General features: G+C 30.9%; 14 protein-coding genes and 1 non-coding gene across 50 annotated transcripts in view; 6 read left to right on the plus strand and 9 right to left on the minus strand.

Annotated features, from left to right (window-relative positions):
• The window catches only part of LOC123013129, a 3,163-nt gene extending 1,360 nt beyond the window's left edge, over positions 1-1,803 (minus strand). The window contains exons 1-3 of one of the 8 annotated variants that reach the window (XM_044411492.1): positions 1,458-1,803; positions 1,133-1,259; positions 534-1,074 (exon numbers count right to left, since the gene is read on the minus strand). In XM_044411492.1, the coding sequence (XP_044267427.1) occupies positions 534-1,074; positions 1,133-1,169 (578 nt within the window). In that variant the 5' untranslated portion in view covers positions 1,170-1,259; positions 1,458-1,803. Of the gene's footprint in view, positions 1-533; positions 1,084-1,132; positions 1,407-1,457 lie in introns of all 8 variants that reach the window. The other 7 variants (XM_044411490.1, XM_044411491.1, XM_044411487.1 and 4 more) reach the window with 7 other exon arrangements.
• A 17,893-nt stretch (positions 1,804-19,696) lies between these two features.
• Positions 19,697-22,345, minus strand: LOC123012801 (myotubularin-related protein 9). 3 transcript variants are annotated; one of them, XM_044410946.1, is made up of 6 exons: positions 22,053-22,345; positions 21,816-21,964; positions 21,723-21,765; positions 21,042-21,674; positions 20,767-20,994; positions 19,697-20,714 (listed from the first exon to the last, which is right to left on the minus strand). In XM_044410946.1, exons 2-6 carry the CDS (start codon positions 21,960-21,962, stop codon positions 20,107-20,109), a joined length of 1,659 nt encoding a protein of 552 aa, XP_044266881.1. In that variant the 5' UTR covers positions 21,963-21,964; positions 22,053-22,345; the 3' UTR covers positions 19,697-20,106. The 3 variants fall into 3 exon arrangements, with proteins under 3 accessions (XP_044266881.1, XP_044266879.1, XP_044266880.1); XM_044410944.1 differs by having other exon boundaries at positions 21,042-21,765; XM_044410945.1 differs by having other exon boundaries at positions 21,042-21,765; positions 21,816-21,980.
• A 110-nt stretch (positions 22,346-22,455) lies between these two features.
• LOC123012803 (4'-phosphopantetheine phosphatase) lies at positions 22,456-24,166 on the minus strand. Its single transcript, XM_044410947.1, has 4 exons — positions 23,663-24,166; positions 23,268-23,616; positions 22,879-23,167; positions 22,456-22,831 (listed from the first exon to the last, which is right to left on the minus strand). Exons 1-4 carry the CDS (start codon positions 23,899-23,901, stop codon positions 22,641-22,643), a joined length of 1,068 nt encoding a protein of 355 aa, XP_044266882.1. The 5' UTR covers positions 23,902-24,166; the 3' UTR covers positions 22,456-22,640.
• Positions 24,167-24,272: 106 nt separating this feature from the next.
• On the minus strand, positions 24,273-25,705 carry LOC123012804 (dnaJ protein homolog 1-like). Its single transcript, XM_044410948.1, has one exon. The coding sequence runs from the start codon at positions 25,492-25,494 to the stop codon at positions 24,460-24,462; it is 1,035 nt and encodes a 344-aa protein (XP_044266883.1). The 5' UTR covers positions 25,495-25,705; the 3' UTR covers positions 24,273-24,459.
• A 1,368-nt stretch (positions 25,706-27,073) lies between these two features.
• On the minus strand, positions 27,074-44,873 carry LOC123012897 (serine protease inhibitor 3/4-like). 18 transcript variants are annotated; one of them, XM_044411112.1, is made up of 5 exons: positions 44,855-44,873; positions 44,672-44,786; positions 36,668-37,569; positions 36,463-36,613; positions 35,737-36,048 (listed from the first exon to the last, which is right to left on the minus strand). In XM_044411112.1, exons 3-5 carry the CDS (start codon positions 37,523-37,525, stop codon positions 35,882-35,884), a joined length of 1,176 nt encoding a protein of 391 aa, XP_044267047.1. In that variant the 5' UTR covers positions 37,526-37,569; positions 44,672-44,786; positions 44,855-44,873; the 3' UTR covers positions 35,737-35,881. The 18 variants fall into 18 exon arrangements, with proteins under 18 accessions (XP_044267043.1, XP_044267033.1, XP_044267034.1 ...); XM_044411108.1 differs by lacking the exons at positions 35,737-36,048; positions 44,672-44,786; positions 44,855-44,873 and adding exons at positions 27,074-27,281; positions 41,075-41,228; XM_044411098.1 differs by lacking the exons at positions 35,737-36,048; positions 44,672-44,786; positions 44,855-44,873 and adding exons at positions 27,336-27,572; positions 41,075-41,228.
• LOC123012901 lies at positions 39,306-40,723 on the plus strand. The gene is made up of 3 exons (XM_044411116.1): positions 39,306-39,530; positions 39,580-40,012; positions 40,061-40,723. Exons 1-3 carry the CDS (start codon positions 39,423-39,425, stop codon positions 40,363-40,365), a joined length of 846 nt encoding a protein of 281 aa, XP_044267051.1. The 5' UTR covers positions 39,306-39,422; the 3' UTR covers positions 40,366-40,723.
• On the plus strand, positions 43,402-48,593 carry LOC123012896. The gene is made up of 11 exons (XM_044411093.1): positions 43,402-43,809; positions 44,696-44,830; positions 44,881-45,077; positions 45,127-45,365; positions 45,412-45,588; positions 45,635-45,799; positions 45,847-46,372; positions 46,422-46,614; positions 46,659-47,142; positions 47,225-47,413; positions 47,807-48,593. The coding sequence occupies exons 2-11, from the start codon at positions 44,700-44,702 to the stop codon at positions 48,140-48,142; spliced, it is 2,637 nt and encodes an 878-aa protein (XP_044267028.1). The 5' UTR covers positions 43,402-43,809; positions 44,696-44,699; the 3' UTR covers positions 48,143-48,593.
• Positions 48,518-49,863, minus strand: LOC123012899 (COP9 signalosome complex subunit 6). The gene is made up of 5 exons (XM_044411114.1): positions 49,569-49,863; positions 49,389-49,520; positions 49,188-49,339; positions 48,779-49,138; positions 48,518-48,734 (listed from the first exon to the last, which is right to left on the minus strand). Exons 1-5 carry the CDS (start codon positions 49,771-49,773, stop codon positions 48,594-48,596), a joined length of 990 nt encoding a protein of 329 aa, XP_044267049.1. The 5' UTR covers positions 49,774-49,863; the 3' UTR covers positions 48,518-48,593.
• Positions 49,864-49,895: 32 nt separating this feature from the next.
• LOC123012902 (uncharacterized protein C9orf85 homolog) lies at positions 49,896-53,848 on the minus strand. Of its 8 annotated transcripts, none has more exons than XM_044411121.1 (2): positions 53,724-53,848; positions 49,896-50,513 (listed from the first exon to the last, which is right to left on the minus strand). In XM_044411121.1, the coding sequence occupies exon 2, from the start codon at positions 50,506-50,508 to the stop codon at positions 49,942-49,944; it is 567 nt and encodes a 188-aa protein (XP_044267056.1). In that variant the 5' UTR covers positions 50,509-50,513; positions 53,724-53,848; the 3' UTR covers positions 49,896-49,941. The 8 variants fall into 8 exon arrangements, with proteins under 8 accessions (XP_044267056.1, XP_044267055.1, XP_044267057.1 ...); XM_044411120.1 differs by lacking the exon at positions 53,724-53,848 and adding an exon at positions 52,996-53,326; XM_044411122.1 differs by lacking the exon at positions 53,724-53,848 and adding an exon at positions 52,592-52,989.
• On the plus strand, positions 53,375-54,776 carry LOC123012905 (protein Mpv17). Its single transcript, XM_044411129.1, has 2 exons — positions 53,375-53,690; positions 53,750-54,776. Exons 1-2 carry the CDS (start codon positions 53,502-53,504, stop codon positions 54,095-54,097), a joined length of 537 nt encoding a protein of 178 aa, XP_044267064.1. The 5' UTR covers positions 53,375-53,501; the 3' UTR covers positions 54,098-54,776.
• LOC123012904 lies at positions 54,667-87,817 on the minus strand. Of its 3 annotated transcripts, none has more exons than XM_044411128.1 (3): positions 87,615-87,817; positions 57,516-57,767; positions 54,667-55,588 (listed from the first exon to the last, which is right to left on the minus strand). In XM_044411128.1, exons 2-3 carry the CDS (start codon positions 57,756-57,758, stop codon positions 55,358-55,360), a joined length of 474 nt encoding a protein of 157 aa, XP_044267063.1. In that variant the 5' UTR covers positions 57,759-57,767; positions 87,615-87,817; the 3' UTR covers positions 54,667-55,357. The 3 variants fall into 3 exon arrangements, with proteins under 3 accessions (XP_044267063.1, XP_044267060.1, XP_044267061.1); XM_044411125.1 differs by lacking the exon at positions 87,615-87,817 and adding an exon at positions 62,038-62,151; XM_044411126.1 differs by lacking the exons at positions 54,667-55,588; positions 87,615-87,817 and adding exons at positions 56,385-56,977; positions 62,038-62,151.
• On the plus strand, positions 65,944-67,337 carry LOC123012900 (gastrula zinc finger protein XlCGF7.1-like). Its single transcript, XM_044411115.1, has 2 exons — positions 65,944-66,171; positions 66,226-67,337. The coding sequence occupies exons 1-2, from the start codon at positions 66,040-66,042 to the stop codon at positions 67,060-67,062; spliced, it is 969 nt and encodes a 322-aa protein (XP_044267050.1). The 5' UTR covers positions 65,944-66,039; the 3' UTR covers positions 67,063-67,337.
• Positions 87,818-101,606: 13,789 nt separating the features above from the next.
• On the plus strand, positions 101,607-103,249 carry LOC123012880 (60S acidic ribosomal protein P0). The gene is made up of 4 exons (XM_044411072.1): positions 101,607-101,673; positions 101,931-102,021; positions 102,235-102,990; positions 103,045-103,249. The coding sequence occupies exons 2-4, from the start codon at positions 101,968-101,970 to the stop codon at positions 103,183-103,185; spliced, it is 951 nt and encodes a 316-aa protein (XP_044267007.1). The 5' UTR covers positions 101,607-101,673; positions 101,931-101,967; the 3' UTR covers positions 103,186-103,249.
• Positions 103,250-103,537: 288 nt separating this feature from the next.
• On the minus strand, positions 103,538-108,776 carry LOC123012879 (glutamate--cysteine ligase). Its single transcript, XM_044411071.1, has 8 exons — positions 107,985-108,776; positions 105,393-105,565; positions 105,149-105,345; positions 104,722-105,090; positions 104,471-104,668; positions 104,223-104,417; positions 103,991-104,172; positions 103,538-103,938 (listed from the first exon to the last, which is right to left on the minus strand). The coding sequence occupies exons 1-8, from the start codon at positions 108,428-108,430 to the stop codon at positions 103,785-103,787; spliced, it is 1,914 nt and encodes a 637-aa protein (XP_044267006.1). The 5' UTR covers positions 108,431-108,776; the 3' UTR covers positions 103,538-103,784.
• A 273-nt stretch (positions 108,777-109,049) lies between these two features.
• On the plus strand, positions 109,050-109,130 carry Trnaf-aaa. Its single transcript is given in 2 exon segments — positions 109,050-109,087; positions 109,095-109,130. It is a non-coding gene; the product is annotated as a tRNA-Phe (tRNA).
• Positions 109,131-109,644: the final 514 nt, after the last annotated feature.

Consider the following 109,644-nt stretch of genomic DNA (forward strand, 5'->3'; position numbering starts at 1 on the left):
CAATAATACGCCATCAACTCTATAAAAAAAATTTGAAATAGAAGAAATATGGAAAGAATTATTACTGATAATTAAATAATGAATTGTTTTTCACAAATATTAAATAATCTCTCAAAAACGTAATAATGCAGAATGATAAAAAAATTAAAACATGGAAATTTCCATTGTAATAAAACACATTTTAATGGGTGCATGAGCACACACAAAGCAAGAATTGGATAACCCAGTTTTTAGAATTATAAGAAATATGTTTTCAAACCAATTTATCTATTTCAAATAAATTCATCCATACTACCTAGCTTTAAAACCTGAAAAAGTTTGATTGCAAAATTTTCCAACATTTTTATTACAATTAAAGTAATACGTAAAAATTGCTTCTGTGATACTTTCCCAGCAGGAAAAACTTGAATGGAAATAAATGAAAATTGAAAGAATTTGAATGATGAATTTTGTGAAATGACAATAATGACAAGCAATTGACATTTGACAGCTGTCATATGTCACACTTTCAGAATAATAAGAAAAGTTCTTACCCTCTATCAGCAGGATTTACAGTAAGTCCATAATGAATATCTGCTTGCCAGGGATTAAATTTCCTTTCACTCGCGACCTCCTCACAGTAGCCGTTTGTATTTTCTTCATAATCTGACTGACTGTCTTCACTGCCCCCATCAATTCTCATCTGCTTGCTCCCCTTGTGATAAACCTCCCCATTCACTCCACGTCTGACTCTCCTGCGCCTTGTGATAGTGTAGTGCATTGAGTCGTAACCCTCCCTTCTCATCATTTCAGGCAAATATCGTCTACGCGCATTAATGAACCAATTACTGATTTGAAGGACTGTCAAATTAGTCTCCTGGGAGAGTATATTTTTCTCCACTTCAGTTGGATAAGCATTAAATCTGTGTTCATAGAGCCAGTTTTTCAGGATTTTGACAGCGTCTTTGGGTAAGTGTCCTCGGCGTTTTATGGCGGATTTCTCCACTTGGTGGTAGTGAAACATAATGGGCTGCTCCTCATCTGAGCCTGTTTCCGCCTCCTCTTCGGCGCTGCTGGTAGATTGGAATCTGGAGTCTGTAAAGACTATGGGACATTGAGTGTTTCCCTACACTTTGCAAACTGGGATACTAACCCACTTCCCTCATGTGGTACTCGTTGGGGCTCGACATTTTCAACGAAGTGACTTATTCAAGGAGCAACAGCTTCCTGAAAGCGTACTTACTCACAATCGCTCATGCATTAATCGAACAGTTTGACAACTTCTAGAACAAAGGAGACTCTGTTTTTATATTAGCGACGAATTTAAACAATTAAATAAACAAATCTTGCACACATTCTTCGACAAAAACTTATCTTTTAAGCTGTATGTTTAGGTCAACATGCAACAAAATTGACTAGTGACGTCACTATGGAGGGGATGGGTGTGTGTGAAATATTTTTTTACAATTAGTCCTTACCTCAAACATTCAAAGGGATTTCGAGTTTAGTAATTTGCTTTATTTAAAACACAACAAGAGATTTTCCGCAGATGATGTTTGAAAACAAATTTCACACAAATGTCAATACAATTAGGTTATGTCGAAAGCTTGGGAAATTGACAAGATTTTCAATCACTTTGCACTAAAATAACAAATCCAGAGGGATTTTCACATTTACCTACACTTTTAATTGGATTTTATTACAACTCGGAATAGGATATGATGCCGAATTCACCATTACATTTAGGGACTGCGGAGTTTTGAGGCAGCTTTTGTTTGCCTACCATGGTACAGCGATCGACGCCATTTCGCTACCGAAGCGACCGTCCGGAAACAACGATTATCAGTTTATCACCACAATTCCGGTCACGTCACCAACGAAAAAATTAAGTAAATAATATGACTAAATTTATTAATAACCGTACAAGCGCATTATTAGTCTTAAAGTTAGATAACTGTTGCTATGTTACGTTTAATTTAATTAAATTTCTAATTAAAGTGGAGACAACTTTGAAATTAAGTTGGCAACATTGAGTAATCCAAAGACAGAAAATATGAGACTTGTCAATTTTCATATCTTTTGTTTGGATGGTTTTCATAATAGTCAATTTAATTAATTTCAAAATCATAGACGATTTTTTTTTTTCGGTAAAATAAAAAAACTTCAAAAGATGCATAGAATAAAAATATATTTTTAATTTCAAAAAAATATACCGAGTGTCCCAGGCAGATTTGGATATAGGAAATTAATATACGAAATTAGTTTTTATTTTTTTCCGGTTGCAGGAGTAACAGAAATCAAATCTGATTGATAAAGTTTCTAGTGCTCGAAAAGGGCCATCTAATCGACATTTTTATTAATTCTCCAATTAACTCCATTTGAGCGAAAACAGCTCTCAAAAAATTGAAATTTGATTTTGCCGTGTTAGCGTTACTAAGAAACAAACTATCAAGTCATTGTTGCCAACAGAGAATTTGTCAACTAAAATCCCTTTCGCTTTTGGTTATTCAGTCAGATGTTCTGTTCTACGAGATGTCGAAAAATCCGATTTTAGAATTAAAAATTGTTATTTTTGAATTCAATATTTGTAATTTTTTGTTTTATTAAATATGTTTACTTTTCTACTTGTTGAATGTTTAAATCGCATAAAACTAGAAAAATTAAGAAATTCCTTTTTATTTAGAGGCTAATTTTTTCGATCATCACTCATATGTTATAATTTCAAATAGTAATAATTAACTGGTAATTGTTTCCTGTATTTTGGATTTTTTTATTCACTGAACAAAAATAACCACAAAAATAATCCAAAATTAAAAAAATATTTTCTCTCATGTTTTCTAATTTGTTTCTTGTTTTCTCTTTTAATCATTTTGTATACAAGATGAATCATCATTATTTAAAATATACAAATATTTTTTTGTTATAAGATTGCCAAAAATGCATTTACTGAAAAATGTTTCCAACTATAAAACAAGAATCGTATCAATTTTTTTTGACAACATATTAAAAAAATAAAAGTTTATATTGTTGTAACTTATTTGTGAGACAACTTGTATATTTAAAAATAATTTTGGGTAAATAAATTTTTATAAATTTTAACAATAGTTTTTGGTTGGAACATGTGGTATAAAAACTGTTATAATTAGTCAAATTTATCAGTTCTGAGCGTTATTTAAATTTTCTGAAGCAGGAACAAAAATTATTTTCTGGTGCGATTCCACATCGGTCGCGTTTCGCGAGAAAGCTCCTACAATCGAAAGAATCGCATTTTATTCACCAGAATTTCACATATTTTACACTTTGTTTACTCATTCGCTTACTCAGTGCAGTACGAGTCAAAAACTGAGTTAATTATTTTTACAATTCCTGAAAAAACTACCACAGCAACATATTACACGCTATAGCGTGAGTTATCGATGACGCTATCCCCGACTTACGTCCCAACGCTAACCCAGAGAACGCGCTAATCCCCTCTCCACGTCATTGGCGTCTACCATTGGTCAAGACACCTATCATTATCTCCCACTTCGTCGGCACCAACCGTAGAATTTTTGAAAAATAAATCGGAACCCATTTACAAGTCGACTTTCAAACAAGTTAGGTTGCTGTGATTTATACCGATTTTTTTGTTTTAAACGAATTTCAGTTTATCAGTGAATGTGTAATACCAGGTGATAACAAGATTTATCTACCATCGTCGTGGAAAATGGTAAGAAACGCGGGAAAAACGAAGAAAGACAAAGCGGTAGTTATCCTTAAGTTTTTGATGGGTGAGGGTTTGGTGCATGTTTTATTTTAATCATGACTAGATCCACACTCATCCAAAAATTTGGTGTCATCATCCGAAGAAAATTATCGCTTAATTTAACAAATGGTTCTTTGTTTGCGCTCGCATTTAACCGACCAGTTTCCCGCCAAAATCACACCAACAACTTGATTTTAAAAAATGCGAAATTTATCACATTTCCAAATTATTTTTTTCAATCTTGGGTTTTTGTTCCCATGGTTCTCCTCGCCTGTTTTCGCGTCTTCGCACCGGTTTCAGGAATGTATGATTTTGTATTCATTGTTCTTCTCCAGACAATCTATTTCCATTGTTATGAACTTTACAAAAGTTGTTTTTTTTATATTGTAGCGTCATTCATATTTTTAGATTTAAATTTGATTTTATTGTATTTAATTCAGGCTCAGGAAAAATCCAAAACTGTAATTAACGAGCAATTTAGATCAATTTACTCCCAGGAGTTCGGTAATTCTTTTTTAATTTCTATAAATATTCCAAACAAATAAAAAATGAAGCAGAAAAATTAAACAAACTACTACATATCTCAATAATCTCAAATTAGGAACTTTTATTTTTGGTGCAACATTATCCAAGTCGCAAACCCTTGGGAATGGTAAGTAAAAATGCAGATTACAAATGTGGCACTTCCTTCAAAATTGATTTACCACAAGCAGCAACACATTAAAAACCACTTAAAATTAAACTAATAACATTTCAATAAATAGCTGTATTTATCTCAAATGACATTCACAATTATTTGTGTACTTCCTTCGTTTTCACTAAAAATCCATCTAAATAAACGTTTTCAAACCGCATTTTCGTTGATTTAACGAGTTCATGAATCATAAAAATCGAAAACAAAGCTAATGTCCAATTTTTCACACCTTCTTAGAGACTCATTTAAAAATTATCAGCGACATGTAGACAAATATTATGGAACGTGAGGTGATAACTGGCATGAACAGACATGGAATGCAAGCAAAATATCATACATGTGAAAAATATAAACTGGGGTATTGGATTAACGTAATTTTCCACGTGTGATTACTGATTTTGACAACTTTCATTAATATCTGTCCTTGGCCTTGGTTTTAAAGAAATGCGTTTAAAATTTGCCAAACAATATTTGCAAAACTTGAACTTTCTACGTTTAAAAGTCACTGCAGGTGCTAGAAAAGTTGCCAACGAGTGTAATTTTATCCATGAGAAGAGCAACATTTATTTGAAATGTCACGATAATCATATCTAATCGTCGGAAGCTGTATTTTTACACAAATGTAAGTATTAGATTTGCAATAAAATCAGTTTTTCTGCACTTGATGGAATAAAAGCGTAATTTTCATGTCATTTCTCACCGTTTTTGCAATTATAATTAAAATGTTCATGGGTAATTTTCATTCCCCTGACAAATTTAAATTAACTTAACGACTTACTCTGCTTCATTCAGTTTCATATCGCGTAAAACAATATCCAAGCAAGAATGTTTTAAGTTGTTTTGAGCCACATCTCAGGTGGATCCAGTCCAGGAATTTACAAGTCAGCGTTACTGAATAGCCTGAATGCGTTTTTCAACCAACTTACATTAACTTCGTAAATAACTTTATTGAAAACTACTTCTGACAATCTCCGCTTATTAAACTCGACCGGAGGTGTTTTCAAAGATCAGGATTGAAGGATAATTGCATAAAAGTTGACGTTTTTTCAACACAACATTCTCGCTGGATCAGTTTTATCAACCAAAAACATATCCGACATTTTTAATGAAAAGTTGCTTTTCATCCAATTTTTTGTAGTTACGAATTACCAAAAAGTAATTTCTAAATGCTTGTCTCTAACTCCTCGTGACCCAGCTTCGACTCAAAATGTCGATTTTGATGCAAAACTTCTTTTCAGAAACAGAGGTTTTAATTTTGCAACAATCATAGCTTTCTCCAGTTTTCAATGATTTAAAAAAGAAAAGTGATGTTTTAGTTGGTGTTAATGAATGAATAAGAGTGTTATTGGGTTACATCGTGGTGTTATCGCCGTTTTCACACGCGAAAAATGGCGTATCAGTGGTTGTTTGGTCTTGAGATGCCGGATGCAAGCTATAGCGTTGCCGCCACTGGTACGATTTTATAAAGTGACCGCTAAAGCCATTTCTCCACAACTCGGCGGAGAAGAGATGACTGCCCTTGAACTATACGTGTTCGCCGGGTGTTGTGCACGTAAGTCTTGACTAGGTACCCATAACGAAAGATGGAAGTTTGCTTTACGTTATTATCCTTTATCGTGCCACAACAGCATCCTCTTCCTCTCGAGCGAAAAAATTTTTTTTCGGTTATTAGTGTAGCCGAAAGTCAACGCTCGCGACGTTTACTTTTTCCATGAAAACGCTTCTTTGTTTTGGTGTTTAGCAACTGGCGTGTTAATTCCCTCCGCGTCTCTGAAATTGACAAATAATTATTGTAATCGGGTGGGACAGCTTTTTATGGAACACGGATCGCCTTTATGGGTACTTGCGAACCTTTCTAACATTAAACCGTTAGGACTTTCAAGTCGGAATTAATGTAGCATCGTAGATCATACATCTAAAAGGAGTAAATAACTGGAAATTGCTTCCAAGAAGTAATTACTTTCATAAGTAATTGTTATACTAAAACTAACTCAAACTAGGAAAATAGCTACCTAGTAAGTGTAGGCTGTCGCAAATTGTATTATACTCGTAAAATCTGGTTCTCGAGTCAAGTCAACGTCTTTCTGCACGGAGTTTTTTATTATTTGGTTTTTACCATGGAAAATCTTGCGTATTGTGTCATGTTCTACTTTGTTTCCCATTAAATACACCTTAAAATCGAGCGTTACTTGCTTTCATAAAAACGCATTGTGTATACGGGATGACCCGAGTCAAACTTTCTCGAAAAAAGTGTAAAGTAATTTCCAAACTTATCCAGAAAGACTCGTGACTGTCGACTTAGCGTTTTATTCTGTTGTGAAGAATATGTCGTAAGTAATTTGCGACCAACATTCTTGCGTGAAACTGAACTAAAACCAGGTTTTTTTTTTCAAAATGAAGCAAAATTGACATTAGACACACTTAGTTGAACGTAACATATTAGTCGCAATTTTCATTATAGTTTTGACTAAACTTTACTCTGCTTTTGACAAAGACAATAAATTTGGTTTTAGAGAATTACCATTAGTATAAAAAAACAGTAAGAGCGATGTTAAAAATTTAGTGATTCATGAAGTATACATATTTTAAGATAATATTTTTTTGTCTTTCCTTGATATTGGATTGGAGCCTAAAGTTACAGCTATGGCTGTAAACTTATGTTTGTTTCAAACTGCTGAACTTATTACTTATTCCTCCATGGACTTATGAAGGCTAATACGTGGGAAAACAATTATGTTTGTTAAACAGAATTTACTAATAATTATCTCCAAAAAACTTTTAAAAAATCTTTGAGGTTCATTTATTTCTAAAATAGTGGGTGTTTTTTAAAATTTGGGGTCTTAGTTGGCAGTGACTATGAATGTGTTGTGAACGTACCACAACTTTTAATACGCTCGGCGAGGTGTCAAATGTCAAATTATTAACTTTCAATACGATGGTTCGTTCACAATCAAACTTTCATGGATCGCTTTGACGCCATATTTACACCCTTATTATAAGATGTATACTAGTATATTAAAAACCAGTATTTCAAACACTCTAATTGTGTTACAAATGAGAATGAGTTTTTTAAACTATTTTTTCTATCGAGCGCTTTTTAAATTTAATTTATTATTATATTTGACAGTTAAAATTTTTGACATTTGACGTATGCGCTACTCGTAAATATCTTAAATTGCATTCTAAGCAACTGTTCTTAGTTATACAAAATGCTCATTGTGACATCGAAATAGAAAAAAACAGTTTATTTAATGAAAATAAAATATAAGCATTAATTTTGTTTCTTAATTTATGGTAACTTTTTTATTAGTTTATCATACGTGTAATTTTTATTATCAACTTGTACTCATTTTCTTTATTTCTGATGGTGTTTTTGAATTCTGTCATGAAATGTTTATACACCTATTACATTTTATTATTTTTTTGTCATTAAGAATTTAAGGTCTTTGTGTTTATTTTCGTTGAATTTAATACCTCACACTGACACCACTACTTTAGCGTTGAAAACATTGTAGATCATTCTTAAGTTACATAAATTATGAGTTTTGTCCCTTGTTTTTGAACTTGTTCAAGAAATCTCAATGAAAAATTCTGAATTTTAAATCTCTGGTACGAAATATGTCTTATTGTGGCACCGTGCATTTCGTGTAATTTCAACCTTAAATTGAATTATTGTTAAACGCGTAGAAATTCACCTTAACTAATTCGTGTAGGTATTATTAAAAACGTATTACAGTTGTGAAACTGTTACACACAGGAAATAATATGCTTTCATTTTTGTGTATATCATGTTAGGTGTTATCTTTATTGTTAGACGCCTGTAGGCAAATCATTAGTCAATTATTTATGTTGCAAAGGAGTCGACCGATATCAAGAAATGCCTTTGTTTATTTTACATAGATTTGCAACAGAAATGAACTGCTTCTTAATTTAAAAAACATCTAATTAATACTTTGTGGTGTAGACTATGCAAAAACTGCAATTATCACCAACGTCCTTCAAGATAATACTGTTTTGATTTACCAGAACACTAAACTGTGGTTTCAATTCGAACCAACCCATACATAAGGTACCTGTTTGTAGAACTACCTGAAACTAAAATTTATGTGGTGAGTTGAACATCTGAAACTAGTGAAACCGGAAGCAACAGGTCTGAATGGTTGTTTGAGTGTATTTCACTTTGTAAACAAATTCTTGTTTGCTCAGTTTTGATCCGAGGGGCCAAAAATCGCAATTTTTTGACTTTTATCTATTGTTTTTCGTGCTGTTTTGATGGGACTGTACAAGCCTCGGCTCCAAAGATTTTCTTTGTCGTAGAGAGCTGGCCGTTTGTTACAGTTAGGCAGAGAGGGGTCCGTACCTTACACAAAGGGGTCTGACTCACTATCTTGCTCTTTTTCTCAGGTAGGTATTCTACCACCTGCCTTTCGACGATTATTTCGTTACCAGTGGCGTAGAATACAGATGTCAACTTGAAATTCTCGAAACGCGCAATTTTCAACAGCCTATTTTTGCAAAAAGTGAGAATCTGTAGATAAAAGGTCTACGAACTTGAATTATATGAGTGGAAATGTTTTTTTAAGGCTACGTCATATTCAAAAATTCAAAATCTGAGCGTTAACCAAGCGAAAACTTTCCAGTAATATTGGATCCGCCGGAGCAATAACCATCGCAAAAGCTTCATTTCTGGCGTGATTGTTTGTTTCACTCTTGAATGGCGATCGTGAGCATTGACTGACTGATTGACGAGTCGTCCTTGTTGATTAGAGTACAGTACCTTCAAGAAAACGCTATTATTGGAGGTTTTTGTGGTCAACGTTCACGAACAAGACACGATCGTGTAATCACCATTTTGAAGAAACTTCCGTCTTTTCAAACCTTGAAAATTTGTATTCTTTCGACGAAAGTCTGGTTTTGGTCTCTTCGTTCATCACCAGAGACTTGTTTGCTACGGTCGTTATATGCCAGATTCCCCCTAAGAGGATTCAAGAGGCTTGAGATCGGGGGAAGATACAAGCAGGTTGGATTGATTCCTTTGTATTTTTCCATAAATTAGGAACCCAATCTAATCTGTTATTAGCTTTGCAAGAACTAACAGGAATTGCGATTCAAGGAATAAAACTCAAAGCAAGTATTATTATTTAAGAATGGTTTTTCCTAGGAATTTTTGCATTTAGGAAGTCGTAACCCCATATTAAATATATTTGTATTTAAATAATAAATTTATAACAAAGTTAACGAGGAACTATTGTCATCAACTTGACTGTGAAGGCTAAAAACATTTTCGAAGTTTCTAAGAAATTTTGCTCAGGTGGAACGCTTTACAGAAAATACAGAATTACGAATTTTTAAAAAATATGCAGTGTCATTTATAACGTTTTAAACTAGATAGTTTTTTAATTCTTAGTTTTCCAATGAATCATTTTAGTGATGATGTATTTATTGCACCAGTTTTGAAAGCGAGTTGTTGACTTGGGCTATTTCTCAAAAAATCTTAACATTTCGTTAAATTTGGATGAAAATATGCCAGTTTTTTGATTGTTTTGTTAGTTATTTTCATCTGCTTAAAAATTTCTATAGCAATTGAGGTTTTTTATGTAAAAATGAGGGCTTGAACATGACATAAAATTTGTGATTTTTAATACTTAATATTAAACCTCTATTAAACCAGAAACTAAAAAACATTTGTTCAGTTTGTGGCCTTTGCGTTTTAATTACAAATAAAATTAAAAACTTTTTTTAAATGCTACTGGCTACTCTAGTAGGTATCTGTTTTGGCTATTTTTTTTTTCACAAAATTAATTATAATTTAATTCTTTTGGTATTTTTTAACTACAAATAAGATTGTTTATTGCTAAAAAATGAACAATATAATATCGATAACCGGTATTGCAAAAATACTTTTTGACATTTTTATGATACAGAACTTGTAAAGAATTTAAATATGAATTAATTAATAAACTGATAACTTCCAAAGAATAATAAAATTTGAATTTTAAACAAACTCATTACGTTTGTTTAAAAAAAATATTTTTAGCAAAAAATTAAAGAATTAATTTGGAGACATTTCAAACTTTTAAATTTAAACACCTAAATTAATAATTATAATAATTATTTCGATAATGGGAAATAAGATCATTACATAATAAGCAGAGTTGAGAGAAAGTATTTCATGTAATTGCATCTTATGCCAGGGGTGCAGCAATTTTATTAACTCAAATCGAATGTAAAACCTGTATTCCCAACACCTACATTAAATAACTACAAATTACTGCATATTATTAATAGTTAAAAGGATGAAAATATTACGAATTTAAAACACATCTGATTCAGTAAAAGAAAATTCGCCGATATCTCGCCGGAAATAACTAAAGCAAATATTTCTTATTTTATTCCTGCTTAGATAATACAAAATTATGAGTTTTTTAATGAAGCCTAATACGTTTTACGAGTTTGGGAGCACTCATCATCAAGATAGAATTGCTAGTTTCAATTTTCGTTTCCGGTTTAAAAACTTTATTTCATTGTGGCGACTTTGTAAAATAAAAGTAATAAATAAATACCCACCGAGTGGCGATTGAAGATTTACATATTTATACAATTAATTATGTGTTGTTGATAACGAAGTACCTGAAGTTTGGATCTCCGAATATTGTAATTTGTTGACAAGACATTCGAAGTGATTTAAATTTATTGAGGATGATCAATAAACTAATCAATGATGCAGCACAGTTCAACGAATTGAAATGTTTACACTTAAATAAGTCGTAATAATTGAATAAAACAAGACACTTCATTACAAACTCATTGCCCTCTGCGGTTACAAATATCTCCGAGAAACTTAAACTTCTCTTCGAAAATATTAGCGCGAACAATGAAAGTGACTGGACAGCGAGTTTTTCGTTCATCATGAAATCGGTAATTATCCACGGAACACGAAAAATAAAACAAAATCAAAACCATCAATTCTCCAGCTGCAGCAGCCATAAACACACCATAAATTTAATACCATGTCCTAGGGCTTTTCGTAATTTATCGTTAGTGAAATCTATAAATTTCTAAATAAGTCTCCGAACAAAAATATCACTCAAATTAACCAACTACCTGCAATAATCGCGAGTGAATTAATTGCTGTGAGAACGTCCGTTCGAGATTGAAGTGTTTATTATTCAAAACATTAGTAGGTCGCCGAAGGAAAATATTGAGGTAATATGGTCCCCGATCACGAAAATCATTTCTCACGCATAAATTTAATGGATTAAAAAGTATGCAAAACGATACGGTGCGGTGGGTTCGGAGTTGGCTCTGAATCAGTGGCGGAGCGAGAGGGGCAGAAATAACAATAAGACAGTTTTTTGCGAGATCAGTAAGTAAATTTTCAACTCGTATGTTTAGTTAATTTAGCACAGAATCAAAAACAATTTTGTAAAAATTTATATTTAACACAAATCTCGGGCAAAAATCACAAAAATAGTATACAGGGTGTCAGAAAAAAATTTGAAGCAAGATAACATACCAGGAACATAGAAAAAATCCTCTCTGTCAAAAAATTTTGAAATTTAACATTTTAAATGTACTGTATTTTGGATGTCCGAATAGGGAATCTCCGAAACTAAGAGGTTTAGCCAAAAACGAATGATACATTCTGAGGCTCATTTTTTGATAAAATAATATTGGTTAAAACCCCATCCCGCTATCGTCTTTTGTTTTCGACTTACAGACAAAAGTTGACATTTTGGCGAAATCTAAAAAAAATCATATCTTCGTTATTATAGAAGATAGGAATTTGAAATAAACACATTATACAGGCACTTTTTTACGAGGAATTTAATAATGTAGTTAACAAATTTTTTCAGTTATTGATTTAGCTATAATAAGATAAACTTGTATTTTTTTAAATAGAAATCATAGGTGGCTATATGGCAATTTTGAAAAGCTTATTTCTTCTGATCTAAAAAATATAAATTTGTAACAGTATATTTTTTTATAATTATACTTAAAAAGTGAAATACATATTTTGTTTGATAATAGTTGGCCATGGAAAAACTATTTCACTCCAAATGTGTAAATAATAATCAATAAGAGTTTTGTGAACTGTAAAATACATGAAAAAATATATAAAATTAAAAAAATTAAAAAAATACGATATGTTAGAAGTATTGAACAAATATGCGAGCGCCTCAGAACAAAATTATTATATATTTTTAAAAAATCCAAAAATAGGAAAAACAAATGTGTCAACAGTCAACACAATTAGAAAAAAAAATTTTTTGATGATCTAATGGAGGTAGGATAACGTTCCACATAGACGGAATTTGGGTATTTGAATAGCCATATCGTCATTTTTGTGTCATACAAAATATATTTTATTGAAAAATTAGAGCGGCTTTTTTTTACAACACTCTATGTATCACTAGCAGTTACAACGGTAATGTTAGCTTGTTTAAAAACAAAGAAATGTTATTAGTCGCGAAGAAGTTATGATTACGATTTATTTTGCATCTTTTTCATCACTTAGTACTTAGAAAAATCTTTCATTAGTGACACTGGTTGAATAATATAGTTTAAATCCTTTTAGTTGAAGATGCAACATTTTTTCATGGCCAACTGCGAAGAAAAATCAAAGATAATTTTTTGCTAAAAATGTATTATAATAATTTGTTACAAATATATATTTTTGTTTATAAGAAAAAAACAAGCTTTTTAAAAATAACATAGCCATCTATGATTCCCATTTAAAAAAATAAAAGTTTATTTTATTACGGCTAAACAAACAACTGAAAAAAAATGTTAACTACATTATTAAATCCTACGTAAAAAAGTGCCTGTATAATGTCTTTATTTGAAATCTGTGTCTTTTTTAGGTTTTGATAAAATGTCAATTTTTGTCTGTAAGTCGCGATAGCGGGATGGGGTTTTAACCAATATTATTTTCTCAAACAATAAGCCCCAGAATGTATTATTCGTTTTTGGCTAGTCCTCTTAGTTTCGGAGATTCCCTATTCGGACATCCAAAATGCAGCACCCTGTACAATAAAAGCCACAAATCACATTAAACAGAGCTACAATTTAGGATACCGCTTCCTTGTTTCCTCTTCTAATAGCCTGTAGCAAATAAACTTGGAAAATTATTTTTCCAACAGAAATAAATAGAGTTAAAGGGCCAAATCTAAACTCTCATAACTTCGAAACTTTTATAGATAGAATATTTTTAATATTTTTTCTTGGGGCGAGAATTTTGGCGTACACTGTATGTTACGTCAAATAAAAACTTACTAATAGGGCTTCTTGACACTGGTGAAGCTTATGAAATTAAAATAATATTTACACTATTGCAGCACTCCAGAAGAAAATTCTGTGTATTATATACCCTTTAGTCTAGTAACGCCACTGAGTGGGACAGAGTCGGACTCGTTATTTTCTACAAATGGACTTTTTGTTTTGCATTTTTGCTATTCTCGTGTCGGGAAATATTGTGAATCATTGAATTTGCAGGATGATTCAAATGAACTGTTTGTAATTTGGAGAGCTGTGGGTATATGGGGGACACGCGACGTTAATGCTCGTCGCTCGTGACTCTATCAATTGAATCAATTGTGCTCTTATGTATGTACAAATTTTAAAAGCCCGCATCTGTCTAGGAAAATTAATAAAGTCGGAGGCTTGCAACAAAAATCAATGTGCATCCAAGCGTTCGCATCTCGTCGCAATGCTCGATTTTTCAACATTAAAACGTTTGCAAGCACATTAAAACCGCACAATTTACTACCGAATTTCGATGCGGTTGCGTAACGGAAGCAATTTGTTGTCTTTAATAGTTATTTAAGTTGGAAATAATATTCATTCTTACATGAGCCACTTTCTCCAGGGTTGGACTAATTAGTCAAGTCGTCATGCATAAATTTATGTTTTCCCTTCAAAATGGGGAATAAAAAGTCCAAGAACTTACAGAGCACAAACCATGACGGTAGATCTACAGTTCAATATCAACGGTGACAAGAGTTTTTGTTGGGTTGAGGTATGGGAAAAACCACAACAGCTCGTGGACTCAAATGTAACACTTGTTGTAATACAACGACTACACCAATAACAATTAATCTTATGATGACTGGAAATACGACTGGCAACTTATTAGATTTGTAATTACGATAAAATGGGGTTCTTGTTGACAAATCACAAATCATTATATCGGCATCTTTTTACAGAATTGCCTTGTAAACTTGAATGTAATTGAGGTTTGCAATATTTTTTTTAACAGTAAATTGAAACCTTAGACAACAGTTATATTTAAATCTGAATCTGGAAACTTACCTACATTATTTAAAAAAAAAATCATTTATGTAACTTAAATTTATGAAAAATTATTGAAAATAAGAATAAAAATTAAGAAATTGACAAATTTCGACTTTCTTGCGGATTGTAAAGTGTTTTTACAGTTTATTTCTAATTTTTAAAATATAACAATGTCAATACAATAAAAGGTAACTAAGAAAACCAAGTTATTTTAGTTAACTAATAACTAGTTATTTATGCATCTAACTATTTTAAACCCGAAAATGTAGGTAGGTATATTATGTAGGGAGGAATTAACGATGTTTATTCCAGAGGTGCATACAAAACTTTCCTCCCAACAGACTTATTTTATAATAAATAACATAAATTTGTCAAATGATGTTAAAATATTAATTCCAGCAGTGTTGCCAGACGTCCCAGAATTCTCGTAAAGGTACCAGAATTTTAAATGTCTTTACGAGGTACATACGAGTTAGAGCCATTCTCGTACCTTAATTTTAAGAGTAAAATATGAATTCTTTGGTTAGTCTTAATTTTTTATTAAAGGTAAAACATATTTTTATAAAAATAACAACAACTCATGTCCTAATACTTTTTTATTGGAATAAAACCATTATTTATAATAATATAGAGCGTGCGCCAGAACTCGCGCCCCAGAGGAAAATGACATGTAAGGACTAGAAACATCGAAAAAATGTTTATAAAATTCTATCTATAAAAATTTCAAAGTTATGGGAGGTTAAATCTTGCACTTTGACCATTTCTGTTGCAAAAATAATTTTCCAAGTTTTTTTGCTACAGAAACAGCCTGTATTTTACTTTCTAAATAAAACTCAACATAAGCACTACAAAAAAGATTAATGTAGATCCGAGTGTTCTAATAATAATTGGCACCTACTGCCTTTTATGTGAATAATGTTTATGGTGATTCCTAGAAATTTACCCTTCAAGCCGACAAACGGCACGTTTTTATAAGTATAAATATAAAACTTGGTAATTTGGCGATTTCCTATATTTAAGTTCCAGGATTCCTGGAATTATTGTCTCTTTCATGTCGGCAAACATTTTTTTTTTTATTTCAGTTCAATCAGTCTTTTACCATTATTCGTCGATTCGATATTATTAAGATATTTAACCGACTTCTCTAAAACTTTTGTTCCTTCTGACAAGGAACAATACCTGTGAAAAAACAATTATAAGTTTTAGAGAAGTCGGTTCATCTGGAATTTCCAGAATTTTTGGGAATCAAATTTTCAAAATAATTTTTGTTAATTATTGATAATTAACGATTCGGTCTCATTATACTCGTGTACACCCTCTTCAGCGAGAAAAATACTGGAAACTAACGTGTTAAGTCACCCACATAATAGGAAATTAATAAATGACAAAAGTATAGTAAAGTAAAATCGTTTTCATAAGACCTACTAAAATTTTATTACGTTTAACTTAAATGCGGTATTATTAGGAGTAAACCAGAGGGTAAACAAATCATAAATTAGTGGAACCCACCCGGACGTTGAAACATGTCAGTTTTTAGCAGGGCCGGATTACTTACTTTCTATTTGTCTAAAATACTTGAAATGTTTTAATAGTTTTTGATGTAGTTGTTATTAAAGTCAAGTATTTTAAGAAATTTAAAAAAGCCAGGTGATTATTAACACGCTATTATTAAATAAAGCTGATTTTTTTAATGGTAGCTTGGTAAAACTGTACCACTACTTTAGTTTTAAATACGCCCCTGTTTTATTCTAGTGGGTGCAGCAACAGTTGCAAAGGAATGTGGCATTTATGGAGGGTTACAAATTCAAGCCATTGTTTGGTTAATCCCTTATAATGTGTCATAAAATTTTTAGTAGGTCTTAGGAAAACGATTTTACTATAAACTAGAATTCTATAACTCTACAGTAAACTAGCTACTTTTTGAAAGTTCTGGGCAAATTGATATTATTTTTGTAACCCAGCAACGGATATAATTTTTCAATCACCCCTTGAGTTGTCCTTCTGGGATTGGTGGATTTAAGAGTCTAACAACTTTATTATGCAAGCAAAAATTACTCCTTCGACTGTACTTTTTGGCGACCTATTGCCGCCGGCATTTAACATTTTTCGCTGGGGCGCTATTCTGGCGCACCCTGTAAAGCGTTACTTTATTAAATTTAATTTCTACAATGCTTTCAGTTAAATATGTAATATGTTATTCGAAGTTTAGGTTTGCAACACTGGATAACTTAGAAATAGAAGATATAAAACTTAACAAGTCTCGTAACTTCTGTCTCTACATTTTTCAATTTTGCAAACTTAATTTCAAAAACCATAAGCCACTTAATTAAAAGCATGGTATGACGAGTGGTATTTCAAGTAAAGATAACGATTGAAAGAATCGCTACAAAATGGTACCTTTGTGTAAAAAGGTAACTCAGTTTCGTTTGGAAAAAAATGTAGCAAAAAAATTCAATATTCTAATAATTTTTTTAAATATTCATATTTCTTATAAATTTAAAATAAAACCAACTAAAAAAGCAATAATAATTTACCAATTACATAAATGCTTTCACGACTTCTTAATCAAATGGAATTTCCACGACAATTTTCGTTGCAATAATAACTACTCATGGCTGTCAATATTGACTCATAACGAACAATTTTCAGAAAAGTGGAAATTAAAAACCGAAGATCCTTCAATTTTCATTACACAACACGACTTACTACAAAATTTTCCAATAAAGAATTTATTACAACTTTTTTCGCATTAAATTCCGCGTGCGTTGAGTACGTGGGGGCGGGTAATGAAATATTTCTCGAAACACTCCCACAAGTCTGTAACTCACCTAGACAGACATCTTTTGTTTCATGAAACTTGCAGCATTTGCAACAATATTCCTGACTCTGGAATTTTATGTAATTTGTCGTGATAACTCTCGATGTAAATAATTTCAAGTCTTTAAACTGGAAATGTAAAAAATACAGGTCGCTGCTCTCGTATCACTCATACAAGAATAAAGAATTCATTTTGTTAATTACCCACGACCTCAAGGTAATTTAAATATTTTCCGCTGTTGAAGAAAAAATGAATTTTAATGGGGCCACACTGAATCATCAGTGGCGGCCCACGGACGCTCTTCAAGAATTTTTTTTAAAACGGCTTCAAATATTAAAGCAACCTAATTTTTTAGGAGTACTTTTTTGTACTACACGTAATAATGAACCAATGTTTTAATTTATTGTTTGACATTTGAAATGATTCTATGTAGTGCGACCACGAGCCGCCACTGCTTTTTATTATCTCGCATCTATCTGATAGAGGAAAAATAAACTTTCCGCCTCCTTTAAAAAAGTTTATTTATTATATAGAAAAAATTCTTGTTACTTATCATTTATCATTGCAATTATATTTGACTGCCTGGGACTTGTTGGAAATTGCAACTTCTTTAAAAAAAATTATTTATAAATTGTGAAAACCAGAAAATTTAATTTGCAATTCATTAATCGAGTCAACAAACTTTTCCTAGTTAATTGCTGTTAGTACAATTGAAGAACTGAGATTGCATGAAGCTATTTGAAAAAAAATCTGATTTCAAGTCGTAATTTTCATTGGCGGCGCCAATACGTGCTACCTCTCCATTGTAATAAATTATCCGTTTTGAAGTTGGCCTAACCGCCTCTTCTTCTTATTGTTCTAACGCTTTGTAAGGAAGATGCAGCCACTCCATGCTAAGAACTAGCAACGGTCGGTGAAGAATGTGGTGGGACAGCCTTGAACATACGTCTGCTTGGAAGCCCCTCTTGTGCAGAGACCCCAAACCGGCGGCACCCTCACCGGGCGGAATAAATTTGCATAATATGTGGATCATGGACCAGCGAGGTGAGTTAGGAAAGACTTTGGCAGTTTTTCGTCCCGAGAGGGTTTTGCCGGGGAGGGACGCCGACCGTGGGACACCTGCGGTGACGCGCTTGAGGTAAATTTATTGTGTTCACCTGTCGATGGATACATTTTGGGAGTTGCTGTATGAGGACGCTTGTTCAGGTGGAACAAAACTAAAAAATAAGAAGGGGGGTTTGAATCACGGTAGAAAACCGTTGATAATTTGATTTTCTGTCATTGTGGACTTGCGGAGTCATCCTAGGCTGTTTTTCAGACCGAGCTGGAACGCTAACAAAAAATATTACACTTTTCACTGTTGGAACAAGGAAATGGAACCAACAATTACAATTATAAATTATCATTATTTATTGCTGAATTTTTTTGAGAAAAAATTCAATTAAGTTAGGCGCGTAACATCTGGTGCATGGGTGGTCTAAAGCTACGCTTCATTAGTACGATTAGGGGTTACAACCCTATTTTCTATTTTTAGGAAGATAGCTATAAAATTTACTATCTTAACTATTTAGTACAACGGTAAAATAACATTTTTTTCGTTTATAAAAATGCAATAAGCATATTTTGAATACATTATTTATATAAGAATACCTAACGCCTTAAGAGACCCTTCAACTTCATTTTTGTTATTATTAAAATTCTGCTATTTTAAACACTAGGATATTGTTCCCAATTCCTATTGATCATAAAAAAATATTTGGCACCTTAAAATATGGTGCCCAACATCGTATAATTATTTATTTTAGATAAGCTTTTCCTGGTTTTTGTACACACAAGCGTAGTGTTGGTTGCATAACATTGAAATAAAAATAATTTAGTCATTCTAATAATTTATTAAAAATGTATTGATTTATCACTTTGAATCGTTTTAATTAATTCCAGCAGTACACTAAACAATCTTAATTTTAACATTATTTACATAATTTTCTTTTTTCTTGTCCTTTCCCTGTATTGTACTTTCCTGATTTTAAATAATGTGTTTAATATAAAATGATTTGATGAATAAAGACAAAAAACAAACCAGTTCAGAGCAATTAATTAATTTGCTGTTTTCGGGTCAAATCCGAATTTATTTCAGTTACAAGACTCATTAAATAAAACAACAAACTCGTTGGGTAATTACTCATTATTTATTTGATGTTACCTTCCGTACATATTTTCGTTCGAAATAAATATAAAAAATATAATGGTACAATATTTGATTCATTCTAAATTGAATGCGATTTCAACCTTATATTTCACAAATGATTAAATTGTGAGGCAAGAAAAAGCGAAGGAAATATAAGATTAAAAATAACTAAATACATTTAAGTGCATAAATATTTATTTGTACATTGTAGAAATTAAATGTGAACACAATATTAAAAAAATATTGATTTATCTTGATAATTCTTAAAAAACTGGAATCACGTCATGGAAAAGTTTCTTCAATTTCAATTTCTAATAACTGTTTCCGTTTTATATAAAATATAACTTAATAGTGACTAGACAGTTTAGCAATCCATAGTCTATCAACAACTATCCGCTATCAGAATCGGGGTTATTATTCTCTCCCAAGTCAACTTTCAACTTTTCGTACTCTTTCTGGAGATCCATTAATTCCTTCCTTAATTTCAGTGCTTTACTCTTTAAATTTTTATCATAATCGATGAGGTTTTGTATTTTTGTTAAACTTTTCTTGTAATCACTTTGATTTATGACCCATCTGAGGTACAAACCCGACCACAAAACTATACTGACTGGGGCCACACTAGGCCAAATTGCTGTTTTATTCGGTTCATACATTGGATTCAGTAATGATGTTAAAACATCAGGCCTATTCAAATACGACCACAAACTTGTGGTTTTCTTCGATATCTTCATAGCCTGTCTTTCTGCTTCATTATTACCAAGAAAAGTACCAAATTGGCTAAAGTATGAATGTTCAAACAATAAAACCAACATCTGGGTTGTAAACTCAAAACTGGAAGGAAACTGATAATACAACTGTTGAATACAATCGATAAATAAAAGGAATGTTGGTTGCTGGCTTTTCGTTCTACTATTAGAATAACAGCTTTTGGTGTGTCTCAAATGGAAGGGGTGGCCGGCTTGTAACCACTCGCGCTCAACCAGAGCTTGAAGTCCTGCAAAAACAAAACTAGATATTTTTTTATTAATTGTTTAACGACACACAACCTCTAACTGTACGACAGTCGGGATTTAAAATCACTTGAGCTACGGATGTCACCAGCAGGGTTGAATCAAGGCCACTTGTGCCATGGACTAGAACCGAAGCCCCATCTTGGTCAAGACATTGAGCCACAAGACAAGCAGCGTTGAGCGAGTTCTGCACATAACTCAACCAATTGCTGCTCTCAAGGCGAGACATCCATTTGTCAAATGAGCAATTCGTATCATTACACGCTAAAAAAATATGTTAAAAATAATAAATACAGATTTTGTATCTGTACCGTCTAGAAGTTTGGCTAAACTATCTAAGAGAGTTCCATCACATTTGGCAATTTTATCCAGCGGTTTGTGTACTCTTTTCCATTGTGTGTAATGTGCATCAGGTTCAGTACCGCCCCCTTTTCCTTTACAATGACTGACATAATTCGTACTCCTCGTGTCAATAATGTATCCTTTTTTCCCGCTTCCCAAAATCACATTTAAAATTTTTTCATCAGCTCTACTCCTCCTGTTATTGTTAGTCAACAACGGTTGACTACTTCTTAGCAAAATCGCCCCGTTATCATGACGATAACTCAACAATGGAAACCGCCCCCCATCTCGGAAACTCGCTGAGGCCACAATAACATCATCATCAATTGATTTTGGTACAATTACACTGGCACTGTATGTGGGACACACAGTGTAATTTTTATTGATATGTGAAATTCTCCATTCTTCACTTGCTAACAATTTCGCGTATTCGATTTCCAATTTAAATAAAGTGTGACCGTCTTCTAGGATGTTGTACATGGGGCGATAAAAAAACGGATAGAGAGATTCAGGCCTATCTAAGTTTGATAATCTATCAATTGAAGCGTAAACATTCAACAGTTCTTCAGTGTTTGAAATATCCAATTGGAGGATTCTGAAATCTTTACATTTGAGGATGATGGAGCCCCCGTTTTGATTGGAATTGTTACTGTTTTGTTTTTTCTCAACTGAATCAATACATTGGTGTAGAAGCTACAAATTTGTGTAAAAATTTAACACAAAATAGAAAAAGCACCACTTACCCATAACTCTTGAACATCTTCTTTTCGCGATGAAAGAATCAAGTGGTGACCTGTCACACACAAAGTCCCATCAATGGGTTCGTGGAATGGACTGTGTAGAATAACCCCATCCAATTTTGGTGTTGCTATGAGTTCCGCAAATTCCATATCTATCGATCACAAATTCTAACATAACACGTTTCATTGAAGTTTACAACAAATTAAGTCAATTAAAATTATAAGGTTATGTGTACTCACCTTCGTAAGTAGGAAGACACTAACTATGAATTGACGATATCACATAATCAGTCTCACTAACGCTAAAATCTTCGCCATTATGTGTTTGTATCGTTTGAAATGTAATTAATATACGGTTAAAAAAACAACACCTGACACATGACAGAAGCCATGACGTAACGTGTCATTGAAGTTTTGAATTTCGACGGATCTATCAAGCGAAAAATAATTTGAAATGTTTTACTATAATTGCGCCTCAAATAAATCAACATAAATGTCTTAACCAATGTTTATCCACACGTATTCATTTAATTGTGACTTGTTAATTTATTTAAAAAAAATCAAAATTGTAAAAACAATTGAACTGAAAATGTCACATTTGAATTTTTGGCCAATGAGAGCGTTCATTTGAAGAGGGTGCCAATTTTTGAAAATGCAATAAAAAACCTTTATTTTCAAAATTGACACAACTTTATTTTCTTTCACTAAACATTTGGGTGGCAGTAGGTAGACTTTCTATTGAATGTAACAACCCATTTGATCACTATCAGTGAAAAAGTTCTGCAAAAATGAAATTTCTTAATCTAAGTTGATCACAGGTCACTTGAGTTAAGTTGCTGTCTCATAATTGAAAATAACTGAAAATTGTTGTGCTCCTAAACCCTTAGCCAACCAATCATTTTTTAAAACGGCTAGTTTTACACTGTCCACATTAAATTTCGCGTAGAGATTTGTATGAACTGCTCTGCCCATTCCTTCCAAAATAATCAAATCCGCTCCTGACATAAGTCTACATAACTCTGAAAACGACAGATGTGAAAAAGCATCACAAGGAGTTGTGTTATACCAGGTGATAAGGTTGACAGATCTAAACAAGGCCCCTTTTGGCCATTTTCAACGGTCACAAGTTGTCCCGTTCTTAGAGATTGTTCTAAAATGGGGCATTGGCTAGCTGCTTCTTGAGAGTAAAGTTTTAATTCGTGCCAAGTGACATCGTTCAATGCTGGGGCCGTGTTTGCAGTCACAATGACTTTAGTATTTTGTTTCAAAAATTCCCGAATAAGAGGCAAAATTCCTAGTACAAAGTCCACTCCTGCGTTATCAACAAAAACAACAGCTTCTTTGTAAGGTTCTTTCTGAAAAAAGGACGGTATTAAAAGTAATTTATAGCCGTTTATCACATGTTTAATTACGTAAGTTGGTAAATTTGAATTGTTAGTTTTAACGAGGTATTACCTTAATTCGTTCTATCCAATTGTCTAAGTTATCTTTAAACCAAGGTCTCTTTTCAATTGTACTCATAGCTTGCGACAGCCCGAAATTGGTTGAAGTTTCTAAAATATCAGCTACTATAGTGGACCCCCAATCAAACACATTTCCCGCTAAAACGCCAGTAACGATTTCCAACCACTTTGATTCAAAATCAGCAATTGAGTCAATGAAGTCTAATCTCTCTTTGAATTCTTTAAGAGCGGCTTTTGTCTCAGTTTCCTTCTGTTTGTACCAAGCGTCCTTGAAACTGTTACTTCTCAAATTATCTTCATTAAATTCCAATAAAGTGCGGATGCTTAAAGGTGCTAAAACGCTAATAAACACAGTCAGAAATTAAATTAAAATCCGGGAAACAATACCTGGGTTCTTCCAGTGCTTTAATAACCAAGTCGTGGAATTTTTGAAAACAAATTTCTGCATTTTCGGTAGCATTTGGATTGTCTGGATTCAGGGAACTAGCCTTTGCGACGAATTTCTTGACCATGTTTTCCAGACACGGCAACCAGTATTTGCGTTCTTTGATATCATTGATTAGATCAATCGTGTCGGGATTGTACGATTTGGGGTCTTTGAGTAAGGGGCACACGGACTGTTCCATCTTAACCTCACTTCATTTGTGGTACTTTTTCAATCTTAGCACTATTGTTTACCGGTTTCAAAATGACTGATTTATTCGAGTTAAGTCCAAAGTTATTGTCACTTTTTTGTCAACAAACAAGTCATCCTCGTGTCTGATAATCACAGACTGGATTTCTAATTTAAACAAATACTGACATTTTGCTTTTCCTACACGAGTGCGTCACTTTCGCATTTTGCAAGTTTTATTTAACTGATGCATTTTTAAAAATATTGGATTTGTAATTATTTGACGTTGAAGTTTTAATCACGTCAATGTCAAAAATGACACTAATGACAGTACAGGTGCGGACCAAGGGGAACATCCAACATAACCAAATGAAAGAAATCAAATTAGAAAAAATAATAAAAAGGAATTTATTATTATTATTATTATACATTAACAGATAAATTATCACACGATGCTACATTATAATACAATACACAATCATACAAGTCGCATTAAGATTAACAAAGCATAGATTAAACTAATTTGTACTAAAACGTACAGCCTGACTTATTATTAATGAAAAAAACTGCTTTAGTTGGGCAACGTATCGTACAAAATATCTTTAGCTGATTGTGAAAGCTTTTCCGGAAACTTGATGTCAAAGTTGACAATGAGATCTCCTCTTCTGGAAGGTTCCTTGGGGAGGGGCAACCCGTAACCTTGTAACCTCCTCACTGTTGTTGGTTTAACAACTTCATTTGTGAAATGTATGGGGATTTTCTGCCCCGTTAGGGTTGGTACTTCAACAGAACACCCACACAAGGCTTGTTTGAGTGTGATTTTGGCCATGTATTTGATATCGCTGCCTTCGCGTTTGAACAAAGGATGCGACTTATCCCTGATGATAAACACAATATCTGCTGGTATTTTATTGTGTCCTTGGTCGCCTTCCCTCGGGAACGTGATCTTGGTCCCCGCCTTCCATCCCGGTTTCACATTAATGGTCAGAACCTTGTCTTCACTCCTCGTCGACCCGTCAGGCTGTAACACTTTTCTGCTAATCTTCATCTTCTTCGTGCACCCTTTGGCGATATCCTCCAGAGAGACGTATAGATCGTGTTCGATGGCGGGGTCCTGCTTGTCTTTGCCTCGCTGGGGACTGCCTTGGAAGTTGAACGATTGGCTCCGGAAGGCGCCCCCGGGGCCCCGACTGCCCGTGATGTTGATGAATGGATCGGCGTCCATGTCGTCCTCTTGGAATGCAAACATTGTTTGGTTGCCTCTGAAGAACGCATCGAAGGGGCTAGCATTGCCGAAGAACTGGGCGAAGGTGGCTCGAGGGTCCCCGTGGTAGGTGTATGTGAAGCCTCCAGGTGCCGACGTGCCCGAGTCGCCGGGGATGCCGCCCTTGAGGCCCTCCTCGCCGTAGGAGTCGTAGATGTCGCGTTTTTTCTTATCGGAGAGGACTTCGTACGCCTCTGCCACTTCCTTGAACCGCTCTTCGGCCTCCTTGGACTTGTTCTTGTCGGGGTGGTATTTGAGGGCGAGTTTACGATAGGCCTTTTTGATCTCGTCGTCACTCGCGCCTTTCGACAAGCCGAGGATTCGGTAGTAGTCTTTTCCCATTTTCACTACACTAATGTCACGAAAAGTCCACTAAAATACAAGAAAATAAAAATCACAAGCTTCTTTCGTAAATAAAAAAGCTGATGAGAATGTACACGTAATGCTTATTTGTTCGAAATTGAGTGCGCGAGCGCCAGCGTCGAGGCTTTTATAAGGTTAGGATCTTCTAGAAGGTTCTGGAATTTTCGCACCCCCCTGGAGGACGCGACTGGAAATTTCTAGATTGGAAAGGCACGTGCTAGATGGAAAACAAATGTTTTTATTATTTTTAAGTGATATCAGGAAATCAACACTAATTAAAATTAAAGTGGGTAAAAAAACGGGGATTTTATGTTAATTTTATTACAATCACAGAAAAATTTTAATTTAAAATTTAAAGGTTTTCGCCTATAATTTCTAATCTTTATTTTGATTTTTTGTAATAAAAAAGATTATCATTTTGGCGGGTTATTGATGTGGAATACTTATTCAATGGTTTGGGCACAGATTAGTTGCTAATTAGAGCTAATCTGTGGTTTGGGTTTGGGAAAGAATTAGATTATTTATTAAATTATTCCATGGTAGGTAAGTAAGTATCAATTTTTAGTTTGAGAAGGCAAAAGATGTTATTTTATTAGACCCCCTTGTTTGAAATCATAAAAAATGTTAGCGGAATATTACCCTACATTACCCAAAATTCTACTGTTTAAAATTAATTAAAACTTTATGAAGAACGGTATAATTCCAGAAACAATTTCAAGTTCCAATATAAAAATTAGCACGTGCAAAAACGCGTCAAAAGATTGTTTTGTATTTATACGATCCTGCCTCATAAATAATTTATGTTTACGCATTCAGGCGTGTATTACTGGTTGTATAAAAACTAACGACTGGAAAAACTGCATTTTGATTTTATTTTTTATTTTCCAAAACGTTAATTTTGTTTTTGTTTTGTAATTTTTATCGAAAAATAAATTTATCGTAATGAATGGTTATTGCTATTTCCTTATAATGGCTGACCTTACATCATTGCATTAAATTTTCGAATGAATCGAAAAAATCTAAGGCGATTGGTTTCTAATTCTAACATTATTTTAATGGCTGACCTCAAACGGCCCAATCACAACTAATTTAAATTTTTTGAATGAATCTAAAAATCTAAAGTGATTGGTTTCTTACATTACTATAATGGCCGACCTCTAAATGGCCCAATAACAATGTTTACATTTTTACAACTTTTACGTTGTTAATTCATAATAAATTATTGAATTGTGTGTTAGTTTTTTACTTTGATTTTGTAAATATTTGTTGTACAACCAAAAACAACTCGAATAGTATCAATGTTATTATTTTTAAAAACTTACATTGGTTTAAAAGACTGTATAGGTTCTTTTTCTTAGCTGAAAAGTAGAATTATTCGCAATATTAAAAAAACATTCTTCGACCTTTGAAGAGTCTGTGTCCGTCACAAACTCAAGCCTAAAGAGTTCGTTTTTGATCTTTTTTTAACTGAATTCAATTTTTCAAATAAAGATGCATTTTATATAAAAAATACTAGCTGTAAAGGAGGAGGAAAATGAAAGAGGAAAGAATAAGACAATTTTAAACATAAGTAGTTGTTTTTATTATAATTGTAACGTTGGTGTCTAATAATTTGGCAAAAATACCCACCTCTATGTTTTAGTTTTTAATCAATCTGCCATAAAAGAAAAGATCTTTTGATGCGGATGTAATAACATAGATAAATGGATGATTAGCGTAAAAGTAGACTTCCACCTTGCCTTTGCGGGCTAATGAAACCACTACGGCTAAAAAACATTTGTCAATGTAGAATATTCCATGTTAACAACAAATCAAAACAACCCCCATTGATACAAGCATTTATTTCAATTCTAAAGTATAAGTGTTAAAAAAACAGTTTATGTTCATTATAATATTCATTAAAGTTTAAGTATAAAGCTGAGGCTTTAAAACTTTCCCAGTCAATAAAGTGTTAGTTGTTTTTTTAGACTTTTCATTCAATAAAAGTATGAAGGAATGATCAGCAATGAAAAATAAATCTAGATGTACCATTAGGGAGTCAACAGCCATAATCATACCTGCAGAAAAAATACCAAATGTAATTGTCAAAATCAAGAGTTGAGCTATGAAGCAAACACTACTTAAATAAAACGACAATGAAGTAAAAGGAATCATCATTTTATAAATGATTTATTTAATAATTATACTCGAATACAGTTGAACTTTAAATACCCTAAACTTAATACTGAAAATATCAATTTACAAAACATTTCAATCTTCACAATAATACAAAAATATAAGTTTTAAAATACAGTTGGATTAGAGACCCTACCCGCGAACAATTGATTGGTTCGTTTTTCGGCCAAAATGTAAATAAATGGGTGATCCGCTTTAAAAATTGGTGGAGGATGTATGGGTACTATTGCACAACGCATCATCATGATTGTAGCTAGATGATAAAATCAAAATTAATTTCTAATACATATTTTCAAAATTCACAAAAAGTGATTCGTACATAATATTGGGATAATATGTAAATATTCCAATTATGTACAATTCACTGACAAGTTATTAGCGAGATAAAATTCGTCATGAATGTTAAATTTATAGTTTTACAAAGTTTTATTGTCGCATTAATTTAAAAGTTCAGTTCTTATGTTATTTATGTGTCAGTAAACATTTTTTAATAATTAGGTAACTACAATCTTGACAATTAGTTCTTGTACACACGTAAAACAAACTAGATAATACTACTAATAATGAAATAGTGATGTAATGTGTATTACACAATTGTAGGATCAGACACTCGGCCAGAAAATAACAATTTGTTCTTATTTAACAAAAAATAAACAAACGGATGGTCCGCAATGAAGGCTTTAGGCTTGGGTGGTATTCTAAGGCATCGAGTTTTCAATATAACAGCTGTTTTCAGAAATAACGAAAAATATGTATTAGTTTAAACTAAAACACAAAACAAAAAGCTAATTATACGAATTGCAGCTGTATGCAATTAAAAATAACAAATATGTATTAAAGCCTGGTTGATGAAGAGTGACAATTTTAATTATTATTGTTTCTAAAAATTCAAAAAGTGATTGAAATAAAAATTTGTTTAATTCTCGATTCACTTAAAATTTATAGAATAAAACATTCGTTTAACCCAAGTAAACAAGCCTCAATCAAAGGCAAAAAAGATGTCCTGTGAGTAGTTATTTTGGTGGAGGCGCCGGGCAACAAAAAATAGAAGAGTATGTGGTCACACAAGTTTTATTAAATTATGTATTGAAATAAGAATTGTTGAAAAATTATAATTAAAAAAAATATATTTAAATGAAATAAAATGGAATCTCAAACAGTTCGTTTTTATAAATATTTATTAGTTAGGTATTTTAAAATCAGTTTGAATCCACTTAAATGATTATTACTAAATTATAATTAAATTAGTAAGTAACATGTTTATAATTAGTGTAACCTATAGGCTATACTTATTTTATATTTTTACTGTTTTAATTCTTTTAAATCAAAAAAAATATTGTCTACATAAAATAATTATCTCCTGCTTATTATCTATTATTTAGAATACAGGTTTTATAACTTTGCTCACAAACAAATTGTTGGTTATTTTTCCTTTTGATTTTGCATTTAAAAAAAATAAGAAGGGATGATCCGCAACGAAAAATAAATCTGGCCGAAGGGAGAGACCCACCATAATCATACCTATGCAAAAATAATAATTATATAGTTAAAATTTCTATTTAAATCATTATTATTATTACTAAATTCTAACTAAATGAATAGAATAAGAACATGTTTATAATTTTCGTAACCTATAGGCTATATTTTAAATTTTTACTGTTTTAATTCTTTTAAATCAAAAATGAAATTTATTGTCTACATAAAATAATTACCTTCTGCTTGACAAGTACTGTTATTTAATACTTAGAATACAGGTCTTATAACTTTGCTCACAAACAAATTGTTGGTTATTTTTCTTTTCGATTTTGCATTTAAAAAAAATAAGAAGGGATGATCCGCAACGAAAAATAAATCTAGCGGAACCTCTAAGGAGAGACTACAACCCACCATAATCATACCTGTGCAAAAATAACGACTATATAGTTAACATTTCTATTTAAATTATTATTATTACACAAGCAGCAAATTTTAAATAAAAAAAAAACACAGACATGTAACTGTATTAAATTGCAGATGAAATTATAAACAATTATTTTATGTTTTGGACATAAATATATTACGTATGGTGCTTTTTTACAGCTAATATGTAAATAAATGGAAGATCTATTTTAAGTACTGATGAAATTACTCTATAATAAGGCCATGAAAAGTGAGTTGTACAAAATTATAAAAGTGTAATAGGTATGTGAAATTGCCGAGTCAGTTTTAATTCTGTATAATTCAACTAAAATCGACAACATTGAAGCAGACAAAATTAACAAAAAACTACAAATAATGCGTCCACCTACTTTAAGAATTAGATCATTAAGCAAAATTGGTCGTGCAACCCGATTTTAGTAAAACAGCCAGAATTAGAGCTGACTACTGCTTTATTAAAATAAATACCAAAAATGCTACATTTTAGGATTACAGATTCGGCCTGTAAATAACAGTTTGTCCTTATGATGAAGAAAATAAATAAACGGATGGTCCGCTATCAAGTTCTTGGCCTGAGGTGTTATTATTAAGATTCGAGTGTGGAGAATAACAGCTGTTTTGAAATTAAATTGATTAGTTTAAAAATCAAAATTTGTTAAGCTCTTTTTAGTATTTGATGTTTACGTTAATCAAATTGTGAATATTTTTATGCGTGGTGAATGAGATTAAATATTTATCAGATAATCTTCATTCAAAACTTGCAATTCGGCCAGAGAAGAGAACATTCTCAGATTTTTCCACTAATATGAAAATAAATGGATGATCTGCTTGAAATTCCGCACTTTCCATTACTGCGATTGCGCACTTCAGATACATCATCATTCCTAGTAAAAAATAATAGTTTCAGGATTACACATTTGAATTATTTGTATTTTGTTTTTTTAACGAGAAAAGTACAAGTCTTGTTATGAGGTGAATGCATGCAAGAAAACATTGAACTATTTGCAAGGCTATTTATTTTATAGAAAGATTATACAAAAGTAAGTTATAAAACATAAGGCTTTTTGAGAGTTCCTTGGAACAAAATAGTCCTGACATGTTGGTGTTTTTGTGCTATTTGAAACACAAATGGATGGTCTACCACGAAAGTAAATAAGAAGCTATGACCACTTCGACTGAGCCATACAGAGGCTGCAGTAAGAAAAAAGTCGTTATAAATATTGTTTAATTATATTGTTTAATTTCCATCATGCATTTTATATTAGTACTATTAAAAAGTTCCATTTCAGACATTCATGCCCAATCGCAGTAATAAAATCTTTTTTGAGCTTTAACAACTAGTTTCTTAAATATCTACCTAAACCCCGATTAGCACAGAACGCAGTAACAAAATAGGTATACAAACTAACATGTGGAATTTTTGTGTAGTTTTTTGTGTCATATTACTTCCAAGACTCCAGATTTTACCCATAAACAAAAAGCTGTTTGTGAAACCATTGTTGACGGTATCATTTAACAGAAATTTTAATAGATTTTGAACTTTGAATATCATGCTTATTTAGGTCTTAAAATCCGGTTACTTTGTTGTATTATTAAGCCCATTTTCACCGCTTTTAAAATACCCTTATTTAAGAGAATACAATGTTTATCATCTCACATGAGGGAAATTAGTAGCAGGTTTATAATTATGCTCTTTATGTAAACTCTTTATTTTGCAATTAGGTACATTTTTTTGTTCAGTTTTTGTAGTTTTTGTTCTAACTGATTATCTAATAAAAACTAATATTTTTTTCTGAAAGATATCCAATATTCCTCTTAACATTTCTTGATTTTTCCCATAAAGAGAGGATTTGTTCTTAGTTGTCTGTTTAGTAGAAGAAACAGAAACCCATGATCGGCAGTAAAATAAATATCTTCTGGCTCGACAAAGCTCAGTGTATCAAGTGCAATAACCATTCCTGCACACAAAAAATAATTTAAAAAATGCCATGGGACCCTTTCTTCTGAAAAGCTTAGAAAGCGATGATGTGGTGTTACGGCAGGTTATAAATAAGACCCTATTTATTTTTTAATTAGAACTTTATTTCGCTTTTACTTAATCAAAATGTAGATTAATTTAAATATTTATGTTTTATTGAGGTTTTGCGATTTTACCAACAAACAGAGGATTTCTTGAGCTTCCCGATTTCTGAGTCAACATAAATATAAATGGGTGGTCAGCAGTGAAATACACATCTTGACGAATTACTAAGGAATAGGTGGCCATCATAATCATACCTGTATAAAAATTCTCCGTCAAGAAATCAAATATAACAATTCAGTAGAAAATACGTATTAGTTTATTACTAAAAAGTACATTTTTCCACTTGTAGACAAACAATAAATCGGAAAAATATTAAGCATTTGGCTTTAAAAATCTGCCTGCAAATAATTTAATGTTTCTCTTGTCACTTATGCAATAGAGAAATGGATGGTCCACTAGAAACTCTAGTACTGCAGATTTTGCCATAAATATTGAATCTGTTCATAAAAGTGAAACATATTTAGAAAAGATAGAATTCAATAATTAATTAAAAGCAATGGTGGTGATACCCCAATGAAGGCGACTAAAAGGTAAGAGAGCCTATAATTATTAATTCACTAATCAATAAATTAAGTACCATAAGAAGATGGTTAAACAATTATTATTAATTTCTGTTTTTCTTTTTTATCAAATCATTTATACTTCCGTCATTCTGCCAACAAACAAAAGGTTTCTCGAATTTCTCGATATTCCAGTTAGTAAATAAATGAAGGGATGATTGGCAATGAAATACGATTCTTCTCTATAACCCATTAAAACATACTTCAAACCTGGTGAGATTTCTTCCCATTAAAATTTGTTCATTCAAAAATAAATAGGTAACTCACAGCTTACATAAGCCTAAGCCCAAGCGAAAAGTTTAATAAACTATTACAAACGTTTAGATAATGCATTATTGCAATTTATCATTACTAATGAATGCCTAATGAAATGCCTATAATAAAATTGTCATCCAAGAGTTAATACAAAAAAAAAGTAAAGTACAATGGAGACAAATATTAAAATATTCATAGTTGAACATTTATTACTATTTTAGTACTCAAATATACATTTTAGTCATAAATGAAATACAAAACTTGAATCAAGAATAAAACATACAGCAATAGCTATTTAAGGGTTTGAATTAGTCACTCTGCCTGCAAATAAGATATTACTCCTCTTTTCAATGATGTAATTCAAAAACGAATGGTCAGCCTTGAAAATTGGTTGGTCAAAAACGATTGATTTCTCCAAAAAAACGTCTGCATATCAAAATAGGAAATATTAAAAATGGAAACTTTTAAATTACGTGTGCTGCCAAACTATTTACAAAATTTCCCAAATACTAGAAGATATAGTACACAAGGCCATTAATTTTATATTCTTAAAATAGAATTTTGTAGGTATAAATACAGGAGTTAAAAACGTCCAGTAAATAATTTAATACTTTTTGTCTTTTGTGTTATCAGGTAAATAAATCGATGGTCTGCCTTGAAAATTTTCGGCCAAGATAATTTCTTACGTTTTAGCTTCGTTATGACACCTGTATTAAACAGACAAAAATAAATTTCCGATTGTAATTAAACTTATTGGAAAAATTGGAATATAAACTCTAAGTAAACTAGGAAAAAATACTCCAAGCTTTACAATAAGTTGTCAGTAATTTAATAAAGCTGGTTGTTAATAATTTATTATTATTATTATTAGTTATTCGAAAATAACAATAGCAACAAGGGGTGCCTATGACACAAAAAACTTATTTCACTTACAATTAATTAAACACTAGGATTTGTGAGACGCCCTGAAAAAATAGCATATTCTTGCTTGTTCAACAGTAAGTAAATTAGTGGATGGTCGGCTTCGAAAATCGTTTCCTCAAAATTTATTATTTTTTTCTTTTTCTTCTTTATTGCAAGGGCTATATTATAAAAAATGCACTGTAGAATTTCATCAGAAGATTATATTATATTTATTGTAAAAAGTTGCATTTTCAGTAGGTGCCATACAAAACTTACTGTACCTACTGAAAAATATTCCAAATTTTTACAATAACATTTCATTTAATTAATAATGAATAGCCAAAAAGCAAAGAGATGTATACTTGGAAAAGGATCATCACCGCTTGATTATATAATTTTTATTTTTCATTACAAATGCCTTAATTTAAAAAAAAAACTATCAGTATTTATATTTTCAATCAACTTTTGAGGGATTGATTAAACGTCCCCACACCACTGGATTCTTATTTCAAGAAATTATATAAATAAATGGTTGGTCCGCTGCAAATTCAAGAAATTTGTGACATTTAAAAAATTAAATTCGCAAGACAAATGAAAAAATTAAAGTTTTTCATGAGAATGGCTAGACGGTATTACCACTTTTCCACAAAATAATATATTCCCAGTTTTTAACTTTGATGTTTCAAGAAAATATATGAAAGGATGATCAGCGCAAAGTTCCTCTGGAAATTCTAAGCACAGTTCCACTTCAACAAGCACATCTGCGAAAAGTTATGAAGATTTAGTAACATTTTATTCAAATTTAGATTAATTCATAAATTACGAAAATATTAAAATGAATAGAATAGAATAGAATTAAAATACAAGTCTAGGGTTTTTAGTAAAGTAATAAAGATTTCTGATGGGCTGTATTTTCAGAATAAGAAAAAACTAAGAACCACCCGGTCACTAAAAAACTGTGTAATTGCCTAATTAATAAGCTAGTCTAAAATACTTATGTTTATTTATTTTTTCATTACAGAACAGCCTTTCTTGTCAAAAAAAAATCAGCCTTAGAGATAGCATGGCATAGATATAGCAGTGAATCAAATACAAAATCTGGGTCATTGAATGTCAACCTTTAGGTTGATAAAAAGTTGATAAACACTCATAGGGGTCATCTTCAAAGCACTTACTAGTTACGTTAGCAATATCTTCAAATGAAGTTTCATTTAACTTATTTCAAAAAATAATTTTTGTTTTTTATTTGCTATTTTAAGTGTGAATACAATAATTGCATTTTATGAGATATTACATTGCCTTCTTGTGAACAGTAGTTTTTTGTAGTAGATAGTTTTACCAATCTTTACGAAAATATATTTCAAATAGTGTTTAGTTTACAAAGAACTAGTTTTGTTCAATTTCGACGACAAGAAATTCAGAAAAAAATTTCTTCCGAGAGCATTTTTTGTCATATCTAAATAAATATGCGCTATTTTTTTGACAGAAAAGGCTCTCTAAAAACATTAAATTTGTTAAAAAACAAATATTAAAGTTCTTCATGAGTATGGATAGATGATAGTAGCGTTGCCACTTTTCCATAAAACAATAAATTCCCAGTTTTTAAACTTGATGTTTTTAGAAAATATGTGAAAGGATGATCAGCACAAAATTCCTCTGGCAATTCTAAGCATCGTTCCAATTCAACAACCACATCTGCGAAAGGTTTATAAAATTTAGTGAAATTTTTAAAATTTAGATTAAAAAATGTTAAAATGCCTAAAGAGAAAAATACCTTAAAAATAAGCTTAAGAAGGAGTTGGCAAACTAACAATTAGCCTATGAATAGAATTAAAATATTTGTATAGAGTAGGTATTTAGTAAAAAGAATTTTATTATGTGCTGTATTTCCAAAATAAAAAACAAACCACCAACCACCATATGTCACTAAAAAAGAATATGAATTGTGTAATGGGTAAAGTTACTCTAAATTATTTTGTTATTTTTTTTTCTTTTTTTTTTTTCTTAACACAAATCAGCTACTGTAGCACCGAATCATTCAAACCAAAAATCTGGGTCACTGAATATGCACCACTAGGTACATAAAAAGAATGATAGACAGTCATGGAGGTTATCTTCACAAAGCAATAACGATGCTTAATATGATTGTTTGTTAAATTGAATTTATCTGCGTGAGTTAGTAATCTCTTTACATATGAAGTTTAATTTACATATATATTTTTTAATTATTATTTCTATTAATCGTCGTTAATTTTAGCTGTAAATTATTGGAGATAATTACTAATTTCGACGCTGCCTTAGTGGTATACCTATTTATAATTGTCAACAAACTATTGTAGTTGTTTATTATCGTTATGAAATTCACAAAAAATATTATGTTCCGATGATATTTTTTCGAAAAAAATCCTTTTAAACTAAATACGACAGAAAAGCCCCTCTAAAATCATTAAATTTGCTAAAAGAACGAAAAAAATTAAAGTTCTTCATGAGTGGGGCTAGATGATAGCAATGTTGCCACTTTTCCATAAAACAATACATTTCCAGTTTTTGCTTTTGAAATTTTGAGAAGATATATGAAAGGATGATCAGCACAAAATTCTTCTGGGAAAATTAAGCATCGTTTCATCATGACATGCACACCTACGAAAGGTTTGTGAAAATTCACCTATTTATCTTTATTCAGATTAATTTACGGCTAGCGGAAATGTTAAATGACTACACTGCTTATTAAAGTGCAAAATACCTTAAAAATAAGCGAAGAAAAAGTTTGTGAATTAATAAAAAGCGTGCATATAAGGCAATACAAACTTTTTCATGTGCTGTACCTTTAAAAATAAGAAAAAAATTAAACTTGGTTACATAGGTGTCCCTAAAAAGCGTGTGTATTGTGTATACCTTCACTGAGATAAAGTTTTATAGTATTTTTTTTTCAAATTTGATGAAAGTGCAATGTGCAATTAGTTCAAAAGTTGTTAATAAGCAAAAAAATATTATTAAAGCGTGAATAAGCAACACATGCTAGACAAAGTAAAAACACAAATTTTGTCAACTTACCAGTAGCTGCAGCAGCTTCAGCTCCTTCCTCATTGACTTCAATAAATGCTTTTTGTACAACTTTGCTGACATACAAATTTTCGCCTGGCCTTAATTCAATCATACCTTTAAAGTTAGCTTTCTCTTGATCAAATATTTCACCAAGTCCCAACTGAAACAAAATTGTTAATATACAAAATTAATTATTTGAAATATAATTATTCACCTTTGTTAAAGAATCTTCCAAATCAATTGTTTGTTCAATTTTGAATTTCGGTAAAGCTACATTAACTTCGGTGTTCCACATATTTTGAGTGATTTCAGACAAGTTGTAATTTTCTAGCTTCTTTTCAAGTTCAGCGATTCCGTTTTTCTGATTTGGTAAAATAATAATCATGCTTAAATCTTCATTGATGTAAGGCATTTCAAGTATTTGTGCGTCTAAAGCTTGGTCAACTTTGTAATTAAACTTTTTCTTTGTATGCATCATTTGTACATCAACAGTATCCACATCATTCAAATAAAACGGTTCAGTTTTAGTATCTTCTTTATTAAATTTGTTCTTCCAGTTCCCTTTGAAATAAATCGCATTCACGAGCACTAATCGTGTCAAATCATCCAAATCTTCTTTCTTGATTAAATCCTTAATTTTCTCATTTGTTTTCACTTCAACCCAATCGTTTATAGTCTTAGCAGCTGCTTCGGTTTTGGCAAAATCCACTAGTTGCACTTCAGATTGGAAATTTTTCGTAACTGCAGTTTCAAAACCAGAGAGTAATTTACATCCCGCCATCAGGAAAACTTTATTGGCCATTAATAGAGTTACATTTTCGACGGAGTTGAGCCGTTTCATTACTTCACTGTAGCCTTCTGCTGCTGTTTTAGCTTCAGGGACTTGCAGTGTTGATGCGAAACGTTCAGCAGTGCTTCCTAGGGCTCCTTGGAAGGCCATAGAAAGAACAGCATGGATACTAATCGGCGAAAAAATAATATTCCCCTTTTCCTGAGATAGCAGTTTGTACATCTTGTTGGTGAACTGGCTATTGCCTTGCAACACTTGCAATTCGGATGCGTTTTCTGCCATTGTCGAAGCGGATAGTAGTATTCCAAAGACTAATCCAAGTATTACTGCAATCAAAACAGAAACTTTATTTACCAAATTGCGGAGAAGTAAATATTTTACCGTGTACCAAAGCCGGTTTTTGACTACTAAATTCGAACATAAACACGTAGGTTAAATATTGAAACGAAATCTATTTAAAATCGAAATTCCCGAAATTTAATAACGGGTGTGGGTGTGTGTGTAACATTACCCACAAATAAGTGACGTGTTTTGTTTTGTAGACAACTACTGTTATTCAAGGTCAAACATGACTAAAAGAAGCGACAGCAGGAAATTACTGAAAGCGGTAGGCAACCAACTTTACGCCTCTCAGCAGGAATACAAATAAGCAATAATACGAAAGTATATTTATTTATAAAAAACACATTTTTTAAATTTAAAATTAAGTACTGAAGAAATATAAAAAATAAAAAAAATTACAATTAATCACTAAAAATAAAAATTATTGCAGTAATTACATATTTGAACTGATTCTTGTATTTTTGTAGTTTTTTAATTGCGCACAAATGCATATGAGTTCTTGATAAAATGTAGAAAAAATCTAAATTAAAACTGAAGATGCTAACTAAATAAAGCAAAAATGGTAAACACATAAACATTTTTCTTTTTTAAAATTGAAATTAATACTGCATAGTACTAATTACCTTTAAATAAATAACAATTACTTAATAAAAAAATCGCGATATTTTCGTTAAGACAAAATAATATATTTCTATATAATTATTGTGCAACGATATCCTTTAATCAAATTATTTGACCTATAAACTAGATATTATTATAAATGTTAATACTCTAAAGTTATGTAATCTTTTAAATTCTGTTCAGCATCGGAATTTAAGAAAACAAATAAAATCTTGTGTAGGATGTCTATCTACATTATTTTAATGAAAATCAGCGTAAGCAGGATTAAATAAAAAGACAAACCTACAAAAACGTTGTGTTTGTCAAACGAAGTCTTAATAAACTCAAGACTGCTCTCAGACTATAAAGAAATTAATTCCAGCACTATTTTAGGACAGTATTGATCTGTTTTTCCAGTTAAACATGAAAATTACGCATGTCCACTAAGAAATAAATTGAAGAAATCGATTACCTCAAAACTAAATCAATCTCGATTTTAAAGAGCAAATTTAGAAAGAGAGCAAGTGTTCTATTTTTAGTAATGCCTTTATAATTAAAGCCATTGCACGTAAAATTTCAATTAAATATCACTTACCCCTCATTTTTATTTAAAAGTAGTTCTCCTTTGTCACAATAATAAAATCTAAGACACAGTATACAAGTTATCAATTTACAAGGAGAACTTATAAACAAACTCTGAAAAATACAACATATCACATGCACCACAATTCACACTAAAATAATTTCTGAAAAACAAATCATTAAAAATAAGATAAAACTTCGACCTTCGATAATTTCTTGTATAAATCACCACTGAAGATACTTCAATAATACGGAAAATATTGTAATAAGAAACAGTAGAGCAAAAATTCTATAGTTTCTTTTGATGTTTTTATTAATATTTCGGCATCCTAAATTATTTTTAGATCTTGCTTAAATACTTATTTTCATAATATATAATTTGATTTAATAATATTTATTACAAAAAAGTAAAAGTCTTGATTAATTTTATCACATATTTAGACGGGGTGCATCAGGCGCACATTTAAGCCCTTTTGATTCAAGAAAATTTCATTAGCATATAAATGATAATTGCCTTGATTAGATTAAAGATGGACACGTAATAACCCCCCACACATGGGTCAGGAGTCGCCTAATTTTTACATTAAAATCAGTCAAACAGAAATTGTTCCATTAAATGTGCATGTGTGTCTGTGCAAGTTGATTTTTTCACACCATGTGGCCACTTTTGGGTTTTTTTCTACTCACTGTCTCAAATGCAGACGTTTCTCCCTATTTCTTTTGCGCGGATATGAACCCTCAGCAACACGTTAGCATAGAACAGGTAAAAAAATAAACAAAATTTATCAAATATTCCCAAAATTGAATTATAGTTAATGGGGATGTGGTACGGTATCGAAATAATAAATCACCAAGTGGAAGACCACTACGTTCGCATTGGTAAATCTTGCCCCGTCCTCCATTTAACCCTCAGCAAAGACTATCCGACTACAACTTACAACCCCTTGTATAAAAATTACAATTACGGTTACAATTACGGGGAAAAACGCCCTCCTTATCCGAGACCCACTGACAGAAACCCGAATTATGACCAATACGACCAATACGAAAGAGCCACTCAAGGCCCTTATTACAGAAATTACAACAACAGGCGTTACGGTACGAAGTTTTACAACCCTCGGGACTACCCTTACGAAATGCGGCGACTGAGAATCTGGTGGGACGAAAATGGAAGTGAGACAGAATACCAGTTGAAGTATAACACGAGTAGACCAGGATTTTGGATCAGTGCTGGTCCTCAAAATGGTAAATATTGATTATTTTAACTTTTGTGAAAGAGAAAATTGATTGCAGGATCGGAGTTGGAGCCACTTTACAGCAGTTTCGCAGGGACGGTGCAAGTCATAAAAGCGGTGGGAAGTCATTTGGTGCTGACTTTCTGTCACCAGTTGCCCGATAGACAGTTGTTTACTATTCTTTTGAGTCGCGAGAGGAAGCTGAATTCGGCAGATATACACGGGGTTCATAGTTTGTTAAATAGAAAGGGTTTGAATACGCATGCGGTTAAAAAAGTGTGTTGGAGTGGCAGTAATAATATTAAGAATTCATTGTTTATGATTATTTTATTACTCTTCGGGGTATTTATATGCCAATTTTAGTTTTTTTGACATAAATCCTGCAATTATTTTATAAAATATTTTTGTTTTTTTTTTTCATATTTAGTATTTTAAATAGTAATTAATAATAACTAATTATCCAAACTCAGCTTCCATATACAGTACCTCATTTACATCCACAACACTGTGACTAATAATTAGACTTAGTTGTTTATCATTTTAAATTGTCTCCTCCTACACAGTTGTTACTTATTTCTTTACGTATTCATTGTACAAATGTAAAATAATTATAATTAATTGTACCTTCCTGTTGACGCATTGTTTGGAACCGATTGTTATTTATTTTGCGTATTTATGTCACGTTATTTCTGTATTAATTTTTATTTAATATAAATTGTTATAGTAACAATATTTTTTATTTTATAGTTAACAAATAGTTACACCATTATAAGTGAGTCAGTGTTTTCTTATTACTTGTCTTATCACGTTATTAAGATGTCAAAATAATAATCTCCTTGTCACGTTCTTGGTTTACTTAAGTCAAAAATACTTTAAAACAAATAACATAAAAAAAATTAAATAAATAAAACAAATAAATGAAAAATAAAATGCAAGTTAATGATTAGGTACTTATTAAGTAAATAACGTGGATCGTTTCATGACATTTTACAGATTACAGGTGAAATATACTCGCAACCCAAAATATTTCACACATATGTGGGGATATGATTTATTTATTCTATGCACTCACCTAATAAAGAAGAAAAGTAAACTTTCCCGACAGTTTGAAACTTTTGGAACGTTAGTGCACGAGTTTTAATAATTGTTATCATTACTCGATACTGTATAGTGGTTTTTTATCTACCATTTGTACATAAATACCAGTAATACCCGTATTATCTATGCTAATGATTAAACTTGGTATTATGATAGAACTGAGTAAAAGCTACTAAAATAACAAAAACTTTACTTCGGTATTTAAAATACTAGGTAGATAGAAGCAGTAAAGATAAGTATGTTTGTTTCTGTTAAAAATAAAAAATAATGCTATGTCTTTAATAAACGAGAAAAAAATTAGAATGAGGGTGACTTTAAAATGTTGACAATAATGTGTTAAAAAACCTAATACATAGAGTGATATTAAAGTCTCGGACATTTCTTGGGTAGTGATAAAAGACATCCAATAGAATGAAAAATTCCTATTACAAAATTGTTTGAATATTTTTTTACGAGATATAGCTTCTCAAAGGTTATATATTTACATTAAGTGTTTGGACGTTAACATGATATACATATTTTTGAATTGAGTTAGCGGAAACGACAGATCTTGCAACATTAAACAGATACCTGTTGAAAAAAATCACCAATTTGTATCTTATGGTGTACAAAACACTTAGCAAACTCGCACATTCAATAATAAATTAAATCCGACAACATCGGAAACACAGGAGCTACATGATAATACAGAAATTAATAAATTAATAATATAGAAATTATCAGTTCAGTTTTTTCTCAAAAACCAAAGCTTGGAAAAAAATGCATTAATTTTTATGTTTAGCTGGAAGTCTTTTATCACCATTCAAAAGTTAATAAAAGCCCTAAAAAAGTGTAATATAAAAAAAAGTTATTTATTGAGGTTAAAAACAAATTTACTTCAAAACTCTCCATTTTAGTAATCTTAACTCTCATCAAATCGATATACTCGTACTTATATATTTTTAACAGTTTTCCCCTCAATTATATCCCCCATAAACCTATAGTATCCGTTTTATTAGTTATTACTAGTCAAGGTTTAAACTATTATTTCAGAAAAAATATATTGATAAAGTCATACATTCGTAATAAAAAAAAAGAATTCATCAAATTTTAAATTCAATTCTCTTCTCTACTTGAATTTTAAAATGAAAGTAATTTCTTTATTTTTTATATCAATAAGAGCTATTTTATTTCATAAGGAAATTATAAGGGAAAATAACAGAAAATCATGCAAATTTGTAATTATCAAGAAAATCGATAAAACTTAAAAGAGATTTACTATAATTAAAATCTCATAAACTTTTCTCGTCTTTTGCAAATTTGAAAAACATTTTTAAAGAAATTCAAATTTTATATCTATTACACAAAAATAATAGCACAACTTTGAGTTTTCTAAACACCTGTAAGTGTTTCTATTTTTCTTTAATTTAAAATTTGCATTTTAAAAATAAATTATAAGATATTACAGGGGTTTATACCAAAATCAGTAGTAATTTAAAATAAAAAAAAAACATAAGTGAAAAGACTCTTATAATTTCTCATTTTTTTAATGTTTACTTTACAAATCAAAGAATTTCATTTTTAATAACAGTTCTTCTGTTTGAATAAAAAAAATTCACAAAATTTACAAAAAATGAACAATCATAGTTCGCCGATGATTTTGAAATTTGGTATAAGACTTATAAGAGACTAAATGTTGATTGTAAACAACTTTTCTTAATAACTTTTTGTCGTATTTGCCACATAAAAGGCACTACCGAAAAATAAGATTTTTTGAGAATTTCCATGGCATACTTGACTTTTTAAAACTAAAATTATGTTAGAAATTAGTTTTTAACTAAGCAGGGCTGAATCTGAATCGAGAACTTTTTATATTTTAAAAGAGTCGTTTAACCTATCCGGGGATCGCGGGAACACACACTGTATATATCAGTGATATATGTACATATGAGCAAAAATGTTTACGTCGATATTGCAAAATAAAAAAAAAACGATAACATATATGATTCTAAATTTTTTGTTTTCGTTGTAATTTTCTGTTACAAATACATATTTTTATTTATCTTTTTATGAGTCACTTCCCGGTAAATCTCTCATGAAATCCCCCCATGAGTAATCTCAGAATAAAACAAAAAGCTTCTTTGAACTCCTAGTTTTAAATACAATAAATAACATGACGTCACATTAACACACTAAAATCGTAAGATGCACCTATTAATACCTATTCCTATTGTAAACGGTAGTATTCACGTGCTAAACACGTCAAATAAACCCCATTTATTTGAATCTTGCAAACCATGCGCGTTTCAAACACCTCGATGACGAAATGAGAACAATACAAATCTCAAAGCTGCCGCCTTCAGACTTAGCGCCTGCAAACTAGCACCGCGACGCTACAAACACCCAATTCAATATTGAACAGAATTTCCGTCGGAAGCGTCGAAAAAATATCAGGCCGGATTTCCGTCGTATTTATAGGGCTGCCAGTTCCACAATTCCAACCGATCGAGAAATATGACGATGGCAAAGTGTAGTGAATGTGTATTACAGTAAATTTCATCAATCAAAACAGAAAATTCCTAGCGATAAGAGCACAAAATCAGTTATGAAAAAACGTGGGGGCTTATAGCACCGACAGCAAATACGGATGTATGATGGTGCGGTGTGATGGTTCTAAAAATACGTGATTATTATTAGAGATTCGTTGTTCTGGGAGAGATAAGAGATAAGGTAAGACTATGATTGTGACCACCGACCAGCTTGTTACGAGGAAAGTGATGAGGTTATAGTCCTGCTAAAAATGAGGAGATATTTTTGTCAAATGTGTGAATGATTAACTCTACCTAATCTTTTTTAAGAAATAATAAATAAATAAAAATGCCAAAAATGTTACACAGGTCATCGTGATTATGTATTATCAAAAAATGTACCCAGTAAATAGTGTGGCTATTCTCGATTCCAAATTTACGATTATTATATTTAGAAAAAATGTAACAAATATTTTGGTAGATTCGTTGATATCAAAAAAGAAATATTTATTATTGTCTACCCGGAATTAATTATTATTGGAAAATCCAAATATACAAATTTAATTTTTTTTAATTTAATTTTATTTTCAGTCACCGGTTTAATATTTCCCAAATCATACAAAAATAAAATTCCTCAAAATCAATTTTTATGATTTCAAGATTTTCTATGGTACATTATAATTAGTTTAAAATCTTAATCCCGAGCTTATTAAAAAAATTTTTTTGATAGTTTTAATACATTTTACATCAGATAATATGTAAAAAAACAAGTGTACGAGTACCCATAACGTATATCCCCCCAAAATATTTAATTCTAAAAGCAATAATAAAAAAAATTCGCTTCCTAAAATATGTAGATAATTTCAGTTTTAGACATTTCAATAAAAATAATTAATTGGATAATTATTAATCGAAAGCGAAATTTAAGGCACAAATCACATACTGAGATTTGTGATTTAAGGTATAGCAACTCACAAAACAATTATTTTATGGGCGAGGTATTTTATCAGAACACACATCGTGTTAAAAATAGAACAATGAAAAGCAAATTTACTTTTACTCACCCGTTGTTTACTCTTAATTTGTAGCAAAATGGCTTTAGTAATGCTCCCCTGTGATTTGCCTTGGTGGGACTCGGTGAAGAAACACTTGAAACGAATAGCAAACACCAAAAACACTCTGGAATTAATCGAAGGAATGCAAAAAATCCACGATATGTGCAAGTACGACTTCAGCCATGACCTTACCACAACTGCATTTGACGTGTTTTCAGTGTTAGTCTAGACCCTGAAGAAGACACCAATGACCCTGACCTCTTCGTCGGCCTTCTAAATTTTCTAGATAATGATCTCACCAGTGAGGAAAGAAGCAATTTTTTGAATAAAACTTTGCCAAATATAGTAAAAAGGGCCTTGAGATTGAAAGATCATAAACCGAAAAATGGCCTACATTTCAGTCTGCAACAGCAATGTAAAAATTGGTCACTAGAGGTTTCATATGTAGAATTTTTGATTTTTAGCGGATTGTACTGAACTACAATACTCATTTATAGCGTCTCTAATTGCCAATGCGTTCTTTTCGACATTTCCAAAACGGTCCGACCGGACTCACCCCACGTTACAAAATTTTAATTTCACTCATTTTTTCAAACATTTAGATAAAAATGTCCAAAAGGCGAAACTTAAGAGTATTTTGTATTATTTTGACTGGTTAGAACATAGTGATAATGCTACAGGGTGCCTTAAAATATCACGTCAGGTAAGATTTGAAACTATTTTTGGGAACAAAATTAAGAGATTTGTAGGTAATGACCAGTAAAGAGTGGTTAACAATCGAAGACTGGTTAGAATGTAGCCTCCCTTTGTGTCCCTTGCAAATTCGACACGAAGGTAAACTCGAAAGAAGTGAGTCGGATTCAATGCAAGTTTGTTTCGCCAGTTCGAAAATTGGCGGCAATGTCTTAGGTGATGGCAATACTCAGGTCGGTTTATTTTCACTTAAAACTTGATAAACATGTACTTTTTTAGGAATGTATAAATCTAGTCACTTACCCCGAATTACTAACCGTCTTACTCAACGTAGAAGCCCTGGAAGATAACGAGGTGCTAACTGTAGAAAAAATTAGGCATATTTCTCGAATAGTTGACCCCAAAAACCGCGCTTCGCTTGAGAAATTCGACGTTCCTCAAGAGGTAGCCCCTAATCCAGTATTAAAAACCCTCTAAATCAGTTGTTTAAGATGACAGTCTGCTGTGTAGACGCCGACGATTACAAAAAACTGCCAATCGGGCAGTACGAAGAAGATAATATTTTACGCGAACTCAACAAGTGTCTTTTGGCCTTCCAGCAGAAGCAATTCCGCAACAACGAGCCCCAAAACCTGCACATGAACCGACAAAGGCGGCTGTCGCCCATCGGCGAGTCGATTGGGTCCACTCAATCCGACCCTGCAATCCCCCTTATAACACAACAGTCTTGTAGCACAAACCGGAGCACATCTCCACCCTCATTTTGTGATAACAACAATATCTCAAATAACAAGCTTCGAGTTCAGTTAGAAGTCGAGCGAAACTTGCAGAAGAAAGGACAAATTAATAACGAAATGTTGGTGAATAACCGACGAGGGAGGTTTATTGTCTTGGGGTCCTCAGGGGAGTGTCTTCCAGTGACGAGGAAACCGGTGGACTCGCCCCCGAAAAGCGTATACTCCAGTTGTGAGTCCAGCGAGGAGGAGTTTCTGAGTGCCAAGACTAGTGTAGATGACGGTGATTGTGTAATTTTAAAAGTGGCTCCTTTAATCAATTGTGTTTTCAGAAAGTGAAGATGAAAATTATCATAAGAGATACAGTATTGATTTAGAGACTCCCGAACGTCGTCACACTTTTGCTCAAAGACTCAGAGATGCATTAAGGAGAGAGGTTTCAGACACTTTCAGCAGCTCATCTGAGTCGAGTTATGCTGTGGGAATCTCAGTGGCCGGCTCAGACGTGCAAGACAAACAAATTAAGTAAGTTTTAATTTCACTAAAACTTGTCTCATTTGTGAATTTAGAGTCCGACGTGGGGGTTCCACTGGATTTGCCCTCAAGGAGGATTCCCTCGATGAGAATTTCCTCCAGGATTCGTTGCAACAGGAGAAGCAATGGATCGATAAATTCAAAAACAAACAATCCGTTTTAAGCCGAAAAGAATCAAACAAGTCGTCCGAATATAGTTTTAGTACTGAATATAGTTCCGAATTGGAGGAAGTTTACGAACAGTTCTCGCGTTGGCTCCAAAACCCGATTCTGGAAACGGAAAAAGGGACGAAGAAGGAGTTGGAAGGCCGAGATTTGGCTGTGGTGCAATTCGCTGGATCGTTATTAAAACGTACTCTAAGTGAATCCTTCGCTGGGGTTCCAGTACCATTAGCAGAAAACGCTGATACGACCCGAAACCCCGATTTTAACACAGTTAAGAAAAATAAATTAGTGCTCAGTGCAAAATCGCTCAGTTTGGAGTTGGCTCGACAAAAACACAAACTGGCTGCTCAATTAGTAAGTATGCTTTCACCTGTAAAGTTAAATACAATAAAGAAAGGCATGTTGGAACTTATTTGAGTAATTTTTTTATTAACAGATCAGTAAAGAGCCCTTAGATGACGAAAAATCTAATTTCTCTCTAACAAAAGACGTAGAACCTGTTTTAAGTGATTGTAATTTAACAAGTAAAAAGCGTAAAGCTTGGTTTATATCTTGCGTAAATGAAGCCATCGTCCAAACTCTAGAAGATATTTCTTGTAGCGTTAGTTTACCCAAAGAAAAACAGGTAATGACTATTTTAACCTGAACTAACTGGACTCTTTATTTTTACACTAAAGTTTCTAACATGCCTTTCTCTTTCACTATTAGTGATCAACAGTCCGAAAAACGATTGTTTCTACCTAATAGATAGCCCCATTTTAACGCCACAACGTTGGAATCTATGTTGCACTACTTTACCTCTGAAACATTAAAAACTAAGTGCACGATTTCTTTCAGCTTATGAAATTACTACACAATTTATTATTCATCCAAAAAATTAACAACAGAAAAATATACTTTATACAAAGATTCCCAACCAAAATTTATGTTCAATCTGTACCTACATCTGTAGCCCTTTAAACTTATAACTTTGTTCTTGTTTGTATGTGTTAATAACAAAGAATTGATGTTTTTACAGATTTCTCAGATAACGCAGAGGCCCAACACCGGGCTAAAGCCTGTCGCGACAGGGAATTGGGGTTGTGGTTCTTCTAAGTGCGGAGATGTGCAATTAAAAGTGATAATTCAATGGTTGGCGGCGAGCGTGGCCGGAATCCCGACCCTTAAATATTACACTTGTGGTCATCAGAAATTGACAAAACTGGATACAGTGTGTAGAATACTCGTTGATAGGAAATGGACTGTTAAAGATCTTGCTCAAGCGACACTTAGGTACTCAAATCAAGTACTACACGGACGCGAAGTCAGTGGAACCTTGTTTGAGGAGTTAATTGGAATAGAAAGAACGGTTTGAGATATCTAGTCACACTTCAGTTATTAGCAAACACATTCTTATAATTTTTTTACTTCAGATAAAATGAGCTTCCGCTTGTTTCATTCAGTGTACTTGTTTTGATAAAAACGCATATATTGTAAAATTATTTTAATGTTAACGTAACAAAAATATTTTGTAAAAGCAGGGAGATTTTTGTGTATTCACCGTGTTGTGTTAAATAACTAAAAATTGATTCTGTGATAAAAATCACATAAATATCTCTCTGTACACGCACACAATCACCACTCAATGAAGAATTTACAAACTGCAGTCTTCCCAAAATTTTTATACAAGTATCATTGCCTTTTATAAGCTCTTTTGATAAAAATTGCCGCAAAATACAATAAAAGACAATTTGTAATATTGAAGGATTGTTTAATAGAAACTTTAATACAGAGCTGAGGGTTATAAATAAATCGTTTTTTATGAATTAAAAGAAAATTCCTCTCATCCTCCTGCCCAACCCTTGCCTATCATACAAAATATTGAACTTATTTACGAACTGGTTAAGATCATTACAGCCTTTTGTTAAAGTCCCTAAGTACGTCATAAGACCCACGTCGTTGCATTGCTGTAAAATACAGTTACAAAAATTAATAAAATAGAGATACTTACGTTATAAAAGTCTTGTCTAAATCTTGCACTTTGTATAACAGGTAATCTGTGACACAAGGAATAAGCTTCTCTTAAAATTTCATGATTTGTTGGCAATTGGCCACTCTGAACAGCTTTCATGTACTCTAATACTAATCTAACTCTAGAATGCAGCATTTTGATAGCACTGTGTTGTGCAGTTAAATGTTCTGCAACTAGAGAGCTTTCTCCTGAATCTGTTGATGACATTCTAGCTACATGATCCACTCCAATTCTTTCAGCTTCTTCAGTAGCCAAAGTATAAGATAAATTAACAAATAACATTGTTGCTTCACCTCCAATTAAATCAATTACAGACTCGTAAAGAGCAACAGGCAAGTGCTAAAACAATTATGTTAAAACTAGGACTAAAAAAGCGTTGTATACCCACATCAATATTTTTGTCATAAGGATTTAATTTGAGCAAAATTGGAGATTCATTAATGTCGCAAATTTGCTTGTGAATTTTAATATCAGTAGTATTGGGGATGTCACCAGTAGTATACCACCCAATAAAATCCATGTCACTGAAAACCTGTTTGACTACAATATTTTGGTCAATAAAATATAACATTGAGTATTCAACACATACACTGTTCTTCCTTCATGTTGTAATAATCCCTGTCAATAATAACATCATCCCCAATCACACTAAATACCAGTTCAAATGAGTTCATTATTTCAATGTTGCGCCCCTTTTGCTTACCAATCAAGGCCCCAATCACTACAAATGACGCATAATGAATGATTAATTTGTTATAAATTGTTATACCTCGCTGGACTGAGCCTTCTTGAGCCTTTTCACGTGTCCAGTGTTCGGAAACATTCATTATTACCAAAGGGTGCAAGGAACAAGTCACTGAACCGACAGCCCCAGCTGCCATCACACCTTTTTCCGTAACTTCTGCGGGATTATTAGCAACATCAGTGGAAGTCGGATTATCGACTTCCATTTCCATTGATTCTTTCGCACTCATTTTAATTAGTAAAATAATGGAAATGTAAAAATAACACCGCTTATATTTTGACAACCAAATGACAGCGTTTTGATTTTTGACAGACGTCAAGTCAGCGGGAAATTTAAAAAAAAAAAAACAAATAAAAAAAAACAATTTATTATATATTTCTTCAGTATATTACAAAACTTATTCATCCGATGAATCAAAGTCATCAAAATCGCTCAAATCATTCAACTCATCGTCATCAGTTTTAAGAGCGTTGAGTTTGCTCTTCAAATCTTCCTTCTTCTCCTCGTCATTCTTCTCCGAGTTTTCCTCATTTTTCTTACTCATGTACCTCAAAAACGTCCTTCTCTTCCTCTCCGGAAGCGATTGTAACAAATTCTTCATTTCATTGTCCAGTTTAAGTTGTTCTTTTTCGTCCGGTTTTGTCGTAATAACTTCCTTCGCTTCGCAACATTTTGTACAAACACCGAATTTTTTCCCACAGTCTGTACACATCACATGATACGCTTTCTTCACGTTTTTCTGCTCACACCTGACACATTTTCGTGGCTGTGTGAGCGGCTTGTACTTCTTGTACTTTATTTTCCATTCGATTATTTCCTTGCAACGAACGCAAACATCGCTAATTTGGACATTGTTTATGAGTTTTGTACGCTGACTTGTGTCGTGGAGAGTGTTTTTGAAAGCTGTCTTATTTTGGTGTTTTTGGGACCGACTCCTTTGGGTGTTACCCTTTTGAGTGCTCATACTTTCTGTAACAAAAAGCGGAAATAGAAAGCAACAAACAAAAAATGCGACATTAATGAGATTTTTATTATTTAAAAAGTACATTTTATGAATAGTTTATTTCGACTTCTGTATACTTTCCCGACTCTTGATTAATAGTTTTGACTCTAATTTTTTTATTTCTTCCATTTGAGTCGTAAGTAACTTTTCCAGTTCTTTGGTCTTCTTGCCGATCAACTGAAACTGCTTCTGTTGTTGCGTGATGTATTGCAAAGTTTCATTTTTGGCTATTTCTCCAATAGTGTGAACTGTAGCAGCAAAAGTGTTCAATTGTTGACTCAAATCGGTTGCTATACTTCTATATTCGGGCAACTCATCCCATTTTGCCGACATAGCACCCACTTTGGTAGCTTCATCAATAATCTCTATCTGTTTTTGCAAACACTCCTTATATGCTTCACTTGTTTCCAAAATATGTTCGCGAAACGAATTCATCAGTTGAGTAATTGCTACCTCACCCTTCTCGCAAGCTGCCTTTAAGTGCAAATCAAAGTTTTCCATGGTATCTCTTGAGCGCTCTTTCGAGAAAATTGGATAAGAAGTAACAATGAAGAGCTTTGGTGTGTTTGTAAATTTAGACAGAGTGCATATACGTAAAGGCCGACAACTTGTAAAAATTCTTCGAAAAATGGTGCTTGAAGCGAAAAGTCTGCCGATCATTTTTAGATGTTTAAAAAGAGTTTGTTAAATGTCATCGGGAAAGATTTAGGACATTATGAGATGAAGTTACCTGAAATCCAGCAGAAGCTAATTTAGAATTTTTGAAATGATGAATCTCCTAATGTCAAATGTGTCAAATTTAATTTAAAATCAGTTTTTTTAAACCAAAATCACCAAGTCAAAATTTTGGTGAAAAAATTGGTAGCAGCTTATTGTCTCCAAAGCGAAAAATTTTGATTGCTTTTGTTTTTGTCTCTACAAATTTTATTTATAAATTATGGTTATGTTTCATGTTGAAATGTTGTCAAAATTTGGACTTTATGAATTTTGTGTGAGTTTAAATTTTTCACTTTGACTCTATTTATTTCTGTTGGAAAAATAATTTTCCAAGTTTTTTTACTACAGGCTATTGAAGAGGAAACAAGGAAGCTGTATCTTAAATTGTAATTCTGTTCAATGTTATTTGTGGCTTTTATTGGCTTTTTTTTACTTTTATTAAATAATTGTAAAAAAACATATACAAGATCATCAGTATCACTAAATACGGGCTATTAGAGGTGACGTCACAGACGCGACTGTACTGAAGCTAAACATACAGTGTTGCCAGTTGTGATACTAGAGTACCAAATTGATACTACATTTTTTTTACTAGATATTTATATTTACTTGTAAACAAATAATAATTTATATTCTCAGCCAAATACACATTATGTGAATGTTAATATATTTTATTTTGTTTTGGTACGACCTATCCACTCCTGTTGTTTGCAACATTCTGGCAATGCTGTAAACATATTTTTGACGTACACAGAAAGTGAGGTTAGAACAGATTAAATTACAGAAATGTTGACTACAATTGTTAAAACCATTACGAAACGACACACATTTTTCATAGCAACTATTTCCTTAGAAACAATCTCCCTACACGTCCAGGATTCAAGAAATAAACTTTTATTTGTTTAGCTTCAAAGGTACAGTCACGTACCTTGCTGACGTCACACTAATAGCGCGTATAGACATAAAAAATGTGAAATGTCAAAAAATAAATGTCAAAATTTTGTGACAGACAAAATTTTTTAAACATTTTTTCCATGTCCCTAGTATCTCATCTTACTTGAAATTTTTACCTGAAGCGCGAGTTCTGGCGCACCTGTATACACAAAAAAAAAATTTTGCAAAATATACAAGCATGTATTATGAAAATTGGCAACAAATTTGGGTAATTTATTGAAGTAAACTGGAAGTTGATGCATCTTCAAAATTCCTTTCCTTCAACTGATTTAATTTCATTTTTTTTTCAACTCGTTCCTTAATAATGATGCAATCAGACATTTATTTTGTATTCTTATCAATTTCTTGCAAAAAATTACGAATGTTTACAAACCTGCATTACAAATTGCATCTAAATTTAATGGTCTTTTTCTGACTTCTGCTTACAAACTTTTCGTCTCCAAATTTCCAAAAACTGTTAGCGGTACCGAATTTGTCCCCGTTTTTGTGTTTCCTTCCCTAAGACGATTTTTTTGCTAACATTTAATAACATTAATTTCAAATTAAAACAAAAACAGGAACTGCCAACTTCCTTTATAAAAATTACTCTATAAATGATTTGCTTTGCTAGTGGTGCCAACGTTAAGACTATTTGAATTTTCGTTTAAAGTTGCGGTCAATTCATAGTGGCCATTTAATTTATCTCAAAGTTGGCAGCACTTAGGCCCGCCATTCCTATTGTGTTGGTTTTGTCAAAAGTGACAGGCGCAATAGACTTTATATGCGAAGTATACTAACCCGACTTTTTTAGAATTGTCATTTTTGATAGCTATGTCACTAAAAAAACAATTGGATGTTTAACGTCGGATTTACACAACTCAATTTTTACAAATTTACACAGGGATGTGGCCACTATGAATTGACCGCGACTTTAAAAAACAGACTAGTCTTTGAAGAACTCTCAATTAAATTAATTATTGCACGAGAAACTCAAAAATGGAATAAAACCAGGATTTTATCAAAAAACCAACATCAGCAAACTCGAGTAAACTTCAAGTAATAAAATTATTTCCTTAATCGATAAGACCAATAATTTAATAATTAGTTCCTTCCAATTATGGAAAAATCCAAATTTTTCTATTTTTATTATATCCTTGAATCATACCACAGCCCCAGCACGTGCGTCTAGCACGATCTAGTGGGCCGCGAACACGTGAAGGTGATTTTGACAGTTAACCTAACAATTTCAGAAGTTTTCGTTCTCAATGGCTTAAATTGCATCAAATTCGAGTCAAAATCACAAAATGCGTTGGCTATTTAAGGTCTACGAGACTTTTCTGATTCGGCACCCCAAAATGACTCAAGCCGTACAAACTGGAGTACTCATGGGTGCCGGGGACGTGATTTCCCAAGTTTTTATCGAGGAACAGCCCGTGAAAAAATTGAATTACAAAAGAACACTTCAATTCGTGAGCGTGGGGGCCTTTTACGTCGTAAGTAATCAAAAAAGGGAAATGTGTACTTACCTCGAAAATCAACAATCACGTTACAGGGACCTGCATTAACGATTTGGTACGGTGTTTTGGATAAGTATGTGGGGAAAAGCGGGAAACGTGTCGCTCTTACGAAAGTAGCTTTGGATCAGATTTGTTTCGCTCCGGTTTGTCTTTTGGGGTTCATGGTTACTGTTGGGGCGTTGCAGGGAAAAACAGTGCAGGAGGTGAAGCGAGCGATAAGAGAAACATATCCCGATATTTTACTTGCTAATTATAAGTTGTGGCCAGCAGCTCAGACGATTAATTTTTATTTTGTACCGTTGCAGTATCAGGTTTTGTATGCTCAGGTTGTTGCGTTATTCTGGAATGTGTATCTTTGTTTTAAAACTAAACCAGAGAAATAATGCCACTTTTTTTATTAAAATTAGAATTTGATTTATACTTTATGCTAGGACCAAAGCATTTACTTTTAGTCTTTATTTTTTGCACTGAGGAAGAGTTATTTGTATTACATGAAAGTCAACAATGACCATTTTCACTGGGATGAGTAATATAATGAAGAAAAAATTCATTTATGAAGTTATTTATATATGTCATTTTTGTACAAAAAATAGTTACTTACTTATTTCGCCTATTTTGGATTTGCTTAATATGACGATTTATTTGGCAAATTAAATTAATTAAGTAAAAAGTACAATTGGCAACATCACATAGTTATTGTCGCTCTCTGTGTTCTAATTTTATACTTAAGTACTTAACCTGCATTTTTTGATATTGTTTATTCAATTTTTACAGTTTTGCCAGTTGTATTTTGTGCTTCACGGATAATGTGAAATACACTTGTTATTATGTTAATGGATTTTAAAATAAACGATTTGTGTTTAAACTAAAATAATTTTTCTAAAAATCGGGGATTACTTTTTTGTACTGTATGTTTAGCGTGACATGAAAACAAATTAATGCGCTATTTTTTTATTATTTTTTAATTCCATTTATTTTGTACATTATATGATACACATCAGTAACAGAAGACATCTACATTTTAAAAATGTAATTCTTAAACACATTATAAAATATACTATATATTTTGTGTCTTTTTAAACGTAACATTTAGTAATTATTTAGCTACTAAGAAAGTACAGATGTGAACAAATAGTCGTTGTAGGTCCACAAATATACATCATTCAGATCAAACCCTCTCCTTACAAACATTGTGGACACTTATTTCACGTAATAAAAAAATATCAACATTCAATCATGTTATATAAGTTTCAAGAAGGTAGATTAATTTAGGTACATTTATGCTTTTTAATACTGTATAGGCCGATAAGCGTCAACATAACATTTCACAAGCAAATAAATAAAACAGTACAGGTGCCTCAACGAACAAAATTCGTATTCACGGATGTTGTTTGAATTACCATTCCACGTTATGAAATAAAATTAAGTCAATTTTGGTTGGTTTTTGGTCATTTTGGAGGCGACCTATACTAAGTACTACTTTACATCATCAGATTGGCATTGCTCTACTTTTGATTTCTCCAATTCGAACTAAATTTAAACTATTTCGAAAAGTTTTAGTTGTGACTGAAGTAAAGAAAGAAAGCAATAGGTATTGAAGATTTCACCGACACTTATTTAATTCGATGAATTCTTCGCTTGATTTATACATTATTGTCGTAAGTTCCGGAAGCTCGAGATTGGAGAAATGCTCTTTTTCCTAATGACAGTAAGATTTGTCGGTTTCGGTTAGCCCCCTCTTTGGCCTTCTTTCTTGCAATTTCCAGTAATAGTCTGTTGCGAAGAACGTCCAACGAATTCACAATCGAGAGCGAAGCTCCGGATTCGCCCAAAGCACCTGCTCTTTTGCTTCGGGATTCGGGACTCAATTTATTCTGCAAAATTTAAACACATAAATTACGAGCACAAACCCTGCTTTAATTAAATTCAAAGTTTCGTACGAGAAAAAGCCACTCAAACTAGAAAGATGCAGTTGAACCAAGTTACAATTAATTTAGCAAATATTCGGGGATTACTTAGCGTTATTTGAGGAGACAAGTTTACTCAAATTGAAAATTGAATAAGAAATTGTTACGACTAATTGAGTTATTTTATTCGAATTTTATGGTGTAGATGGACAAATTATGCTAACTCGGGTTTATTTAGACAAGAGAGGGATAAGCTGATTGTATCAGGGTTTTGTTTACAAGATTTGTGGATCTCTGAAATCCCTTTCACGAGAAGTCGATAGACTGCAAATTTGCTGAGACTGTGTTTGGAAATTCTCAGATTTCATGGATCATTAATCAATTTTAAGTGCATCATAATTAATTTTAAAATTATAAAAAATGGAGTGGAGAGTAGTTGGTTGTAGAACGCAAAATTAAAAAATTAAGGTCATATCATTTTAAAAAAATCAGTATTACCAATTTAGATAGTTACTCTTGTTCCGCCAGAATTATTACATGCATTATTATTTTTGAATTAAGAAATATGTTCAAAAAAAAACGCTTTCTAGAAGATTTTTAATGTAATCAAATATATTTCACTTTATCACTTTTTTAAAAAGTTTTCGTTTTAATTTACCTGAAAAAGAGGAAACTACCGGGAACAGTCATTTTCTATTAGTAATACCTGTAATAGTGAAAGAATTATGAAATAAAAATTGCTTTTAAAGTTGCTTCAATTTTTATTAGTAAATAAGAGATGAGTGAAATCAGGTGTTTTATTTTTATACATTTATTGTTTTTGTAACAAAATTAACATAATAAAATAAATAATATATAAATACATTCATCGCTACAATAGAACAAAACTGGATACAGTACAATGTAAATTAAATCAAACTTGTAAACACACATCCTCGTTTTTTTTTATTCCACACTGACTAGAGTTGTATTTAATTTACATTATAACAACGAAAATACTGAATAGTTTTATACTGTTTTATAATGGAAAAAGTACAATAATTACTATATCTTAAATTTACAAGTGACTAGCATTATCAGCACATAGTGTACTTGATGGGCAAAAATACTTTCCACAAGATTGTGTTAAAATATTTAAACACTGTAGCATTTATTGAAGGGCTTTTGCAATAAAAACTACACTGTTTCTCACACCGATGTCTTCACTTGAATTTATTGTAAATTCTTGAGGTATTCTCGATTTATTTGCATTTGTTTTCTCATGTTTTCTTTTGCCCAAGTTTTTCGCAAAACATCGATTGGTGCGGTTATGGAAATTGTGGGACTCCGTCTTTGGATGTTTCGTTCGGAAGGCACCTACAAATACAAATTAAAAAATAAATCATAGAAGTTGGAAAAAACGTAGGTACAAGGATAAAAAACAAATATTTCTACTCGATTTCTACTGTATTGTTTGTGTTCACTAATTGATAATAATGCTGTGCATGTTATGTGTTTAAATTTTTGTTTGATGTATTTTGTATTGTAAAATAATCTGCATAGTTTGGATCAATTAACTTAAAAGTTCGTTAATTGTGTGTTTGATAGTAATTTGTAGTGAATAATTGGAGTTGAGTGTTTATTAATGTGTAAAAGAGAAACAAACATGCTATCAAAAACGCTCTAGTTCTACAACTCCAAATGCCAATCTTCTAAATGAACATTCACATTTACAAACAAATACTTACAGGATTTTACAAAGTCTTCTCGTGGCACACTTATATTTTACATTTTTAGAAACACTCTTATTCTCACTATTTGAATAATAATTGGCAAAAAACAATAATTTTCCGTCCAATAGTAATTTTTTCAGTAAGTAAGAAAGTCGATTTTTATTGATTTATTAGTTATTTACCTGATTTTCGATGTTCTGTGATTCCATTTCAGTCAGTACGTAAAATCTTGGATCAGTAACTCCGCTCCATTCACTGTCAGGTCTGTATTTTGCGGTCAATTTTGGTAAGAGATAACTGACGGTTTCTTGATCAGCAGCTACATCGACGGGCTCTAAATATCTTCCTCCGTAATAATTCGTACGGTCTTCACTTCTTACAACAACAACCAAGGCAGCGCATACCAAGTAAACCGGCACACGCATGATACGGACCTGAAAAAGAGAAAATTATTAATTTTCTTAAAAATTTACATTTGTCAATGTTTGTTTAACTCGCATAATATTTCGAGAAAAGAGAGTTTTAAACTACTAAGGAAACATAAAAAATTAATCGCACACAAAGTATGTAGGTAGACGAATGTATTTGCAGAATTAAAAATTTGAGGTGGAAATTTTAAATTAATGAAAAAAATCTGTTCGCCTCTTGGTTTGTAACTATAAAATATAATAATTGCTAAAACAATATCATTTGATCCAAATTTCTAAAATTTAACATAAAGTTTCTACTTTTAAATTTAAAATTCTTCATAAAATACAGGCTTTTTATTTTACTATATTTTCTAAAATATATAAACCAACGCAAATTGTAAATTCTGGGTTTAAAGCTTCAAAACCCACGCTTAAAAGTTGGAATTTACTCACTTTTTTTAATATCCTTTATACTTTTGTTTTGTAGCTTCTGAGTGGTGCAATTTTTGTTATTACACAGGCCGACAAAAAAAAAGTCATGTCGTGACAACTTGACAAATTTTATATATATCATTTTGTTCATCTCAGTAAGACAAATCAAATGCACTAAACAAAATTTCAAAAAGTCCACACACTTTGAACTAAATAATTTTTTCTAATTTAAATGAATTTTAAATACTTTAACTTTAAAAAATCATTACTCAATAACTATTAGGCCGATTTTCTTCAAATAAAGATCATTCTAAAGGGATGGACTTGCCCTTTAGAATGATTTGCAATTTAAAATTTAATATTGGCAAATTTTTCTTCGAAGCAAATCGAAGTTATCTAAGAAAAACCCTACGAGTAAATTTTTTTCTTTGTCACCGTCGTGTAGAGCATCTTTTTATTAGTAAGAATCCACATTTTCAAAATAATATACCGAGTGGTTCGTAAGATATGATTTTTTGAAGTTAAGGTCTGCTATTCAGGTATTGCTCCATATAGGAGAAATGCATGTTCATCTTACTTAAAATTGCATTTTTATTAAAGTATTTCTTTTAAGACTCTTCTTTTGCTTAAAAATGGTCAATTGCACCTTCATTGTTCTAATTAGAATAAACAAAAACTGTTTCTTTACTTAAAACAAACAAAGAGTACCTGCGTACTAATTAAAGCAAATAGAGTTTTTTTTTGTTCTAAAAATGATCACTGATCACTGAGCAAAAGGATCTAGAAGTTTAAAGCAGTATCTTGAAATATAAGAGCAAATCTTTTTCAAATTAAATCACTTTCCATTCAGATTCTAAATTGTTCCTTTGTTCTAGCTTTCTGAACATTTTTTTGAAAATGTTCTCAGCAAATGCTTTCTCATCACTTTCTACTGATGTTGAATGTAATAAGTCAGTTGCTTCGTGTGCAACTGTTATCACAACAACTACTACCTACAGGCTAACTGAAGCTAATCGTAGCATGTACCAACAAAATAAATCAGATGACTTATTACATTTAACATCACTCGAAAGTGATGAGAAAGGATTTGCTTAGAACATTTTCAAAAATAGTTCAGAAAGCTAGAGCAAAGTGAACAAGTCGAAATCTGAATGGAAAGTGATTTGATTTGAAAAAGATTTGCCCTTATATTTAAGGCTCGTGCCTTAAACTTCTAGATCTTCTTTGCTCAATGATCAGTGATCATTTTTACAACAAAAAAACTCTTTATTTGCTTTAATTAGTACGCAGATACTCTTTATTTGTTTTAAGTAAACAAACAGTTTTTGTTTATTCTAATTAGAACAAAGAAGGTGCAATTGACCATTTTTAAACAAAAGAAGAGTCTTAAAACAAATACTTTTATAAAAATGCAATTTTAAGTAAGATTAACATGCATTTCTCCTATTTGGTGCAATGCTTGATTAGCAAACCTTAACTTCAAAAAATCATATATTGTAAACTACTCGGTATATTCTTTCGAAAATTTGGATTACAACTAATAAAGAGATGCTCTACACGATGGTAATGAATATTTCGAATTACTTCGAACTTCTTCGAACAGTGTTCGAAGAAAAGTTTGCCAATATTCAATTTGAAATTTCATAGCATCCTAAAGGACAAGACCATCCCTTTAGAATGGTCTTTATTTGAAAGAAATCGGCCTAATAGTTATTGAGTAATGATTTTTTAAAGTTAAAGTGTTTTAAATTCATTTAAATTATATATTTATTCTTTTAAAAATTTGCATTACAACTAATAAAGAGATGCTCTACACCAGGGTAATGATGAAAAAAAAATCTACTCGTAGGGTTTTTCTTAGATTATTTGGATTTACTTCGAACTTCTTCGAACACTGTTCAAAGAAAAGTTTGCCAATTACAAATTTCATATCATTCTAAAGGGCAACTCCATCCCTTTAGAATGGTCTTTATTTGAAGGAAATCGGCCTAATAGTTATTGAGTAATGATTTTTTAAAGTTAAAGTATTTTAAATTTATTTAAATTAGAAAAAAAAATTTAGTTCAAAGTGCTAAGATTCCAACCTGTAATATAATATAAAATAATAGCAATATAATAAAAGCAAATATTTTTGCTTAATTAAAAGAAGTTGATTAGGAGATATGTATACTAGGTAGTATAAAAATCTCTAAACTTTACATTAAAATCTAAAATTTTCTACTTAATGTTACTAAGACGGTCTCTTAAACTTTTAAATTGTTTAATTTGCTTAAAAATTCTGTATTTGTATTTAAATGAAATAAAAATGTACTCTTAAAGTATTTTCTTATTTATTAATTTACGTAGTTTTGAAATTCATCTCAAAAGCATCTTCAATATCTTATACCAACAAGACATTTTATTATTTATTGATTTATTGCCAAGATATTGTTTAATTTGTATTCATTTCTTGCGTTTACCCCACTTTGTATTCCGTGCTGCAGCTTCAACATAAACATGATTGATTTAAGTTATGTTTATTATAACTCTTTGATGCACTTTTAATTTTCTCTCCACGGCATGGTATTGAGAAAACGTTGGAAAGAATGCAGTAATAGTCGTTCAAGAGATTCCCAATAAGTTCACCTAGATTCTGAAAAACCTAAATTTAATTCGTGATTAATTTTCTGGCACAACCCCTTCAGCAAACCCTTCAAAACTAATTACTCGACAAACCTGTTGATTTACATTACACCCTTTGAAGAATTTTATATAAAAATAAATAAAACCAATCATTTGTTTGCATTAAAATTGTTTGTCTGACGCACACATCAAACCTATTTGAAATCTCATCATTGAGATTGCAAAATTAAAATCTACAAAGAGCTGAATAAATACTGGCTTCATAAAATTGCGGTCTTTTTCTACCAGACTAAAACTATGCTTTTGATGAGTTTGGAAGAAGCCAAGGTTTTATTTATTCATCTTGCTTTACCAAAAAGCCAGTCGTGAAACGAAAAACATACAAAAGTGATCGAGTTATGCAAATCGCACAGTAGACAGTTTTTGCACGTAGTTGCCTTTAAGGTACACATACAAAGCACCGATTTTTCTAACACATCTTTTATGGTCGGTTTTTGTAAACTTAATCTTGTTTATGGGCTGAAAGCGCCATGAAATCTCACCTCATTGACATAAGAACTTTATTTAGTACTAAGCCACAACTCGATATTCATAAAGAGTGTGAAACATTAGCCGGTAAGGGGGTAATAAAGAGTAAGAGGGTGAAATGAGTTCTTGACGTCACAAATCTGATTTTTTAGGGATAATCATTACGAACATGAAGAAAACAATTCCAAAATGGAAAATTTAATAAATTATCAGGAGAAGAAGGCGACGAGTTGAAAGGTTATTTTTATCCTGTTGAGATATTTTAATTGCGGTTTATGTTTCCTAATAAAGTGATTTAGCAACTCTTTATATTTATTTTCCTAGTAATTATGCTGATATGTCAAGACTTGCACGTTCATAACGTGTTCATAATGATCTAAATATAAACTCGTATTTATCCACATTTTATTATCTCTGAAAATATATTTCCATCTACTATATGTTATTTACCTATTCCCATTCATCACAAAACTTACGCAATAAAAACGCCAAATGAAAGAATTGTGAATGTCAACTAATGTAAAGAGTCCACTTTCGCGTAACATAAATCTAAATTTACCACTAATTGATGTTAATTTTAACGAGATAATCAGCTATTGTCACGGTCGTTTTATTTTTATTCTTTATTTAGAATTTCATTTGATTGGTTTAATCAATAAAAAAGCCGCCTAAATTGCCCTTTTAAAAAAATATAAAATCAAGTCCTACTCACATTTGATGTTTCATAAACGCACCAAGAGCAAACAAACCACTTTATTTTACACTCAGTTTCGGTAAAATGATGGCACATTTGACGTTAATGCCATGATAAAATGGTACATTTGTGAAATGTTTCCAATCTTCCACAATTATATATGTAGAAGTGTGAAGATTAATGGTGGTCATGTGACCTAGACAAACGAAACGTGCGATATATGTACTAATAGATGAATTAATTTTGTTTGAAATTTCGAGTTCGGTTTATTATTTTCTTTTCTAATATTTCGCTTGTTAGAAAATTTTCCATTGCAATCTTTTAATAAAGTGATGATTTGGTATGAATTACGTCTATTTGGCTCTAATTTCAAGAGTAACCAAAATGTGCCAATATTGGCTCATGCAAAAAAAATAATTAAATTTATGTATGTAGAAGCAAACACAAAGGTAATAATATTATTGGTGTTTATTGACAAACATTGCACAACATTGGATACCTGAGGTATCCCACAAAACTTTTTCAATTAGTTTTGTTACAAAAAATGCTTTTGAACTTGCTACAAGATGTTCAATATTTTAAATTAGTGCTAGAATTAAAATGAAACTAATGAGTGAATAAATGAAATCTGAAAAAAATTGATTTGTTTAATTTGCTACATTTTTATAAGCTAATAGCTTTTTCATCTGGGAAATGACACCTAGTAGCAAAAATACATATGGAACACCCGATATAAATATCAAACCGGAACTAATGTAAAATTCGATTAAACATAATTTATTCTGCGGTCTCTCTATTTGCTATAAAGCTAAGTGTTTACACATATTTAGGAGATTAAAGAGTCGATAACACTGAAATAGAGTATTTTTACTCGAATTTCATTAAAATAAAATTTATAATATAAATTGGGTTAGGTCATAATATACGATACGAGGCCAAATCCATAAAAATTTCCTTTACATAAACTTGTTAATTGGGTAAAATGTAGTGCAAAATTGATTGATTTGTAGTCTCGTCTCTGAAGTTTATACACATTTTTAGATTAGAAGTAAATAAATTTTACTTATACTTACAAAAAACTTTTTATATCAATCATAGAAACATTGGATACAAATAAAATAAATAATACGCTCGTCTCTGAAATTCACGCTTTTAGATTTAAAATTAAATTTTAGTTTAGTTACTTATAGAAAACTGACAGAAAATTGTAGTGATTTTTAAAAAGATTTGAGATTTATTGGAAAAAAGCAGAAAAAAATATTTTCCTAGATAAATTGGTTATAAATAAAATAAATAATATTTATAATACAAATAAAGTCAAAATCGTTTAGCCTAATTGCATTTGAATAACTGAATGTTATTGAGAGAAACACTGGCAAGGGTCAAACTTTTCACTTAACAGGTGTTAAAATAGAACTAACCTTCCGCAATGTTGAATTGTGCTTCACTGAATAACAATAAATTGTATTTAATTAAAAAATCAATATTGACTTTAAAATTCCTTCAATATTCATGAGTTCAATGAAAAACACGTGATTATTCGAACGAAAAAGAACAAATATGTGTTATAAAAATTTGCAAATTCAGTGAACAAAAACTGACAAATTTTGCAAATGCGTTTAATTGTTTATTTTAAAATGAGATGCTTAAATTTTGATTACATAGAGATGACTAATGCAATGTGACTATCAAAAAGAAGCTTGTCATACCTTATGATTAATTAACAGTGAGTGAAATATATTGTGTAATTTTGTAATTAGCTGAAGAATTTGGTTAAAATTGATTACATCTAGTAAAATACTCAATTAGCTTAATACGCCAGAAATTGACAAAGACTGAACGATTTTTCAGTTTCTAACTGAAATTGAATTATCGATTATTAATTATATTTCAAAAAAAGTTTTTGTGGGTGCTGTAATGTTTTAAAACATCTCGTAATGATTAATAACCAGTTTGAGCTCATCCAAATCGCTTTTTAAATTGGAAATTTAACATTCGGTATTTCCTGCCAGTTCCAATCTATTTTACAGGAATGCTGTAAACACTTGTGTTCACGATTTATCAGAATAGGAAATTTCGCAGGATAACAGGTGTAGGCTGACACGTTCGTTAACGGACAAATACATCACTCTCTGATTGTTTAAAAGATAAAATTCTCAACACGTTTGAAAAAGTTGATTATTTGCGACAAGTTTGAGAATACGATTGGCGCAGACGGCCTAGATTGCGCTTTCAAAGCCTCAAAGCACCTGTTGAAAGACCATTGAAGGGAACGAGAAACTTGTGTTTGCCTAAGAGTGTCTCCAGTTTATTTATGTATAATGACAAAAACTCGCAGGTGCGGCTTTCGCGGATTAAAAGATTCGGTTGATTTGTGACTTGCATAAACCTTTGGTTTTATTAGAATTTATTGTGGAAATTAATGCGTTTGGATTTGCGATAATCAAACGTCGGCGGTTATTAACATGAGAAATCCAAACGTTTGCTTTTAGCATATAATCCGTGCGAGCTTCAGTGGTCAAAGCTCCCAGGTGATGATGCTTTGACCTATTTAGCAGGTCAAACTTTTTACGTCCTATTTACCGGAATAAATACGAGTGTTCTGTTTGCTATCCGGAGCGGCTAGATTTGATTAAAAGCCTGATCAAATAGCACACGCAATTTCTATCGAACACCTTTCAGAGAATGGCATTTTTTGTAGCAACTTGGAATTAGTACATTTTGCAAAGTTTAATTAATTCGGTAACTAAGCCAATAGCTCTTTCAAGTCGTAAAATATTTACAACGCTTGATTCAAGCAATGTTCTTTATCTCAACATTTACTTTTATGGCTTGTCTTACCTAATGCATCATGTGTGGGTTTGCATATAGAGAGCATATTAAAGTTTGCCGACAAAGTGTCAAAATCTCATGTGTTTGAACTTTTTCATAAGGATTTTCACGAAATGTTGACATAAATTGTTTCCACCAGATTTATAATAAGTCTAATATGGCGAAAAAAACTGTTGATGGGTACCTGATTGTACCAATTTATTTTTTCTTAAATGTTCATTGACTCAATTAGCTGGGCTTTATTGAATCAAAAAATATCGGAAATATTTGTACAACCAATTTGAACTGAATTAAAGTCTACGAGAGTCTGCAACGTCATAGCCATCATGTGTTCAGCATCGGAAAATTCTTCTCTCTGTTCTAGTAGTTTTTTAAGAACATAAACGACAACAAAACATATTTAATTAAATGAATTAAAACAGTAAACCACTTTATTATAAAAAGCTGTTTAGTAATACAAAGAGTGTTCCTTGGTCAACTACTTTGGACGTTTAGATTATTATTTAACTCAGCAATAAACATGATTTTAAAATTTAGAAATCTCAGTTAAAACATCCAGTACTATGTTTTCTCAAAAGAAGCAAAGTTTCATCTAAAACATTTTAAAATTCATAATTTAGCTTTGAAATTAATTTATTTGTTTTCTCCGCAATTTTGAGAATGAAATTTAAAAGATGCTAGGCAGGTATTCGCTTTTCTTGTGAAATTGTGAAGCATTTACCTCACCGGCTTTGATGTGAAATTGTTGGTAAAGTTTCTTGTTAGTAACCGACAATCTTTTTTAAACGATTGCATTTATCTTGCTTTTCTGAGAGAACATTTTTGGGACACATTTTTCTTTTTTTTTCATACCTATCAAGTGCTAATTTATTTCCTAAAGACCAATTTAAATTCAGGATTAACACTAGCAACTCTGCGGAATTATGCATACAATCACATTTACCATTATCTGGTCTAGAGGATCCTGAATATCTAACTAAGTAGAGACAATTACGCGTTTATTGGTTAAATAAAATGAAGTGGAAGAAGTTTTACTTGAAAGATTTTTAAAATTGGAGATGCGCCCGCGCGTTAAACACGATCGATAAAGTAGAGAGTCTGTTTTACAACAGAGAGTTCTGTCAAATGTTGTTATTAAATAACCTCAAAACACCAGTTTTTAAATAATTTAAGTAAAAGCAATTAAAAATGAGCACTGAGATTAAAATATGTTTCACGTGTCGTAAAATTGATCATAAGAAATACAGCAATGTGCGAGATTTTGACACCGACATGATTTCTTACTTAGAAAAATTAAAAACTTGTGTGACAACAAACTTGGTAAGTGATTTCATTTCTTTTTGGGGATTATTTATTACGGAAATTGTGTTTCAGATAGAGACTGATAGTATGGAGATGTGTCCACTTTGCATAAAATATCTTCGAATAAGTTACAAATTTCACATGCAGGTTTTAACATCTCAAGATTTATTGCAAAGGGATGCCATTAAAGAAGAATTTGATGAGAGTGAGAATTACGTAAAATCGGATTGTGACAGTGATTTTGACGGTTTTGCCAAAAGTGACAGTGTTAGTAAAAAACGAACAAAACGCAACACTAAAAAGTCCCCAACCTCAAATGAAAAGTTTCGCTGTGATCATTGCGCAACTGAGTACTCCAAAAACTGGCAATTGCGCAAACACTTAACTCGAGTCCACAACGACTTTCGCAAATTTATTTGCAATTATTGCGGTAAGGAATTCAAACAGTCCTACCACCTAAAAGAACACATTACGTCCCATACGGGCGAAAAAAACTACTCCTGTCCCATTTGTGAAAAAAAGTTTCAAAGACTGTCCTCGCAGAGGAGACACATCAAGTCGCACGACGCGCCTCCCGGTCATAAAACCAAACGAACCCCATTTTTGTGCACGATCTGCGGGAAGAGTTTTCCGTTTTCGAACGGTGTGCAAAGACACATGCGGATTCACCTCGGGATTAAAAACTTTGAGTGCACTTGGTGTAATAGGAGGTTTACGCAATCGACGCATTTGCAAGTGCATATGAGGACTCATACGGGAGAGAAACCCTACATTTGTGACACGTGTGGGGAGAAGTTTTCGCTAAAATCGTGTCTACTGAAACATAAAAATACTAGGCATTGTAACTCCCAGCCTCTGGTCGATGAGTTGCCCATATTTTATTTATCAAAAGAATTTGAACAAAATTAGATCATTTAGACACTATTGTAGTGAAGGTGCTTGCAATATTGCCATAGATTGTCAATTTGTATGTCAGTTTTTGGACAGAAATGTACTTAAGAAAATAAATGTATTGTTTAAATACGTGTTTAGAATAGTTATATACATTATACGTGCGGTAGGTATAATTTTACAGCGTGAAGTTTTATATTGAAGCTCGAAGCGAAGCTGAGAGCTTTAATAAAACTGAACGCTGGCAAATACCTAACACACAAATAATGTTTAATAAAGTTTATTCAGACATATCTGTGTATTTTTTGTTCCATTTACAAAATTCGAGTATAGCTTAAAATGAAACACGTTTGTTGTGGTTTATATTTGAGAACAAAATAAAAAATTTTTAGAATCACTAAAACTGCATTATTTTTTTCTATATGTATACAAGGTGTTTCAGAACTCGTGCCCCAGAGAAAAATGCCAAGGTGAGGTTTTAGGAACATAGAAAAATGTTAAATAAATTCTATCTAAAAATTTCGAAATTATGGGAGTTTTTAATTTTGCACACACTTTGACTCTATTTTTCATGTTGTTTTGCTGCAGGTTATTAGAAGAGGAAACAAGGAAGCTTAAATTCCAACGATGTTTAACGTTATTTTATTAGCAGAATTTTTGTACCTTTACTAAATAATTATGAAAAAACATATGCAAGATCATTAATAACACTTAATAGACATAAAAAAGTTAAATGTTAAAAAAATAAATGTCAAAATTTTTTCACTTTTTTCATATTCTTGGTATCTTATCTGACTTGGAATTTTTCTCTGGGGCGCGAGTTTTGAAGCACCCTGTAATTTTTTCATTCTATTGAAAACAACAATTCAATAGTTTTTCCATATAAAACAAAAGTTTAAGGCAAAGATTTGTATAATATGAACTACGAACGAATGCCAAGTTTAAAATTTATTGGAATAAAAAATACAATAAATGTAGAAAAATGTTAATTTAAACATTATCACTGTTGTCAATAATATTCTAAATTTTGACTGCAGCTTTGCCGTGACTATGACATTTATTAGCATTATTTGCGAAGCCACCAATTAGAATATCAAAGGAAAATTAGCACTATGGAATATGAGCAGACTAAGAGCAAATACAAACGCAGAAACTAATTCAAATATTGTTTAAATTGAATAAAAGTGGACCATGTTTGTCTGCAAACATGGTAATAAAAATTGATAATCAGAAAATGAATGGAGACTGACTGAAAAGATTCGCTTTATGACACTTTTGGAGTGATATCCAAAAATTGTCGAATACTTTTTCTTTCTTTAATATCTTTAGGTAATGAAAACATTAAAAGAAGGTATGTAATAAACACATTAAAAAGAAAATATTTTGTGTGTTTGAGTATCTCGGTTTATTCATCTGTGAGGATTCAATAAAATTCAGGAAAAACTTAAATTGGAAAACTTTATTTACAGCAGGTGTTTGCAAATTGAAACCACGTAATATAACTGGATTCTAATTAATAATCTTTACACTTACGACTCGTGTTTTCTTACATTCGTAAAATTTGTTTACAACTTTCTTTCTTTGATTAATATTCTATAGTTTTCGTCACTAACAGGCTTAAATTTCAGCCATTTGGATTACTAACTTTACTGTTAAAAGCTTCTAGAAAAGTTTGACTAATAAATTGAAAAGAACACTAAGAGGAAACTTCCTGAGTAAGTAAATATAATGCATATCAAGATTTACTTCATCAAAAGGTAGTAGTGACTTATTGTAAGAAAACTCCCAATCTTGCTTTTCATCGAATGCATAATTAACATCAAAGTAAACTATAATTTAATTATAAAATCTCTATTGCAAGACTAGTTTGCAATCAAAGTTTAGTAGAGTTTGTTCGGTGATTGTAGAAAGGACTTGTAACACAAGTACATTATTTAGGTCTTTCTGTAATCAAGGATTCAACCACTTGTACTCTCGTGAGGTTGTTGAGTTTGCTTGAAAAAGTATATAAGTATTTGAACTTTAGACGAGCTAAAATTGTTATTTTTTTAAACATCCTCGGCAGTATAGAGCAAATTGTGACCAAAAATCAATATTCAAATTATTGTAACCTATTTTTCTTTGAAATAATCTAACTGCATGTTTTAACTGTAACAAATGACTCTCATAAAAACCTCCCACAAATCTTGTGCGTACTTATGTCTGTAATGTATCGCTTTGTTAGCACAATAATTTGTCTTGACTCAAAGGCGAACTCTGCTTGTAGATTCAAACTGGTTGTTATTTCAAACAATGATTCACTACAAAAAAACTATTACAAATCTTATATTTTCAAATTAATACTGATTTTTAACAAAGTGGTATTTATTTTCATATTACTGAGAGCTTTGTTCGAAATTATTTTTCGTTTCAGTTGAAAGTACCTTAATGCATTTTGCGTTTTCACTCCGATTCTTTTGGGAATATATATCAATAACAATCATAAAATCGTCTGATTTTTTGCGAGTAAATACACAAAGGTTCATAAATTGGAGTTTCAGCAATTAGTGTCACCATAATTTTATTTATGTTCAATTCTCTTGAAATTTGATGAAAGATTAAATGATTGATCGAATTATAAACTAATAATTTTATCATTTTAGTCTTACGAAATGTAAGTTTCAACGACTGGGATTTCATCATAAAAATAAAATCGTTACGTGCTTATTAAATCCATAAAACAATTGGATTAAATTTTTGTATTGGTAACATCGGTCATAATAATGCATTTAATTTAAACGTTTCCATTAAACGACAGTCTTTGATGTTAATATGTGAAGCTTACAAGTTATTAAATTTTCACCTGAGGTGTTAATACCATTGATCGTGTCAAAATCGTCCAATTATCCTAGAGGGTGTTAAAAGCTTGGTCTACGCTTATTACAACCATTAACTTTTAGCAAGACGGAATAAAAGAATTTTCACAAATTAATTACCTCCAAGACAGTTAAAACTTTGCTGAATATATTAAAAAATAAAAGAGATCTTGTCTTAAAATTGTTAGTCGGAAGCAGCGAATATTTAATGCTACTGTCACTTTCTCCTCATAAATAATAAAATTGTTTGTTAGAAAAACTCTGGCCCGGCGCATCCACCATTTTTACATTTAAGCAAACTAACTTTATTAGCTCACCAATCGGTTTAATATGATTACAGCGTGTCGATATCTAAGTCAAATCACATTAATGTTAAGGCTAAAATCCCAGTTATCCGAGCTGATTGAAACCTAACAAGACTCGTATAATAAGTGGCCTTAACGTAAATTTAAAGGAAATTCGGATTATTCCACTGTTCGAATATATTCAATTATGCACACTTCCTTTATTGACAAAGATTTCTTTGATGAGAAAATGGGATATTGGTATTATGCAAAAAGAAAAGTAAAGTGTTTTCCCATCAACATTGGCTTACGTTGTTTAAAAAAGTGTTAGAGAATTGATTAACATTCTTTGTCATTTATAAAATTGAATTTATTAGATTTTATAGCTTATTAGGTTTATACGGGGTCTTTTTTAAAAGAATACATTACGTTTAACTTACAATATTTTATTATACAGGGCGAATATTAAGCATGAACTAAACGGTTTTTTAATCATTTGCCTTCACAAAATAATAATTTATATAAATTAAAGTAATAAAAAAATTGAGAACGAAATTTTGTTTTGTTTTTGACTTATGCGATTTTTTTGTCAAAATAGCAATTAATGTAATTTTTTTTTTAATTAAGTATTAGGTAGATAGTTATAATCCTTAGATCATAACCTTTATGAGAAAAATGGTTTTATAGTGGGTTGCCATTAAAAAAACTAAAAAATTTTTTTTTTGTACAACTCAAAAACAAAAGAAAACTTCAAAAAATGTTATTCTTGATAAAACAACACATTTTTATAGTACTTTATTATCCATCAATTAGTTTTTCCAAAAAATTAATAGTTTAAGCAAAAAATGTTTGTTTCCATACTTTTTATTCACCTGGTATGTATAAAAAAAGTGAGTAACATAAAAAAATCAATAATGTTATGATCGCTTTTGTTGATTTTAATTATCACTCTTAGTTTAGCTTTTAACCAGTCGTAAATTAAAATGGTGACGTTTCTTTCAAAACAAACCTAAACGTATTTTTCATCCTATTGCGATTATGGATTTATGTGTTGTAAGTCGATTAAGTGGTAGAACGGCCACTAAATGAAGCTTGTTGGGGTAAAATCTGGTATAAAAAATTGCAGGCTACGATGAAGAACGATATTTGTAAAAATTGACGAGTTTTCTTCGTGCGCCTCTAAAAAAATTGAACTGCAATTTCTAAAGTGAAAGTGAAGCTTTTCGTCCGGTAAATGTACCTAAGTGTGAATGATTTATTTGGGTCTTTATAGTATCGAAGTTGGGTTGTTAAATTCGTTAAAATTTATGGTCGGGTCAACTTTGGCAAACACTCTACGTGTGATAAAGATTAGATTAATTCCGCCACCTAGGCCATAAATAAACCCAGCAATTTATCAAATAAATAAACGCCAAGTCGCTGAAAGCTTTTAATTTAGCACAGGTGACATCCTTTCAACCATTTGTTGGACAAACACGACTCAAGAGGCCGGCTTTGCGGTTTACAGGTCCGGACGTAGAAAGTAAGGTGACCGTTGGTGTGAAAAGGAGTCCGATTTAATGGTTGTCGCCTCTAAATGTGGGAAGTGCTCTTCACGAGCTTTCTCTCAAAGCTACCGACTTTACTTTTGACGTCACGTCATGTAGAAAATTTATCAAGCCACAGGTGGCTTTTTTAACTATTTGCCACTTTTGAAGACTTAATTCTCAAGAGGTTTCCGTAATTTCAAATTTCGCAAACTCTATTCAAACACTGTCTTTATTGTCTTTGCTCAAATGAATTGGAATATTGGATCGAACGAAATGACACAATTAAAAGTTATAACATTGAAGAATTGAGAATTTCTCAAACGAAAACTGTTGAAAAACTTAAATAGAATAGTAATGGATTAAGTTAGAGTTTCCGCCAGCAATCAATAAACCACAATTGAGATTAAAGAGGTTTAGGAACAGCTTTCGCGCTACACCTAATATCACCAACATAATAGAGCATATCAACTCAGGTACCTCTCCACGTTGTAATGACATCTCTTCAATTTGTTGGTCGTGTCAAAACAACTCAAACTACCAAACTCTTGTCTCAAGTTTTTAATCGATGATTATCAATAAATCTCCTTGACAAAATCAAAAAAAAATCTCTTTATTTGTAGACAGCTTTGTCTGTAAATGTTGAAACGCTTCGTTAGCAAACGTATTTTTAAACTTTTAGTTAATCTCTTTATTGTGGTAGAATGAGTTCAGGTACAAGTATTTAACTAAACTGTTTCCTCCTAAAGAGGGCTTTTAGTCTAGAGTAAATTTACATTTTATTTTTAACTGTTTTTCTTTTCGTCACTTTTAACCTTTTGAAACAGGAAATTGCTTGGTTTTGTAATTAAAAGTCGAACATTTAATAATTGCTTTTAATATTGTTAATAACGAGCACTAAAAGCGAGTAACCAAAAATTAGTTTAACCACCACAAAGTAGAACTTTTCACGGGAAACCTCAAAGTTCAATTTAATGCTTTATTATCACTTCCGGAAATAGCTAAAAACATGTAAAATATTGCGTAACTAATTAAATACTCCTATCTATTTTAAATTTTGAGATAACATTTTGTCTTTTTTTATGTAGTGCTTTCATAAATGATTAAGAGCCATGTAACTGGAATAACGAAACTACACTTAGTAGTAGAGATAAGGACAAGTTTCAAAAGAAAATTCATTGTTATATTTTTAAAATTGGGATCGCTTTTGTGTTCAAATCTTAGAATTTAGTAAATATCTACCTAAACCTGAGCATGACAGTAAAAATAAAAGTCTGATAATGTCGGCTAAGAATATCATAGAAAACTTTGAACGAATGCTGGATACACTTGGAGAGTTGTAGTTTGATTTTTGATTCCAGATTAACGTTTAGGTTCAATAAAACGATCACACATAAAATTGTATAAAAACCTATTCCATTCGTGCCCACCTGCTAGTTAATATGAATATTTGTTATAAGTCGGAAATGCCTTAACGCTGATAAGCTTTTACTGCGACTTTATTTCTTTTTAAAAATAGCCAAAGTCAATAAATGGGGTTGGAAAAGGGTCATACACTAAATAATAAATTCGACAAACAAGATCTGATTGACATGTTGTGTTTTTTTTTAGGCAGAATAAAAGTTGTTTTACTTATAAAAGAATTAAATTTGTCTTGTTGTCTGATAAACAAATTATTTATTTGTTTGCATTGAATAAAATAAATAACATTCTGGTTAAAATGTAACTCAAAAAGACATAATTGAAAATTTAACACATTTCTAAATTGATTATTAATCTAAACTGTTCACGTGCAGAAAATTTAATTTAACAGATATCACGGTTCATTTGTTTGTTAATGTTGGATTCAATTTTCTTTGTTTGTATAACCTACATAAACACAAAATACGATTTTATTTCATATTTTCCCCATTACGAGTATTGATTCTTTGCTAAATAGATAGTTATGGTAGAGAAATTTTACCGATAAAACGTAACAATCTACAGGATTTTATCTATAAATACTTGCTTTATAATAAATAGGAAGTGTCTGTTATGTCGCATCACACCTATTTATTTATTACTAAATAGATCAAACCCACTAAACTAATTTTGTTACCGCCGTAAATGATTCTGCATTCATTACTAATGTGGATGCTCGTCAATAACTGATTTCTCTTTCAAACATAAACGTAAATATGCAAATGAAATATTCATTATCTAAATCCCCTCATAATGAAATTATCACAAAAAACACATGCCAGTAATTTGAATAAGAAGTAGATATGTGAGATGTTGGAAAACTGGGATAAAGAGATGTCACGTCAATCAAAAATTTCTTGTGTTAGTTTTCAGATAAATTCGATACTCATCCAAATGGTGACATATTCGATTTCGATACTCACCTGCAACATGATTTAAAGTCTCATAATTCTTCTAATGGTCTTCAGACGGAAAAGATGATGAAAAATGTGTCCATTATCGCAATTAAAACTCATAATTCCAAACTTCCGCTTAATGCGGTTTCTCGAGGAAAACTTATTTGCCGGGAAAATATTCAGTGAGTTTATTTTACACCAGTCGTGATTTTCAATTTTTTACAATGCGTCGTATTAAGGCAAATTTCAGCGAACAACAGGGAATTTCTTTTGAGTGATGACTCTAAATAGAGTGGCCTGAGATACATCTCGTATAGCCTTCCGTGTTATATTATTTGTAACATCGACGTGACATGTAACTCATCTTGTTGAATTAATTGTGTTTCGTGAACACCTACCAATCGCCGGATTTTAGCTCAATTTTTATTCAATTTTATTAAATCGCTTTAGGTTCGTATTTCAAAAACAGGAGTATGAAAAGGAGCGATTTTATCGTATTCTAAAGTCAAAACACATCTGAAACATTGAAACAAAAGTTCGGAAATGAAAAATTTGTTTTTCGTACAGCGTATCACAAAATTATCAAATCAAATGAAATTGATGGCATCACGGATGCCATGTTATTCACTCTCTTTTAAAACGTATATATTGCTCGATTTTAAATGTGTTTCGTTTGAATTTTATGAAAAAATACGAGCCAATAAAATCATACTTTTGAAACACAGGTTTATATTGTGTTCTAAACTTTACACAAAACTTGATAATAACTCAAAGTTTTTACATTTTTTGTGAAGTTACATCTTCGGTTGCATACAAAAAACAAAAGTGAATATAAATTGAAAACAATACAATACAATAATACAATAGTTTTTTAACAACGAAAATTGAAATTAATCCTGAAAATTATTGCTTGAACCAATTATAATGTTTGTTTACTTTTGTTTCTCATAATTAATTAAGAAAGTTTACAAAGAGTTTGCTGTCGATCACCTAATAAATATTAAAAACTGTCTTATTAATTAAAATAAATCAGTTTTTTAAGCAGACATTGTAGAAACGTTTGCTAGTTTCAAACTTTTTTTTTTTAATTTTCAAAAATGGTGGATGCGCCGGGTTAAGACAAACAATACAAATTTGAAATAATAAAACATTGTTAGCAATTTGATTTCTGCATTTTACTTTTAAACTTTGTGATATTTGTATTCATGAAGCGTATTTGTTGAATTCAGAAGTTAATATTTTCTCAATATTTGCCCGATCTGATGCGAATCTAGTCTAGAAGTTTTTCCATTATTACTCACTACAAAATCCCAGATTGAACTCAAAATGCTATTGCATTGTGTGAGTTTATTATGTCTTATCTTTTTAAAAGATTTAAGAGATAAAACGTGATTTTGTTGCATTTAGATGTAGCTTTAAGCCAAATAAATTTTGTTTCATTTTAACTAATTAAACAGATCTGGATGACCTATTAAATTTATACTAAATAATTGTTTGATTTATAAAATAATTAATTTATTTAATTATACGTACAATAAAGCTGTTTATAAAACTTGTCCTCGTCGAAATAAATTACCTATTGTTAAATTATCAATTATTTAAATCTACAAATTAGCGAAACGGAAAGCGACCATTAAAAAAACTGTTGTTAGGGCGTGATGTATTCCTATTGTGGATCACTCAAATAATGTCACTAGCAATGATATTATTATTTTGTGGTTTATCGAATGATGAGTAATGAAAATGAAAAAGTAATTATTCACAAAATTTACATACCCATTATGTTCCTCTACGAGAATGTGTTAAATAATTGCAAATTGAAAAGTTTTATTAGCCACTAAAAAGCCAAGCATGTTTAATAGATTTCTTTAAAGTTTAAAGATCGGTTTAGAAATTGCCACAAGCATGTTGAACACTACTTTTCATCCACTCAGCAGTCAAGTTAATTGTGAAGTTTCTTTCTAAAGCAACATCCATCTTGCTTTTAGCTTGACTTTCGTTTTATTTAAAATTTCAATGCAAGATAAATATAGATTTTTTTCACCTTAACAATGTAAACAGTTTAATTTATAATTTCACACATTTTTGCGAAGGATAATCTAAATGAAAAAAAATATTAGGTATTGCAGTTTCAAAGTGCAAATATAGATTTTTTTCGGCTTAACAAAATAAACAGTTTAATTTATTATTTTACACATTTTTTCGAAGGATAATCGGAATGGAAAAAAATTATTATTGCAGTTTCAAAGTGCACTTTTTCTTCCACAAATCATTAAACTCAAAAGAATTAAGTGCATAATTAGTAAATAACATGAAGTACATTGCTTTCATTAATAATTAATGAAGTTCAAACTGAAATTTCAGCTCAACAAGTGGAAATACTGTTCTGTGACCATACGATGGAAAATCGGCATTAAACTTGGGATTTATGTCTTTTCTTTTAATTAATTTAAATAAAATTGATTACAAAAAATAATTGTGATTTCAGTAAAAAAAAAATATGCATAATGATATGCATTTTTGATATATGGTCGGTAAAAATTCTTTGATACTTTTGATTCTCTCGAAAGTTTTATCCACATGTATTGTATATTGTAGATCTCAAGATAATGAGCAGTTCTCTGGAATGGTGAAAATTTTCGACATGAAACGTAATACTCTTGTGCATTGTGAGACCAAATTATTAAACAGTGATAAAATAAGTCATGTGATAGCTTGAAAATGAATCAAACTTTTATCTTACGTTGCATGTAAACGTAAAAAGTTCAGTTCATCCAATTTGTGATAAAATGTCAGTTAAGCATTACATTCATCCTCATGTGAAATTTCAGACTCAACCAAGTTTTAAACGCCAAGAAAGTGGCTAATTTAGTGGGAAACTCTATTATTAAATTTTAAATTATCTTCTTATCTATTGTTTGAGGTCCTCGCTGGCAATCAAACTGATCTGAGGTTTGCGTCATAACCGTGAAAACAGACCAAAGAGACGTGGAAAGAAACGTAAGTGTGGTAGCAACACAATGTCCCTTTTTATTTATTTCTCAATTAAACGGTATTTTTTCAAATCTAAGTGGAATATTATAAAGCATTTTTGTATTTTATCTTTTGTCTTTTGAACAAAAGATTAAATCGAATGCTTTGAAGTGTAATAAATTAGAACGGAAGTCTTAAGTAATGACTGCTTTATTGCAAAGTGAATTTTTATTTTTATTTCTTGTTGGTTTATTGCTGCAGTTACAATCTAATTGTTTACAGTCTTTTCTAAAATTAATCATTTTCTGAAATGTTGCACTCAAGAAGACATGTAGGTAGATACATAATTAGACACTTCTAGAAAACCTAAAATGGGTTGTCATTTGCACACGTCCATAACTTAAACAATATGAGAAAACCAAAACTTATCGGTGAAATATTGAACAGAATCAGAGGTTTACAATGAACTTGGCCCGAAATGCTACGCACATGTGTATAAACCTCGACTAACTCAATTTAGCGTTTTGAGAAGAAAAGGGCCCCCCTCAACCCCTATGTAATTAACTAGTCAAGAGTGAAGTGGCGCGGGTCCCAATTATTACCAACTGAAGGGGCACATCAATATGAACACGATTTATATCTGTTTAGCAAAATGTGACTTGCGATAATAGAAAGTTTTAGTCTCGTGGGCATGGCAACAGACATTGTCTAAATTTGATTCACTTTCGAATTAATTTTGGTAAAGAATTTACATTTCATGAAGGGGTTTTCTCTTCATTAATTAATATGCATTACGATGTGGAAATAATATTAAACACCTCAATATTTTACATCAAAAAAAATTTTTGGCGAGGAAACGGCCAGTTTCGGTGGAAAAACCGAAAACTATCTTAATCTATTTCTTTTGATATATTGATCAATCAAAAAAAAAATGTGTAAAGATATGAAGGAAGTAAATGTTTAATATTAAAAGTAGATTTAAATTTATTATTTTCATTGAATCTGGAATATGGGTCGGAAGTTCGCACTGGACTAATAAAGATAATGAAATTTCACTGAAGTACTCTTTGTAAATAAAAGCTTTGTGTGTTTACTAAACCGTCATTTGCACTCATTCTTTGTTTTACTATACTTTATACTGTATAGGATAACTATTATATTTAATAATAAAGTAATCATTGTTTTGCTTAAAAGAATTAAAATTCCAATTTAACGAAAGACAGTAATGAAGCTAATAAAATCAATAAATTTTAACACCTCGTTGATGTATTTAATTACGTCTCATTGCATTTTCTAGATTCTGAAGTTAATCTTAATTGAGAAAATCATATTAGTGAACGATCAAAGAAAAAACCTTGTTTTTTACAAAGTTGCCAATGCTCGTTAATACTCAGAAATAATGAGATCTTTCCGACAAATTGGTAAACGAGTAAAGGACGCTATCTACAAGTCTAGCACTGCTTTGACCTTTTAGTGTTTAGCCTGTTTTAGAAGTGATTTTCATCAATGGTAATCAACAAAGTGCAAAAAACGGTTTTAATTAAATGTTTGGATTTGTTACTGAATAAACGTATACAGACTATAAACTCTCAAACACACAAAGTGATAAAAAATAGAAAAAGATACTTTAATAAAGTCTCAACTTTGAGGTGCATTTATGATGTTAAGGTTTTATTTAATTTTAATTATTTTGTATTAAATTTGAACATTCTATTTAAACAAGCGTTTTACAAAAGTATTTCTTTTGTTTTAATTGTGAAATATATTTCTGAAATATACCTTTATTATTCTTTACATTAAAAACTGTTATAAAATTTACATTATTATAAAAGTTTTCAGACTGTATGCATATAAATAGCCGAGTTTCGTATTTTTGAGAAAAATGTTGACATGTAACACTTTGATTAAAATATTGTTTACAATGTTGTATTAAAAATAATATACACTTTGAAAAATAAATAAATTAACTGTAGATTTGTTTAAAATATTGCAATACCCACACTTAATAAATTAATATAATACAAAACAAAAACTTTTCGATAAACCCCAAGGTAGGTATAGCAAAATTAGTGCTTTTTGCTCATAACAACATTGAAAAAGAAGGAATTTTTTCTCTAAACTTGATTTAATTCGTGCCTAATTCTTCATCGATTTACGAGATACTCTACGGCTCACTTTTTCCAACACAGATTTAATTCGACAAGCTGATTCCGAAGAGGTTTACATTGAAATTGTTAGAGTGGAATACATCGTCGTTTACAAAATTGCCTTTAATACCTTCTTCCAAGTAGAGAGATCCAGGTGTCTCATTTCTAAAAGAGAACTTTATCCGTAATTAATTGGAAGACTTAAACAAGGTTTATTTTATTAGGTATTCCAAACGTCTTCTTTAATTCATGCAAACGAATTGATTGAATTCGTGATTTGAAAAGACGATAATTAAATCAGAAACTAAATGACTGTAAGTACAGCGCAATTTCATTGTTTCCAATTTTATCCAATTTAAAAGTTTGTGCAAAATTAGAATTTTATGCGGGTTGCACACCTTCAATTTACTATGTAACGGAGGTACAATTTTGTAAGTATTACAAGGACCGTCATTTGCAAATTATTTAAAACAGCACCTAATTTCGCGTTCGTAGGTTATGGTGATTCTAGCAAAATAAACAAGCTTTTTCAAAACTTTTTTGTCGTCTCAGAAGCTAAATTGGTTTTTTCGTGTTGAAATATTTTGTTTCACTTCAACGCATTGAATTTCTGCAAAAAAATGCACAAGAGGAATACCAAAAAAGCAGAAATTTATTTGAGAAAAGAGCAATTATTAAATATCTTGTCACTTGAATCTTTTCTAATCGTGCTCGCTCTTGTTACCCAAACTTTTTATTGCATTTCCATACTACCGAAAGTTGATTGACGTTGATTGACGGAAATGCTTTAGCTTAAGGGATTTGCTCTTGAGAAGAGATTTTTTTCTAATACCTTGTACCTCTACATACTTGTTATTTTTGTAAAAACTAAGCAATTTTTAGTCAAACGCATTGCGCATAACCGATGAAGAAATTTCCATGCAAGAATAAATACTTATTTATAATCAATATCCGGGAAAATATTTTACAAAGGCTGCTGCAAAATGGAACCGAGAAAGCAGGCTACTGAGTATAAATAAATATCACCTGAGTGAATATTTGCAACAAGATCTAAATAAGATTTTCGCAAAAAAATCTTCATCCGTGGAAGGTTTATCAGAATAGAATTGCACGCAATCTCGTATTCAAGGAATTTCAAAGCAATTTTTTCAAAATTGTTAAAACCAGTTCGTTCATTGTGTAGTTTCAGACCCCTATTTGTGCATTCTCTAGATGCCACCTCCCCCATCTTCAGATAACTAATCAGCAAGTCCGAAATAACATGGCAGGTATCACTTAACTATTGCCAAGAGCAGTTCCTTGAATTGTTTACTACAAGTTTAGTTTAACGGAAATTTGCAAAGTGTTGCACACCGGTTAATGAAACCACAAAACAAAAATTTGCAAAATGTGGTCACGTTTCCATATTCAATTTTTTTTCTGTGATTAAAAATTCCTGCAAGAGCGTAATATTAGGCTGGGATTACTTTTTTGTTTCGAGTTGCAGTGTATTTTTATTATCCACAAGACTGAATATTAGTGAAGTGAGGAAATGTGGAATCTATTGTTATTATTCCTTGTGCGCCAGTGATTATTTCCCGACGAACAAATACTTGACTGCATATTCACCGATGCACTTTTCCATTCCATTCTTTCAAATCTAAGTAAATTAAACGAGTTTATTTTTTTATATCATTTGAGTCAGACAAAACCTGCATTAGCCTCTCTTTGAAAACTAATTAGAGTTTTGTCCACTGTGCTTTTGACACATCATATTTATTATCTGCATTAACATTATATAACAAAAGTTTAATTAACGATGCGAAAGCTCTTAAAAATATTAAACTTTGTCATATTTTATACAGACTTTTAAAATATTTGCTGTGTTTTAATGACATTCTGTGTTGTATCATACGTAAACACAAACTAAATATTTTGCGGATTGAAATTTTGGAATGTATCGTAAATATTTATACAACCATCAATCATATATCTCTTCAGTTTCGGACAAATCTAGGGCTGTATTTCTGTTTACTAAGCCATATTAACTATTATTAATTATTGTGGATAATATAAATATTTATCCGCAGTTCGTCACATAAATTATTAGGAACATGTTTATAAATTAAAAAAGTGTAACAACAATGTTTGAAATTTGTGTTTGATTAAAGATAAAGTTTGTAATATAGATTATTTTTATTACATTATTTATGTTTAATAAAAGTATAGCTATTAAGACAACAAGAGTTTTATAGACAGTTTAAAAATCGAGGTCGTAGTTTAAATTCGAGCAACCGTTAGGATGCGAGAATTTAATAAATCGATATTTTTGAACTATAAAAATTGTGTTGTCTTTAAATTTTTTCCAACACTAATACTGGATCAGAAATCTTACTAAATTCAAAAATTGTTATAAAGAAATTTGTCAATATTGACTATATACCAAGATAAGTGTATTTTATGTACTTATAAAATACGTTGTGATTGACAACATATTTTATATAAGAGTGTATATTGACGAGAACATAAGAGGTAAGCACCATAAAAACAATTTAAGACATTAGTGTTTGAAAAAAAATTTTTTTCGACAAAAATAAACATTCGAACAAGTTAAAGATTCTCCCGGCGCATCCACCAAAATGGGTCATTTTTTTAATAAATTTAAAACTATAACATAAGATAACAAAACTAAACTTAAATCAAGGTATTTATTTTTTTACATTTGTTGCAGCTACTTTTTGGTTTGTTTTTAATTAAATAAGAAAAAATGGTAATACCTAAATTGATCACATTTAAAAAAAAATCAAATTTTAATTTGCAATTAAAACAAATCTGAAATAAAAACATTTCAGAAAACAACAAAAAAAGAGAAATAAGAAAATAAATCATGAAATTTTTGTTTGCATCCACTTCTAATATAACTCACATTTGTTGTGACTAAAACAAGGAAAATCTAAAAAAGGGACCTGCTTTGTTTAATTTTGTTTGCGTGTTTTTTTAACCAATTTTATGTTGGTATTTTTATTTTAATTTATTAATTATTTATCATGTTTCTACTACAAATTTATAAACTTTATAAGTAGTTACTTAATTTACTGAAAGTGTAAATTTTTCCTCGATTTTTTCTTTATATAAAACATTGTGAAGTAGGAAAAAAGCAAAGATAAGTTTGTCAAAATTCAAAAATTCTGATTTTCAGCTGTATTTTTACAAAATCGCTGAGTTATTTGTCATTAAAACCTACTTTAGAACATTTTTTACAACTATATGAATTTTTTCACATCGCGTTTGGAAGAAAAAAAAGTAAATAATGTTTTTTAACTAAAAAAAAATTTCATCTTTTTTTCTGTATGTTGTCCAATTTTCCAAAACGTAAATTTAAAAGATATGTTTTTTTACTTTTTACTGGGCATATATTTTCGTTATTTCTATTCAAGGTGACTTTTCTTTTTAAGGTAATAAATATCTTTATAATTGATAGAAAATGACATTATTACTCGAACAAAACTAAAGCAAACACTTTTTTGTCTGTAATAATTTACTCACGAAAAAGTATGTACGTTTGCAGACATTAAACAAAACAAACTTTACAATTAAATAAGAAACGCAGCAATTACTACTTTCAATAAGTTTCTCCTTGACTACAATGTAGAATAGGAATCAATATTTTGAACACCACGATGTGTACCTACTCTGACGCAACGAAAATTTCATATCAACAAATGTAAAAATATGACACCTACAAAATGTAATTTTAATGTTATCACACAGCGTGGGTGTATGTTATAAGCAAATAAGGTTTTGTTTGTACTACAACTCCACAGACAAGTTAAAAGATAATAATAATTAATCTCCTCGACTTCATGTTTAGAATTACAGCAGTTATCAACTTTTCATTTTTCACTTCTCACAATTTTGTGAAATGTATTTAATTAGCAGACAATGGAGCGTAATCGCAAGCAATTTTAAGTAAATGTGAAAACACTTTCACCAATGGGAACTGGAGAGTAGTAGGAGTGTTTTCCGTTGAATTGAAACTAATTTTACATATTTTTTGAGGTCCTTAACTGTTATTCTTTGCGTGGCAGTTCTCATTAAGCCTAAGCACTCACAAGTTAAGTTTGTTACAAATTCTGTGAAACATTTACTAACTGTTGTTCAAGACGTATGGTTCGACAAGTTTAAATTAACTCAAAATAAATATTGTGGCTGAAATCGCACATCTAGTCAAAAACCAGTCGCTAAGTAGAGTCATAGCAGAGGGTGGCAGAAAGAGGACGATGTTAATGCCTCAGTGATAAAGTTCAGAACGATGTGTTTTTGATTTAATTAGCAAACTCAATTTGAAGCTTGCTCGTTCGTTCGCACTGCAATCTTGCAAGCTCTTACAGATCGCTTATCAAAAGGACCAAGTCTGATGAATACTATTATTTGTAATTGACCTTTACGTTGTTTGATATTTTCGGACATAAATTATACAAACACGAGGGCGTGAAAGGTATATTTGCGTTCGATTTAGGATTATTATTACAACGGGGGGATAAAATTATCAACTGCTTGACTTTAAATAGATTAAAAATTCTTTGTCAACAATTTGGGTATATCGCTGTTTGGTTTATATTTTGCCGCGGGTAATAACCCGAAAACTAGCTCAGATTAATCCGGAGGAAGTGATGTTTAAATTTCGGTTTACCTAACATAAGCACGTGCTTGCAACTATACACACTAATCATATTAACCGATTAAGTTTTTTATAACTTTATCAAACTACCTGTGCGTAGCTGCTAGTCAAGAAGCTTTGCATAATTTTATTAAACTTTGTTGTTTCTTGTTGTCATTACTTAATTAGAATTAAAATAATTAATTCTGCGACAAGTTTTTGTGATATAAAAAGCCTTTTCAAATTAGTGGTCAAAATGATTTTGCCGTTTTAAATTAAAGCAACTGCTTTATTAGAATCTTACAACTTGTCATGAGATTTCCTGTTTCAGCTAAAGTTATAAACGTGAGTAAAGTTCAAAGCTAGATTAAGATTTTCCAGACGTTATAAAAACCATACCGGAATTAACTTGAAAGTGAAATTTATTAACAGGACTTGACGACAAACATTGTTCAGCCAGTTAGTTAGCAAAAACTTTAACTTTTCAGATTTGAAAAAGTGCCTAAACGGCAAACTTATTACATCAGAGCTTGTTTTTTGTTTAAATATTATTAAAAATGTTTGGCGCTATTAACCAATTTCGAAATATAAAAAATAATAATTCCACCTAAATAAAATAAATACGTTGTTCTCGGAATAATAGATTTGTCACCAAGTGGTAAAACCGATCTATTGACATTTATAAAACAAACTTCAAAATTAAAGTTAAGTTATATTTGTTGAGTCAAAATAAAATTTCAAACTTGTGTTGTTTATTGTTTTCTTTAATTTCCCTAGCAAGGAAACAAAAATAAAATACAATTTTTAGTTACTAATTCTGGACAGTTATAATTTTATTATTATTATTATTAGTCAAAAAAAAGTAACAAAACAAATTACATGGCTAATGTTACTTCTATACCTACATCTTGCGGTTAATTAAAATATGTTTTGCTAGGATTTATTTTATCACCAGACAAATGCCTAGTCATTTTTAATTATCTTCTGAATGTTGCCGTTAATTAAGTGCGAAATTAGAAAGCAATTAAAACTTGCAAATTGCACTTGATGAACTTTTCCAAATAAAAAGCCCCAAATATGGTTAGAAATCTATCGATTTCTGCACATCTTCCGGTATTTAAGGGATTTTCTATTTGAAAAAATATATTACAACAGAATCACTGCATTACCTTGGAAATGGGTCAACATCCCGCAGTTTTAATTGCACAAATGGCCGCCACCGCATTCACACTATTATATCGCACTGTATCACATTTCCTAACACCCTTCTTTAACAAGATTAATTATTGTTCCATGATAAAAAATCTGTCTTCATGTAAAAATATTTAACCAACGACGACTCGGACAACATTTTGACGTTAATTAGTTCCAACACAGTTAAGACAATGCAAAAATAAAGAAAATGGAAATGAATAATTACAACTTGTGTTGTTTCATTTTCTCGTGTCGCCTGAAAAGTAAAAGCACAACTTTTATGGGCATCAAAAGAGACAAGCATTCGTATTAAAGAGTGACCTCGCGCGAAAAATGCGCCTTTTAGGGCATCAAATTCTTGAATCGAATTAACAGCAGAAAAGTGATCGATTGCATGTCAAAGAATATTAAAATTTGGCTTTAATGCTGGTGTTTTTGGATAACATTTTTTTGTCTTGAATACATAACCATTTAGGAACGTTTAAATTAGTTAAAGGATAACTAAAAGGATAATTTTCTGAGGTAACAAAAGAAATGAAACACTTCTACATAACTTAAATAACTTTTTTTTTGTATACATAACCATTTAAGAACATTTAAGTTAGTTAAAGGATAACTAAAAGGATAATTTTCTGAGGTAACAAAAGTAATGAAACACTTATACACGCATTTAATTGTTATTACGTGATATTACAAGTTAGACTAGGGATATTAATGTTTGTGTTGGCATTATTTTACTCAGAATGGTCGATATTATTGTTGAATTTATTGGAACCATAATGTATATGTGGCCATTGCGTTTCATCTGTATAATTAATTTTATTTGTAATACTATTAGAAAATTTGAGTAGCTTATTTCTTGGGAATGGCTTATCTCCCACACAATAGCCAATTATCTTCATGAAGTAAGATAATGGAATTCGGTTTCTATACTAAATGCAATATAAATGCAATAGGCTGAGTCCAGATCCCATTGTGGGCATGTCAATTTTACGAGCTCATCCGATTTCTGCAATTACACACGAATTAACAGCTCAGCACACATTGCAGACATCTAACATGTCCTAATCGTTACAAATTAACAACGTAAATTAACGACACATTTAATATAGTGGCTGTTACAAATCATTCGTTTGGGCTCTCTAGAGACCAAAATTGCACTCTCGGAAATTGCGACGAAAGAAAGATTGATCGATCTTCTACAATGTAAATTTCCAACAACTTTTGATACTGTAGTCAAGTATCTTGAGGCCGAAAAAACAACAAGATTAATAATAATTCAGCTGAACTTCAAAGCAAACGGTAAGCGGTGATGCTAAAGTGAGGATTAAATTAATTTCATTTCAACGGTGAGATCCGACCTACTTATTAAAACAAAGCCAAATTGTTAGAATTGCGTTTTTCAACTTCAGTAGTGAGAATCAGTAATAATGGCCGTAGGTGGGATTCAAGTTTTTAACGAGCTTTCGGTTTCTAAAACTCTAGACTTGAAAAATCTCTTGTGGTGTTTTAACAAAGTGCTTGAAATAATTGCATTTTTGTTTTTTTTTTAGGAAATTGTGCAAATTTAACAAACAAAAAAATGGTCAGTAAAATTTTAGAAATAATACAGTTTCACAAGATTTGAACTGAGTTTTGAAACAATTTTTTCATTGTTGTAGCTATAAGAATAAAATTAAGATTATTTTATCGAAACTTTAACACACATCGTTATTTAGAATTTGAACTTACAAAAAATAGTAACTTTAATCAAGATTTTTGCATAAAAATTGAATTTTATTTATAAAGTCTTTTAAATAAGTGAAGTGATTTTTTTAAATTATATTTTTAATGCATTTTAAAATATTTTAATACTGAACGTATTCGACAAAAACGTGCGATGCTTGTTATATTATTTTATTAAATGGAGAAACAAAATTTTTATATTTAAGCAATCTGCTAAAAAAGTGACTCTGAATTTAAATAATCTGGAAAAAGTCGTTGATCGAAGTGTTTGCTTTGGAGTAAAAGAAGGATCAGTTTTCATCCCACAATTTTTAATAACCTTCTTCTTTAAGAAGATTTATTTAAATTTTATTATTTGCACAAGAATATAATGAATTTTTAATAAATGTGCAATTTATCAAATAAACTTTTATTCGAGCTTTTATTTATTTCAAGTAAATAAGTTATACTTATTACAACATTTTTCTCTTTAATCTACCTATTTATTAGTGACGATAAATATGGGAAATGGTCACCATAAGTTAACAAGTCTAATACCTTGTTATCACGCTACAAAGTATTTTATCTTGTACTACTTCTCTCTGTTTAAGTTTTTTAACAAAATGTTTCTGTAATGTAGAGACTTGATACACATTTTTTAAATTTACAAGATTAAAAATTCAAAATTTAAATCAAAAAAATTTATCGCAATTTACCTGAGGCTAAGACTTTGATTGGAAAATCATTCACGGCCAGTTGCACGGCCGGAAGTAATCAAGATTTTGATTTTAAAACCCATGATAGAAAATCGTGTTTTTTGCATCCAACAATATAAAAACGAGGCACACCGACAACTTCCTCAGCAAAATAAAACTTTCGCTCAGTTCTTACCTTATTTGTCAATGCCGCAGCTAAATTCAACAGGTTGGTGAACAAGTTTCGGACTTATTTCCCTTCACAAAAGGCCGGAAGAATGAGTGGAGGAGTTTTGGATCAACTCCAATTAGATCAAGAGCACCGAGTCGCGAGCGACGAAACTCCGCAAAGTTGATGAGGGCACAAGCCGATGGTGATGTTGCCGACTGTTAGTGGTAAAGATCACGCAGGTTATGGACGTCGCGACGGTGATAGAGCGTCTTTATAGGCAGTGACATGCGCGTCGGTCATTACTTGATGCTGATGGCTCATGACTTCATTCCACAAGAATCAAAACGACTCAACAGCCATTAGGATACGTTAAATTGATATGTGGATATTATCCTTTGATGTGCTTTTTTGCATCAGCACAAGTCGCTTTAGATCGATGTCAACGCACCAGAATGCTCCACTAACTCGTATCAAAAGACTCTATCTGCGATAATTGAGAAAAGCAAAATGAAATAAATACAATTTAAATCACTGCAATAATAATGTACATGTAGGTCTTTGCGGAAAAAAGAAAAATGGTTTCAATACAATCAATTAATCATTGGATGAATAAAACACAAATTTCGATAAGAAGCCGACAAGTGGTAAACAATTCCAATTTTACAAATATTTACCACAAGAATTCCAGTTATGTACCAACATGTATAAACATTATTATTTTATTAGATACAATTACGTTCGAGTACTTAATTGATAGATTTTGCCGATGACTCACAGATAATGAATATTAAACATAACGCATTATTTAATCATTAAATTATCGCATAAGACCATGAGCTTAATTTTTGTTGCCTGTCCATCAGACTTGATTCAATCAGTCTAGACTTGAGGACTTAACTAGTATCAATGTCAAGACCACAAATTGCGCTAAAAAAATATTAAAATAACCTGATTTCGTAGAAGATGGTTTATAGGACACAGGAAAATAAAAAAAACAAGAACTGTTCTTCCTTGACTTGTGCCATGCTTCACACGCTTAACCAACGAGAACTCTTCGCCTGAAGAAGATACAATAAAAGTATCGAAACGTCGCGACGAATTTAATGTTTTCGTTTCTCTGTGTCCTATAAACCATCTTCTACGCAATCAGGTTATTATATTTCAAGGACAATAAACACAAAATGGAAAATTATTAAATACCTAATTTATAAAACTCAAATATTTCTCGCAAAATTTTACTCATTGTGCCAATTTAATAAATCAAATTACAGAAGTCGCAAAAAATAATAATCTAGACTTGAGTTTTTCATAAAAATCATAAAAATCTACATTTTGATGAGACGATGTAGTGGGACATTGAAAAGTTTCAAATGAAATTTTACAGCCAGAGATTTGATTTATTGATAAAAGGAACTTGGAAATTATATCAACACAAAAGCCTTTTTAGTTCTTACTGTTACAGAAAGATATATCTTTAGAAAAGAAATAACCGTAAGTAATAAAAATTTATATTTATTAATTGTTTTTATTCTTCGACACTGTCAAAATTTACGGTTTTTCTCCCGTGTAAGGAAGTTTTGACAATTGTTTGGCATTTCTCAATACGAAACATCAGATTATTTTTAACAGATTTAAACCAAGTTTAAGCCTTGTTGAGTCTAATTCGAAGAATAAAATGTTGTATTCAACTCGTTTGAGTGTAAATCGGACGCTTTATTCCACCTCGTGGATGATAAACCACTCGGTGAAATAATCCGTCCGATTTACACTCAAACTCGTCGAATAAATAACTATTGTGCTGAGAATTAGTAATAGTGTCCTAGTTTTTTTAAATATATAAATCAATCAAAAGTTTGTGGATTCTAATTATAGGAAAACTAATTTATATGAATAACAAAAATGTATCATTGACTTGATTATCTCTTGCTAAAGTTTACTCGTTATTTTACATTGACACTAGCTTGAAATTGTTACTAGTAGTCTGAGGTATTTTTACTAATCAAAGCCTACACTTTCGAGAGCAAAAATCAACAAACTAGACATTGTATATTTAGAGCAATAATACAGAAAATATGCAGTTATCTTTCTGGTTACCTTTATTCATGGTTTAAATTAATAAAAGTAATTAATAAATTTTGTAGTTCAAATTAATTATTAATTAGATTTACCACTTGTTTAGTAATGATTAACAAAATTGTGTTTTACACGCTAGACATTATTGGAGGCACTCGAAGTGCGCACAGATTAGGCCATCAGAAGGATTGCTTAATCCGGCCAGCAAAATGCAGGTAATTACTGATTAGATTGTTTCCCGGAAGATTTCTTATGTGACAAACCAGAAGTTGATCAATTTACTGATTATTTGATTGACAATTACATCGACAGTGTGTCTAAATTTCCTCCAGAGATATAGGCGGAAAACAGTTGCAGCATTTTAAGGACCACAAACGCATGTGAATCGTTTCATTCTAAATTTACTTTTTGCTTTCAGTGTTGTGCAGTTCTCACTTTAAATTAAAGTATCTTTAAAACGGTCCATTTTAGTGGTTTATGCTTTTTTTTATTCAAAATTGATCACTTTATCGATTTGAGCAATAAAAAAAATTAAGTTAAGAGGCCAAAAAAAAACGAAAAACACAGAAAATGTGACCTGCAACTGCAACAACCGGAAATTGAGTGGGTGTGTCCGGTTTTTATGATTACCAGTCTAAAAGGTATGTACCTGCAAAAAAAAGTTCTAAATTCCAAAAAAAAAACAAATTTCCATACCCAAATTCCGAGAGCTGTAAAATTCTTATCAGTAAAGATAGGACATGAGTTATTATTTAAATTAACATCATTTTTGAGGTTCAAATATTGCTTCATATTTATGAATAGCCCTGTGTATTGTCATGAAATAAATAATTCGTTTTATTAGGGAGAACGTGTTTTTATCAAGTATTGTTCTTATTTATGTAACAAATGAGGAAAATGATTAGTTGTCATTCTGTCTAATGTCTTTGGATATTAGGCGCAGTTCAGGTGTTGGTAAAGGTCACGCCAGATAGCGAAAATTTCTTCGAGTGTTGGATTAAGGCGCTAATGATTTTTGTGTGCAGTTCAGTTGTCTCGAAATTATTTACTTCTTTCTAAAGGTCACTTAAGGTTACTGCAAATGCTGTGTAATACAACGCTTTTATTTTTTTGACGAATTTGTTACAAAAACAAAGTTCAGTTTGGTGAATAATCTCAATAAAACAAAAAAATAAACTGTCCAATATTAGTTTAAAATGTTTTTGACAAAAAAGTGCATTTGTTTATTAATAAGCGGAGGAATTTTGAACAAAATATTTTAAACACTGTATCTACCCAAGTGGAAAATTATTTTTTTTTAGTTTTTATAATGTATATTCGTTTTAAAAATAAGCTAAATAAACAGAATTTTAATTAAAATGAGCAATTAAATGTAAGAAAATACATATAAAAATTGGTACTCCTATAACTTGCAAGCAAATGCGGATCACAAGCTTGTCACCTGAAAATTTTGTGAGAAAATAAAAGTCGTCACTGTAAATGCAATATATACCAAAATAAAGTGTAAATTGAGTAAAACAATTTAATTTTAAAATAAGTTTTAAAAATTATTATTTACCTATTAGTGGACATATCAAACACTGCTGGATTTTTCAACAATACACAGACACAGCTCAAATGAAATAAATATCTCTTTTATTAGTTTTTATACTGCATTTGCAACTTTATTACTTTCCAAAAATAAACTAGCAAAACAAGACAACAAAATAAATTATAAGAAATTATGACTACTTACGAGAAAAGGATCCGAGAATTAAAAATCATGTAAGATGTGTACAAAAATAATGTGTAAATAGACAAAGTGAAACAATTTAATTTTGTTTATCCAACACTGGTCTCACTTAGATATTTTCAGTAAATTATTATTATAAACACAATCTTCTACAAGGAATAAATTTTTATCTACTTATGTGTTATAAAGTGCAACAATAAACCTTGTAAGTTTGGATTAAATTCAAATTTCTTTTAATATAAATGCACATACAAAATACATTAGTAGAAGTAATTTCCTTCCAAATTTTTATTTTCTAACTGAATAATTTTTAGCGATGTTTTTATTATCTCAAACAGAAAACGACTTTTAATTGTTGCAGTTGACATACTTCTGATAAGTCCTAAGAGGCTTTGAATTTGGTTAGTGAATTTTCTGCATTTAGCTTCTAAAAATTGTGCATTTGTTGAAAATAACAAAATTGTGGAGAATGTAATAATACTATACATCCAAGAAACCGAAAGAGTGACAGGTTGTGTAGTAGCACTACCCCCCTTTCTATCAAAAATAAAATGGGATTATGTTATGGCAACATCTAACGTATAACTTTATCGCGATATTATGACAGCAACAGACGCTCCAGCCTTGCTTATGATAGTATTACATTCGCCCTGTGCGAAAATTGTTCTCATCTCGTTATAATTGCGACAATTAAACGGCAACAAGCGAGAATATCCACGACCGTTAAAGCAAGTTTGTTTCTTTTTAGAGGCAATTTATAAAAATCGTGACCTTTGCGCGAATACACAAATTCGTTGCATGAGATCAAGATCAAAAAGATAAAAAGGATAACGCATCATATTCAACCGGGGCAACAGTAGCGATATTTCTGTGTTGGAGGAAGAGTCAATAGTAAATAGAGGTGAAATTTAATAACGAATCTGAAAGCGTACGTGGAAACATTGATATATTTAAAAAAAAAAGGTTTTTCAATATGAAATATTCAATGTTTTTCAACTTGTTGAACGTTGAGGAAAGCAAGACCTAAAAACCGGAAAAATTTTCGGCGGTCTCTCAGAGAACCGGATTATTAGACTTCAGATAAATCACGTGACAAGTTACACGAGGATTTTCGTTGTTAGCAGAAACCTTGAAATGCCATGAGCGCCAAGCTTCCGTTCAAAAGCTTGCCTTTGATACGTGTAACATCACCTCCGGCAATTTAGATAATTAAAATGTGACTTTGTAAAACTCCAAAATACCTGCGTGGTAACGTGATTAAAAAAATTTCTTGCTTAATTTTACGACGCAATAAATGTCGATTTATGAGGATTAAAGAACATCATTTCTCATAATGTCAATCCAAAGAAAGTAGTTTCAACTTTCCAAATTGACTAACAAAGTTTTTTGTTAAGTTAAGGAAATATCAAACGAGAATTTCTGACAACACAAAGGTGTTTCAGAGGAGAACCGTTGAGGGTATAAGTTTATTAACAAAAGAGCCGTTTCTCTAGGAAATACAGATGTAAGAGGCAACTTATAACTTAAACTCATGCCAACAATATTACTGCAAAAAGAACAAAATGCGGTACTTTTGCCTGCGTTTCAACCACAAGAGCTTTATTTCAGGCGCTCTAATATTTACTTTTTTAACAAAATAACTTTCTAAAAAAAAACAGTTTGTGTTTCAAAAATGAATTACTATACAAATGTATTATTTATTTAATTTCATTTTTTATCAAGTTTTGTAATGTATTATTTTAATGAGAACAGTTTTTATTTTACAATTATAATTTATAACAGTGCTGTTAGAACTAAAAAATCACGTTTTTAGTTTATTATTTATAAATTCCAATATTTTTTTTACAAGTTTAAATAGCCTCAATAAGGAATGTTAAATGTCACGTTTACTTATGGTTACAAGAAAGGTTTCTACACTATATTTTGCGTAAAATTAATTAGGATTGTAAAAACAACTCTTAATAGGATAACAAAAACAAACTTTGACAATTTTACTAGGTAGCTAACAAAATTTTCTCAGGATACGAGAGCTTATACCAGATGAACAGAAACAAGTAATGGAACCAAACGTGTTTTGCGTAAATTATTTATTAAAAAAAACTCATTAATGAAGTATAATAAAAATTTGCATGTTTTTCAGGAATAAATGTTTTCAAATTGTTTTTTTGCAAGACTTTTCTTTTAAACAGTAACCCATTTTAAAACCGTTTTTTTACTAAGGCTATTATCTAAGGATTACAATTCTCTGCATTTTATTCATTTTTTATCTAAAGAAAAAAAAAATTTTTCAGATCAGTTGCCATTTTGAAACACAATTCAAAACCAAAACAAAATTTAATTCTCAAAACACAATCACATTTTTGATGCACTTTAATTTTTTTTTAATAATTATTTTCTGGCGGCAAAAAAAACACTTGGTTTCATACTTTTTATATTCACCTTGTATATAATTACATAAATATTTTACTTTTTAAATGTTCTTCAAAAATATTCATAAATCCTAATGCCGTCAGAATAGCAAAAAAAACCTTAAACCACTCGTACTTTATTTCAAATTATTTTTCATCAATTGCATGGAAGAGCGCTGCTATAAAATCAATAATACGAAAAACTTGTTCCATTTATTTATACAGAAAATTATTTTATATGTAATGCGACTTAAAACGCGCAAATGGCGAGGCAATAGATTTGTATCAAATGATACATTCGTTTGTAAATTATGATCCATCGCAAATGTGAACAACACTAATACCAAATAAAAAAGCTTTGTAGAGTTTAATTTAATCCACTTGTACTTGTATTATGTTTTCCAAAAATTTTGCGAAATTACACTTGCAACAACCAAGGAAAATTTAGAGCTGAGAATTTGCTAATATTTGACAAATTGCAACGTGCGCTAATTAATTTTGAACTTTAATTTAATTAATACACTCACAATTTAGTATGTGTCAAAAAATCCAAATATCATTTCATGACGATAAAATGCATAACGATGTAATTCTTTGTGTAAACTTAAATTAAAAATTTTGTGTGTATTTTTATTAATGCAATCAAGAAAATTCCGGAGATATTGATAAAAGTTTCTAACAAAAACTTACTTACTAAACTCGGCTCACTGTCGGGAAAATATTTACATTACAATTTATCAAAGTTACATCAAGAAAACAATCCGCAATTCACATCGTTCTGCTTTTGTTAAAACCTAATAACACATTTTTGTCTCTTCGATGTGATGACCAAACTCGCCCTTATTTATCCTGAAATTAATATCACATAAATCATCATAATTAAATAACCGTGTTTTAGTGTGGTAATGGGGTGCGTTGTCATTTACTCATCGATCACTTTTAAAATCATACGAGCCGATAATAATACAGCAAACAAAAACATTGTTTCTGAAGATTAGATAGTTAAACGTGACTGCTCTTTCAGGATATCACACTCGGTTACGCAAAAGTAAAATTTTCCATTGAAATTCAATGCACAGTGAAATTATTTAAATCAGTGTTACATTAACATGTTGGCAGTATTTGATAAAAGCTCCCATTTTATTGCATTATGACAGTGTGTAAACGACTACTTTGTGTTCAATGAACACATTATTTCAATTAACTGAAATATTCTGTATTACGTAACAGCACATCTATTTCTGTCTTTTCTTATAAAATACACACTTGGTAAATATTTTGCCAATACATCAAACAGTCAAAATATTTGTTCACAATTTATTTGAAACAATTTATTGAATCGGGACTTGCAACGTCGTGTGCTCAATTCGGTGTTAAATATTCATTATTAAGCCATTTGGAAACGCGATCGAACACAAAGAAGTTAATACTATTTGATGCAGTTGCAAACGGAATATTCTACTAGATACCACTGATGGAACTTTACGATTTCCCTAACGCACTTTATCTAAAACATCGGATTAACTGATAGTGAATTCTAGCAAACTTATTCCATCTACATAACCGTTTCATGCAAAAATTGGGCGTTTTCGTTATTAAATTAGATCCAATGTGTTGAAGAAAAAAATTCATTTTTGGTCGTTTGAGATTTCAAGTTTCAAACTGTAAACAAAATTAAATAACGTTTCCTTTCCCTCTAGCGATTTATATAATTTAATTTAAAAGCGTAAGGCACAATAATCAATTAGATTATTTAAGTGTAAAGAAGACTAAAATGCGTGAAATTATATAATTTGTTATTTAAATATACATTAGTTAATTCAGACTGAGACAAGAGAATATTTAAAATTCGTCCTATTGTTAAACGGTTTTGCAGCTATTACCATTTGAATGCAAGGAATTTATTCAGATAATATATTGCGAGATGTCTGCTAGATTTAAATTTCAATTGTTACTTAATAATGGAGACCAAAGAATTAATAAATTTTTGAAAGCAGAGCTTTGTCGTCGAGATTTTTTTATTTAATTGAAGCTCTCATTAATACAATTTTACAAAAGATTTTAAATAAAAACATTGACAAAATATATTTATTAATAAGGCTCGGATTATATGCACGAAAAAATCGTAAAATATGCGCATATATACCTATGCACGTATTTTCACAAAAATTTGCACAAAATATTAAGAAATATGCTCCAATATATACCAAATTGCATCGATATGCAAAATTTTGAACAATAAAAAGTCAAACGTTTATTGCTTAAAGTACTTATTTTTTGAAAAAACTAATTGATGAATTATAAAGTTCTATAAAAATGTGATGTTTTATCAAAAATAAAATTTTTCGAAATTTTTGTTATTTTGTTTTTGAGTTTTACAAAAATATTATTTTTTTTAAATGGCAAACCACCAAAAATTTTTTTTTCATGAAGGTCATGATCTAAGAGATTACAACTATCTACTTTATATTAAATTATTTTTTTTACATATATCGTAATTTAGACAACAAGTATCGAATAACTCAAAAACAAAACAAAATTTTGTTCTTAAAATAAGATCATTTTTTATATATATTTAATTTATATTAATTATTATTTTTTGGAAACAAATGATTAAAAAAAAAAAACACAATTTAAAAAGGAAACACTCAGCAGGGTACTAATTTTTTGAGTTTGGCTTACGAATTACCGGTTGTTTTCTCTTTAAAATATTTTGTAATCGGATCACTTTTCATAAACTGTCCAATTTTTAACTTGAACTGAAATTTTTAATCGGAAATTAGTGATTTGAAGAAAATATGCACAAATATGCAATATTACCTAAATATAAAATATGCATTTTTTATTTGGCTTATTTTAATCAAAAAAACATTAGATATGCATAGAAAACTTACAATTTTGTTGATATACCTCTTAATAACAAATATGCATTTTGCATATAATCCGAGCCTTATTTATTAATGTTATAAAACAAATTACTATTTATTAGTGTTTAAAGATTTATTGGAACTTTTTTCAAGCAAATAATTAAAAAAGCAAAGAGAAAAAAATACAATTTTCATAACAACATAATACTAGTTTACAAATAATCACTTATTTAATGTTCCTTTTATCAAATTATTATTTATTTACCTTTTATGAAACAAAAATAACAGTTTTTTGCTACACAAGATAATTTTCTTGATTTCTGCACAAATGTAAATCAAGTCCATTTAAACTTAAATTGTTGCTAAATTATTACAAAATTGTTACCAAATGGGTGTAAATATGTCTTTTAACTGTTATAAGGAAAACTGATCAAAAAAAAGTACATATAAAAAACAAAGTCAATAAATCATTTTTAATTTGTTGTTTGGCGTTTTTTGTATTCTTGTTAATTACATATTTCTTAAACGTAGCGTAATAGACATTTTTAAATACTTTTTATAAACTTAGTGCCTCAAAAAATCTATAAGACATTGTAACTTTCAGCTAAGGTATATGAATGCTCTAAACTAGTATAATTAAAGAAATAATTCATTATTACGAAAACAACAAACAAGAAAACAATTGTATTTGTTTCCATAATTGTTATTCTTATAAAATAGTATATTAAAGTACAAGTTGCAGAAGGTATCTATTCAAAAACAAATTTGAATGCTTGAAGAACCTTCTGCAACAAGTGCTTTATACTATTTTTTTTATTTTGAAGCTTTATATCATTTTATAAATTAAAAAACGAAAATTTTAATTATTTTTTTTTCTAGAGAATTTTATGACGGTTGGCAACATTTATGTGGAATAATTTTAGGCGGCTGTAAAAAATAAAAATAATTCTTATAATTCTTATTTTCATTTCATTTGGAAATGAATTGTAAAGAATGTCCGTCACTAAAATTAAATTAACGCCAACGACTTATTCCAGCACTCAAATGACGTCATTTGGGTGCTGGAATAGACTTATTCTAACATCGAAATAGAAAAATATATTTACATTTGTTTGTGTATCAGTTTAAAACATAAAAATTCGATTTGGTACATAAATATTGGTTTGTTGTTGTAATTTTGGTGGATGCGCCGGGACAGACAACATGCAATTTGTTTAGTAGCACTACAACTAATTGGTAGAAATTAATTCTCATAACTTAAGAGCTCTTTACACAAAATTACATTAAATTTCAATAATTACATACAAATGAATGTAGGTTCAGTTTAAATTAAATATAATTTCGAAATATGAAATAAAGGATTCATTTAAATTTTGTAGTAAATAACATTATTGTAATTATTATAAAATATTTATTTAAAAAAATCGATGAATAATAAAAGTCGGTTATTACTTTTTTCCAATTTACTCCTAATAATAAAATACATACATGTTTGTTGTTTGATTTATTTTTTTACATTTATTAATATTAAAAACAAATAAAACTGGATTATGGATAGATAATGTCAAACTTTTGTGTAAACATAAAAGTGCAATTAAGTAGATATTGGTTATTACTTCTGCTATTTGTATTTAACAATAAAGTGAGTTATTAATGTTTGTTTAATATTCATAAAAAAATAGCTTCAAACAAAATGTTTATACATTGTTTAACTAGCTGTAAAAAACTTCCATAACATTAAATTTGTGATGACATTTTTATCATTTCTTCTTGAAAAGGGGTGAGAAAAATCAAACAAGAATAAATATCATAATACGAGTAACCACAGCAAATCAAAGATTGTACCTTACAGCATTATCATAATCTGAAATAATCGCCTTTTGGATTTTTTATTCTTTATTAGGTCAAAACAGTTCATAATTTTAATAATATGCACGAAACTTTGTTAAGTGGATTAGGACTTGGAAAGTTCCTTCCGTAATATTCCTCCATCAACTTGAGTTTAATTAACCAAAAATACGGAACCTTTTCGTTGCTTGTTACACTGTATTTACGCCATATGATAGTTGTGTCTCCGTTGAGGAGACAAGTTTTTTGCCAAGGGTTCACTGCCGTTCATTACCATGCTAAAACCTTTGTGGCTTACGCCCAAGTAAAATTTGCATTTATCACCAGTATTGTTCGGTAATAATCCGAATTTACTAGTTTCTCTAAAAGCGAGAGATAGTTAGGATTTGTTGCGAATATGTTTTACATAATCAAGAACACAGCCTTTGCAGTCTATTCTCATACAAGCCTGTATAAATCCCAGAGAAAATTTCGTTGTAAAATATCCCCTTTTATCTACGACATGATAAACTTTTATTTGGTGGGGAGTATTATGATCCGTTTACATCTCCGAAAATAAAAAATATTATCTTTATGATCATACAATATTTACTCGCTGATATTGGAATGTAATTAAAACACTACATGATGCATTTCTGTTTTTGAATTACATTTTCGAGTTAATCGTAGTTTAATACGCTTCCTCTTAACTTAATTGAACCACACCTTGCGGTTTCTGCATTCTTAGTTGGAAAATTACTGTCAAAAATTGTCACCGTCACCCCCAAACAATTTACATAATTGAACTAAATTACTTTTTTCGTATAATTAACGTTTTATTTTCCACTGATGTTTAATTGTTGACATGCAATTTGTTCAAATAAATTGGCAGATTGCTAATGAAGCGAGATGAATCATTCTTGCATACAAATTGATCTTCTGTAAAACGATAATTATGTATAGGGATTCAAGGTACGGTTGTCTGAATAGATTTTAATTTTCACATCGACAAATTACATTTAAAAAAATTAACATCAAAGACGTTACTAATCACTTTTGCAGTTATAAATTACAGCGCTTGTTGCTAATGAGGAAACTCGATTTCTTCAAGCTTCCTCGAAAATATCAACAAGTCGAGTTTAACACTCATTTCAAAATTTTTAGATTTGGAATTATCTTGAATTTGCCTAATAAGCTATTTCGTAAAAAAAAATCATAACTAGATTTCAATTTTTACAACTGCGTAAGTTTTCCTTAAATCAACACCTAATTAGGGTATAACGACTTAATTATTGCCTTAATGAGTAGCTGTAAATGAAATGTACACAAAAACTAAAGCCTGCTTAATAACAAATTGGTTTGTTTAGGTGAAAAATTCTCGATATATTGGTTTTGTTACCACAATATGATATTTTTAAAAATTTATATTTTTTCAATGAACTTAAATCGAAATACTCTTTTCTATTTTTTACAAGAAATTCTCAAGCAGCTAAAAATATTCTCAAGTAATACACAGATATTTTTACGTAAAAAACATACTATTAGAAAAAAAAATATGAAATTTATTAGGAATGCCTAGTTTTTGATAAAAAGTTTTAAATTTTCAAAGCTTTTTGCAATGTCCTTTACATCGTTCCGTTTTCAACAAATTGTTTATATACCTACACGTATTAACAACATAATATTTAATTTTCTTTGTTAATTCTAAAAGTTAAACGAATGTGTTTCAAACAAATATGAATGTATTATTGACAAAGAGCTTTAAGAATTGGATTAAAATTGCATTACTAAACAAAATACTTTTCAACCCAAATTATCCTTCATTGATTTAATTAATTTTACATTTGTTTCACCTTTTTATTTATTTATTTACTTCTATTTTCTATTGACTTCTAAATTTTGAAGTACTACATTCGAAAATGTAGCTTCTCCACCGAAAATGTAAAAAAACTACCCAGAAAACATCGTTGAGTTATTTTTTTAATACAACTGAATTTTATACTAAAAATACAGGGTGATTCACGAGAAATAATGAACCTGACTAAATTCTCGATGCAACCAACTTTACACTTGTCGCAAAGCAACTTGCGGAAAGTAATGGTGGTTGCATCGAGAATTTGGTCAGGCTCATTATTCCTCGTGAATCACCTTGTATTATTTATTTATTTTTTTCATTTTTAAAAAAACGCACCGAATGAGTATTTAATGAAAAAATTAAAAATCAACATTTTTTTGAATGCATTTAAAGAAGTTGGCAAATCCGATTTTAAAAAACCTAGGTATCAAAGCCAAATGTAAATTGGAAGTTTGCAGTAAAATTAATCCGTATTCCGTTTTCAGTGTTGCTTTTGGTTTAGCGCCTCAAAAAACATTTGTTGAGTTTACAAAAAACGTTTGTTATAAAATACTTACAGATCGAGCTTTTAACAAAATATCATAATAAGTTTAGAAGTTAAAACATGTATTGCATTACACTATATTTGCAAAAACTAATTTTAAAATCAATTTATTTAATTAACTTAACAAACCTACTCTAGACACATACATGGACGTGTATGTCGCAAACACACATACATGACTAAATTTAATATTCATTCTTTCACTGTGTTAACACAATATTTTTCAATTACCTAGAAAGTGATTTATGAGAGCTTTTCTAGAGAGTAGAAGATTATCTCATTAAAGGCCATCTAGTCCTTGAGCCTGCAATCAACAAATCAGCTTGTTTTAAATTATCATAAGTTGAGAAAGCATTTTCAGGACTTTCGTTTTCACTTTTTCATCGCAATTAGTAGTCTAAAAAAAATAAATCTAATAAAGAAAGCTTTCGCCATTAACGCTTGCAAGACATAAATCAAATAAAAATTTTGTCCTGCCTACGTAATTGCCAACAAAGCTGTATTTACCCTACCTATAAAAATGGATGTATAGGAGGATGAAAATAATTCAAATGCAGTCGTTCTCTGACGCAAGAATACGCAATTAATAAGTGGGTGGTTGATCATCACTTTAGATTAATTTGAGGATAAATAAACACAATAAAGCTTTTATAATTAGCATAGGTGCTAATCGGCGCCAATTTTTGAATCAAAAGCGCCCCCTGTGAGAAACAACTGCAAGTCTGGGAAGGAAACCGGAAAGAAAACTCGTCCATTGCGCCTGTTGTTTCTGCCAAGGTAAGATGTCTGCGACGACGTTTAAATTTTTCATAAAAAATCAGAAGAATCTTAGATTTTCTTTGTATTTTCGTGTTCAATTCTATAAAAAAACTGTCATAATAAATGTAGAATGACAATATTTTTTGCTTAAGTCACATAAAAAGGCAAAAAACGCTAAAGTAAAATTGAGGTTATGTTATGTTTCCATGTTACACTTACTTGAGGGTTAAATAATTCGACATTGTTTGCGGTTTTAACGTTGCAATTTGTTTCAGTTCTTAAATTCTTAAACGAGTCCCTACACACTACAAGATGGGTAGGGAGGACAAGGCAACTTGGAAATCGAATTACTTCAGCAAACTTGTTGTAAGTACGGCCTTTTTTTAATTTCTATAATTATCTTACACAATGATGATCATTTTTCGTCTCTCAAGGGCTCCCATAGCCATGCTAGTGCTAGAAATAGCAGAACCCACTAGTATGCGGGGGCGCACTGTGGATCCTTTTAACTGACTAACCAAAGAATTAAGAAATGTCCTTTGTTAGTTTTCTTAGTGGTAATAATTGTTTTATTTGCAGCAACTCCTTGAAGATTACCCAAAATGTTTCATCGTGGGCGCAGACAATGTCGGCTCAAAGCAGATGCAACAAATCCGCATTTCCCTCCGAGGCACAGCTGTTGTCCTCATGGGCAAGAACACCATGATGCGTAAAGCGATCAAGGGTCACTGCGAACGCAACCCTGCCCTTGAGAAACTACTCCCTCGCATTAAAGGAAACGTGGGTTTTGTATTCACCCGTGCAGACTTGGTGGAAGTCAGAGATAAGCTTCTTGAGAATAAAGTTCGTGCACCGGCGCGTGCTGGCGCTATCGCACCATTGCCGGTCGTAATTCCAGCCCAAAACACCGGGTTGGGTCCCGAGAAGACATCTTTCTTCCAAGCCCTTTCCATTCCCACTAAAATCTCTAAGGGTACTATTGAAATCATCAACGATGTCCACATTTTGAAACCTGGGGATAAAGTAGGAGCTTCTGAAGCTACTTTGTTGAACATGCTCAACATTTCGCCATTTTCGTATGGTTTGGTTGTTGAGCAAGTGTACGATTCTGGCACTCTTTTCGCACCTGCGATTTTGGACATCAAACCTGAGGATTTGAGGGAGAAGTTCTTAGCGGGTGTTGCCAATGTGGCGGCTGTTTGTTTGGCTGTTGGGTATCCAACTATTGCTTCCGCTCCACACAGTATTGCCAATGGATTCAAGAATCTTTTGGCTATTGCTGCTGTTACTGAAGTTGAGTTCAAGGAAGCTTCAACTATCAAAGAGTACATCAAGGTAGGTTTAATTACTTTTGATTTTGTGTAATAAAACTGATGGAATTTTGTTTAGAATCCAAGCAAATTCGCAGCTGTTGCTGCTCCCGCCTCAGCTGCCCCAGCTGCGGCTGCTCCTGCTGCTGCGGCTAAAGAAGAAAAGAAGGAGGAGTCTGAAAGCGAGGACGACGATATGGGCTTTGGTCTCTTTGACTAAGCTCAAGGGAAAAAAGGTTTTGTTTGCATCTGCAGCCAGACTGTCTAATAAAAGATGAAACAAATTCAATTTATTATTAAGACAAAATAAACCTAGTACCAAACACCTATCCCGTTTATACCTGTAGTAGTATGTCTGGCTAATAAGATATGTCGGATACTGGGTGTTTGACGAGTTCCTAGTGTATTTTTATCATTATCCAGTTAATAAAACTTGAAGGGTTTTTTGCCTGAGAAGTTTTAGGTATTGTCTAATGTGTATTTGTAACATTTCTAGTCAGGCATTTTTTTAAATTTTCTTTAATAAAATGTGTTGGAAGGTAGACCTTTAGTGGTGCATATAAAGAAATATCTAAGTAAAATAATTTTATTAAAAACTTGACACAACAAATGATTTCATCATATAAATATATTTCAAAAACCCTAAATGCTCTTCTCTTTAAATACTGACAATAATTAATTAATTACAATAGACACTCTGTTATGCTTTCAAGATGTATTTATACTACAATCTACATAATAAAAAAATTGCAAAAGTTAACATTTAAAAAAATACGTGATCAAAGCTATGGTGTTAAGTACGAATCAACAAACGTGTTTTTAACAGTTTGACAAAGCCGAAGGTATATTTTCTTTTGTTTTAGACATTGTAGAATAACCCAATAATTCCGGGCAAGACACTTCACCAGACTGGATACCTTTGATTGTTTTCAACAAATCGTAATTTATCTCTTCTGTTACCTTAGAATCTTTGCTGTAAAAATAACGCATTTAAAAATTAAGACTTAGGCATGAATCAATTTTACTTATATGCAGGATGTTCTGTTACGAATTTTCGTAACCAAGAAGCTGTGGTGAGTATTTCACCTGAAGCCCGACGCTGTATAAATTTCAAATACTGTTGTATTGTACAATGAGTATCCGCATCAACATCCATTCCACTTAAATAAGTATTAATCAAAGGAATCAAACCTGGAAATTCCCCGTCCTGTAATCAACACCTTGTTCAAATTAGGTCAAATCATTTTACGAAATTACCTTTCCATTTATAATTTCATTAACGGTCATACAAGTGTAAACATCACAGTTTTTAGGCTCACAGTTTGTTGTTCCTTTCTTACAACACTCATTGGCTTCCGGTGGACTAATTTGAGTCGTAACTTCCTTTCTAAACCAGAATTTTTGTTCCATGCAAGCGTTCCGTTTTTGCGCATTTTGCATATTCTCGTCCACCTATTTAAATTAATATATATATTTTTTATTAATTATGTAAACATCGATATTACCCTGCTTATTGGAATTAGAAAGTCCAAATTGTAAGATAAAATCACACGTGTTAACAAAACTACAAAACAAACTATGGCAGCATTTTCGAAATCGGTTATTTGGACTTCACATGGTCTGAACTCAACTCTCCAACCAATGGTTGAATTGGGTGGTGGTGGTTTAAAACGCATGGTTTGCCAATTGGTCGACTGTATGTTCTGTAAATAAAAAATATATAAAACCCTTCATTAAAAAAAAAAATTGTATTTACTTCAAAATGGTCGGTATCCTCTTCATCATTTTGGTGCACTTTTTCCGAAAATAACGAAACCGAATCTCTAATGAAAAGATGAGCAATATGTTGAGCCAACAAATGGTCAATGTCATTATCAACCAACTGTTGGTATACTTTGGGATCATATATCAAGGGCACATCATTGAATTTTTCGCCTTGTGGCGACAAATATGAATCTATCGAATCATATCGTGATTTTTTTATCACAAATTTATCGTTTTTAAGCTGGACTAAACCGCGTTCTTCCTTAGTGCGACAATCAACAGAACACGAAATAACATTCCATCGACAATCAACATCCGTAACAAAGCCGCGGTGAAGAGGTGATGCTGCTGTTAGAGCCAACTGTAAAAACAATAAACAACCATTTATTTTCGAAACGATTCAATTTTTGCGAAATTACCATAATTGGACACAAAGGTGTCAATTGGTCGTACAAAGTCCTAGCCTCTGTGATGTTGCAAGCTTGGAAAGTCAATTGCAAACAGCAGCAACCCATACCAAAACCCATCGCATCCATATAGACATGATCTGGTAAAGCGGCCGAAGAATATTTGTAGGAATCATCAACGGGAATTCGCGTATTTTGATCTCTAAAGACTGAAATTATTAGTGTAAAAACATTCAACTCTTTTTGGATAATTTACTTGGTAAATTGATGGCAACTTTTTCACCACGTCTTTGACGGATGTTTCGAGACAATGTTTTGAACCGGGGATGGCCCGAAAAAACCGCATCGTCGGGGAAAAACAGGGAACGGGTGGCGCCCTCGTCCGGCGTTGGTTTAGTGAGAGGGTCGGTGAAGTTCTCGCAGCCGAGCCTTAAAAATCAAAATGCTTTTTTCACTGCTTCAATATAAAATTCTGTTCATTACAAACTCAACTTATAAAACCTAATCGAGAAAATTGCTAAAATAATAAACAATTTTTCTAATAATTAACAGTTAAGACTCCTTCAAAAGTTATAAAAATAAATAAACCAAGAAACAAAACTAAAATATTTGGCCATTCGTATTTGTTATGGACCCATAGATAGTTATTTATTCTACGAGTTTGAGTGTAAAACGGAGGCATTATCTCATAGAGTGGATTTTTAAACCACGAGTGTAACAAGTGGTTTATCATCCACGAGGTTGAATAAAGCGTCCGATTTACACTCAAACGAGTTGAATACAACATTTTATTCTTCGAATTAGACTCAACAAGGCTTAAACTTGCTTTAAATCTGTTAAAAATAATCTGAGAATTGCCAAAGAGTTATCAAAACTTCCTTACACAGGAAGAAACCGTAAATTTTGACAGTATCGAAGAATAAATGTATTAAATTTAACTTTAAATCCACATTTTTTATATTGTTACCTAGTGTAATTTTCCAAAAATAAATAGGGTATTGACGAAGACATTTATCAAAAATATTTATCACTTATTTTTCATATTATAAGTGATAATTACTGTAACTATTAGAACATACTTTTATTCAGTGATAAACAACTTAATATTAAAACGCGCGACTTAAAAAGCCCAAAGGAACGCCATTTTTTTTTAATAGCCTTGAAAACGATTTAAATTACTTTACATTTACGATATTAATTTTCAGGTGTAATTAAAGTCAATTTATTTCATTATTATTAATGCTACATAATTATTATATAATATATACGTATCGTACCTCACGATTTTCCTTTTAAATAGTAAATTATTTTCAAGGTAAAAAAAAACAAATGATAAGCAAGAGAAAGACAAGTATTCATTCAGAAATCTCTCCATGACTGTTTCAGATATTAAGATGGAATTTTTTCTTAGATAAGGATCGAACAAAAAAATATAACAACTGAGATTCAATAAACAATAAATTCTATGTTTAATTAAGAACATCAACCTGTGAAATTAAACAAGATGTAACAAAAAATATTCGAAAATGTGATTACAACACGTGTTGCTAATTGTGAAATAATGTCGATACTGAAACAAAAGTAACATTAATGAAAATTTTCCCAACGATTCTGTATAAATATTTGTCAATTCTATAATAAAAGAAAAAAAAGAAAAAAATGGACTTCAAAAGACCTTGCTGATTAAGAGTAATAAAATTTTAAATGACAAAGCGCATCTTATTTAAAGAACACATTTCTAATTTAACATGATGATCTATGCATTTTATTATTTGACTGTTTGTCACACAATTTCATTAATTTTGCAACACAAGTAATCTACTTTGATTTTGAAATGCGCCATTAATAATATCAAATTAAAAGGTTAACAGGGATCAAATGTTTTATTTAATTTTCAAAATTGCTATTAATTGTAGATGTAAATTTTTCGCCAATTAAATACAGTAGTAAATTACTAATTACGACTTAAAGTTAGAACTCAATACGCAGTTAATACAATGATTTGATATATTATTTCAGTATGAATAATAATCACGTACTGTTATATAATCTCATTAAACAACAATCAACTAAAAGCAAATTGATACAAACAAGTACTTATTTATTTAATGCTAAAATGGAAATGAATCAGCAGTGGCGTTATTCTTTAGTTCAGTTCGGATTCAAAGTTTATTTTCAAAGATAATTAATTTAAAATTCATTGAACTAATCCAAAAATTTTGGCGGGAAAATACAATCAGAAACTCTGCACTCATTTGTATGGATTGAATGATATTTCCTGGAAAAACTTACCATCAACTATAACAAAATACACTATATTTTGAAAAATCAGTAATGTATTAATTTTGAAAGAACTAAAAAGAATAAGAAAACTACAACTAACCTTCATTCTATTTGGAGAAATGTTAGAAAGTCTTCAGAGAAAATTTTAATGTCAACTTATCGTGCAAAGCGTTTCATTAATTGACTCTCACAATTACTCATATACAGTGCAAAAACTATTTAAATAATTAATATTATTATGATTATTAATCAATATTCATTCCTCGCACCTCAAAATGTTATTATCTAGGGCGTCGTTATTTAGTTATTGATTTAACTATTTATGCTGAATCATTACACCAACGAGAATTTTTTTCTAGAAAGAGTAATAAAAAATCTTTCAGAATTAAATTCTGATGACAAAAATAAATTAATCAAGACAAGATAATCTTCAAATTGTTATCTTGCGGAAACGTACAAGATATAATTTTTATGATGATGCAAAAAATAATCGCGTTTGACACACTTTTACCATTTAAATCTCAACAAAAAAATCCTGAGTCATGTAATATTTGAACTTGATTACCTGGGAAAACTAGTGATGGTCATTAAACATTCATCGCTTTTGAGCAATTGGGACGCTTCTTCCCTCCTGTGTCGCATATTGGCTTCCACGATGTTGAAATGAGCCAATAAGCCCCCGTATGGTTTTCCAGGAGTGCCTTCAATCATGTAAGCCCCATACTCAGGCCTCCACAGCGATTTAACCGTCTCTGGGTTTTCCAACTCTTTTTTATTCAATTCAGTTAGGATTTCATCCGCTCTTAAGCTAACTCTGGCCACTTTTTTCTCCTCGTTGAATTTTACAAGAATATACTCTACCTCGTCGCCCCATTTCAACACGTCCCCTTGCCGGTCTTTCAGACGCTTGTATAAGTTTATAAACTGGATAATTCCGTGTTGACGCACGTGTTCGGCCAATTTTTTCGTTTCTTCCCAAGTTAAAGGAGTTCCTTCAGTCAGCAAACCCATCACTTTTTATTAATTTTTCGAACTGTCACTTTATGATTTACTTCAAAACGTGTTGCATGTAATTTGTTGATGTTAAATTGGTACGTTGATTGAGGGAAAGTTTGTTTTTTTCGCAAATTTGAACTAAGAAATGCGAGATTAACTTTGAAGAACCACTTTGAAACTGGGAATGACATACGAAAACTACGCAAATTTATCAAATAAAATTGCTCGCTGTTACACAATTAGATAAGATACAGAGAAATAAGAAACTGTTTATCTAATCTCAACTACTCTTTCTTTAAATTCTGCACTAACATTATTCAGGATAACCACTCGGTGATTAGTAGGTTGACAGAACGTGACGTCGGTGTCTTTGAACACTGCGCAGGCGCACATAATGCCGGTGTCATTTGTTTTTAATTAAAAATGCCAGTGACACCTTTTGACTACCAAGAAACTTTGTTAAAGGTTTCTGTATTTCAAATAAACACTCAATTTGTAAATCTTAAAACACAGCGTAAACATAATTTATTATGCATGAACTTTTTTAATTAATTACAAACACTTTGCTTAAATTTTACTCGTATTAAATACTAATTATATTAGACAAAAAGCTAAAGTAAAATACTAAATTGTTGGCTCGTTAGCTCAGGTGGTTAGAGCACCGCACTAAAAATCAGCTCTGCGGAGGTCGTAGGTTCGAATCCTACATGAGCCCAACTTTTTGCCCCAATCGTTTGCAATAAATGTTGCGATTTTTGCACAAGTATTATTAATTGTATAATTTTTATGTATTATTAAGAAATGTTTATGTAAGGTCAGAGAGATAAAATAATTTACTATAGTTCCAACAGTTTATCTAATTTTAGACAATTTTCTTAAAAATAATCATTTATTTATTTTTAATTATGTTAATATTCACTGTAAATGTGTTTTAACTCTTTTAATTTGGTTTTTAAAAAGTCACTTCGAAACTGAGTGGACGTTTTGAAAAACAGAAATTGTGCAATACGTTATCAAAAGTAAAATCTTACGTAATCCACTGATGAAAGATATTATTTTTTTGAATTACTATAACATTTATCACCTTTGACATATCTAATAATGCAATAATTTAACTTGTAATAATTATATAAATTCAAAATTAAGAATGCATATAAGGAACAGAATAAAGAAATTATGACAATATTTTTTTATATATACTCGTAACATTTAATTTAATAGAAAAAATT

The sequence above is a fragment of the Tribolium madens genome, unplaced genomic scaffold (genome assembly GCF_015345945.1).
Source record: "Tribolium madens isolate multiple individuals breed KSU strain unplaced genomic scaffold, Tmad_KSU_1.1 Scaffold_96;HRSCAF=242;Tcas5.2_LG5, whole genome shotgun sequence".
NCBI lineage: Eukaryota > Metazoa > Arthropoda > Insecta > Coleoptera > Tenebrionidae > Tribolium > Tribolium madens.

Excerpts from the sequence above, each read along its gene's own strand:
- LOC123012801 (XM_044410944.1), bottom strand. The coding sequence starts at position 21,962 with ATGGAATTTGCGGAACTCATAGCAACACCAAAATTGGATGGGGTTATT. Across the intron at positions 21,766-21,815 it reads AAGATGTTCAAGAGTTATGG|CTTCTACACCAATGTATTGA; the intron begins GTAAGTGGTGCT and ends ACAAATTTGTAG. Across the intron at positions 20,995-21,041 it reads TTTAGCCAAACTTCTAGACG|CGTGTAATGATACGAATTGC; the intron begins GTACAGATACAA and ends ATATTTTTTTAG.
- LOC123012803 (XM_044410947.1), bottom strand. The coding sequence starts at position 23,901 with ATGGAACAGTCCGTGTGCCCCTTACTCAAAGACCCCAAATCGTACAAT. Across the intron at positions 23,617-23,662 it reads AAAGCACTGGAAGAACCCAG|CGTTTTAGCACCTTTAAGCA; the intron begins GTATTGTTTCCC and ends TGTGTTTATTAG. Across the intron at positions 23,168-23,267 it reads ATTGGATAGAACGAATTAAG|AAAGAACCTTACAAAGAAGC; the intron begins GTAATACCTCGT and ends TCCTTTTTTCAG.
- LOC123012804 (XM_044410948.1), bottom strand. The coding sequence starts at position 25,494 with ATGGGAAAAGACTACTACCGAATCCTCGGCTTGTCGAAAGGCGCGAGT.
- LOC123012901 (XM_044411116.1), top strand. The coding sequence starts at position 39,423 with ATGTGGCCACTTTTGGGTTTTTTTCTACTCACTGTCTCAAATGCAGAC. Across the intron at positions 39,531-39,579 it reads AACACGTTAGCATAGAACAG|TTAATGGGGATGTGGTACGG; the intron begins GTAAAAAAATAA and ends ATTGAATTATAG. Across the intron at positions 40,013-40,060 it reads CAGTGCTGGTCCTCAAAATG|GATCGGAGTTGGAGCCACTT; the intron begins GTAAATATTGAT and ends AATTGATTGCAG.
- LOC123012897 (XM_044411095.1), bottom strand. The coding sequence starts at position 41,156 with ATGATAACAATTATTAAAACTCGTGCACTAACGTTCCAAAAGTTTCAA. Across the intron at positions 36,614-36,667 it reads TGGAAGATTCTTTAACAAAG|TTGGGACTTGGTGAAATATT; the intron begins GTGAATAATTAT and ends ATTTTGTTTCAG. Across the intron at positions 35,104-36,462 it reads TGAAGCTGCTGCAGCTACTG|ATGTGGTTGTTGAATTGGAA; the intron begins GTAAGTTGACAA and ends AACCTTTCGCAG.
- LOC123012896 (XM_044411093.1), top strand. The coding sequence starts at position 44,700 with ATGGCTTTAGTAATGCTCCCCTGTGATTTGCCTTGGTGGGACTCGGTG. Across the intron at positions 45,078-45,126 it reads TTTCAGTCTGCAACAGCAAT|CGGATTGTACTGAACTACAA; the intron begins GTAAAAATTGGT and ends TTTGATTTTTAG. Across the intron at positions 45,800-45,846 it reads AATTCGACGTTCCTCAAGAG|ATGACAGTCTGCTGTGTAGA; the intron begins GTAGCCCCTAAT and ends CAGTTGTTTAAG.
- LOC123012899 (XM_044411114.1), bottom strand. The coding sequence starts at position 49,773 with ATGAGTGCGAAAGAATCAATGGAAATGGAAGTCGATAATCCGACTTCC. Across the intron at positions 49,521-49,568 it reads AGAAGGCTCAGTCCAGCGAG|TGATTGGGGCCTTGATTGGT; the intron begins GTATAACAATTT and ends CGTCATTTGTAG. Across the intron at positions 49,340-49,388 it reads CAACATGAAGGAAGAACAGT|TCAAACAGGTTTTCAGTGAC; the intron begins GTATGTGTTGAA and ends AAAATATTGTAG.
- LOC123012902 (XM_044411119.1), bottom strand. The coding sequence starts at position 51,207 with ATGATCGGCAGACTTTTCGCTTCAAGCACCATTTTTCGAAGAATTTTT.
- LOC123012905 (XM_044411129.1), top strand. The coding sequence starts at position 53,502 with ATGCGTTGGCTATTTAAGGTCTACGAGACTTTTCTGATTCGGCACCCC. Across the intron at positions 53,691-53,749 it reads GCGTGGGGGCCTTTTACGTC|GGACCTGCATTAACGATTTG; the intron begins GTAAGTAATCAA and ends ATCACGTTACAG.
- LOC123012904 (XM_044411125.1), bottom strand. The coding sequence starts at position 62,115 with ATGTGCCATCATTTTACCGAAACTGAGTGTAAAATAAAGTGGTTTGTT. Across the intron at positions 57,768-62,037 it reads GCGTTTATGAAACATCAAAT|GTCCGTATCATGCGTGTGCC; the intron begins GTGAGTAGGACT and ends TCTCTTTTTCAG. Across the intron at positions 55,589-57,515 it reads CACAGAACATCGAAAATCAG|AATAAATTGAGTCCCGAATC; the intron begins GTAAATAACTAA and ends TAAATTTTGCAG.
- LOC123012900 (XM_044411115.1), top strand. The coding sequence starts at position 66,040 with ATGAGCACTGAGATTAAAATATGTTTCACGTGTCGTAAAATTGATCAT. Across the intron at positions 66,172-66,225 it reads CTTGTGTGACAACAAACTTG|ATAGAGACTGATAGTATGGA; the intron begins GTAAGTGATTTC and ends ATTGTGTTTCAG.
- LOC123012880 (XM_044411072.1), top strand. The coding sequence starts at position 101,968 with ATGGGTAGGGAGGACAAGGCAACTTGGAAATCGAATTACTTCAGCAAA. Across the intron at positions 102,022-102,234 it reads ATTACTTCAGCAAACTTGTT|CAACTCCTTGAAGATTACCC; the intron begins GTAAGTACGGCC and ends TTTTATTTGCAG. Across the intron at positions 102,991-103,044 it reads CTATCAAAGAGTACATCAAG|AATCCAAGCAAATTCGCAGC; the intron begins GTAGGTTTAATT and ends AATTTTGTTTAG.
- LOC123012879 (XM_044411071.1), bottom strand. The coding sequence starts at position 108,430 with ATGGGTTTGCTGACTGAAGGAACTCCTTTAACTTGGGAAGAAACGAAA. Across the intron at positions 104,418-104,470 it reads TTCTAATTCCAATAAGCAGG|GTGGACGAGAATATGCAAAA; the intron begins GTAATATCGATG and ends TAATTTAAATAG. Across the intron at positions 103,939-103,990 it reads ACAGAACATCCTGCATATAA|CAAAGATTCTAAGGTAACAG; the intron begins GTAAAATTGATT and ends TTATTTTTACAG.